Raw genomic sequence first — 144,179 nt, forward strand, 5'->3', positions numbered from 1 at the left:
CACACTGTCATATCTCAAAGGTTTATGATGTCTTCTTGCAGGCATGTGAGATTTATAACTTCAGAAAGAAACTCGAAGTCAACAGGAAGGTTCAAGTGTCCATTTAAGCAAAGCATGAATCATGGGTGATAGGGGAACCCAGTTCTCAAGGTAACTAAATGTAGGCTCTAAGACGTATGGAACCCTCACAGCATCTGGGTGTGTGTGTGTGTGTGTGCGCGTGTGCACACCTAAGTGGCACGGACTGCATCCCACCTTTGACACACTCATTTTCTGACCACTTGTGGGGCAGATGAATGGTTCTTTCAAGTCATACTTTATTTTACAAAGTTCTTCAAATACTATTTTTTTCCTTTTTCTCTTTCCAAGTAGGCATTTTTAAGAGATCACAGCATGATGAATATATTAATATAAAATAATATCTTAGTCTTGGCCAAAGTTTTCAACAGGAAATTCCCGTTGGTCCATGATCCTGAGATGCAACTCACTAGCCCCCCACCCCGGAGAAGCGCCCCCAGGGCTTCGTGTGCACAGTGATTCTTTAGAATACTTAGTGGAGCGGGAGTGAGGAATTTGCCGGAAATGTGCCTGGGAGGAAGAAGTGGTCTGTCGTGGAGTCTAAGCCTCCATTTTCATTTCTTATTTTCTAAATCTTGATCACCTCGCTGGTATTCTTTTATTGCAGCTCTATTACTCGATTATTAATAAAATCATCCAACCACACACATTCGGACAAAAATTTACCTTGTATGAATATCTCATGTGCAAGACTCACTAACTCTAACTCTAATTTTGACTGTTTAATGTAAACCTTTTAAGAAATCACCTAGTTTTCAACTTTCAGACTTGCCATCCTGTTTCTCTGCCTCCCACAGCATGAAACCCTCCTGATACTACTTATGAAATGTTACCTACAGCCTCAGCCTCAGCCTCTGCCCAAGGCTCCTTCCACCACCCTAGGTCAGTCCTCATGGCCCCCGTGTTAACAGCATTGCTACATTGATGTCAACTTTATTCCTGGGATGGTTGTGTATGCTGTTCAAGTAATTTTAGTTTTCTGCCTTCTAGAGACATGATAGGATTGCACTTCCTGGCCTCCTGGGGGTTATGTGGGACCATATGGCTGGTTTGGGCCAATGAGCTGTGAAAAGGGACATCTGCCACTTCTGGGCCAAAGCATTTAAGTGCCCTTTCCCTCTGCCACAGTAGCCAGTAACTTTTGTCATAGCAGAGTAAGGAGACAAGCAGATTCCAGTCAACCCACAATGGACATGGAACGTGAGCAAGAAGTAAGCCTTGTTGTAAGCCATTAACCCTAGCATAGCCTATCTACCCTGATACAGTCTCCCACCAACTCACCTAGTTATGTCACTCTCTTGTCCAAAGAACTCATCTCTGTTGGAGCCAAACTCCTTAGTCTGTCACTCAAGGCTCTTTGCAACTGGACTTGAGCCTACTGTCAGCCTCAGCAAGCAATTCCTCACTGAACACAGGACATGGGCTTCCTAAGAATGCATGCAGCAAACCTTAGTTTCTGCCTTAGTTCTGACACTATCGTTTCTCAAATGCCCACACCTACAGCCACAACCAGCATCTACAACTAGTAATGCACAGGTAGGACTCTTAAGTCCCAGTGGATTTTGCCGTGTCTACCACATTAACCCAAGAATTCATGTCTTTCAGTGGTGGCTAAGGATTTTCCACAATGGCCCTTCCCAATTCTGTCCCCTCTTTCTGGAACTCATATTAAACTTGTGAGAGCTTCTCATTTGGTTGATTGTGACTTCTGATCTCTTTCCTGTACTTCATATACTTATCTCTGTGCTGTAGTCTCAGTAATTTCTTCATGATCTACCTCCAGTTCCCCAGTTTCCTCTTCAGTCAGACACCAGCTTCCCTCCAGGATGACAGCATCCTGTGCTGTTTCTACTCTGGGTTTCACTCCATCTTCATTTTGGACATCTGGACATTTTTTAAAACCTTTTTTGAGGCCCAATGAGGCATTTAATAGTTGCTAATTTCATATTACCAAGCATTTGTGGGTATTTATGAAGAGACAGACTTCCATGTAATCTTAGAAAGCCATAGTGCCACAAATAAAAATTATAGTATCAGGTTTTGCACATATTTTTTATTTGCGGAATAAATGAATTATTTGCCAATATGTACATAAACACATAGAGCGAGCACTAGATTAAGAGCAAGAATATCCGGGTTCTAATACGCAAAGCCACTTACCAGCTATGATGGCTTAGGCAAGGAATTTAATCTGAGCTTAGCTTCCTCAACTGTGAAACGAGGCAAGCAGGACCTGTGCAGCCCACCACACAGATTTATTGCAAGGTTCCAATGCAAAGACACAGGAAAACGCTATGAATACACTTAGAGCAATACAAGTATAACAAGTAACAGCAGTTGAATTTCAAGTTGAGGAATACTTAATCATGCCCTCGGATTACACCGACGTCCTGGCAGAGTCAACAAGAAAGTGACGAAATAGCTGGTTGCTAATGAGACGGAACGCGCCATTCTTCCAAGTGGGAAGAATTCTGCCATATCCTGTAGCCTGTCCCTGAAATTAAATCACTTCCTTAACTTCGTGAAGCTGTCACAGTCCCACCATCAAGAACTCTCTCACAGAAGCACAAAGGCCAAATGTCCCGCGTTTATTTACAGGTGAAACGTATGTAATACAGTTGTGATGTATGTAGTGCATAACCCCCGACAGCAGCAAGACCTTTCTTTTTGAGGAACCGAACATTGACTACAGTATCTCATGCAAGGTATCTATATATACACAAAAGGATTTCTTTTCTTTAAAAAAAAATACAAAACATGTGTAGGGATAAATACAAGATATAAAATGCCAAAGAAAACACAAAGCAAAACCCCCCAAAAATATAACTCTCCCAGAGAACTGTTAACGGAGGGACAGAGCACCCCTGCGGAGCTGCCGTGAACCGGAACCCCGGCAGGAAGTGGACTTACTGAAATGACCGAAATGACCGAACCGAACCCGGTGGCTCAGTGCTGACCGAGCAGCCAGTGGCCGTGCGCAGGCGGCCGCACGGACCAAGGCTGGTGGCAGAGCTGTGCGTCCATCCCGACTCTCAGTGCCAGACGTTTGGCAGTAGCACCCAGAACAGAAACGTCAACTCTTCGGACAGCAAAGGGTTACGTCAACTAGGACTTTTGTCTTCCTGTCAAGAGCCAGGCGCAACTTGATATCTTTAAGTTGCGTCTTTACAGAAGAGTCAATAAATTACAGGACGGAAACTTGACTGTACAAATCTACTGGTCTAACTACACGTATTTGAAACTTTGACAGTAGTCCAGCCCTTTCGTGACTTTTTATCTCCTTGTGCTCTTGAAGTCAGCCTCGCGCATCTAACCAGAAAGCAGCCCGTTCTCCCCCTCCCCCCCACCCCCCACCCCTGTTTCTACCTTGAGGATAGAGGCCCTTCTTCCTCGTAAGATGGAATTAACGAGAGCCTCGTTAACTCCTGATTTCTGGCCTAAGTGTTTTAGTCGCCCGTTTGGCATGGCCTGGAAAAAGGATGCCACACGCCGCCAGAGTGCGGACTCAGAGCAGGCACGGTGAGGATAGTGCTAAGACACTTGAAGGTCCCTAGGTGTTTTGAGACCCACAATCACCTACAATTTCTGTAGTGAATTCTAAAAATTTAAAACACTAAAAAAGGCATTATTCTTAGCCTGTAAATTAGTGAACCCTTTTAAATCCATAACATACAAAATGGTGTACTTGAATTCAGGAACTGCCCCTGTTACTAAGAAGAACTCTGTTTTAAAGGAACAATTACAAAAAGAAAAATTTTAAACAACAACAATAACAAAAAAACCCCACCCAAACGCAAAATATTTTCTACTAAATACTGATACAAACATGTAACAAAGAGTATAAAAAGTTATTCATTTAAATACATACAAACTCTTCTCAACTCAAATACTGTTTTAATACTTTTGGAGGATACACACGACCAGATGGAGAAGGGACCTGAAAGAGAATATATTGCAACAGCCTAGACGGTACTGTTAACTCTATTATACTGCAAACTTTTTGTAACAAAACATGTCCTTTTTATTCCAATGTGGACAGGGATCTCCCTTCCAGAAGGTCTGTGGCTATTTCTCAGCTGAGCTCACTCTTTTGGATTTAATGAAGGCCATGCCGTGTGTCCGCATGTGAGCGTTTAAGGCAGCTTCCGTCTCAAAGGTTTTGGCGCACACCTTGCACTTCCTGTCGGCCGCAGCGCCATCGGCGGCCTCGTGCTCGGGGCTGGGCTTGTCCTGCTGGTTCTCCTCCCCTGCCCCGTTCTGCTGGGCCATGGGCGGGGGCTCCTTCAGCTTGTGCACGATGAACAGGTGGCGGGACAGGGAGACATGGGAGGTGTAGCAGAGGCCGCACTCGCGGCACTGGTAGGAGGAGCCGTCTGATCTGTGCTGCGGGATGTGTTCGTGGAACTGGAGCAGGTTTTCGGTGGTGAAGCCGCACACGGCACACTTGTGAACCTTGAAAACATTGATCTTTAGCTTTTTCAGGGGTTGAGTGATCGCTCCCCGGGGAGGTCTGAACTCTAAAACTGGTTCTTCCAACTTCCGCTTGGGACTGGGAACCTTTGAGGAAAAAACAGACACAACTGAAAGCCACTCTCTGCAGGTGGGTGACACATGAGCAGCTCCCTCAGCCTCTAGAGCTGCCAGGGACATGCATACCGCAAGCTTCAGGACCTGGCCTTTGTCACAGCTGCATGTCTGCCACCTCACCCGAGGCTTGGGCCTTTCATCCGCTCCACAAATCTGAGCCCCCGTGTCACCAGGCAGCGCTCCAACCCAGGGGCCCAGCAGGGGACAAGTAAGTCCTCGTCTTTCATGGAACTTAGGTTCCAATGGAGCGTGACAAGGAACAACCAAGGAGCCAATCTACCGTGTCACACACAGGCAAATAAGGCAGCATGGGAGAGGATGGGGGAGGTTTACACATGGCATGACAGTGATCTGTGACACATGGCATGACAGTGACATGTGAACAGAGGCCTGCTACAGGAGAACAGGGGCCACATGACCACATGGAGCAAAGGGTCCAGCCACAAGAGCTGTGCACGCAAAGGCCTAAGGGGGGCCCGTGCCTGGGGGGCAGCAGAGAGGCCCAAGGGGCTGGGGCAGGGCGCCCAGGTGCTGCAGAGCTGAGGCTGGGAGACGCAGGGGCTGGGTGGACTAACAATGCCGTGTGGGGAAGAAAAGGCCAGGAATCTTGCCTTTTCTGTAACCAAGGTGGAGTCACTAGAAGACACAGCTGGTCCAGTAACTGCCCTGCCCTGCCCACTCACCTTGGTCATGCCCCCGCCACGACAAGTCACGCCTTTCCCTACCTCTCCAGCTTTCCAGAGCAGACCCAGGTCAATCCCTTCACTTCCTGATCTCCAAAACTCCACGCCAAAGGGACAGACACCCCCTCCTCCCCACGCCACAGCCTAACTTCTCTGCCCAGTTCACAGGGTTCCTCTCACACACCTTGACCTGGAGGTATGACCTCACATACCTGGACCTGGAGGTATGACCTCACACACCTTGACCTGAAGCTATGACCTCACCCACCCTGACCTGGAGATATGACCTCACCCACCCTGACCTGGAGATATGACCTCACCCACCCTGACCTGGAAGTATGACCTCACCCACCCTGACCTGGAGATATGACCTCACCCACCTTGACCTGAAGCTGCTCCCACCTGCATTCTTTCATTCCCCCTCACACACCCCTCCAAATGTCACACGAGGAAGAGGATTACAATCTTACATGGCATTAGTCTGACTTGTATTCTGACACCTTGACTCAATGATTAACTCCTTGAAAATACATACAGGCTTTACCCAGGTCCACCCCCAGTGGGCATGGTGCCAAAGACAGCAGGGTCTCTTAAAGCAGTGGCCCCAACCCCCGGGCCGCTGACTGCTACTGGTCCAAGGGCCATTTGATACCGGTCCACAGACAAAGAATAAATAACTTACATTATTTCTGTTTTATTTATATTTAAGTCTGAATGATGTTTTATTTTTAAAAAATGACCAGATTCCCTCTGTTCCATCCGTCTAAGACTCACTCTTGACGCTTGTCTTGGTCACATGATACATTTATCTGTCCCACCCTAAAGGCCAGTCCGTGAAAATATTTTCTAACATTAAACCAGTCTGTGGCCCAAAAAAGGTTGGGGACCACTGTCTTAAAGGTCTCCACTGCTCGGTTCTAAGAGCACCTGGCACATACATGCCTTGTGCCCAGGTTCATACATGTTCTCTTGTCTGACCCAAGCTCACTAACCACTGATATAAGAATCAAGCACGAGTCTGTCCTTTTCTCTTCCATCATCGCAAAGAGAAGCTAAAATGAGCCACAACTTTCGTTAGGACTCTAGTCCACTTTTTCAAAGTGAAAAGGAAGGTAGCTTTTTATACATTCCTTCTGGCCAAGAGGCAGTTTCTGTGAGTCCACATCAAATTTTTTGATTTATTTATGCAAGTAGATCCCTAGAGCTATTTCTGGAAGGGCACAGAAGAAATGTGACAAAGGTTACCTTTTAAGGAGCAAGAGGAAAGGTCAGAATGGGTGTCGGGGGAGACTGCCTATTATTTTTATACCTTTATGCACAGTCTGAATGTTTTAAATGCTGTAGCGACAGAACATTTTAAATAAAAAGAAAACACACACAAAGCCAACCTGATTTCACCGTTACAGAGAACGTCTGCAGTGCCCACCTTGGTGTCCTCTTTCATCTCTGTGTCCTCCTCGTGGGCGGCTTCAGTCATTTCTTTCAGGTCAGGGTCCTTAATCCCATGCATGAGCTGGATGTGCTTCTCCAGCATCAGCCGCTTCGTGAAGGTCCGCCTGGAGTCCGGGCAGTGCCTGTGGGCAGAGGGCACGGGTGACCTGCCTGCCGAGCAGTGGCTTGCGGTGAAGTGGCTCGCGGTGAAGGTCACGGTCGTGGCCAGAAGACCTTCCCTGCCACAGAGGGGTCGAGATGACCCGTGTGAATACCAGTGGTCCAAAGTCAAAGAGCAGTTTTGCTATAAGTCAGAGTTTCCAGTTTGGGGGGGGGGGGGACCTAAAGCATGGTAAAAAATTTTCTGACCATGTTTGTGCCCTTATAGGACCGGCCTGATTTGATTCAGAGGGAATGTTTATTTTCTAGGTTTGGCTCAAGTACCACTTACACTCCTAATTCTAGATGGCTTTCATTTTAAAATGGAGAGTGTTCCATTTCAAAAGTTTCCTCTACCATGGCTCAGAGTGTTTCCCTCAGAATTCACATCATGGGAGACACTATAATAGGAAGAAAGCCCCTCCTGGACTCCTACATGCTGAGCTAGTTATTCTTGTGCCTCTGCCGGGACACAGAGAAGACAGGGTCTCGCCCGACCAAATTCCTCACCAACGTGCAAAAGCAACGTGCCTGGTGAGAGTCCCAGAGATTCAAATGTAGAAAGTGATGAAGGAGACACCCAAAACTCATCAATTATTTAAAAGTTTTCCTTTTATCTTATGCAAAAAAACCCCAACAAAAACATAAGATTACGAAAACAGTTTTTCTTCGGAAAATCTGAATTTACTGTTTTCCCAATGAAACAGGCCAAAAAATGTTAAAAAAACAAAAGCCACGTTAACAACCATGGTGATTATGGACACTATGCGGGAAGCCAGACGTCGGCACCACAGGAGCGCCGGGAATGGCGGCCCTCCTGGTCTCATGCAGAACCAAGTCTGCTGCCTCCAAACGCTCCTCCGGATTTTCTAACGGCTGCCCCCCTCCCTGCTGACTTCACGTAACCCTCTCCCGGGTGGCACTGGGCGCCGACAGCAACACCAAGGAACACAGCCAATTAGCCACAATCCTAGCATTTTGCTGCCTGACAGTGACTCCACAGGAAAATACACAGAGCACAACCCTGAAGGACTGTGCCATGCCGGACTTCCTTTCCGTCTCCTTTCCAGCTCTTCCCTCAATTCTGCTTCTTTCAATACCATCAGCACACAGACTCTGTTACAGAATGTGCTCATCTCTCCAAAATTCACTCCCAGTGTCAATGTCACTGAGGGAACATCTGCGTCCCTGTTGTCATAGTCAAGAAACATTCCCTAACCGAGCCACCGCAAAGCCCTGCAGACCTGACAGCCACCTTTGTGAGCCTCCGTGCTACAGCCTGGCTATGACGACCTCTGAGTCTTTTGGTTCTGTCTCTTCCATGGAAAGTGCCTGAAACTAAAGTAACCTTGGCCCTGGCAGGTTGGCTCAGTGGTAGAGCATCAGCCCAGCATGTGGAAATCCCAGGTTCAATTCCTGGTCAGGGCACACAGAAGAAGCAACCATCTGCTTCTCTCCACACCCCCTTCTCTCTTTCTCTTCCCCTCCCTCAGCCATTGCTCAATGGGTTTGAGCAAGTTGGCCCCAGGGGGTGGCTCCATGGCCTCACCTAAGGCCCTAAAATAGCTCTGTTTGAGCACGGCCCCAGATGGGCAGAACATCGGTCCCAGATAAGGCCTGCCAGGTGGATCCCAGTTGAAGTGCATGCGGGAGTCTGTCTATCCCCTCTCTTCTCACTTGGAAAAAAAAAAATTAAATAAAGTAACCTTGTTTAATAAACTCACTTTAGGCATGTTATTTTAGTGTACAACAAAGCTTTTTCACCAACAATAATGTAACCAGTTCTGACCGTCATATACTAAGTAGCTCATGACCATCTCGAGTGGTATGCTGTCCACTCGGTCCCACACCTTTGGTGCCTTAGCGAATAGCATGTATTGAGATAAGGCTGCCCTGCACTAGGTGGTGACCTACAGCCAAGGGGCAAACGGTCAGCCTAGGTCTGAGTCCATGGCCGGGCCCTGTCAGGGCCTCTCTGAACCACTGAGTCAACCAAGCACACAAGTCAACGTGCCCACGCGGGCAGCTCCCTCGACTGCACCTGCGACGTCTCCATCTCTTCTCCAAAACCCCCACTAACACGCACTCTGGGTAGTAGCCAGGACGCAGGAACCAACACAGAGTGTGCAAGAATGCCCTCCTGTCAAGTTCAACAGTTTTAAGTGTTACAGTCCAATCGTGAAACGGCATGTCAAAACAACAAAAGAGAATTGAGAAATGAAATCCAGAGACTATGGAACGGAGGGTGGGAATGGGAAACTAACGGTAAAGTAGAGAAAACCTTAAGGGAACCCCAGCTGAACCCTCTGGCTGAGCTTCTCGCAGGAGGAATGGTCACTTACGAGCAGGTGTAAACTTTCCGGATGCCCTTGTGTTTGATGCGGTTGTGCCGGCACAGGCTGTGTGACGAGCTGAAGGACTTCTCACACTGGCGGCAGGGGTGTTTCTTCATTTGCTTTAATAAGGGGGAGAGAGGGACAGTCACTTAGGAGAACAGAAACCACTTCAAAAATTAAGAACTCTTTCCTAAGAGTTTAAGCTAAATACTCATAACTGTTTAGCACTATGGGCTGGGGTAGCCATGCACGAACTGGTTTCTCCAGAATGAAACAAACTGTATCATAAAAGTAAAAACTACATTCCCCCCCCCCCCCCCCGTCAAAAACACTTACATTTTTCATTCCACACAAACACCCAGGTGTTTAAGAGACAACATTACATAAATTTTCTTTGCAAAAGAGATATTATTTTTAAAAGCAGATGATATATGAAAACGTAACTCTTCAGTAAATACCAAATTGATACATTATTTAATTTGTTATATCCAGAAAGAATAGTCACCTTATCAATGTGCTATTTTAAATTAAAGCTCTGGCTAATTTAAAACCTCTTAGCTTTCTCTCACTTGATGATTAAGTGATTATTCCTTAGAAGAAAAGAGTTTTCCAAAAGGCCTTTGAAAAAAAAATTACTGACTGATTTTAGAGAGAAAGTGACAGAAACATTGATCTGTTTCTGTATGTGCCCTGACTAGGAACTGAACCCGCAACTTTTGCTATGAGGATGACACTCCAACCAACCAAGCCATCCAGCCAGGGTGGAAGGCCTTTTGTTTTAAATAATACCATTTGGTTACTGAGAACATAAACATCTGAGGCCACTTTATGTAGACTGCCTGTTCATATGGGGTGTGTGTGTGTGGGGGGGGTGCACATGGCTGGAGAGAATGCAAAAGAAAGCTATAAAGAGTTATATAAAAATCAAAGTTAAAAGTTTCCCACATTGGCTAAGACACCATTATGTTACCTCAATGGATTCCCAGGCAAAACCTATGAAGTCAAATTAGAGACTTAACTGAAAAACAAATTCTTTGGGCCAGATAAGCACTGCTGGCTGCAATGAAACAATGTATCACAAGTCAATGAGATCAAGAAAGAGCGGACAGCCTCATGAACGGAACAACATCTGGCTCAGACCTTACCAGAAATAAGGCTGAAGAAGAAGTTCTCATGGAAATATGTTTTCTCGAAAAACATTACTATTGTTGGCAATAAAAAGAGATAAGAAGCAAGCAAGCAATCATGAGCTAAGTGATAAAGAAATGTTAAATATGTTTTTAAAATTACTTTTACATCATCTGACAAACATCCTAGTCAAACTGGTCAGCAAATCTAAGTGGCTGAGTTTTTAAATTTTATTTATTTATTTATTTTTTACAGAGACAGAGTGGGTCAGAGAGAGGGATAGACAGGGACAGACAGACAAGAATGGAGAGAGATGAGAAGCATCAATCATTAGTTTTTCATTGCGCGTTGCAACACCTTAGTTGTTCATTGATTGCTTTCTCATATGTGCCTTGACCGCGGGCCTTCAGCAGACCGAGTAACCCCTTGCTGGAGCCAGTGACCTTGGGTTCAAGCTTGTGGGCTTTTTTCCTCAAACCAGATGAGCCAACATTCAAGCTGGCGACCTCGGGGTCTCGAACCTGGGTCCTCTGCATCCCAGTCTGATGCTCTATCCACTGCGCCACCGCCTGGTCAGGCAGTGGCTGAGTTTTTAAACACCCACTCCCCAACTATAAGGTAGCGCTCACACCTGTGATCAAACCTCAGAGGGCACAGGGAAGGGCGGTGGAAGTAAAGGCTAACAGAGCTTGGGGACACAGAGAAATCCTCAATAAATGTTCTCTTATTAATTATCAATAACAGTAAATTACACATCCGAGTTTCATTTGAAAAGAGTGGGAAATATAGTCTTTTAAATAAAGCATGTCAGTCTGGCAGGTGTTTGTTCAAAAGGGTCCTGAACCCAGCTAAAGGCAAAGAAGAAAGTTTCTTTTCAGTTTTAGGGATGGAAGTCGTACCCTGCATTTACTGTTTTCCTCAGCATATAATCTCTGGGCGGAAAAAAGAGAGTGAGACTAAAAGAATAACCAGCCAGTGCCTCTGAGACATGCTGTCGCTTCTTCCAAAGGTATTCCTTCCTGTGTGTGATCGAAAAGCAGACAGACCATCAGCAAACCCGTCTCTTAGATGTACGTAGCCTGAGAAGGAACACGAGGTTACATTTGGAAGAAAGTTGTAACTGGAGAACAGTCAGTCCTGAACACTTTTATGTTTTGATAAAGTTACTTAAGTATCTACTAATATCTAATTCCCTTTGAACTTTGTACATGTAAGATAGACAATATCAAGATCGCCTGGAAGAATCAAAATACAAGACATGTTTCTAAAAGCAAAGTTGTAAAAGAACCTCAAAGGATGTAGAAAACGGAAATATATCTTTTTAACTATTCAAGGGGTCAGAGACCTCAGAGAAATGCAAATTGCATTTTCTTTTCAGGTGACAGACTTAATATTCCATTTTTTGTTATGATGTAGTTACATTAACAGCAAAACAAAATTTTCAGAGAAATTCCAATAAAGAAATCCTCAAGTAGAGAATAAATTAAATGGTGAGCAGCTTAGCTGAATAAGTAATTACTGTTTTCAAAAAGAGCTGACAATGGGTGAGATATTATTCTTTTTCAACATCTTTATTTTTAAAATGTAGAAATGAGCTGTGAGCACTCCAAAGCAATAAAGCAGGGTTTCAAAATCACTGGTGACAAGAAAATTACAGGTTTAAACACCAGTTTCCAGATCAAACCTGCTGTGTTCACAATGCCTCACAAAACAAATGACTTTCTTCCTCGCTAAATTTTAAAAACTACCTTATTTAAATGTTCTTCAATCTAATTTATTTTCAGAACTGTATCTTCAATAGTATAAGTTATATGCAGAAAGCAATTTTCATCAAACAAAAATGAAAAGAAAAAGTATTAAGAAAATGTAAAGTTCGTCATCGTTCTGTTTTCAAAACTTTGTGGAAGAAAAAGGGGCCACACACTGAACTAGACAAGTTCAGGGGGGGCCAGCATGGCGGCCTTAAACACGCAGAGACCTGAAGTAACCACACAGGATGGTCTGAGATTAGAATTCTCTAACTAAAATCCGTTCATGGTGCGCAGTCACGTCCTAGGGCGGTATTTTTCCCTAACAAAGGTCAGTCTTCACCTGAACTGAGCCTGTCTATGGTCTTTTTTTATATCTAAAGCAGGGGTCTCAAACTCACGGCCCTCCGAACAACTTTGTGCAGCCCGCAGACTAATCCACGAAGTTCAAAATATTTTGGATAAAATTAAGTATACCTAGGGGCATACTTGTATTTTTCATTTCTCTAGCATCCTAGCTAGATATTAGCTTAGTTAACAGCAGTTGTGATGCGAACTACAGTTTCTGGTCGTTTTGCGACACTGAGTAAACTGCATGTACGACTGTGCTTGTTGTACTGATTTTTTTTTGTTTTCAACTGCAGTGAGAAAAGTGTTGCGTAACAGTTGCCTTTTGTAGACCTAGTGCGGCCCGCCTAACGGCTGTGATCTTGCTCTGCGGCCCACATGCTGAGTTGAGTTTGAGACCCCTGATCTAAAGGATCATACCTAATTGCATATCTCTGGGATATCACAGCACAACTGGGGCACCAGAACAGAGACCTCACGTCCCCTCATTGTTATAGTTACCCCCTTCGCGGCTAACTTAACCACCCTATACCCTCATTGTGATAGTTACCCATTCGTGGCTAACTTAACCATCCTATATCGGGTCTGTAAAAGAAGTCTGTGTCTACTGGTTTCCTTCCAATCCCATCCCAGGGCTTTCCCGCTTGGTCTCCCATCTCCGACCAGGGGATTTCATGGTTTCCACTACCCCTTCGCCCTCCCCTCTGACTCCAATGTGTACAATCCCGGAGAAACTGCCACTGTCCAGAACATCTCCTCAATCCCTTGAGATTCTGCGTCCCGGCAATTGTCGTCCGTTTGGCTCAAATAAAACTCATAAAACATTTTTCAGGTTTGGACGCATCTTACGGTCACAACTTCTAAGGTCCTTTATTTACTTCCTTTGGGTCCCAATGTAGTGTGAGCTGATACTGAGGGAGCCACGGCTTTGAGTGGGTTTTTTATAAGCCTACTAAAATCAGAAAATAAACCTGGTTCTTAACCTAACTACTAGTTGTTTTGTTTTTAAATAGAAATCTTTGATAAAAAAATAAATTAATATAACAAGCTGGCAGGGTCTGAAAACTTCTGTAAAACCTTACAGCAGTGGTCCCCAACCTTTTTTGGGCCACGGACCGGTTTAATGTCAGAAAATATTTTCATGGATCAGCCTTTAGGGTGGGACGGATAAATGTATCACATGACCGAGACAAGCATCAAGAGTGAGTCAGATGGATGGAACAGAGAATCTGGTCATTTAAAAAAAATAAAACATCATTCAGGCTTAAATATAAATAAAACGGAAATAATGTAAGTTATTTATTCTTTCTCTGCGGACCGATACCAGTCCTCGGCCCAGGGGATGGGGACCACTGCCTTACAGTAATGTATCAAGTAAACACCTGGGTACACTTCCTAAACTTCCTCCCTAAACAACCAGGTGGAGCAATGAGTTGATGCTCCCCTACCCCTTCTCAAATAAATGGGAAAGAAAAATTCCTCCCTAATTTCCAATTTTTGTCTCTTCACATACTTTAGGAAAGAAAATGGTAGTTCCTCTTAGCAAATTCCTTGCTCGGAATGAGCTAGCCTTGGGCTCAAGGTCTAGCGCTGGGATTTCAAACGCCTCTGAATTCCACTGTGTTCAGATGGCAGTTGGTGACCAGCGTGTCTTGGACTGCCACCGGTTCTTCACAACCAGCCATTCCTGTGCTGATAACTAGTTCCTTCTCATCTCTAGGCTCGGAGGCCTCCTGTACAGAGTCAAAGAATTAGGGGGAGAAAAGTCCCCTCTTCACAACTCCAACTGGCCAGACATCCACTTCACCTTTGCCTGAGACTCCTGCCTCCCGGGGACCTCTGACTCACACCGACATGCAAGTAAGTGGCCTTCCCTATCGACCATCGAGCATCCAGAAATCACCGCATTTTAACATTACAGAGAACAGAATTATTCCCAAACCACACTGACACATGCACTCTTCAGCTCAATCCTTTTTTTCTTCTGAAAGAGAAAAAAACTCAACTGTATAATGTAAATCCCTCGGAGTTTAACTTCTAAACTCCAGATCCTTCCACTTGGAAATTTATTCTACAGACAGACCCACACACAGTACAATCAGTTCTGCTATCATAACACAAACACACATGTAACGTTATAAATCACCGCACCAGGCAAAGTCAGTAAATACAAGCTACAGGGCTTCCATGAAAAATTAAGCTATGGGCATAAGACTCAAGCTGTCAATGGTATACTGAATAAAACGGTACCATAGTTTTAATAACATGGCAAGTGGCTAAGAAACACATAGGTACTGCAAAATCAAAACGGCACTTACCCTTGGAAAGGACCTGCAGTGTATTTGTGGCCACTGAGTTTTGTGACGTGGTGGAAGAGGGGTTATCTGAAATTGGAGGGACGGAGGGCAGTTGTAACACCAGGTGGGACTCGACGCAGGGGAGCTGGGGTCGCAGGTGGAGTGAGAGGTGCGTGTGTTTTGTTTAGTCCTACGCGGCTCCAGTCCAGGGTTCCATGCTCACCTCGAGTTTCTCAGAGATGGAATCCCATAGGAGCAAATTCAGACTTCGGGTTCTGCTACCGGGGCTCCCTGATGTACCAACTGCACTAAAAAAGTGTGTGTTTCAGCCCTGGCCGGTTGGCTCAGCGGTAGAGCGTCGGCCTAGAGTGCGGAGGACCTGGGTTCGATTCCCGGCCAGGGCACACAGGAGAAGCGCCCATTTGCTTCTCCACCTCTCCGCCACGCTTTCCTCTCTGTCTCTCTCTTCCCCTCCCGCAGCCAAGGCTCCATTGGAGCAAACATGGCCCGTGCGCTGGGGATGGCTCCTTGGCCTCTGCCCCAGGCGCTAGAGTGGCTCTGGTCGCAACATGGCGACGCCCAGGATGGGCAGAGCATCGCCCCCTGGTGGGCAGAGCGTCGCCCCATGGTGGGTGTGCCGGGTGGATCCCGGTCGGGCGCATGCGGGAGTCTGTCTGACTGTCTCTCCGTTTCCAGCTTTGGAGAAAAAAAAAAAGTGTGTGTTTCCAAACCTAGAGTTATAGCAACACTGACTGTCTATAAAAGGTTATTATTCACTGCAGCACTGTGTATAATGGGGGGGCTGGGTCCATCAGATCCAAAACCTAGGAAAACTGGTCAAATACAGCATATGCCTTCATACAACAACAGCATTCTTGCCAAGTGGCTATAGAAAAGAATGAACGACTTCAATGCACTGGTATGAAAAGAACCCTGACATATACCAAATAGAGAAAGAACTGGAAATTTATGTTAGGATGTGTTCTGTGTGAGAAGTAGTAAAAAAATGAGAACATGTACATATAAGATGATACTTATACAGGAAACTTCAAAATGCACAAGAAACCTGGTGACTGTGAATAACAACAGCAGGAATGGGACTTCACTGTATTCCCTCATAGTGTTTGGATTAGTGAAACATGTGAATATAGCACATATCAAAAAAAAAACACCCCAAAATCTTGCTGCATCAAAAAAATTTCAAGTTAAGTTTACTCAAGTATAATTTACAAAATGTGAAATTCAGTCTTTCTAACGTGTAGTTCTACGAGTTTTGACAAACATATAGTTGAGTAACTGCCACTACAATCTAGAATAATTGTATCACCCCTCAAAATTCCCACGTGCCCCTTTGTAGTCAACCCCTCTTTCTACACCCAGCTCCTGGTGACCACTGACCTCTTTCTATCCTCCACGTTCACTTTTCCACTGAAGCAAACGGAACGAGGTACTACAGCAGGTAGGGTGAGTCAGCCTTCCTTCACTGGGCACACCACGATTCACCCACGCTGCTGAGCCCATGGGTTGCCGGTTTGTTTTCACAGTGGGGTAGCGGTCCTTTGCACGGATATATTGCAGTCTGTTTCTCCATTTACAAGGTGAAAGACATCTAGGTTGTTTCCATTTTGGGTAAATTACCAATTAAAACCACTATCAACATTCACGTGCAGGTTCTAGTGTGAACACATGATTTTATTTCTTTTAGGTAAATACCTAGGAATGGGATTACTGAGTCATATGGTAAAATAATTAAGAGGCTCTCACGCTGTTTCCCAGGTGGGCTGTGCTTTGCCGTCCCATCAGCAGTGGACCAGGACTCCGGCCGCTCTGCAACCTTCCCAACAGTTGGGGCTGCCATTTTCTAGTATTGCAGCCATTGCGGGGGGGGGGGGGGGGGATAGTGTTTCACTGTGGTTTTCATTTGTATCTCTCTAGTGACTAATAGTAACAAGGTAAAAAACATTTCCATTAACAGATGAAACACCTACTAGTATACCTCTTCCTCCAGAGGAAAAGCTCTGAACTCTACAAGTCTGGGTTTCTTTATCTTTTTATTTCAAGGTAAATGTCATCCCCCGTAGCCTCCTTGAAAACAGAAGCTATGAACCATCATCTCTGCATCCAAGACTTCCAGCACACAGAGAATGCCCTGTCACTGCTCATCGTGGGAATGCATGAATGAATACAGAAAATAACTGAATACGTCATTATCTACTGGAATAACATGAGCAGCTTCTACAGAGTAATCTGAGAGTAACAAATTTAGGATTGAGGGCTGGACAGAGTAAGCACTGGAAAGACCCTATAAAAACCACACCCACACACAAAGATATTGAGGACAAAGGCAAGAGAAGAGTCAATGAGCAGGGAGCGATCAGAGGAGGAGGCCCAGTCTTCCTGTGTGGCCGGAGGTACTACGCCATCCACAGACAGGTGCAGTGCTTGTTATGGTCACTGGTGGGCGGGTGAGGAAGGGACCTGGAAGTTGAGGGCATTCCTGCCTGGCAGCCTCCGCCTTCCAAGTGAAGGATATGTGGGAACCCAGACACTTCAGCCTTCATTGCCTCTCTTATTTTTTCCAGTTATAGAAACAACAAGTGCATATTGCAAAATAAGAGAATAAAGATTGCTTCTAATCTCACCAACTGAAGTCAGTTTTTAGCTATATATTATTGCCTTCTCACTTCTTTTTGAATACATGTTCATGTATTTACAGTGAGTCACGAATATACATTCATGTATTTACAATGACTTTAGATTATACATACTGATTCATATCCTGATTTTTTTCACTTGTAAAACATATGCAGCGACACGTGTTTTGATGTTTCTACTTTCTTCTCATTGCATTGATAGTATTCTATTGTACAAATGAACCATCATTTAAATATTTTCTATTACTGAGTCATGCTGTTTCAGCTTTTTAGTCATTACAGATAAAATTTTGGTAGTCAACCAATTGTTTCCTTTGCATAAATTTCTGAAAGCAGTCTTTCCGGTTTAGAATGTAAACTGTAAAAACGCCAAGGCTCTTCAAAACTTCTTACAAAACTGTCCCGAAAAAGGACACCACTAACGTAAGTCAGGGCTTATTCATCAAGTCTTCAGCACCAGATCACCATTCATCAACTTCAACAAAATGACAGGTGAAATATTATGATATTGTGCTTTGTTTTTCCTCAATGCCTAGTGGTACCAGACAGGCACACATCTGTGAGCCACTTGGACTTCCCTAGTGAAGTACCCAGAGCCCTCCTGCAGTTTTCTACGGAGTGGAGGCGGGAGCATGGCAGGTGAGATCAGAGAGCAAACTGTCGACGGACTTTTGCACCATGGCGAGGGCTTTGCATGATCCACGGGTGTGAAGGGAGGACACTAAAGGGTTTAAGCAGAGGAGCACTACAACCAACATATTTTCCATGGGTCAGTGGCTGCCAAGCGTGAAAGTAGGGAACCACGCAGGGGCTGTCTGCAGCAATCCGGGGCAGACACTGCGTGCCCTGGGCTTGGACAGTAAAGGTATCTCAGAATGTAGAGAGCTAGCAGCATTTGTGGATGGGCTGGACTGGGTGACAAAGGAGAAAAAGACAAGTATCACTCCAAACTCTCTGGTCTGGGCCCCTGGTGGAAGAGAGTCACTAGTTACTAACCAGCGAAGCAGGGGAGAGGCAGGTAGGTTTAAGGAAGGAGAGGAACCAAAGGTTAACTTTAAGAGACCCACTGGAGAGCTAAGGAGAGATGCTACCTAGGGGGTTAAAGTCTAGAATGGAACTTGGGAGCAATCCAGGCTAGAGATAGAAATCTACGAGTCATTAGGAGATAGACACATAGCTGACTTTAAAAACCATGGGTCCGGATGAGAACTTTCTGTGAGTAAATGGACACATCAACATTTCCAAGGCTAGAAAGAGGAGGACGACCAAGAAGTACTGTCAACGAGGTAGGGGAAGAACCAAGAGAAAACAGTGTCTGGGAAGCCCAGCAAAGAAAGCATCTCGAGGCAGAACCAGAAGACAGCTGCTTCAGACAGGTCAAATAAGATGGTGTGGATAAAGCCAAGACCCCTGGGCTGGGTGATACGGAAGTCAACGGGAAACTCAACAGAAGTGGTTAGGAAGGTTACCTGGTTTGGCTACAGTAAGAGGTAACATGGAACTCTTTATGATTTTGAGAATGTCTGGGAAAGCTGAAGATGCAGGAGAGAGAGGACAAGCGTGGCTGTGATCGCCTCAACTAGTCAGCAAGGGGGCTGAATGGAGCGCTCAGGTGAGGGGCTGTCCTTGTGAGGGACACCGAGTCCCCCTCTGTAGCAGGTGACGACAGCACACGTATGTTCAGCTGCAGATGGATTTTCATTGTGCCATGTCTCATGTAGGGCAGGATCGAACCTTCTAGACTTCCGCGGTTGTCCACCATTGAGTCCTCAGCCCATCATTTTGACTACAGCTCCTAGGACTTAAAACATGTTTCATTTAAAGCCCCCCCCCCCCATTCACATCTTCTCAAAACAAAGACACCTTCTTCTCCTGCCCTTCTGAGACAGCCTTCCCTCCCCTGGAGGTGTATTCTTGTTCAAACCCTTTCTACCTTCCGCCAGCTCAGCTCTCAGATCTTGGGTGGGCCTTCCCAACTTTCCAGCCACCATGCCCTCCTCCTCTCGGTCCGATCCCACACAACTGCCCCAGAAAACCACTGGAGATGCACAACACATGTCACTTCTCGGCCGTAGCTCAGCGAGTAAGGCCTTTGGACTTGCCCGCCTCACCCTTCTGAGCGCATCCCCCTCCAGAACTGCTTGCTGGCCGTCACGCAGCCTGTCGTGTGGGTCTGTACCACATCCACACTCTTCCTGCAGCTCTGCACCCCGAGCGAGTTCCCCTAGCGCATCCTCCGTATAGTGCCTCCTTGGGTGGCGTTTCTTCTGCGAGGCTTCCCTGCCATCTCCCATGCTAACAGCGATGTTCAAATCTCCGTTTCCTTGTCCTCAGATGTATGTCTAATTCTTCTCTCCCATGGATCACACACAATTTTGATTTTTAATTTTATTCTATCCTCCAACCTCTTTAAAGGCTGAGCCATCATTTATTGCTTACTCTGTTCACAGGGCCTCAACGGGACCCAAGTGGACATCTGAATGAAAAGCACCTTTCACATAATGTTGAATCCTACACCACCATGAGTCCTCTGCAACTCTGGCTCTAAATCCTACTCCTAGTAGTGTTAGCTTCTAAAATAGTCTTTTCTCCCTGCACATTTGTAAGAATGTGCAAGGCAAGAATTATAATTTATACTTTATCTGTCCTTCTCCACAGCAAATTGGTAAATGTTTACAGAATAAAAGAAAGGTACACCCAAAAGAACAAACATGGTTAAAGTTAAACATTCCCAAAGTATGAATGAATGGGCTGCTCTAGATAGTTTCACAACTGAATGTTATTCCTATAATATTCAAGTACCCAGACACATGAAAGTATAGACTGATAAGCATGAACACGTTAATTAAAAAAAAAATCTATAGTCTAAATATGTCTCCTAGCTTTTCTACAAGGATAAAAATGTGTTAAGATTACCTATAAATTATGACTCAACAAAGTTTTTAAAAAAGAAATTCACTGAAGAAACAGTACCATTAGCATAGCATAGTTATTCAATAGATACAACGTATAATTTTTCACTCTGAGAATTCTGGAAACTTTCACGGGAATAAATAATAAAATATAATAATATTTCACAGGTATTTCAGTTTCTTCATCTATTCAATATATTAGACCTGGATATAGTCAGTATGTGTCAAAACTGGAAAGTTTTCGCTCCCTTTATATAAATATGACCTATAGTTACAGATGGTAAATCTTAAGAAACAAAGCTGCTTACCGAAACCACCCATGCTCTCCTAGAAAGTGGTCTATCGGCAAGTAGCCTTCCCTGAAGTTTGGCATTCTGTGAGTCATAAATTCCTAAGTCCTTGCCGAGAAAATTCAATACCTAGGACGCTGGTGAGATTTTTCCAGGTCCTGTCTCACTGTGTCCAAGAATATATATAAATAAATAAATGGGTATTTAGATGGGCACAGAATAGGAAACTCAACTTAAATACATGTGAAAGCACCAAGAAAGATAATTTCTGAGTGCTAAATGATCCAAGTGTCTACAAATTGGAACTGAGTGTTTTGGGGAAATATTTAAACACAGAGAATAAATTCAGACCCAGGGTTGGCAGACTTCTTCTGTCAAGGGCCAGGGTGTAAATATTTTAGGCTTTGCAGACCATAAAGTCTCTGCTGCAATGACTCCAACTCCACCTTGTAGTTCAAAAGCAGCCACAACGATACACAAATTAATGGGCATGGCCATGTTTCAACCAATTATATATTTACAGAGAGAGGTGGCCAGGCTGCCAACCATTGTTTGCTAACCCTAATTTAGACCATTCTCTCACATTCTATAGGAAACAGAGCCAAGTCTCCACCCTTCAGAACCAAATCTGTTTAACAAAGTAGGTAATCAATGTAGGTAAAAACCAAGTCACAACTCTAAAGCAAGGAGATTGGTTTCTTCTTCATATGGCATGCTCCTGTGGCTGTACTGAGCTGTTCAGGTGACAGTGTGCATGGCGAGTATGTGCTTGCTGCCATGCTTGTTTTACCACAAACAAAGCCAGTCTCCTAATGCACAGGTTATAAGGCTGGTTTGCTGATGACACTGTACACCTGAAAAAGGACAGAGAACTATAATTGATGCACAGTAATGAAAGGCCGCAACCGGGGCAGACGGGACAGAAAGATGTCCCTCCACCGCTGCTGTGCTCAGAGCCCGCCTGGCACTCCAGCCAGGGGAGAAGGAAAAGTGCTGGAAGGAAGCCTCATTTCCCAGTGATGCTGCCAGAATTATGGCACTGACCCTCAGCAAGGCCTGCTAGGGTCCCGTGAGGTCACCACGGGCACGTGTCAGCCTGGGACCTCGGCCGCCACTGACCAGTGATGACATGCAGCAGAGATTTGGGGGTTCTGCTTACAGGCCCTAAGCAGACCACATGGCTCTTCCGTCCTGCTGTCCACTCCATTCCAGGCCCTCCCGCAGCAAACCCTGATGAATCCTTACGTTCTCTCCTTCACGTGCACAAGGGAGAAAACAGAACTGACAGGTCCTACGGAACGTGTGATGCCGTCTCCCCGCGACTCCAAGAACCCAGGAATCAAAAGATAACATGAGCATGAACGAAAATAAATCTCTGTTGTCCAGTTCTTCTAGGTCTGGTTCAGTTTCACTCCCCTTCTATTTGTAAGAGTTTGCCCGGTCTTCTGAGACCCCTTGGTTCCGAAAATGTGTGCCTACAGGTAGTGACACATTATTTCTCTATTATTTCTGTTCTCAGAGAATCCAGTCCTCAAAGAGGGACTGCAAGGAATATAGAGAATGCTTTTCTTCTAATGTGATTTTAAGTTAAATACAAATACAAAGTTTAGTTTTATTTAATTTTAAATTAAATACAATCCTTTTGCCCTTTTCAATTAAAAAGCAATCTAGAAGAAAAGAAGTGATTGGGAAGGACATTTTCTTACAATCACTGTTTTATAAAAGGACAGATATTGCTACAGAATAAAAAAATTAAAATAAAATATACTGTCTGAAGATCTATGTAGACTCTTTGCAGTGTTATTTTCACAAAGCAAGACAAAAAGAACTAATCGTTCTTAAAGGTAATCACAGTTCTTATCAGGTGACCTGTAAGAAATTTGTTAATAACCTGAAAAAGTAAGCAAGCACAAGTATAAAAAAAGCTAAGATTAAAACTGACCAATGATGGTATTTTCTCACTAGTCCGAGTCCTGTGTGATATGCTGATATCCAGCTGTCTAAATAAACCGTATTCATGAGGGACAGCTGGTGGGTATCATCAACCATCCATCTGAAGGTGTGAGGACACGTGATGCCGTGAGTTACCGGTGTGTGCCTGGTGTGAGAACCAACCGTCCAATGGCTGCTGGAAGGCTCTCCTGTTTCTCGTCTCGGCGTGGAATCCAGTTCTGCAATTACTTGGCTTCGAGTGGATGCGAAGAAAAGGTTGCCTCTCTCTTCCCTGACCACCTTCCGATGTTCTATGGGCAGCACCGGGTGCGGTACAGAGTGGGCATTTATGTGGACCTGCTGCTTTAAGGACAGACTCCATCTTCTGCCTTGCTCCACCCTTACTGCAAGCTTTGGCTCTGCTCCTGCCAAACGGGTTTGTGCCCACTCCTAACTTGGGGTGACTGCTGGAAAACCCACCCCTGGACCCTGAGGCGGAATGGAGGCCTCTGGGTTCATGAGCAACCTTTGGCACCTCGGGGTTCAATTGTGAAAAAGGCTGTCTTTCTGGGTCTGAGGTTTTCCCACCTACAAACTGAGTGAGAATTCATGACCTTTCTGTTACCTTCCAGTATTGTCGATGTAACAATTCCATATTAAGTCAACCGTGGCCAGAAAGGCCTTGTATTTCCTTTGATGTCCCCACTTGTGGCATGTAAAATTATTGTCTGGTTTCGGGGCTTTGAGGTAGTATCAACTTACAGGCACAATCACGTGCTAAATTCTTAGAGCCTAAAAGCCTGGTCTGCCAGTTGGATTTAGCAACATATTTTCCTAAAGAAATCACAAAATTAATGTTGCATGCTTGGGCAAGTACATAAAAGTGTCTGCCCACGTAATAAAAGAACCACAAAATTGGACCAACAGTCTAAGACATGATGAGATTTCAGCACCCATTCAACAAAGAAACCTAACCCCATAGCAAACTTGGGTTCTTCGAAGCTACTTTCCTCCATCCTTCCTCTGCGGGATCTACACTCTACCTGCCAGAGATGCCAGGGAGCCACGGCAAGGGGGGAGCCTGGCACACAGCAAGAGACTGGGCGTGGCAGGTAACAAGGGGAGGAGGGGCTTTGAGGGTATTGCTCTGGGTCCGGGGCAGGGAGCAGGGCGAGAGGTCAAGCCTTGGCCATAAGGAAAGCTTCTGGTTCTGAGCCACATAAAGAGACAGCAAAATCAAACCTCCAATGAGCTAGGAGGAGGAGCAAGAGGAGAAGGAGGAGGAGGAGGAGAACGAGGACCATGGAGGATGACCTGCACCCACAGCAGCCATGGGGCCGTGGAAGCAGAGAGAGGCAAAGCTGCCCGTCTGTGACAGTGAAGGAAGTCAGTCCCTGGCTGCCGGTGATATGTTTCAGAAGAATGTTCTTAAGCCAGCACATCCCGGCACATTCACTCAAAGCAGACAGAGACGGGGCCAAGTCTCCTATTTCTCCAGTCTGGTGACAGCACCAGCCCGACTTCAGGGGAGCCGCTACCTCCTGAGGCGGAGGTCCACAGCAGAGATAAACGGGAAGGGCCCAGGGAGGGTTTGTCGTCACTCTCCAAAATAACAGCTGCCGCGGAGGGCGACGGTCTGCCCGCACCAGCCTGTCCGTCTGTGGACATCTAGCCTGTTACTGCTTACTCACCTTGGAGAGGACTTGCTTGTGCCACAGGAGCTGTACTTCAAATACAAAGACCAACTGGGCATCTGCAGCTCCCGCACATTAAGTGCTTTTCTAATACCTGTTGAATGAATCTGTGCTGATCCAGTCCCTTAGGGCCGGTCCTTCTGGCCAAAGGCTCCCATCTGCCAGGCAGCAAAGTAAAAGTGAAGGTGCGATCTTTGGTTACAGTAAGCAGTGAGCGGAACTGGCCACACTGCATGTCCGAAAGAGTCCGAAAACACCTCGCTAAGCAGCACTTCGGCTAATTTACTCCGCAGTGTTGACCGAGAACCTCTGAGAACTCTTCAAGCGGGCAGGGGTGTCCTCGCGCGTTCCTCCAGATTTCTGAAACTCTCCCTGGAGGAAGAGCCTGTGTCCCCAGAAGCCCACTCTGATTGCAACCCAGCTGCCCCAAACACACCCCAGGCCATGGCTGAAGACGTATGAGCCACTCCAGAATGTCCGTGACGCCACAGGAAGATCTACACGATAAATGAATGACAGCAACTCACTCCAGTGAGGCCGTGGGTCCCAAGTGAAGAACACAAGACTGTTGTTTACACTCAACATTCTTCCAAAACAGCGAACACACATTCGTTCACTTAGTGACGACACGCACAGCTTTAACCAAGGCTGACCATAAACAGCCTTCATCAATTGAAGTGATGATGTACGGAACGTCAAGTGTTTGCTAACTGTTCCAAGTCCACGTGGAAAGGTTCAAGGAGGCCGAAATTAAGCAATTTCTGAAATATCAAGCTTTTCTGGTCTGCAAAGAGCAGACTGACTGTTCAGCACAGTGTCGGAGGGGTCTGGATTGGGTCCCACATCTGCCATGTGGGGTGTAGAGCCCGGGGTAATAAATTACTGAGCCTTTTCTAAGCTCCCTTTCCTTGCCTGTAAAATGGGATCAGTAACAGTGTTTCCCTCATGGGCCTGTTTTAAGGATAAATGAGATAACAGTGCACCCTGTTGTCATCGTCCTCATCATGGAAGGCTCTGCCTTCCCATTTAGCTCAAGTTACCCAAACCATCCATCAAGTGGACCTTTACAGGTCACTGGTTCAGAACATTCACGTGCTGTCATAACCCAGTGAAACTGGGTCTGTCTAGTAACTTCTAGCCTGGTGAAGTAACCAACTGTGTTGTCCTGAGACATTTAGCCAAATACACTTTTCAAATCCCTTACACATGTACATATTCCTATCTCGTCTTAAACCCAAAAGAACTGGAGGCTGCTTATCCCCTCCCATACCGTTCCCTAGATCTAGGTATCTACAACACAGGACACTAAGTAGTCACTAAACCATGTAGGACTTCTGTTTTAAAGAAGAGGGAGTTATGTCTAAGGGGGCTTGATGTCACCCATTCTTGATCCACTGAGTCAAGAAATATTTATTGGCTTACTATGAGCTAGGGAGAGAAGCTCCCAGAAACGTCATGGAACTGAATGGAGGAAGAGAGCCTAGGTGTCTAATAGGAGAGGCCCTTTCATATGGGAGTGGCAAGTACATACAGGGGAGTACAGGCTGCCATGGAAAAGGCAGGAAGAGATACTGACTCAGTCTGAGGGGACCAAGAAGACACTCTAGACGAGCGATGTCTAAGCTGAGACTGAAGAATAAGAGAAGTTAGCCATCTGAAAGGTATGGTCCTTCAATATAATGAAGATCACCAGAAATGCCCCAGCAGCAAATACGCAGTGTCTGAAGCACCTATGGCATTTGAGTTGATCTAGTGACACCATGAGATATGGCTAAAGAATGGGATAGATCAAAGGACACCCAAGCCACTGGATGATTCTGAGGGCAAGAGGGACATTACACTGCTCAATCAGAGCTACACTTTAAAAAACTCTTTCCGGATACAGTGAGAATAATAATCTGGGCAGAACAAAGATAAATGGGTGAACTAAAGGGTACTAAAAGGGTACTAAGTGAACAGATGGGGAGAGGGCTGGATAGAAGGAAGGAAACCCCAAGATAGATGGAGGAAGCTCGGGTGGGGAGGAGCTATCCAATAAGCCAAAACACTTGCTAAGTGGTTGGATTCCAGGAACTAGAACGCAGGTATGGAACCTTAGCTGGAGACAGAGATGTGGGAGTTACCTGCACATTTATATAAAACGTGAAGTTGTAAGAGTAATTGAAGTTCTCCAGAGAGAGACAGTTAAATGTTTCCAGGACGAAAACCGTGAGAAAACCCAAGAGAGTGCAGTATTCAACATTTCGGGTAGAAATGCTTTTAAGAAGAATTGCTAATAGTGTGAAATGCTGTAACAGAGCCAACTGAGGTCAAGTTGATAAAAATGTCCACCGGACTCAGCAATGAGGTCACAGATGAAGCTGGTTTGTTGAAAAAGGTGAAGCCGAAACCCAAAGGTGGTCAGTTGGGTCAGCGGGAGAAGCAAAGTGCATGCTTGGCTGTCTTGAAAGGAAGAGAAGGCCCTGGCCGGTTGGCTCAGTGGTAGAGCGTCGGCCTGGCGTGCGGGAGTCCCAGGTTCGATTTCCGGCCAGGGCACACAGGAGAAGCACCCATCTGCTTCTCCACCCCTCCCCCTCTCCTTCCTCTCTGTCTCTCTCTTCCCCTCCTGCAGCCAAGGCTCCATTGGAGCAAAGTTTGCCCGGGCACTGAGGATGGCTCTGTGGCCTCTGCTTCAGGTGCTAGAATGGCTCTGATTGTGGCAGAGCGACGCCCCAGATGGGCAGAGCATCGCCCCCTGGTGGGCATGCTGGGTGGATCCTGGTCAGGCGCATGCAGGAGTCTGTCTGACTGCCTCCCTGTTTCCAATTTAAGAAAAATACAAAAAAAAAAAAAAAAAGGAAGAGAAAAGGCAGTGTAGCAGATTTGAAGTCTGGCGTTTAAATGCAGAAGAGGCGACATAGTATACTGATGGGAGAGGAGACGAAAACAACGGGAAGAGATACGAGGATGTCTGCAGGCAGGATGTGTGCAAGTGGAGGGCTCCCACCTGGCCCAGCATGGTGGATTCTCATGTGTTGGTTTCTGACTCACGTGCAACCAACCTCCTTTCCTTTTCAGTTCATCGGCTTATGAAGACATTTCCTCACCTCCCCCACATCTCCCTTTAGTTCTTTCAGGAGGCTGCATGAACTGAATTGAAATTGTAATCTAATCTTATGTGTCTCATTCCAAAAGACAGAGTCCAACTTCTTCAAAGCTAATCCTAAAATCCTACTAAACCAAACATTCCCTCTGTGATGAATGGCTGCATCTAACATAAGTATACACACCGTGCACAGCAGGCTGGCACGTAGTCCGAATCAGGGCGGGCTCCACACTGCCGTCCAAAGCAAATAGTTTCAGCAAGTGTTAAATTTCATCTTATAGTCTAGATCCAATAATTGTCAGATGTGCAAGATAAAGACAGTTTAAGGGGGGGGAAAAGAAAGAAACAGAGAATCCCGAAATGTTCTAAGATGGTTACATTAAGTCTCAAATGTACCACAAACAAAAAGATTGGACTGCTTGAGAACTTAAGTCCGCTCTTGTTTTAACATTTGTGTGGCCCTGGCTGGTTGGCTCAGTGGTAGAGCGGCCTGGCGTGCAGGAGTCCTGGGTTCGATTCCCGGCCAGGGAACACAGGAGAAGAGCCCATCTGCTTCTCCACCCCTCCCCCTCTCCTTCCTCTCTGTCTCTCTCTTCCCCTCCCACAGCCAAGACTCTATTGGAGCAAAGATGGCCCGGGCGCTGAGGATGGCTCTGTGGCCTCCGTCTCAGGCGCTAGAGTGGCTCTGGTTGCAACAGAGCAACACCCCAGATGGGCAGAGCATCACCCCCTGGTGGGTGTGCCGGGTGGATCCCGGTCGGGCGCATGCGGGAGTCTGTCTGACTGCCTCCCCGTTTCCAACTTCAGGAAAATACCAAAAAAAAAAAAAAAAAAGAACATTTGTGAATTTGTGAAACCCGGTCTGGGTGCCAAGAAAAGATTTCTACAATCATTGACACATCAGGCTCTGAAAGAACAACTAGTATTTACACAGAAGGCTTATCAAGCATGAACATTCAAGAGCTTCCCAACACCTACAATGCATATTGTAAGACGCCATGACCAGTCAGGGAGCCCGACGCTGACATGATGATGTAAGCCAGGGGTCCCCAAACTTTTTATACAGGGGGCCAGTTCATTGTCCCTCAGACCATTGGAGGGCCAGACTATGAACAAATCCCTATGCACACTGCACATATCTTATTTTAAAGTAAAAAAACAAAATGGGAACAAATACAATATTTAAAATAAAGAACAAGTAAATTTAAATCAACAAACTGACCAGTATTTCAATGGGAACTATGGGCCTGCTTTTGGCTAATGAGATGTCAATGTCTGGTTCCATATTTGTCACTGCTAGCCGTAACAAGTGATATGAAACACTTCCAGAGCCGTGATGCATGCGTCCCGTGTCACTGGAAGTAGTACTGTACATGAGCAACGCCAGGCTTTGCGGTGCCGCCACATACAGTACTCCAGTACACATACAGCACAGGATGCATCCTGTGCTCCTCTCACTGACCACCAATGAAAGAGGTGCCCCTTCCGGAAGTGCGGCAGGTGCCGGAAAAATGGCCTCAGGGGGCCGCATGCGGCCTGCGGGCCGTAGTTTGGGGACCCCTGATGTAAGCAGTAGGCTACTACAGCCACTTATATTCCACAAGTAACTAATTTTTACATGAAAAGATACTGAATTAAGTACAGTTAGACCAAATATAATAAAAATATCAGCACTTTGTGATCACTGTAATTGATGTTCAAAGGCAAGTTTATAAGATTTGGACAGTGGTAGCAAGGTAAGACATGTAGCTTCATGAGTAGTTCAAATAAATGATTTCAACAAATTAGATTACAAAGCAACGCTGAAGGTACTTACTGTCACAAGGATCTAGTATAGACTAATTACAAACCGATTCCTGTGCGCTCCTTACACAGGTTCCCCAAGGGTCAACTCTTTGGTTTTATAAGCTTAATTTATAGCAATAAAATGGTTTCTTTACAGGGTGCTGTCTCTGAAGCCACTAATCAATGTTAGAATCACTACAAGTGGAACAAGCTGCTATTATAATTGTGCCTTGAGATGCAATACAGAAAGAATACAGTACCTATGACATATTCTTTTCTAAACAAACAAACAAAAAAACCACAACCTGAATTTCTAGACAGTATGGGATAAAGAGAAGTAAGTTAAACAATGTCAAGAGGAAGCGATTACCCAAATCCAGAAACTCAGGGGACATATACCAAATTTTTCCAACAACTCAATTTCACAGTAAAAGGCTATAGCCTAAAAGAGATTTAAGTTATACGACAACCAAGTGTAATGTAGGCTCTTTCTGGACCCTGGACAGAACAAGCCAACTTAGAGAAGATCACAGTAACATTAAAAAAAAAATCTTGCTAGTTTATTACATCTAATACTAAGTACTTAAAATTTTTTTCTTATTAATTGGTGATGTATACTTATTATTATTATTATTATTTTAGCAAAAGAGACAGAGACAGAGAGAGGGGCAGACAGGGACAGACAGACAGGAAGGGAGAGAGATGAGAAGCATCAATTCTTTGTTGCGGCACCTTAGTTGTCCATTGATTGCTTTCTCATATGTGCCTTGACTGGAGAGGCTACAGCAGAGCAAGTAACCTCTTGCTCAAGCCAGAGACCCTGGGCTTAAACCAGCAACCTTGGGCTCAAGCCAGTGGCCACGGGGTCATGTCTGTGAAGCCACACTCAAGCCAACGACCCCGCGCTCAAGCTGGCAACCTTGGGGTTTCGAACCTGGGTCCTCTGTGTCCCAGTCCAACGCTCTATCCACTGTGCCACCCCTGGTCAGGCTAAAAGGGGAAAAAATACACATATTGCAACTCAGATTATTCAGCAATTTTGAGTAATAGAGCTTCTCCTATATTCTTGAAGGGTAAGGTCCCTCTTCCTACTACCAAACTCAGGAAATAATCACATCAGTCATAAGATGCTACTAGTAGTTTTCAGAACATCCACGTTCTTTCTCTCCTGTTTTCCTCCTTATGTGTCAAAGGGCCAAGAGGTCAATTCAAACACCTTCCACTTTGGTTCACCTTGTTCTTGGCTTCCTCAGGAATGTGGCAATAACTCACTGACAGCCTCAGGGCACAGGTGAAGGCAATTACGAGCAAAATCCCAGAACAAGGTTGAAAGGACTCAGGGATGTCCATTTTATAAATAAAGAAACTGAGGCACTGAAGCCCAGAGACACTGAGGGATTTTTAAGGTCACCCTACTAACTATCGACAGAACAAAGCCAGGAAGCCCAGTCCCAGCGGCTGGTCAGTCTGGTGCACCTCCTTACGCCCAGGGGGCTGGGTCAAGGGTGGGACTCTCTCTCTTACCTTCCCGTGCTCCTTCCTCATGTGGGAAATGTAAACATCTCTCTGCGTAAACAGGCGGTCACACTCCCAGCACGTCCACCCAGGACTGGCCACTGTCTTGGGTTCCAGTGATTTCTTCACAGGAGATGGAGATTTCTTTTCCAATTTCTCTTTCCCATTCATGGATCTGGTATCCTCTTTGTTTTGATTTGCTGAATTTTGAGTTGCAGCCTTAATGCTCAAAGGCAAGTTTATACCCAAGTTGGGAGGCCCTTCAATACTTTTCAATGTTCCATGCATAGACTACGTCATAAAAAGAAAAGAAACATCTCTCACAAGTGACACCACTAAAAGAGAGCACATGTGGACTATCTTAATGCACAGGACATTAAACAAATGTGACTTTATATTTTCAGAATATTGTATCTATCAAGAGGAAAACCTAAACAAAATATATGCCTAAAAAAAAAAAAGATGACGTATTATTTGTACGTCAACTAGATATGCATTTCCAGTTATAATCCAGATCACTCCTGACACTCCAGTTCAGCACAGTCTTCCCAACGACAGACCGTTTCCGGGGAAGAACGTTTTTCTGTCACATGTTGGTAGGTGTTCAAGACCCTCAGCTACTCAACTTTAATAGCTACTGAAGACCAATAAGCTAACTAACAGCAAACCTTTCTCCCTACTTTCATATTCTTGGAACACTTATCACAGTTTGGGGTTTTGCTGGAGTTTGGGGGGTAACTTTAATCTTCCTACACCCTATCTGAATCCATCCCTTCTTATTGATAGCACCCAGACTCATGAATTATACACAGTAGATAACAAAAAGCCTTTTCAAACGGCTTAGCTGTTATTCTCATTAACCACAACAGCCACCTTCAACCTAAACTCTCAGGATTTCAAAATCTGCGGGGGCGAGGGGTAGAATGAGTGCATCTGATTGTAAAGATCAGCTCACTTTGGTCTTTGTTATGTGTTCTAAAAGCATGGATTTAAAAAAAAAAAAAAAGGAAGCCAATCCGTCTATGCCCTGTCTATCTCTGACTAGGGCCGTAGCCTTTCCTCAGTGCCCAGGCTGTGGCCAGTCCACAGAAAGACAATAAGCTAACAACAAACCTTTCTCCCTACTTTCATATTCTCGGAACACTTACCACAGCTTGGGGTTTTGCTGACGCATGCTTCCTAAGGCACATGCTTCCTAAGGCACATGCTTCCTAAGGCACATGCTTCCTAAGGCACCGTGAGCACAGGCAGGTCCAGGGGCCCAGCCTCGCGACATAAAGGTCCAGCCCCATCCCGGCCCCCGGGGTCTGAGTGGGAAGCACTCCCTCAGCGTGCTCTCTCGCACACGTGCTCCCTCGCACACTCCCGAGGCAGGGTCTCTTCCAGACAGTGCCAAGAGGCAACCAACCTTCCTCACCATGGTCTTATCCCAGAAGGGGCACGGGGTTCTCTACTCTCTTGTGAGCAGGGGCTGAGGTGCGCCCTGTACAACGGATTGAGCCGCACGCCCAGTATTCCTCTGCAGAGAGAAATCTGGGGGAGACGCCAGCCAAAAACTACGCTACAGCTTCCCACTCAGGGCAGTGGTTTCTGGCTTTTTTTTTTTTTTTACATTGTTAACCATTTCAACCTCCCAGAAAAACTTAAATCCAAAATCTTCTCAATAAGCATTCCACAAGTTTCTGAGCAAATGCATTCTTACCCGCTTAAAAGCTGGAAAGTAAAGTATTAAAGTATTCTTTTATAAAATACACATTGTGCTACAGAAATTACAGAAAAGCAGCAAAAAATTCTGCCGTAACGAAGAGAGCAATGGCCCGTGTGCTAGAGTGAGCATTTCTAACTCATACATTTTATTTTCACGTTGCAAGTAAAAATAAGATTTAAAACAAAATTTTAAGTAACAGAAACACAACTGAATTCTTTCAGAGTTGATTTCTCCTTAGCTCGGGGAGCAATACTTGGATGACTGTAACTTGCAAGTTTACTTTCAATGTCAATACCAGCATGGAAAACGGGGCTATAGCGAGTAAGCCTGTCTTTTGCTGGAGTTGAGAAATGACATGCGTTCGGTCAGAACGGGCAGACAGAGACCTGCCTTTGAGTGTATGTGTGGGGAAACACTGTCCCTGTGAGCTCAGTTCCTTCCTCACAACAAACAGAACAGCACAGGTATTAGGCAATGGAAACGGATCTACAAGAGCTGGGTACAGATCTTAAAAATGATAAAAACAGGGTGCCTCCAAAACCTAATCTTCAATCTTGCCCCCGCAAACACATAAAGGCAGTCTAGTATATATTTTAAATGCCCAGAACATATTTAAAATGAGAACTAAGTAGGTATTCATTCCCACTATATCTTGTATCATGTCCCACAAGAAGTTCCCATGAATAAGGACAATTCTTTCCTCTGGTGGCCACAAGATCTCATCACTCCTCTTCAGTCTTTGTTTCTTGGGTTCCTGTATTCCTCCAAATTCACAATTAACACAAGGAAGACAGACCCTAACCACAAAGTCGATGACCTGCTTCCAGATGGAAAGATGAGCTCCAGAAGCCCAATACCTTGAGAGCCTCTTCAGAAGCAACTTTTCTTTGTGCCCCCCCATGTTAAGTATATTAAAATATTTGGATCTAATTCCAATGTCCTTACAGTCTTTATTAGCAATTTTTAGTTTTTCCTGATCATTCATTAAATCGATATTTATTATCAAGATAGTTTTGTAATTTTAGCAAAAAACCCGTAAAAGAGGACAGCCTTGCACTTCAAGTGAGAAGGACAAAACAGACCGCCATGTCCTTTATTGGCCCCAAGAATGCCACACCACCACCTGGCCTCTAATGGGCAGACTCTGAGACAGAAAGTCCTTTGCAACAGGCGATTATGCCGTGTGAGCTCACATACACTCAGCACAGAAAATGCCAGGGATTAACAACAGTCCATTCATTTAACTAAGATGAGACTAGACTAATTCAGACTTGATTTGCTCTTTAACCTTTTTGTGCAATGTATTAAAAAAAAGAGAAAGAGATTGAATTCATGATAATATTGGACCTGTTGTTCCTCTTCTTAGACGTTAAATCACTTTAATCTCTGAGAGCTAATGGATATTCTCTCCTAATCACACAGGAAAAAAATTGCTTAGCCTGTCACAGTGGACAGTAAGAGGCTAGGACTAAGCTCAGTCCTTAGTGAGCTTAAAAGGCTGTAAAGAGATTTAAGTGTCTCCTTTGGGGGTTGGAGAGTTGGTTGTCCAACTTGGACATTTATTCATGTCATTAACTGAACAGCTACAAGGTGCCACACACTGTGCTGTGTCCGGGACATTTCATAGTCAATTTACATGCAATCTTGACAAAAGGAAGAAAAATAAAAAAGAGTAAAAGATCCAGGGGCATCAATTATAATGCAAACTTAAAACTGCTCATTTCTAGGGGAAAAACCTTCCTTTTTTCTAAATACACCAATGTGTATACAAATTTGACAATTTGTTGAGTCCCTGTCTATTTCTAAATAGGGTATAACACCAAGTTCCCAGAAAAGCACCCTTCATGGTCATTTTCCCCAGTAGAAAGAGAGAACCCTGATACCTTATTATGCTTTTGAAATCAGCGCATGGATTTGTTACTTTCACGGTATGCAGGTCAGGGCTCGGGAATAAAAAGCGTCCCTCGGTCAAGAAAACAGGAGAACAGCATGTCGTAAGCTGCTCATTACCAACGACTAGCATCCATCCCTTCCCCAGACAGCCCACATGCTCTACCATAATCTTCTGCTCAGCCTCCATTTCTGACCAATGAAGGGATCTGGGATTCACTTAAAAGACATGAGAGGCGCACACACCTTGATATGGTCCATCATGAGTTGCTTCTGTGCATATAAAAGAGAACAGTCTGGACACTTGAAAACAGACACCTTCTGGTTTTCAATGTGTTGGTCAAAGTGGCGATACAGCAGGGTCTGCAGGGTAAACACGGTGTCGCACATGGAACACTTATATATTATTCTAAAACAGAGAAGTGCATGGACACGTCAGTCAGCTCTCACTGCTCAAGCCAAAGGAACTTTTCATCTCACCTCGAGAGTTCAGGAGGCAGAAGCAGTGAGAACACATAAACACGGTAAGAAGAACAAAACAGTTTAGTTTTGAAACAAACTTTTGAACAACTGGCATCACTCGAGTGCAGATCGATCTTAACTTTGTGGGCAAAGATTTAAGGCACATTTGCTTAGACATCTAAGTTAAGGACCATATTACAACTTACAGATCGACAATTGACACGGTTTTATAAGGGCTGCACACTTGTTACTTTAACACAGAACACAAGCACCCTTGGTTGGGGGGGAGGTGTTTTTAGTTTAGTTTTTCTCAAGATCAGACAAGGAACATGGCTCTGTGGTGGTTCCCTAACCTGAAAGATTTTGATGAATGAACTAATTAAGTAGACTCACCCTAAGCCCGTTAACTACACAAGCTGTTACTTGTTGCAAGTTTTCCTTTAGACTTAGTAACAATTCTATACTTGAATGTCAACATTCTGTTAACACAAAAAGCCCCACAAGAAAAGAAAATCCATACTTCAACACCTGAATATCCACTGTGTTTTAACTGGCTTAACATACTACACTCACTGTCCACTACAAACCACTTCAGTATCTGATACGTTACTACCAAGTGGCCTCCTTAAAGTAATTCCTCAGGTTGAACCTTCAGAATATAATCCATTCAAACCCATCAACACTTTCCACTCACGCTCCTGCAGGAGTGACCTGGAGGAGGGCATGTTCCCAGCCACCTGGCCACCACCTCCGCTTCCAGTGACCTTAATGGGTCACTTGTGAACACATCTGCCCACAGCAGGTCACTCTTTCTTCAACTGTTCCAGGTTGTCCTGGTCCCTAGGAGAGGCCCTAGAAGACCTGTGTTCTCCTTAGAAAGGACTAGAAGAAGAGGCACAAAGAATCCTGGGAGGAGCTTAGGAAAATGGCGGAGAAACGAGGGCCAGAGATAAAGGTTGGAGACGAGAAAGGAATGCTAATGCTCCATGTGGGATCTCTGCAGCGGGGCTGATGAGAGGAACGCCTCTCGTGTCCACTCGCTGTGGCTCTCGGGGTCTTCTCAAGACAGCCCTTCTCATGCACCTTCAAACCTCACTTTGCATTTCTCTGTCCAAAAGTACGAGATCTAACTGTTTTCTTCTTTTGTCCCCCATAATATCTATGTTTAATTGTGGTTGAGTGACACACATCTTTACAAGGTCTTGACACAGGGGCATTTTTAAGATCAGACAGCTTCACCCAGACAGCTCGAGGTGGGACACTTCTGTGTCATCAGTTTTTTTTTTGTTTGTTTGTTTGTTTTTTTGCATTTTTCTGAAGCTGGAAACAGGGAGAGACAGTCAGACAGACTCCCGCATGCGCCCGACCGGGATCCACCCGGCACGCCCACCAGGGGGCGACGCTCTGCCCACCAGGGGGCGATGCTCTGCCCATCCTGGGTGTCGCCATGTTGTGACCAGAGCCACTCTAGCGCCTGGGGCAGAGGCCACAGAGCCATCCCCAGCACCCGGGCCATCTTTGCTCCAATGGAGCCTTGGCTGCGGGAGGGGAAGAGAGAGACAGAGAGGAAGGCGCGGCGGAGGGGTAGAGAAGCAAATGGGCGCTTCTCCTATGTGCCCTGGCCGGGAAACGAACCCGGGTCCTCCGCACGCTAGGCCAACGCTCTACCGCTGAGCCAACCGGCCAGGGCTGTGTCATCAGTTTTACCAGATGAGATGAAGGTGTCCATTTCCTTACTGTTAAAACAGCTGATTTTTAAACAGTCCAGCAACATAAGTAGTTAAATAAGAGCAACTGTATAAAAATATTTAAAAAGTTACAATGTCTTTCCAATGACATGGAAAGATTATCACAAAAATTTAAACAACAGGTAAAAAGACAGTATGGATGAAGTGATCACGTTTTTTTAAGGTCCGTAGGAAAGAAATAGAAGGCAGTTAACGTGACATCTCCGCTGGATGAGAACACACGTGTTCCTTTAATGGTGTTGCTTGTCTGTATTTCTGGAATTGTCTGTAATTAGCATACAGCAATAGGGGAGGGAGGAATGCCTGAAGAAAAGAAGTAAGATTTACTAGGTAGGCTAAGAATTTTCTCAGGATTTTATTCTTCCATTTTCAGAAGTAGGTCATGAAAAAAGGCATGGCTCATTTTACCCATGTTATTATATTCCTTTGGAGTAGGGGCTAGTTTGATTTGATTTGTTGCCTTCTACTTAACAGCAAAGGAAGTATAAAACAGCAGAGAATTGGCCCTGGCCAGTTGGCTCAGTGGTAGAACTACAGCCCAGTTTGTGGAAGTCTTGGGTTCGATTACCAGTCAGGGCAGACAAGAGAAGTGACCATCTGCCTCTCCCTCTCCCCATCTTCTCTCTCTCCTCCTCCTCTCACAGCCATGGCTCAAAAGATTTGAACAAGTTGGCCTGGGCAGTGAGGATGGCTCAGTGGCCTCACTTCAGGTGCTAAAATAGCTCGGTTGCTAAGCAATGGAGCAGTGGTCCAGAGGAGCAGAGCATCGCCTGATAGGGGACTTGCCAGGTAGATCCCGGTCAGGACACATGTGGTAGTCTATGTCTGCCTCCCTGCCTCTCAATTAAAAACAAAAACCAACGAAAATAAAACGCAGAGAATCTATTTATTCAGGCATTTTTCAAAGGAACACATTGTAGGTATAATATTCGAATTTTCCCCCACAAACAGCTCCAATTACAAAGGGGAAATGGTAACAGGGACTGCACTGGATGACGGGCGTTAGTGAAGGTTAAGGACATCAGCACGACAAGGACGGGGCACAAAGTGTCCCCCATGTGACGCAATGAGAAGATTCCAGCAAGAGTGCATGGCTCGAGTCCAGCTCCGAGGAGGCAGGGACAGACCTGGGGAGGGAGGGTCACCTCAGATGAGAGCTCTGTATCCCATTAGATGGCCAAAGACATGAGAAGAGGAGAAACCAAGTGACTATTCCAGATACAGCGACACTGACGAGACAGGACAACTAAATACAAAATGGGCTCCTGCAAAGAATTTGGACCAGAATTTTTTTTTTAATTTCCCATTGACTTGAGAGAGAGAGAGAGAGAGAGAGAGAGAGAGAGAGAAGAAAAGAGAAAGAAAGAAAAAGAGAGAAAGCAGCATCAACTCATTCCACTCACTTAGTTGTGCACCATTGGTTGCTTCTCATGTGCCTTGACCAGGGGTTGAACCTGCAACCTTGACACACCAGGATGAAGCTCTATCCACTGAGCAACCCAGCCAGGACCTAGACCAGAAATTTTTTAAAAGACATTGTCTCACCATTGGAGAAATTCTCATGCACTCATGAATTGGATGGAAAAGTAATCAATACTGACTCCTGGCTGGGAGGCAGAAAACACTCACCTATTTATGTCACGAGGCCCCACAATTCCTAAAGAGGAGAAAGACTGATACAGAGAGAGAACGAAAGGATGAGTGAAATGGAGATGTGGACAACTGGGGAATCTGGCTGAAGGGGATGTTTGAGTCCTCCACAGCATTTTCCAACTCTTCTGTAGAATAGAAACTATTAAAAAATAAGAAACTCATGCTAATGTTAAAACAAAGTCCAAACAAAGGTACCATGAACTTCAGACACAGGGACAGAATATGAAGATGGAGAAAACACAATGGAAAAACCACAGAAGCTTGCCCGGCAAAGGAGGGAAGGCAGTGAGCCCAGTGCACACGGAGAGCAGACGGGCGTGGCATGGCAGGGGACAGTGAGAAACTCGGTGTGCTGGTCCCCAGGGCTGTGGGAATGGAACCCCAGAAGTGTGACTTAGTCCTAGAGCAGCTGTTCTCAACCTGTGGGTCACGACCCCAGCGGGGGTCAAATAACCATAACAGGGGTCGCCTAAAGCCATCGGAAATAGGCGACCCCTGTGTTTTGGTTGTTTGACCCCCGCCAGGGTCGCGACCCACAGGTTGAGAACTGCTGACCTAGAGTAATGAGGTTCAATGAATGGCAGACTAACCAGACTAGAAACATGGGGGGACGGAGGGACTAGACGGAGCAGGGAGAGAGGAAGGAAATAAAAAAGAAATAGAAAGCTAAAACCAAATACCCACACTCAGGTCCAACTTGCAGCAACCGAAACTCTCAAAAAAAGAGTGCTCCACTTGAATGGATGCGAAAACAAATGAATAAAAGATCTTATACTCCGAAATCACTGCCACCGCCTCCTCCATCACAGATGGACCCCACGCCTCTGCTGGGGGAAGGCACATTGCCACCACTGCACAGAGGGCCACTAAGGCTCAGAGTGGAGAATCTGTCGATGCCATGTAACTCCCAAGGCCGCAGTTCAAATCCAGCTTCGCCCAACACCAAAGGCCTCTACTGTGCCACTGCTATATAATTCTGCATGTGTTTTATTTCTCAGGAACGTGTTCAAAGTTTCTCTATCTCTTATACAATTCTAAACCCTGGAGTTCTCACTGATCCACTCAGACAGTACATTGAGAGCTGCCAAATAAAAGGCAGGCCCAAAGCAGTGACAAAAACTGCTGTTCATCAGTTGTCAAGGGAAATGCAAACATAGACAGACAAAAATCTGGATCACCATCAAATCCAGTAATGGACACTGAAAATGATCTCAATTTATCCAGAAAAGACTAAACAAACAGTGTTCAAAATTTCCCTGTACACAGCAGGGAAGCATGCCTACCCCTTATACTGCAAAACAGGGAACAAAGACTAGAACCGTCCTTGCCACATAGTAACGCCACTGACATGTTTGTTAAAAATCTGCTGTCCCCGCCCTTCACAATGTAGGGAGGGGGCCCTGCAGGGCTCCATGGGAAGATTTTCAGACTTCCCTGTGCTCTCTAAAGAAAATGGGGGGGGGGGGCGCAGAGGATTTTTAAATTGATCTTTAAAAATTAATATAAATTATTTGCATAACGTTGATTCGTTTACATAAAACCACCTGTTAAACCAAATACTGCTAGGCTGTTTCAAAGCCTGCAGTTCCACTGGAGAGGGGTTCCTGAATTATTTGGGGCTCACATAAATGGAACAGAGATGGATTTAACGTCCAAAGGAAGCTTCTGGGTCACATGTAGGCCACAGGGCCACGGAAGAGTGAGCTCAGAGCACAGTGCAGTGCAGGCACGACAAACAGAGGCCGAGGGGCAGCTCGGCTCACCACCCTGACCCAACGTCAAATTCACTGGTTTGAGAGTTCCGTTGCATTTGCAAATTTGTTTTAGTTTTATAGTTTAAGACATAATAATCAATGCCCATTTTTAGGCTTGGAACTTATTAAAGAACCATGTAGAAAAAACTTTTAAGAAAGTACAGGAATGCCCTGACCAGTGGCTTAGTGGATAGAGCAGCACTGGCCCAGTATATGGACGTCCCAGGTTCAGTTCCCGGTCAGAGCACACTGGAGAAGTAACCATCTGCTTCTGCCCCTCCTCCTCCTTCTCTCCCTCTTTCCCTCCCACAGTGAGGGGCTCAACTGGTTCAAGTGGAGCCTCAGGTATTGGTATGGCTCCACTGGAGTGCTAAAAATAGCTCGGCACTTGAGCATCAGCTCCAGATGGGGTTGCCGGGTGGATCCCGGTCAGTGTGCATGCAGGACTCTGCCTCACTATCTCCCTTCCTCTCACCTAAAAAAGAGAAAAGAAAAGAAAGTACTGGAATATTTTTCTATACATTTACTCAACTTTGAGGACTATTGTTTTAGCTTATTTGAATCATTTGCTGCCCTATATTTCCAAGTAACAATTATAGTTTCAGGTTTCATACATTTCAGTGAATAATTTTTTTTTATTTGAATAAAGAACTAAATCCAAAACTTTATTCACTGAGGGGAAACGACTACATTAGTGTCCAGAAGTCTAAAAGCCATGAGCTCTGAAATTGAACAAAAGCCCGGTAGTGCTCGTCCAGTATCAACATGCCAAGTTGTACATGGATCCTAGAGCTGCCATTTGTCTCACTTGGAAGATCTACAAAGATCCGAGTGAATGTCCTTTTCGAATAAAATTCCACGTTATCATAGTTTTTAGTACACAGATTCACTTCTGTAGTGTTTAACAATAACATTTCCCTAAACCTAAAAGATACAATAAAAGCCAAATATATATTATATGGCATATCTGCAAATCTCCTTAAAACTTCCTTGATTATGGAGTTATGGGCAAAAACACAACAGACTGAGGCTGCCAATCTAACCTTACATAACCATCCAGTTCCACACTGCTGCCTGACCCGTGGTGGCGCAATGGAGAAGAGCTGACCTGGGATGCTGACGTCACCAGTTCAAACTCCTAGGCTGGCCTGGTCAAGGCACACATGAGAAGCAACTACTATGAGTTGATGCTTCCTGCTCCTCCTCCCCTCCTCTGTCTAAAATCAATAAATAACTTTAAAAAAATTTCCACAGTGCCATAAATAATACAAAAAAAATAAAAAGAATATAACCACGAGCATGTCATCCAGTGCCACATCCACATCCACAGGAGGGGGTAGGGAACTGTGGGAAAGAACTAACCCTACAGAGCCCCTCCATGTTCTAGACAGAGGGACCGTGTGCTAGGTAGACATTTTAAAGATGTCACCTCACTTTATCCTCACTCAAACCCTGAGACATATGTATCACCCTCACTTAACAGGAGAAAAAATGGTGGTTGAGACAGGGTGGACTATGGTCCCGGTCCACACCGCAGGTCAGGGGGCTGGGGGGTCTGGCTCCAGGGCCCACACTCCCTCCTCTTTGCTAAGCTGCTGCTGCTGCTGTGGGCGGGCAGCCACGTCAGTCTGCTGAAGCCCCACTCCACAATGGAAGACACAAAAAAGCAAAAACTGAAAATATTAAGAGCGAGATTAAGGCCAAAATGACATTTACTTTTACTAATCAAAGACATCATACTGGCAATGAAGTTAAATTCAGTAACCAGTGCATGAAGCTGACGTCATCTTTAAAATGTTACTAAGAAAAGCATATACTAAGAAAGAAACTATGAAAAAAAACTGAAGAGTAAGTTTTTAATAGTTTTCCTGAGACTTGTTAATAACTATCACCTGAAGAAAAAGAACAAAATTGATCAATATTCACTTGTTTACTAAAAACTGTTGACAAGGGCATAACTACAATAAGGGACATTCTTGAACAAAGAGGTCAGCGGAAAAGAACTGAAAGGTTTGGGGAGCAGGGAGCTGGGCTTCCTTGAGCCCCAGAATCTGCCTGGGAGCACGGTCTTTCCTCTCTTACTTCTAGTCCACGGAGCACCTGCCTCTTCTAAATCACTCATCAGTAGTGGAGTACAAGGTCAAAAGGCAGCAAGCATGACTTACTTTGCTTCTCCTATCTTGATGCCAGGATGTTGTGTGTAGGCATGGGAGTGTGTGCTGGGGGCAGACTTAAACGCCATTGGACAAATAGGACACTTGTAGAAGACTTCACAGTGAGAACCTTGAATGTGAGACTTCAGTGCGGCCACATCAGAGTACACAACATTGCAATGTACACATCTGTTAGAAAAATAAACACAGAGTCGTTAGCACGAGACCATTAAACAGGTGTAACTTAACTGGATAAAATGAACACGTTAATAGCCCCTTTAGGTTTCTAATAGCTTCCTGGAAGTAGGTATTGTATTTTTTTTCCTAATGACAGCAGATCAAATTATTTTTACCTACATAAGAAGAAAGATTGTGAAGAAGAAAAAGAAAACTCAAATGGTTTATTTTCTGAGCATCTTTATAGTTCCTAGAATTGGATGTTCAGACTCCAGACTATGGTGTGACCAATGGATCATGGGGGCCATTATCAAGGCCAGGGACACAGCAAGACTGTGTGACTCCTGCTTTGGAGAAGACTCCTACGTGCTGGATTCTGACACCAGGGCCCTGAGGTTCCTCCCCATCCCCTCTACCCAAATGGCATTTCCTATAGAAGAAATCTCTGCTATCTAATCCTATACATCATCAACAGAGAAACAAGTGAGCGCTGGCTCCAAAGCCAAGGTCACTGTCTCCTGGTACACACTGGTGTGGTTACATACCTGGAGGTTACAGGGGCCCATTAGGTAGAGAAGGTCAACCACCTAAATTGTTTGTCTGCTAAGAAAATTAATTTAAGTCCACCCTCATTAAAGTGGACTTCTTGTTTAAGAAATAGCATGAATGATAAACTTCAGAAAAATCAATGTCTCTAAATAAATCACCTCTTTAGCCTAACTGCTTTACTTCTTAAATTTCTAATAAATTTCGTTCCTCACTGAAATCTAGTCCGACAGAAACAAATTTTAAAATTTAGGTACACTTCTCCCCAACCACATCTTTAACTCTCAGGGGCTCGCAGTAATGCTTGAGTGTGTGTGACCCATTTGATGACCTTGTTTTCCTTCTCTGTTGGCACCTGACTATGTGAGTGGGAAAGTCGACTTGAGGAATGAAGACAGCAGACAGGGGCCTGTCTTCTAGGAAGCTGTGCTCAGGGACTTCTGTATTAATCTAAGGACCGTCTGTTCTTAGATCCCCCCCTTCTGAATTCATGGAGATACTCACAAAGTCTCAGAGCAATGGAATGCTCTGAGCGACATGTGCTCTACAAAGCGGGCCATGTTAAGCTTTGCGAGCTTTTTAAAAAAATCGTTATAAATGCGCTAGCAGTTTAAGTGCCTTAAAGCATAATGTTCAGCAGCCTATACACTGAGAACACTACACAACAACAGGAGAATAATTAAGCAAAGCCCTTCCATCCAATCTATACTTTTATTTTAGGCAGTAAAGCCACTCAAGCATGCTGAAATTATTTTGGGTTAAGCTGAACTTGTGTTCTCTTGAAGATTACTGATTCTCTCTGAGCCAGTTTCTCATTTGTAAAATGAAATCTTTTTTTTTTAATTCCTTCTCAACCCTAGCAGCCTGTGATGCCTATGAAAGGAAAAGCTAACATTAAAAAAAAAAAAAAAAGATAGGTTACTACAGAGGGATTCTATACCATGAATCATACACAGATTTTTCCCATCAAGGGCAGGACGGTGTTCAAAGGGCAAATGATCAAGGAAGGGCCGAAAGGAACCAAGAGCTCCTTCTCTGCAGCTGCCTAGAGGGCGGGGAAGAGTTCATCCTAAAGAAAGCACACAGGACACTAGGAAGTGATCGCTGATGAAGGAGGTGGCTAAGGCGTGGCCCAAAGAGCATCATGGAGGTCAAAGGAAAACCCTCTTTAATGTAAGGAAAGAGAGAACTGAAGAAGAACCAAGATAAAAGAAAGTTGTAAAATATCTGCCTCAAGTGGAAAAAAGGTTCAAGGGCAAAAAAGAGGCCCAAAGAGGATAGAAGAGACACAAACAGAAGTCAGAATGTGAAGGGGGTCACACGGTATCCTGATGTTACTACAAATCAGTCTGTTCATATTGAATACACCTGAAATCCTTTGTGTTTTAGGTATCAATCAAGTTTCTCTTTTATTTCTTAATGTAAGAAATGTTCGCAGTATAGAATCGTACAATTTCCCCTTTCTAGATTCAGACTCAATGGATTGAGAGGCAGAGAAATTCAGAGAAACGCTTGACTTTTACCAAGTTAGCCAGAAGCCAGAATGACTCCCCTCAATATATGGGAGATGCGAAATGATCCAGAAGAGAGAAAATGAGGCATACTCACTCAAAACGAGGCCAGTTAGACATGGAGGCCGCGGCAGACTCTGCCTTAGAACAACAAAAACCAAAAACCAGAACAGAACAAATCCCAGAGCCAAAAGGAAGGAGAAAGCAGACAAGGCCAAGGGGCTGCTAAACCCTCGTCAAGTGTTTGGACCATTATTTGAAACAGCAGGGGGAAAAAGAAAAGTAAGATAAAACGATTTTCTATTATCTAAAGAGGTAAACATGAACGAAACTTCAGAATATGCAAACACATAATATTTTTACAGCTATTATAAGTCTCATGATCCAGGAAAAAATATCTATACTAAACACAAAAATTTTAGGTATAATTCAAGGCCCCCAATTTAAGCAACTCTGTGAATGTGGCAAAAAAGGAAGGAAAAAAAAGCAAGGGACCCACAAGAGCCTCTTTTATTTAGGTACTACACCAGGAATAGCTCAAGTTTGGAAGTCCCACTTTCTTTATTTGTTCCAAACAAAGTTTGTTTTCATTATATTAAAAAAAATAAGCTAAGCATGTGAAGAAAGTGTTGCATCCATTAAAAGAGCAATCAGGAAATGCTGTGGGGGCCTGCCTTCCATCATTATTACACACAGAGTCCAGTAATGAGTTTGTAAACGTGGGGGAAGAAACAGTATCACATGTACAGAGTCTGTGGAAACAGGCACCCCGTCAATGTGCAACTTTCCTAGTGTGCATTTTGGTTTTACTAACACCCCAGTGGAAATAAAGGCAAGCACTGCACCAACTGTGCAGACAGGGGACCATGGCCCAGAGAGAACCCATGCAACCAGCAGCAGAACTGGTACCAAAAGCTTTGGTTTCTTAACTTCCAAAGCTAAGGTTTTCTACTAGGATAGATCCCAATTGTCAAACATTTGTGCCTCACAGCTCTAGAAGCAGGAGATTGAAATAGGAAGGAAGTCTCTTAAATGTCAGAAAACTGGACAGAGCCGCCTAGCAGTTGGTGATGCCATAACCTAAATTTAACTGAAACAGAACTGTCAAATCATACCAACTGGACTCCATTTTTATAAAACATTATAACTGTATTACAACTAAAAAAAAAAAGTGCTGTATAGTAACAGTCTAACATTAAAGATATCAGGCAACCAAATACTTAGGCTAAAGATAAACAGCACAATACAGTAATACCTCTATTAACAAAGACACTGCGTATCGATGACAGGTGTTCTTGGTGGGTCTTCATTGGGTCAAAATATAAAAGGCACAGATAGGAATGCATTTCAGGTCACAGAGTGGAGAATAAAGTTCAAGTACATCACCAACCCACATTAGCCAAACTAACATTAGATTTGTCAGAAGTTGTAAGAGACACATTTGAGCTTCTGAGGAGGCGGTGAAAGGAGTCATGGTCAAGATGTGCAGAGAGGGAGGGGCCTGGACAGAGGAAGTGGAGAAGAAGGAATCCAGGAAGGAAGGTTACCTGGGTGGCAGGCTCTTCCTCGAACAGCAATGTTAGCGAAGAACATACACCCATAATCCTTAACTGTGACAAAATAAAAGTGAGGAACCATCACACCCTTTCCGATTTAGAGAGGAAGGATGAAGAGGTACAGACATGCGTGGTATTCTTGTAGGCGTTAAAATGCAAAGGAAGATGACAAAAGTATGCTAAAAAGAGTACAGAAAGAAAAACAGTTGACCCAAGCCAAACCATGCCACATGCACACTTTTTGCCCAGACAGCAGGGCTCCGTTCACCCTCAGGTTTGTGTGGACCAGTGGGCCAGGACTATGTGAAGTGATTCAAACAGATCGACTCTACCACCACCGACCTTGGTTCCCAGAGGGTCTGTTAATCGAGGTATCACTGTATGACCCCAAACGCTGGATGCACAGACCACTCAGAAGGCCGTGTAGTTTACCAAGTGAACGAGCTTTACTTGCACGTTAAGTGAATGATTATACTGACCGAAAACCAACTCTCCGCGTGTAGTGCAGACAGTTCTTGGTGACGTGGGTCTGGAAGTGCACCGACCTGCAGATGGCCCCGCACTCGGGGCAGGTGTAGGGAGATTTGTGCTGATGGATTCTCTGGTGGGATGCATAGCTGCACTGGTTGGGAAGCAGCATCTGGCAGATAGTGCAAGTCTTCTAAATAAACCAAAGGGGGAGACAGGGTTGGTCCTACGAAGTACTTTCTAGCACGCAAAGAAGCTTGGTTAAACCTCAAAATCATTACACAGCGGTCAAGTCATTGCAAACACGATGATCACTGATTCTAAGCCCAAGGAGAAAGCAAAATGAGAAGTTATGTGTGCAGTGGGAAAACTCCTTACCCTGTAAAACAAAGATAATACGTACTAGCGTGGTCAGGCTCATCCCAATGTTGAAAGAGAATGTCAGCTTTAGGTAGAGTTCCAATTTTGTTATTTTTGCATTTTGTTAAGTGTTGAGAAGACGTACGAGAGAGGTATTCTTGCAAATTATGTAAGCAACTCAACAGGAATGTATAAATACAAGTTTATGGGCATCTATTTTGACAGTAGTCACAGGTCCCACAACTCAAAACACTTTCTTCAAAATAAGAAAAATTTATAGTATAATCCAGTTTCTACTTTTTTAAGTCACTTCAGTTGTTTGAAATCTAAAAGATGGGAACTTGAAAGAGTGGCCACAGCAATCAGTTGTCCTTGTTGGCACGTGAATTGATCGTTAAATAGATGAACTGGACATTACAGGATTTATAATTAAAACCAATGAAGTCAAGTTCAGATACATAAATTTAGATAGAGCTTAAAATCTAAACACATAGAAGATAAAATTAAGAATGAAATCCTTTTTGGAAAAGGATCTGTCATCCTTAACAAATAAACTGAAACACATTATTTTTTATCCCTTAAAGATGTAAGCACTAACAGGGCACATTTTTAAAACTTAAAGTAAATATAAACTAATGGCATACTACACTTTCATTCCTAAAATAAACCTAACGTAGCACGAGATAAAATGTGTTTGAATTCTATTTTGGGTAGTCATGCAACAAGTATCTACTATCTTCTAAAATTAACAACTTGCATTAAAGTCTGTTTTTTAAAAAGCCTCAAAATATAGATTTTAAAACACTCTTTTTATATTGACAACAGAATTATGACACTTTAAAGGAACTTTTTTTATTCTTTTAGCTTTTGAATAAAAAATTAAGGTTTAAACTGAGCGACTGAGACTAAAAAAAAAAAACTCACTTGAAAACTCTTTCTTGTTTTTCTCCTGAAAGAACTAAAATACAAATTTTATCCCACAAAATGTTTATTATAATCACAGAATAAGAACATTACAGGCAGCTTTGACGAGGTTAGCATCATTTAAAAAATAAGCATTCCTTTTCTAATAACAATATTCCAAAGGTTAAAACAAGCCACAATAAAGAAAACCAATCAACAGATTCATTAATTAATTATAAGGTTTTGCTGACATCTACCTTATCACAGGTAATCATTTGTTTCTTTGAACTAAAGTTTTCTACTTCCACCACAGTCATTAATCCCAGACAGTGAATTATAATGTCTGAATTTCCACAAACATCTTAGAATATCTTATACTTACTTAGTAATAAAATCAATATATTCTATACTAAAGTCAGAACATATTTTATTTAGATAAACACTGACCCCATTGTACCATAAGCCAATGATGAACTAAGCACTTTAAATAAATACATTTAAATACAACATCTCATTTAATTCTCATAATCTATGAAGTAGATAATATTGTGTTCATTTTACAGATGAGGAAATGAGGTTTGGAGAAGAAACTACCACAGCCCCACAGTTAGTAAGTGTAAGAAAGAACCAGGGTATAAAGTGGACTCTAACTACTTCCAAGGCCTGTGATGGAGAGCTCGTGAGGGGGGTTTGGGGGTTACAAGGAATGAACAAACAAAAATTCACAGGAGAAAAACTATTAGCAAATACAGCCGCATACCAACGATCATTATGTTAGCTTAGAGGTGATTCCCCCTCCCTCCACAGCCTCTCTTTTATCTGAAGCAATGTGGTGATACTATTTTCTTTGATACTATTTTTATAATAGGGAAAAACACAGCAACAAAAAGAAAATCTATAAAGGAAACAAAGTATGTGTCCTGTAAAAGCTGAAAAAAACTTTTCACATTATCTCTCATTAAGATATGTATATCCTTCACAACGCATATAAAATTCACAATGAATTGCTTAAATGCTCTTCCCTATTTGACATTTATATGTTTATAATACACGTATAACTATAAAAATGTGTTGGTGGGTGAAAAGGCTGTTTCTAACAGGTTAACAATAAAGTATCAAAATTATTCAGTTCAAAATACGAGTTATGAATTATTAAATGTTTTTTACGACAGAAATAGGTGACTGCAAACACTGAAAAATGTTTCAGAGCAACAGCGTCGCCTAAAAACCAACATCCTGATACCAAGAGCTCTCACACCGGATCTTGGAGAGGGAAGTGGTGGTCCCTTACATGATGGGCTGTGTGGCCACGTGGTCCCTGAGCCCCAATGAGGCTCTGTGAGGTGGTGGTAGCCAATCTGTCCAGCACCACCCCCGAGCCGCAGACTCGACAGGAATGCGCACTCTCCATGTCTGTGGGGATGTTCCCCACCCCCTCTAGATGCAGAAGTACCAGGAGAAAGCGGGAGCCAGGATGGACTGGAGCCCCAAACCCAAATGCTTTCACGTTTTCCCCTGACTGAAGTGGGAGAATTCAGTCGCTGGGGAATCAAGACTGCACGTTTGGTTTATGCACATTGTATACGTATCCATGCGCACACTGTATCAACTCCCACAGTTCTGTTTACCGGCTTCCACTCCTCGCCTCAACTCCGTTCTGAGAAAAGGCATGCTATCTGGGTCGCAGACGTTTCTCCTTGCTGCTTGGTGTGACATCAAGAGTTTAAAAAGCTCACATGAGTACAGTTTAATACCTAATTGTATGCCCCCAAGGTTTAGTCATTGTACCTGCTTTAGATAACATTGTTACCCTTGCTCCTGAGACAGTGGCAAGGGCGTGTATCCCCATCAGCTTCTCTGGGAAGCTTTGCGCGGGTGGCCGTGATTCACCTCTGGGTTTGGGGGACACATCTGAGCAGAAGAGCAGGCCAGGATTTCTGTAGTCTGAAAGGACCTGACTCTACTTCCTTTTTTTTTTTTTTTTTTTTTTTTCATCGAAGAGACTACAATGTATCTTAAAACTAACTATCTACAAGTTAAGGCTATTTACAAGAAGATACAGCAATCTAATGAGACAGTACCTGCCTTTTGAATAGAAAAAGTCAAAGTACTTGAAATGATTTCAAGTGTCTCCTGACATTATTTACATAACCTAAAAATGGATAAATGTCTTCAGTATGTAAGTAATGAACTGCTAACTTCTATGCTGGGACAGACTCCTTGCTCAGAGAACTGTTACTTTTTCAAGAAAGACAAGTACTTTTTCACAAGTCAGGAAACACGATAAAGCTATAGGAAAACAGTGAAAAGTCATCACGATCCACACTTGACAACAACTTGCGTTGCGCCTTCCCTGCCCAACCCTGGCACTGAAATCGGTGGCTGCCACTGCCACTGTCACGCCCCTAGAAAAGGTTCTGAGACATCTGAGTAATGAGGAAAACAATTCTATGTGTTGCAATTTGTATTTTAGGGAGAAAAACAGTGTGGGAAAGGTACAAAGGGAAAGGTGATAAAGGCTAGAAATAGGTGAGTCAACACAGCATCTATTTATGCTTAAATTTCAGAGACCAAAAGCCTGAGACAGCCTGAAACGTTGGATCAAAAGATCAAAACACTACTGGCTTCCCAGTCAGCCCAGTGGTAAATTGCTTCTGCCTCATTAACAGTAGTTTCGTAACCTTCTGTCTACAGTATAATTACCAATAATAAGAAGAATGATAATAAAGCATACCAGCTTGTTTTCTGGCTTTCACTTTCATGCAGTTTCACAATGAGAACACAGAAAAAGCATTTCATTTCAGATCTCACTTAAACGGAAATAAGCCAAAGCAAGAATGACAGCAGAAAGGATGCTCTATACCTTTGTGCCTAGAGCTACTTGGCTGTGCTGTATTACTCCCCTCAAATCATTCTGCTACAGTAAAAACCCCTAATGAGAGTTGACAGTTAAATGAGCAAACTTTTCGAAAACAGTGTGGTCAACACATATAACCCATTCAGATAATAATCAGTGGAGAACAGAGTTTAATTAAAGGTTGATAATGCTGAAATACAAACTGGGACAGTGCTCGTCTGACCAAAATTAGAATTAAGCATTTCAAAGAGCAGGACCAAAAACTAAAAGTCATGAGTCTGCAGCTAATAAAGATATTTCCGACGGGCAAGGAAACAGCGGGGCGGCTGCACGGTCATAGTATTGTATATTTCCAGAAGCTGCCTGAGCAGAGTATCTCTAGAAATGAGAGCTGATGGGCTGCTCTAGATAATTCAATGTACTTGGTATACTAGGTTCAGAAAGCTCCTGAAATGGAACTGAATCGGTGATCGCAAAAACAAGGACTGGTACAAGTAAGTCACCTTCAGCCGTGCTCTTGAGGCTGATCTGAAAGTACCAAGGGGCAATTCTCGCACAATCCCCGTGGTTCCACAACTGGAAAACACTGCGTGTCCACAGCGCGGGTTGTCAGCATGAACCAGAAGAAATAAAGAAGTCTTGCCTCGAGTCCCTACTGGGCCACTCATTGGGCATTTGTCGCTTCAACTGTAAAACGAAAGAGTTGACCAAAAGACCTGTGACATCTGGTTCTACAGCTGATGCAGATTCTAAAAGAAGAAAACTGATTTTGCCACATAGAGGTCACACTTCCAGTCTGCCCTTGGCTAAATTTAGTTACGGTTTTACAGAAAGGTGAGGCGATGACATTCCAGTACACTCAAATATCAATTATTAAAACCCAGGTTGTCAGCTCTTAAATGCTTCATGGAGAGGAAGAAAGAGTCTCTTGCCCCCCCCCCCCCCTTTCTCAATGTGTCCTAAAGCAGGGAGCTGGGGCGATCAATCAGAGAGGTCGCGGAACACAAACCCCCAGCCAGGGCAGTGCTACAGGGGTGAAAGGGACAGTGCCGCGTGCTCCATTTTTATCTCTCTGCTTGGTCTCATGATGCCAGGAAGAAAAGTGGCCGCCCCACAATGCCCTGCCTTCTGCCCTCTCCCTCGGCTGCCTGGGATACACAGACACAGGCAGGGCCATCTAACCCTGACCTGAGCATGCAGGGAGTCTTGTCCCACATCACACACCCGAGTGAGACAGAATTCCGCGACTTGGATTCGGGCTTCGGCTAATCCCTATATGCTGACCCAGCTCCTAGCAGAGACCTGCAGCCGAGGGCTCTCGCTGAGCACAGGCCCAAGTCATAATAACGTGGCGCTGCCTCTCTAAGGCAATCTTTACTGTAGCATAGACGGTCCATGGGACATCTGGAGGCGGAGCTGCTGGCATGACAGAATCCAGCAAATGCCCCAAAGCCTTACTTTATCCCATTACATACTGGCAAAGTCCCAGAAGGCTCACCATGCAGGCATGGCAGGTGTGGGAAATGGTGAAGATCAGGCACACCCAGCTCAGTTAGTGTCTCCAGAAGACAGCTGTGGCTGGGTTCAAACACGCACCCTTGGGAAACCCAGAAAAGGATCCAACCACACCACACACGGGAGTCAAAATTTAAGTAATATAAATGAGAAAATGGAAGATAAAAAGTGAAGGAAGATGGTGACCACACTAAACCAAGAAAATGCTTGTTCTCAAGAGGGAGGCTGAACTCTCCAGAAGTTGAACGCCAAAGATCTGCGCGGGGGAAGAAGCGCTTGACCTCAATGCATTTATAGACGGGCTAAGAAAAAGGCATCTGCACTGGACAGGAGAGACGTCTGAGACTCAGGGAAGAGAGACATCGGCAGTCGAGTGGAATGCAATCCTCCCGGGAAACCTCATTCCAAAAACAACTGGGCATCACAGGCTGAAGCTGGGGCAGAGCCCAACGATGTAATTACAGAATTTCTCCTTGAAAACAACAGCTACTTTCAGACATTTACACAACAGAGTGCAACTTTCACTTCCAGGAAAACGAACTAGGAGACCCTTTCCCTATTCCTTCCACAAAGCACAAGGGAAACTCCTGTGCATTATATGCAAAGCAAATCTAAAAAGCCTGACAGCCTGGGAGAAGAAGGCAGGCTGGCTAGACCCTCAGGACCCGGGGATGACACAGCGATGAGTTCTGTGGGTTCCTCATAAAGCCCAGACATGGCATTGAAAGAACTGACCACCCAGAAATGCCAGTGGGTAGAAAAAAAAATCTTCCAACAAAAGCCTGCGATCTCTAGCCAAAGGACCAGAGAAGGGGCAATCAGCAAAAGAGAAAACTTCTGGACAATGACTGATTTACTTTAAACACTACAGGAAACACTGTGGCCTCACACCCACCATGCCAGTCCAGGTAGAGTCCAGACCTCTGCCCCCTTGAGGCTATAATAAAGTGTCCCAGTACCCCTGCCCAGGTGGTGTCAGAGAAGGCCAGCAAGGGAGTAGGATTCTCATCCTTATCAAGTAATGAGTCCCTCTACCAGCCTAGTGGATGTTTTGGAAAATCCGCCCCCCCCCCCCTCCAATAACCTCCAGGACTAGGTGGTTTTACTGGAAAAGTCTACCAAATATTTAAAGTAAAACTAACCAAATTATACAGTCTCTTCCAAAAACAGATGAGAGAATACTTCAATGGATTACATAAAAGCCAATATATAAACCTATCCAAAATCAAACAAAAACAGTACAAAGAAATGAAACTATATGAATATAGGTATAAAACTAACAAAATACTAGCAAATATAATTCACAATATATAAAATGAATTATACAGCCTGACCAAGTGTGATTTGTTCTGGGAATGCAAGGCTGGCTCAATATCTGGAAGGAAGAAAAAAAAAGCGAATGTAACCTAACCCCCCCCCAAAAAATCCTAAATCCAATAACTGAATTCACAACTCATGTGGTACATAATAAATATACAAAAATTAATCATATTTCTACACATCAGCAATGAACATGTGAACAGCGAAAAATACAATATCATTTATAATTGCCAGGATGGAAGGGAGAACATATAGAGGACTTCTATAATGAAAACTACAAAATAATAAAAAGAAATCAAAGGAGAGCTAAGTAAGTGAAGAAACATTCTGTGTTCATAAACTGAACGGCTCAACATAAGTAAAGATATCACTCACTTCTCCCTCAACTGATACACAGGTTTAATTTAATTCCTATCAAAATCCTGACAAGATTTTTATTACTCATTAAAAAAACTATTCTAAAATTTATGTAGAAAGGCAAAAAAAAAAAAAAAACTAGAATAGTTTAAAAATTTGAGAAAAATGAATAAAGCCAGAGAAATCAGTCTACTGGGTTTCAAGACATTTGATAGTTCTAATAAAGGCTGATCCTGGTGAAGAGATGGGACACATGAACCAATGGTACAGAACAGAACTCAGAAACAGTCACACACAAATATGGCCAACTGGTATTTCACATAGGTGCAAAATCAATTCATTGGAGTACAGACAGCATTTTGAACAAATGGCATTGGAGGAAGAGAATATACACAGGCAAAAATAAATAAACCTCAGCCTGAGTTTCACACCGTATACAGACATTAATCCCAAATGGATCATGGACTTAAAAAAGTAAAACATAAACTACAAAACTTCTAGGGGGAAAGAAAAGAGAAAAATGTCAGGATCTTGAACAAAGAATTCTTAGATTTCAAGAAAAGCACAAGTTATAAAAGAAAAAAATTGATAAAAATTATCAAAAAAATTCATCAAAATTAAAACAACCTTGTATGCTGAGGTCGCTGGTCAAAACCCTGGGCTTGCCCCAAAAAGACACATACAACAAGCATTCACTGAACAACTAAAGTGAAGCAACTGTGACTTGATACTTACTGCTCCCTGTACCCTCCACTCCCTGTAAAATAAATAAATAAAATATTTGGGGAAAATAAAGAATTCTTAAAACTCAACAGTGGGGAAAATAATCTAATCAGAAAAGGGGAAAGGACATGAAGAGGTGTCACCAAAAGGAAACAGATGCCGAATAAGCCCAGAAAATGATGTTCAAGGTCGTTAGCTACTGGGGAATGGCAAACTAAAACCACAATGAGCTATTACCACACACCCATCGGAAAGGCAAAAATAACAAACCACCACCAAACACGGATGAAGATGCAGAAAAACCGGACCACTCCTACACTGGCTGTGGAATACAAAATGGTGCAGCCACTCTGGAAAAGAGATTTTTAAAAATACAAATGTGCAAATATCATACGACCCAGCCACTGCACACCTGGGCATCTATCCCAACAAAATGAAAACCTATGTTCACACCAAAGCTTGCACAGAAACGTTTATAATAGACCCAAACTGAAAATAATGTAGCCATCCATCCTTCAATGAAGGTTAAATGCCAGGCACTACAACCACACCACGGAACTCTACGCAGCAATAAAAAGAACAAGGCATTAATACACACAACACCTGTGATGAACCTCCAGAGAATGAGGCCGGGTGAGGAAATCCAATCCCAAAAGGTTACAAATGGTATGGCTCCATGTATACACCGTTCCTGAAGTGACAAAATTAGAAGTGGAGACTAGATTACTGGCTGCCAGGGCTTAAGATGGGGTGGGGTGACTCTAAAAAGAGAATCTGGCAGATCCTTGAAGATACGGAAATACTCTGCATAGTGACTGCATTGATGTTAACATCCTGGTTGTGGTATTACTGTTTTCTATATTTTGCAAGATGTTACTATTGGGGGAAAGTGGATAAAAGGTATACAGGACCTCTCTGTATTTTCTTACAGGAATCTAAAGTTGTCTCAAGCCCTGGCGGTTGATTAGAGCATCATTCTCCAACCGCCATGGTTGCGGTTCAATCCCTGATTGGAGCACATGCAAGAATCAACCAACGAATGAATAAATAAATGGAACAACAGGTTGATGTTTGTTTTTCTTTCTCTCTCTCTCTCACCTTCCTCTGTCTCAAATCAATAATTTTTTTTAAAAATCAGTTTTCAAATATTTACCATTTAAAAAATTATCTCAAAATAAAAAGTTTAATTTTAAACATTAAATGATTTGAGAAGGAAGATCCAGAACATCAGCACCAGGATACATCAGCATTATCAGGTAAGACTATAAATCATCAAGGTAATTCTAAGTAGACGCTGGACAGGAGGGAGGGAGAGGAATATCCCTGCCGCCAGCCACGTGGTCCACCTTGCTCTGGGACAGTCAGATCAAAGCTGAAAGGTGATGAGAGAGGGTGGTGTACCTGTTGGTCTCGCTAGGGCCCTGCGCCCACACACGTTAACCTTCGGAATCAGCAGAGGCAGCAGGGCCAGGTCAGGAATCCGTGGGGATGGTTCTCAAACTAAGACTGCTACAGACCTAGGGACCCTGCGATGCAGAACCTCAGGAAAGCCCGAGGGAAGGCGGGCAGCTGCAGCCTCGGTGCTTCCACTGCCCCAGTCCCATTCTAGAGAGGACGGCCAGGTGTTGCCATGGAGGGTTGTTACGAATGTGAGGTGTCTGACTCTCTCAGTTCACCAGTGAGCTACCAAGCAGGTGAAGGTCAAAGGAGAAACAGACGTAAGTTGTAAACACAAGCGTGTCGTGGGCAACAGAAAGGCGCTCAGGAAAGATTGGTACTTGAGGTGCCATTAGCTCAACCTCCAAATTTTGTAAGAAGTCTCAGAGAAGGAACAGTTTATATAGGTCGCTTTTTTTCCCCAACTGAATTTAAGTGCACAGATTGTGAACTGACCCACGGTCATGAGAACAGCAAACTGGAGCTGATGAGACAGAGAATTTTCTCCTTTCTGCTGTTCTTCCTGTCTTTAGCCCCACCTACAACTGTCACGGATACCGGTGCCACACCTAGGGGACAGTGATGGGCGAGCACCACCCTAGCTCTCGCTCCCTTTGAGGCTAGTCCAACAGTAGCCATTAGGATCCACTGAACCTCCCGAACTGTGGAAGAGACTCGAGGTGGGGTTCGTGTAACTCGGCCTGCTGGAGAAGGGACAGTCACCCTCCGACAGCCAGTGCAGGAGAGCACACTGCTGCCTGGAGTTGGACAAGAAGCCGATGGCCGAGTCTGAGAAGAATGGGAAATTGTGGAGGGTGTGTCCTGGGCTAGATTCCAATAGAGGAACAGGAAGAGTGTATCTACATGTGGCCCGTTTATCTTGTCAGCCCAGGGGCTGGCTGGACAGACACTCTTCTCTGGTGAGCTGAGTGGACGCTTGGCTAAGATGCGGGTGTTCAGCTAAGAAACAGGATAGGGGACAAACGTTTGCCTTCGTGTGTATTTGGCCCTAGAGTTCCCTTATATTCGGCTGTGACTTACTCCTTTAGCATTCCAGGAGAGACAGGTGAGCTGCGCTATGTACCTGTCTCAGTGAAATACAAAAGTCAAGGTGAAGCCACCACACGCACAGGAAGAGAGCTCATCTCCTTCCCTGATGAAAACGGATTCACCCCTGTCTGGCCCTAGTTGGTCTATTGAGCCTAACCAGTTAACAGAGACCAAAAACTAGGGGAATACAGGGAAGAAGGGACCCCAAAGAGAGCAGACATATCTGAGGGCAGCTCAACAGGCCAGACACTGACCAGCAGACACATGAACGAGGGGGGCCTGGGAGAACCCCCCGAAGCAGCCAGGACACGCCAAAGACCAGCAGACACAAAACGAGGCAACAGAACTCAAGTCACAGGTCTGTCTGTCTGTTTTTCCTGCTTCAAGATGGAAAGCAGTATTACCCTTTTGATGCAATGGGGACAAGATAAGAGGGTGCCCAGAGAGAGCTCAAGCACTGTCACTAGGACATGCTAGAAAAACAGCATCAATCACCGCCTTCTTAAACCTGTTGGCCACCTGACTCTCTATGAGTGTTTTACTCTCAAAGCCAATTTAACGTTTAACACCCAATGCTGGAGGAATGTCCTCAAAACTTTATCGCTCCCATTTCTACTAAACTGAAAACCCAAGAGGGAAAAAAAATCATGGGGGTGTGCTTGCTCTTCTTCCCAGATCCAAAAGCCTATGAAGAATCCAACTTAGTCATTGCCCTTGGGGATCTATCCTGGGGATATTGGAGGCAAAAAAATCAGTTTACTGTCGAATTCTCATAGAAGTTTGAGTCAGAGCAGAATTAGCCCAAACTAGAGCTCCCTTCCAGTTTCCTAAGTTTTTCTGGTTTGAATGATCAATCATACTGTCTCTCTAAGCTCGACTGTGTCTCATTCAACACGTCCAGCTACCTCCAAATGATAGGTATCACGTATTTGTAAAACACACTTATCTGTCAGCCAAATAGTGGCCTTGTGGAGAGAAGCAACGATGGAGAGTAAAAGCTGACTAGTACCCACCGTGAAAGGTCATCATCAACATTGACCCACACTTCACCACAACAGCAACAGCAAAAAGCTGCCAAGGCAAAGGTACCCTATTGAATAAAGGTGGGTTTTCCATTTGTGGCTTAAATTCACTGCAGTAAAGACTATAACTGAAGATACTTCAGGACTAAGCAGGCAAGCCATAAAATAGGTGCCAATTAGGCATGTTTAACCATAAAAAACAGTCATTGTAAGTAACAATAGGAATTTTTTAAATACCAAAACTCTCAGTAATGATTAAGGAACGCTGGTGACATAGCCTAACTTGAACCCTTACTTCAATGGGATGATACTGTAATTAGCTAGATCTCAAGACTCCCTATATATACTCCAATGATCCAAGAATTAAGAACTCCCTACTTACCCTAAATCTAAGGTGCCATAACTTAACTAGCATACAGAGTTTCTATCTGTCTGGAAAAATCAGCCTCCCCAAATTTTTTTTAAAATAAGAGTCCTGTTTCAACACGGTTCTATTCTACAAAAGCAGCCCTTCCTCTCTCGTGAACGTGCACACACATGCACTCCACACACACCTTCCGTTTAACTGAGCTCCCACCCCTAAAATCAAGGGCATCGACTGCATAGAGCACTCTGACTACAGATTCATCACCGAAACACCAAAATGTAAATGATACTCTACTTGTCCACTCGTATCTGCAGCCTGCTGGAAATGCGTAGCCAGCGACGTCTCGTCCTGGAAAACTTCATTGCACTCCAAACATTTCAGACTATGCCTGCAGAGCTTGGATGGGTCTTCGTCTAGAGGCATAGCTGGAATGATGGGTGTGCTGGTAGGAGCCGTTATGACAGTCCCGGTTATCCCAGACTGAATTTTGGTCACAGTGTGTGTGCCAGCCCCCACCAAGCTCGGCAGAGCGGAAGATGAAGCAGAAGTATTGCTTGTCGGAGATACAATCATCTGATCTGCCGGGACGGGCTTCAAGATCAAGTGGGAACACTGCATGACCACCCCCTTCTCCTTGTGCCCACGGGCATGGGAGAGGAGGCTGCACTTGTTGTAGAAAACGAGATTCTTGGTACAGTGGTTACAAGTGACTTCTATGCGCACGCTGCGCCGGTCGTAGTGCTGAGTCAGACTCTTTTCAAGAGCGAAGGAGTCGCCACACTCCAAGCACTTGTACCCGCGGGTCGGCAGCGTGATGCCTGCATTCACAGGGGGGCTGAGGTTGGGGATGTAAACTGGAACGGGGTTGACACTGCTCAGCACCTTGTTGAAAGCTTCCACCACAGAGCTCTGCAGGGAGGACACCACCTGGACACGGGACACCTTTTTGGGCGGCTGCGAGGCTGCTGCATTGATTATTGCCTGCTTGATTTGCTGCTGAGGTTTGGTTAGCACTTGGCGGAGCTCAGAGGTGGCCTGGGTGCCCTGAGGCAGAAGGTTAAGGTTGGCGAGGTGCACAGTCTTTGGCACGAGTTTGGCATTGGCCAGGCTGGATGCCGGCACCACGACAGTTTGCTGCTGGATGGCGTTGGCGGCTTTGATGATGGCGCTGCTGGCGCTCTGAACGGAGGCGGCAGATATGACCGTGGCTTTGACCGTCGTATTGTTAGCAAGCTTCAAATTAATGACTTGAGATCCTGCCGTCTTCACAGCGGACACCGGGAGGAAGGCCGTCGCCACAGGCTTGATAGTGACCTGTTTGGGGGTCAGCTCTGCGGGGGCAATGGCGTTGGTGACAACAGCTGACTGCAGAGGTGCTCTGGGGGGAGAGGCGAGGACAGCGGCTGACGTGGGAGATGCCAGGAGTGACGTCACAGTCGCCATCACGGGCCCCGTCTGCTCAGGAGGCTTCTTTCCAGAGTCAGGATCGACCTCTGGCAATACCCTTGTCACTGTTCTCTTGATTTCCCCAGACGACGTCTTAATGGTTTTGATGCGGACTTTGGGAATTGCTGGTGTCGACCCTGCAGGGGACGATGGCGATCCCTTGCTACTGTTTTCACTTGAAATGCTCCTGGGGCTATCTGGCTGCTTCTGGGACACCTTTTTCGTCCCATCGATGAGACTCTGGGATTCAGGCGACTTTTCAATGGCTCTGGGACTCTCATTTACTTCTTTGGGTAACGGAGAAGGTTCCCGTGATTTGGTCACCGGCTCTTTGCAGGAGTCTGAAGCAGCCTTTTTAGCACTAAGAGCTGCGATGGCAGCTATACAGGAAGAAAGCTTGGAGGATGGCTTTGACCTTGACGGTGCCACCGCGCCAAGGGTGATGTCATTCTTCTCGGAGCTCAGTTTCCCGTCAGGGACTCTATTTTCAAGCACCTTTTCAGAGTTTTCCTTCACTTTCTCCTCCACTTTCCTGACTTTAAAAGGTTCATAAATGCTCAGGTTTATAGAACTTGTTTCTGTCTCTCTCTTGACAACTTTGTTTTTATCTGCACTGCCTGAAGTCGAGATTCCAGTTTTGCTTAAGTTTTCCCCTCCAAGCGGCTTCATTTTATCGTAGTCCTGCTGGGGAACTGACCCCGTCAACACATTTGACCTAAAACCCGCACGCACGTCCTCTTTGTCGGGGGGATCGTCCACCTCTATCTTCTCGTCATCGTCGAACTCCTCAGCACTGGAGATGGGGCTGAACTGGCTGAACGCAGAGTCTTTTAGAGTCACCTCTGAGGTAGGCACGTCGCCTTTCAAGGACTTGGCTCCATCTTTCCCGTAACTGTCGAGAGAGGACGCGGAGAGAAAGCCGTTGTGCAAGCCGTTGCCTGTAGGGTTGTGGCCCTCCTTCTCCGCCCCCTCGGAGGAATCGATGTTCCGAACGTTCTTCACGATGACACTGACGCCACCGTCGGAAGAGGACGGCGTGTGCGAGTCGTCGTCGCCGTGAGCGTTCTGCTTGATGTGGCCTTCCTGGTCATCATGTCCAGACTCTATAGCTGCTTTGGGATCGACCATATCTGGGATGTCAAATGCTGCCAGGAGGTCATCAAAGTCTGGGGTCTTCATGTCCCCCATGGTCACGAATTTGATCAGGTGTTCTGTTAAACAAACAGGAAACAATCCCATCAGCAATCGGCATTTTGTAATGAGGACATAAATACCCCTCTAGGATTTACACGAACACAGTGGTGATTACCAAGAAGAGCAAATCGATAGCTGCATAATTATTATAACTAAGGAATTATGTGTCAAAAGTGAACAAACAAGCCAGAAAATATATAAAAAGCCTTGAAAATTAACAACTTCCAAGTAATCCATCTAAAACTGCAGATACAGCATAATCAGCATGACATCTCTCTAACAGAAATAAAATTGATTGATCAAAGCTGGTTTTTTGGGGAGTTTGTGTGTGTGTGTGTGTGTGTGTGTGTGTGTGTGTGTGTGTGTTTTTAAGGATTTGGGCCTGACTAGGCAGTGGCACAATGAACAGAGCATTGGACTGGGATGCGGAAGACCCAGGTTCGAGACCCCGAGGTTGCCAGCTTGAACGCGGGCTCATCTGTTTGAGCAAGGCTCAGCAGCTTGAGCCCAAGGTTGCTGGCTCGAGCAAGGGTTCACTCAGTCTGTTATAGCCCCCTGGTCAAGGCACATATGAGAAATCAATCAATAAAAAACTAAGGAACCGCAACGAAGAATTGATGTTTCTCATCTCTCTCCCTTCCTGTCTGTCTGTCCCTATCTGTCCCTCTCTCTGTCTCTGCTACCAAAAAAGAAAAAAAAGGCAGGTTTTGGGATAACAATTAGAAAATTTGTCCATTTATCACTGGATTCATCACATTGTTTTCACAAAAAGCTACTTCTAAACACATTTGACCTTGACAGCATTTACTTCCACAGGCAAAAATATCTCTCTTACAGTCACCATCAGATTCACAATATTGAATTTAAAAATATATTACAACAAAAAAAAGTTACAGAGAACCATTTAAGCAGAGAAGAAAATAGGCATCCCATCCCACCACAGCATAGTTACTGCTAATCAGTTCCACCTGGGATTTAAAAAATAACACTCTAAGGAACTGATTCCATCAGTTTTTACTTAATCCTAACTTTCCCTATAGGGAAAAAACACCACCCTGGCAGAAGTCTAGCATCCTTCCCTGTTCCCTCCTTAGTTTGGTGGTTTTCGTAGTGGAGGTGACACATAGCTGTTCCCTCATTACCGCTCCCCCACACAGTGGTACGAGTGGCTATGGTAACCGAGAAGGACCCCGCCATGAAGTTGCTCTCAGCACGTAGCAACACAGACCCAGGACCGCAGAGCCTGGGAGAGGGGTGGCCCTCTCTCTCACCTCTCAGCTAGGTCTGGGTGGGTAACATTCTATGGAGAAGTGTTCCCATTTGGGGCCACAAAGCCTTGGGTGGTAGGACAATTTTAGAAAAATGGTCACAGCCATTAAAAAAATGAAGGATATGTAACTACATGAAATGCTGGAGGGTTTTTAAGAGAACCATCCATCCTAACTGCAGAGAACAAGTAGATTGGGGCTCAGCTCAAACTCCCCCTGTGAGACCTCTGTCCTCCCTGGGGCCCCAGAGCACTCCATCTCACACTATTCCTTTCTGGTGTGTACATGATTCGTGTGCACTTGTCTCCTCTGACCTACTAGCCCACCTTTACACCCTACATTTCAGATTATTAACACGCCACAAATCAGGGGCCAGAACACTGGATTTTATAACAGAAGAGCAGGCCTGGCGGCAGCTGTAAAACCCTAAAAAGTAAGGGAAGCTATCTGAGCAGGTTCCTTCCACTTCAGTGGAGGGAGGAGGCAGGCAGCCAGGAAGAGAAGGAAAGAAATGAAGGGAAGAGGAATGATGAAAAATATAAAAGGGAAGAACAGGAGGCAAGAATCAATGTCACAAGGGAAGAGGGTGACAGCTGACTTCTGGCAACTTTCCACAGAAAAATAAGCCTGTCGATATGTATTCCTAGACTCTTTCTTCTTCGATTTATCTGTTATTCCTCCTTTAAATCACTAAGAAGTGGCCTTCTAAATTTTACTGAAATACTTCATTTTCTTGTGAAATCTGTAAAAGATCACATAGATCACATTCCTATGGCAAGTAACAATACCGAGGTCAACGCTGATCTTTCACTCGAGGAACAACATATAGTACATATTCACAAAAACTCACACCACAAATCCATCATCAGCTGCTGAGACACCCTCAGCAGTCCCTCACTCTGGGACACATCCAAGCACTTCTAAGAATTTGGCTGGGAAAACGACTGAAGATGAAACAACACTTATGGTTCAATAGGTGCTGGAGAAAAAAATATCACCTTCAATTCACATATGTCTCAGTTAATACACATCTGAAGAAGCCACAAGATGGCTTGCTTTGCTTAGGGAAAACACGCATGGCTTCCACTCTTGTCTCACCAAGACAAGAGGTGCAGAGGAAACAAGACAACACCTCTAAGTTCATATTGATGCGAAAATGCCTGTAAGAAATCATACGCCCTGCAAAAGTTGGTGATAATTTTCTTTTAAAAATGACGTCGAGCCCTAGCCGGTTGGCTCAGTGGTAGAGCGTTGGCCTGGCGTACGGAGGTCCCGGGTTCAATTCCCGGCCAGGGCACACAGGAGAGGCGCCCATCTGCTTCTCCACCCCTCCCCCTCTCCTTCCTCTCTGTCTCTCTCTTCCCCTCCTGCAGCCAAGGCTCCATTGGAGCAAAGATGGCCCAGGCGCTGGGGATGGCTCCTTGGCCTCTGCCTCAGGCGCTAGAGTGGCTCTGGTCGCGACAGAGTGATGCCCCGGATGGGCAGAGCGTCGCCCCCCTGGTGGGTGTGCCGGGTGGATCCCGGTCGGGCGCATGCGGGAGTCTGTCTGACTGCCTCCCCATTTCCAGCTTCAGAAAAATAAAAAAATACCCCCCCCAAAAAATGAAGTCGAACGTTTAAGCTGCAAGAGATGGAGAATAAAAACTCCATCTGTCAGATAATATGTCTACTGAAGAGTCTACCCAGTTAAGAAATGATTCCTAAATATCACCTATGTAAGCATCATAGTGCAGTTCTGAGTTAAATACTCACGATAAAACCACCATTAGCAAAGCATCCCTCTGCTGTCTTGACCAATCATGGTGGTCCAAGTTGGTCGATCACTATTCTCAGAGAACTCAGAACACAGGATCGAGAACCACCCCTCAACCCCCACCACCTGAGTGGAAGGTGGGTTTTTAATGCCACCACTTATCCACAGCTTGGACGCAGGCTCTGGAAGTCACAGTGGGAGCTGGGCTCCTCCTACATGCCTCCATCCCTTCTTTACAGCTACACAAAATGCATGTCATTTGCCCTCTTTTTACGCAAAATAAATCCTTTGGTTTCATATCCTAAAAGGCCATCAATTCAGGAGCAAAGAGAACATATGAGACAGTTCAGATACTCATGGATGGCAGGCCCAGGACGCCAACCACAAGAAATGATAAAAGGTCGCCACACAAACTGCAATGACTGGCATTTCAGATCAGCAGTGCGAGTGGCTGGTCTTCGTATGAATACTCGGAAGATGAATGAATGATTCCTATTATCTCCTCCTCCTGTTGACACTGTGGGGACCTGCCTGATCTGTCCAGGCTCGGGTGGCCCAGAGCAGCTAGGAACTCCTTTAGTCAGTGGTAAGATGCTGCCCACCATACTGCCTGGTATGTTTCCCTCTCTGCCCATGCAAAGCAGAGTTAAGGGTTGGGAAATTCCAATCTGCAGACCTCCCAAGGAGTTCGGAAGACATTCCCAAGTCCGGAGCAACTGTTTCTCTATAGTGATCCAGCCCTACACCCTGCTGTCTCATTGCTCAGTTTCACCTCACACTTTCTCTGGAGGGAGAAGGGGGAGCCCAGGGTGAACCAGTGAGACATCCTCAGAGGTAAGAGGGCATTAGCTGTGGTTTTAAAAAAGCTATGAGTCGGAGGACGATCTCTCTTTGGGTGATGGGTATGCAACAGAACTAAATGACAAGATAACCTGGAAATGTTTTCTTTGAATATATGTAACCTGATTTATTGATGTCACCCCATTAAAATAAAAATTTATAAAAAAAAAAAAGCTATGAGTCAACCCTCCTAGCTCACCTGACGGAATCCCGCCCACAAGCGGAGAGTGCACAACGGGCATAAACCCCTGAGCACAGGGGCCCATCGACAGCCCGCCACACTGTCTGAAACCCGAGATCGCACTGTGCGGGTGGATCTGCCTCTCAGGCTTGTATAATCAGTGTAATAAACACCGCTCTCTGTAACTTCACACTTACTTTTTGGTTTATAGAAATGTTTTTCATGCCCACAATCACATCGTCCTATTACCCAGTACCTTCCCACATTCTGGAAGGTGAGAGCAAATTTTCCACTCAGGAAAAAAAAGAAAAGTTTAACTCCCACTTCATATCTCTGATATATGAAGTACAAAGAGGAATGTTTATGTTTACAAGTTTTCTTCATCCTCCCCCCCAATTCCTAATTATTACACTTTTAAAAATAGATTCTTTTGGTCCTTGCCAGTTAGCTCAGTTGGTTAGAGCACCATCCTAAAACACCAAGGTTGTGGGTTCCATCCCCAGTCAGGGCACGCACAGGAAGCGACCAGTGAATGCACGACTGAGTGAAACAACTAATGAATGCTTCGCTCTCACTCTCTCCTTCTCCCTCCCTTCCCTCACTGGTCTCTCTAAAATTAATCTATTTTTTTAAAAATCCTTTTACTTCAAAATACTACAGAAATAAATCTGTCTTCTCTCTTAAAAGGTAACATCGAAAGATCTCAAAATCTGAGCTTCTCTTGGCCTCAACAACTTGATTTTCAAACAGCATCAGCTTTAGTAACTGTAACAATGTCTCATTTCATTTATATGCTGCAAAATACACCTCCCTTCAAAGGTACTGACAGTCTTCCAAAGCAAAACTAAACCGTAATTCAATAACCTATAATTCACTCATAGCATTTGGGCTTAATGCGGAATGTCCTTTTACCCAAAGACAATGAAAATATCTGGGGGAAAAGGCTAAGTCTGTTTACAGAAAAGGAAATTGAAAGAACTCAAGTGTGTCACATGATCATTTCATTCCCTCCTATGACACAGACAAAACATTTCCTCTCCTCCCAAAGCCTCTTAAAAATTACAAAAAATTATTTCATCTTTGTTGGCAAAAGTCAAAAGTTGTCAAGTCAAAAGAAAACCTTAAGAAAACCTATTCACCCCTTAGTCATACTTATGCTTTGTAATTTAAAAAACCAAAAACACTTCACGGAGACGTTTCCCAATTTTCAGCTAGGTGAGGACAGCATGCAGACTCAGGCATTACATACTTAACCACGGACGCTAACTTAACCCCAGAGAGACATGCCTAAACCCAGCCAAGGCCCTGCCTCCAAAATGAATATGCAAGGTCAGTCGGAGTGGTGAAAGCCCATCAGCTTCCCCACGTTAACGGAGAAACTAACACTTTCTTTAATGAAAATCAATAATCTTGTCTACGGCCATCCCACCTGGAATGTGCCTGATCTCGTCCGATCTCTGAAGATCAATAATCTCTAAATCATAATAATCCTAAAGAAAAAAAAAAAATCAAAGCCTATTGACCACCCTGATAGTATTACACACACTTTGCACAAAATAACAAAGTAACAATACAAGGTCTGCTGCTCTCTTTTGGGACTATATTTATCACTACTTTCTAGCACTATCTGGCCACTGAAAAAATAATTCAAGAAATTAATAGATCTAATTTGTGTTTCTACCCTTATCATCTTTCTTTCAAACAGAAAAATGCTCTTATCTCATTTCTTAATGTTATGCAATGTTTCACTTTTCATTTTGTTCCTTATACATAGAACACGATCCCAGCAGCCCCCATTTTTAAACGAGGTTGGCCTTCCACGTGCAAGTTCTTGTTCGTCCCGTCACACTCGTGTGCAGGCTTCGGAGCCTCCGCCCTCACCAATCTTTTCCATCTTCTGCATCGTCAGAGCTCCCTATCGCCCCATCTCTGCACGCAGAAAGAGGACAGAGAGGAGGGCAGGGGAGGGAGGAACCACCGCGCCTTCCCCTGCAGGCCCTCTGCTCTACCCCACTCGCACCTGAGCTTCATAGAAGGGGAACACACTTTGGCATTGTGGCTGCGTTCCCAGTGCCGCACAGGCTCAATGACGCAGGTCCGCCTCGTGCTTCTTCGCTTTTCCTACACCAGCTGGGAACATAAGTCAGTTCTGAGACATTAAAAAAAAAATCGAACCGGCTCCTGGAGAAGAAGGTGTTTAAGAACCTCAGCCCCAGCGCTTCGCTCTAGGAATGGGGGTGAAGGGATGGGGGCACTGGGCCCCAGAATGCACAAGTGCTTAGGTATCAAAGTAATAGCTGATAATCATGCAAACATACATACACGAATGCCTAAGTGCATACAGCTTTGAGGACAAATAAAGCATAATCAATGGGACAACAGAAGGAATCTAAGAATTATGTGTCACTTGAAGGCCTCAAGCCAAGTGACAAATGCCATTTCTGTCCTGCACACTAAGTGCCCTCCACACTAATCAGACCTTGAGGGAACCTTGACAACAAGCGAGCACCTTGTGGGTCTCACCCTTCCCTCCCAGCACAAGGGAGAACTGGGACACCCACACCACCTTCTAGCACTGGTGGTGAGGACCCCTGCTTACTCTGCCCCGAGGGCAGAAAGACATTTTCTAAACAGCTAGCATACACCAGGTACCACCACTGTGTGTGAAGGCAGTTCATGCATAGGTGAAATGAACAGAAGATACATTTGTTAATTTCATATGCCTTAACGAGAAATTACTAAATACAATCGCTGGGATCCAGAATGGCTAGTTACTTGTTTCACTAAACTCGAATGGTATCATCTATCGATACACTTCAGCCAAGGTCGTGGTGTTTTCTTCTTTAGTCAATACCTAATATAACTGATGTGAAAGTTCAAGCTGCTTCTGGAAATAGAAACTCCGAGTCACTTCATCAGGGCACACACAGCCTTGGGAAATCTAAGAATAAAACTGGCCCCAACTCTTCCCAGCCCTTTCCTGTGGTTCCTCTTCCACCAGGCCCTCCCCTGCCCTCCTCCATCCACCATTCTCCCTAAGGGAATAAGGGGCAACAAGGGAACAAGGGGAATGTGCCACCACATAAGCAAATGGTCCCTACACAACTCAACCTGCAATTCCTGGCTCACTTCTCACCCTAGCTCCAGGCTCTAAGTCCTCATGGGTGAGAACAAAAGCCCAGCCATACATAAAGAGGGCTCAGCAGTTGCCAGGAAAACCCCCAGAGAAGGCTGTGCAAATCCCTGCTGTGTCCCCTGGGGAGTCCCCAGTGTCACTTAAGCTCTGCAATCCTCTTTTCCTCATTATTAACCCCCACCGTGCCAGGAGATGGAGACTGCTTCTTATCTTTTTCTCTTACCTACCCCAAGCCTTCACCTTTTTCTTCCTGCAGGCGACCTCTAGGAGAGCAGGTGTCTCCCACACCCTTCCTTCCCACAGATCTGCTGGTCCTGCAGTCGGCCAAAGCTGATCCTCCTCCGTGAGCAGATGCCCTTCTCCTGTGCTTTCGGTCACTCCTGTGACCTCTACCTACTGGCTGAAAGAGACCTCTCCTAACCTTCACTGAAGGACTCGACCTTGGTGCTGTCTCATCAACACGCTGCCCTCACAAATCCTCCCTCCTGGCCCCCTTGCAGTCCGTTCTCTCGTTCCGGCAGTGAGAAGGAATCTGGGGAAGTGATGGAACTGTCTGTATCACAGTCGTGGAGGGTGGATACACCCTTCGGTGCATCTGTCAAAACCCAGAGGACTCTGCTGCATGTAAATGGGGGAGGGGGACAACCGGAAATGAGGGGAGGTCCGAAAGGAAAGACCAACTGTAACAAAGAGCCTAACTATCTCACAAGTGAATAACCAGCAGCCTGAAGACAGGTGGGGAGAAAAAGAACCAACCACAGCAACTTTGGAAACCAAAATTCTGACCGTGCACACTGTAAAGCCACAGGGAACAAATGTAGCCTGTAATCTAGTTTGCCGTGTTATAGCAATGACTGCTTTTCAATTTTGGGAAGTGTGTTATGTTGATGTCAGGTAGTTAGGGAAAACCAGGTGAAGGACACATGGAAACTCTTTGTTTTTCCAACTTTTCTATGAGTTAAAAATATTTAAAAATAAAAAGTTAAAGCTACTTGTCTGACCAGGCGGTGGCACAGTGGATAGAGCGTCGGACACACAGAGGAACCAGGTTCAAAACCCTGAGGTCGCCAGCTTGAGCACAGGATCACTGGCTTGAGCGTGAGATCATAGACATGACTCCATGATCCCTGGCTTGAACCCAAAGGTCGCTGGCTTGAAGCCCAAGGTTACTGGCTTGAGCAAGCGGTCACTCGCTCTGCTGAAGCCCCCTGGTCAAGGCACATATGAGAAAGCAATCACTGAACAACTAAGGAGCTGCAACGAAGAATTGATGCTTCTCATCTCTCTACTGTCCTGTCTGTCCCTATCTGTCCCTCTCTCTGACTCTGTCAAAAAAAATAAAATAAAGAATTAAAAAAAAGTTAAAACTACTCAATGAAATACAGCGAGTGCCTCAGGACATTCCCAACCTGTGTTCCCCTGTGCTGTTACCTGTGACCTCCTCTCTGCCTGGGGACATCAGCCAGCTTTCCTTTTCCAGCCACCCCTCCTCTCTTGGACTCACTGGCTCACCCCCACTCCCCTTGTGGGCCCCTACAGACTCTCACCTACCTTTGTTCCAAGGCAACCTCAGTAACCCCTACGGTTGCAAGAATGAAGTATATTCAAGGAATTCACATATTTCTACGTTCAGCCTGAATTCTACCTTAAGAGTCACCTTGCCAACTGCTGGCTGGACATTCCCCTTGGCTCTCCCAACCGTCTATCAGACTTCCACTAAAGCCTTGATGCTCCCTCCCAACCTGTTCCCCTCTATGTCCTAGCTGTGTGACATCAGGGACACTCAACCTTTGCTTAAAAAATATTAAAAATCCTGAGATAGCACTTCCCACGCGGGGAGACAGAGACACTAGCTCTGTAGGACTTACTAGGCTTTCCCCAAACATAAGAAGAAAATACAGTCATAAGTGCTGGATTTTTCTACACTGAGCAGACTGCTTCCAGGAAGGACAGCTCTATTATGCAAATAACTATTATCAATCTCTGAAAAGGGGGAAGCAATAGTTCCCAAATTCTGACCCAACCACAGGTCATTATTTTCTGACCCATGACTACAAAAGCCAAAATGATTCCCTCAAAGGCTGAACTATTTCTTTGTTGCCGCCATAATACTTGAAGTACATCATATTCCCCGCCCTTTATAACATTTATTAGCTAACAGCTAAGTCAGAATAAGTTATTACAGTATATACAAATTCCTGCGCTATTACTACAAAGTTTAAAATCACTTCCCATGTGGCTTGCTTACTAGTTGTAAAAGAAGTATCTGTCCAGTGAATGATGAATGAATGCATGGAGGTAGACGATAAATTTCTTATTTACTTCTTCCTGCAGCTCTGTGGGTAACTTACCGACCTACCTCCCTGTCATTTAACTAATAAGCAAGAGACTTGCCAATTGTCCATACAGTTTCTGCAAATGAATGAGGCTCTATGGACAAACGCTGATGAAGAGAATGATCTTGGAATGTCCCAACTATACAATCACTGACAACAGGTGGGAGGGCACCACAGTCCCTGTTACCCTTCTGGTCACAGAGTACCTGGGTTTGAGCAGGAGAAGTAAAGAAGCTGAGTGGACAGCACTCTCAGGTAAGGAGACTGGTACTAAGGGGCCAGGGACGGGGTTCAGGGGCTCGCCGTGTCCATCATACAACCCGTGGGCTGAGGTGTGACCCCAATAGCGATGTCTGCACCTGTCCCACCTGACCTCTGCCACCCCACATGACACGAAATTAAAAATGTACACAGACACAGCATTACAGAGGGCACACCACTTCAGTTGGGGGTCACATCTGAAAGGGCTCCAGGGGCCCTGTACCCTGCAAAAGGCGGGGCTCTCTCTCTGTCCTGGAGGAGCGGGAGTCAGGGACGGTGAGAACCGAAGGTAGTGCCTCCTCTATTACCCTCAGAACCCTTGCAAGTAAGCTGTCCCCCAAGGGAGCCCTAAGAACTAAATCAAACTCTAAAGTCTTGAGTCTGAGAGTTGGCCCTCCCTCCAAAAAAAATCAATCAATAATTAACATGATGTAAGAAACAACAACAAAAAAAATGTGTTTTGAGGCACAAAGTACAGAGGAGTATATTCATGTCAACTTACAGTTTGCTCACACTTAACAGCAAGAAAATGGTTCTCAAATAGTTTCCCATAAAAGACAAAGAAGGGGAGGAGGAGTCCAGGGTAAAGGGGGTCGTACGAGTGACGGAAGGAAGATCTGACTCTGGGTGGTAACACAGTGCAATGTACAGATGATACAGCACAGAACTGGAACACTGGAAACCTATATAACTTTATTAAACAGTGTCACCCCAATAAATGTACATTTTAAAAAGACAAATACAGGGAGGACATTACATCTTGAAATGTGAACTGTCCGTTGTCCCAGCTGCCCACAACTGAACAAGTCTCCGTCAGGTGACGGCCTCCCGCCCGTGGCACCCCTCGGTCACGGCCGCGCCTTAACCTGGAAAGACGGGCTGATCTGCAGTCCGTGTTCGTTCGTCGCTTATTTTGCCCTGATAAAACCAAAGGTTTAAATTTTAATTTTACTAAGTTTTTAACTATCTCCCTATGGTTCATAAATTGGTAAAATTCTTGGGAACTGCAATAAAAGATGCAAATCACAGACCACGATTATCATTGTACCAGATTCAACCTAACTTTACACCCAGATTCCTGTAGTGTCAATACTGAAACTCCAAAGCACATATAACAAAACAAACAAAAAATCAACTTCATTCCGCAGCCAAGACACAATAATTTTGTATTGATCTAGTCTTCTAAAAATCTGACCGCTCTGAACACCAGATCTGAGCCATCCCACCTGTGGGAAGAACGGAGAGGAAGAAGAGCGAGTCACGTAAGAAGGTGAACACGGCACCCATGCTGTGACCATTTGAAAATGGCAGAGACCAAAAAACAGTGAGGAGGCTCCCCAGCCCCCGGCTCTTTGTTTCTAGCACTACCCTCTACCAGCAGGAGCCAGGGCTCCTAGAAACAGGGCTGAAGTGGGGATTGGGCAGAAAATGCACCCAATGGGCCAGGAGCCAGAGGGTGAGAAAGGCTCCAAAACCAACACACAATACAAACACCACCACCAGGGGCAGGTCAAAGGGACATGGAGGTCATCTGAAAGAGCTCTCCATGGCTAACATTGGCATAATTGAGCAACAAATAAAGCAGTATTGGATTATCATCCCAAGCATAAAATAAATATCCAGGAGTTAACACTGATTGAAATGACTGAAATGGTTGAGTAAAGAGGGAAAAGCTGACCAGTCTGTGCAGCAGAAATCCAAATAGCTTAGGAAGGTGCCCCGCCCCCCCAGGTGAAAAGTAACACCCACTCCTAGGGACTCTCTTCCAAACAGGACAACCAAGAAAGGGGAGAGATAAGAAAGAGTAACTTTGCAGGTGAGGCACCTGGCACACACTACCTCAACCAGGTGACTAAGGACAGCATCAAAAGTGGTAAGTCCTTTGGATGGTAGGTTCCCACTCCATGAAACACCTAGCCAGTTGCCCTCAAAACTGACAAGGTCATGAAAAACAAAAAAAGGAAAGCCTGAGAAAAAGTCACAGCCAAGAGAAGCCCCAGGAGACGGGGGACTCAATGCAATGTGAGATCCTGGACGAGACTCTGGGACAGAAAAAGGACATTACTTGAAAACAGGAAATCTTTAAAAAAAAAAAAAAAGCATGGACTTTAGCCTGTATAAAAAGTGATTAGGACAGAGGTGATGGACAGCTAAGAGGGTGGGAGAATTAAAATGCAAACACAAGAACTGACAGGAGCAGAAGATGGAACTGCAACCCTTCTGCTTCCAAAGAATGTCGGCAAGTGGCACTACGAACAGGAAATAATCCCTAAAATGTTTAAACACAGCTCTGTATATGTGGAGATTAATTTTCCATTTTATCCTCTTACCAATAAGCTGCTGCTTCAAGGTCAGCCACAGGCTAATGCAAATGTCTTAGCAACTTTTAAAGCAAAGTTTATTACAAACAGAATTACCAAAAGTTTGCGTTCTCCATGCTTTCTGGACACAAAATGACTCAGAGGATCTTCGGCAATGACAGCCAGCCCCCCATCTGTGGCCTGAGATGATAATTGATTATTTGCTTTCCCTTTTGCACAATGGTGACAACTGGATCACTGACAGTTTAATTTATAAAGCAGCAGCCTGTAAAAAATAGGTCCTTCCTAAAGGTTCGGTTATGTGGGTCGCGAGGAAGGAAAAGAATTGTTTACCCTTCTTTCCTTCTGTAATAGTGCTGTAACTGGAGTTTTCATTCAAAAATGAGCAGTCATAACTGGTACTACTGTTTTCCTACATAATTTCCCAATCCTACATACTAAAAACCACGTATGTCGCAAAACAAATGTACTTAATGGCCCCCATGCAGGAAAAGAGAACTTCGTATATGTACCTTTAATCTTTTTTTTTTTTAAGGTTTTACTCCTGCCCTGGCCAGATAGCCCGGTTGGTCCAGAGTCCTCTTGAAGCACAGCGGTTGCCGGTCTGATCCCAGGTCAGGGCAATACAGGAACAGATCAATGCTCCTGTCTCTGTCTGTCTGTCTCTCTCAGATCAACAAATAAAAAAATTAAAAAGACATAATTTATTGACTTTTTTTAGAGAGAGGACAGAGACAAAGAAAGGCAGGGGGAAAGAGCAGGAAGCATCAACTCATAGTAGTTGCTTCTCATATGTGCCTTGACAGGGCAAGCCCAGGGTTTTGAACTGGCGACCTCGGCCTTCCAAGGTCAACACTTTATCCACCACTCCACCACAGGTCAGGCACATTTAATCTTTTAAAATTGTAATAAAATACATGTACCATAAAATTTACCATCTTAACTATGTATACTTTATTTTTATATGATTATACAAAATAATAAAAGCAAAAATGCTTTTATTTGAGCTATCCCCAAATGTAGGCTGAAAATTTCTTTAAAATCTCTAAAGGACCATTTCTAAATATACATATTATGCAATAATAAGACTTCAGACTTCTAATTTTTTTGGTATATATATTCACTGAACATCCACAAATCACACAATAGTAATAATGGTCACTTGCTTCAGAGAAGTTCAAATCAAAATTTGTTTTTTCCTGACAAATCTCGGTCAAGTGTCTGATGGATATTTACAGCCAAATAGCCTACCATCGTTTCAAACATTGTCAACTGAAGTCGAGTCTTTAGAGTCAGACTTCCTTCCTTTTATGCTATTATTTTTAGCCACTTAAAACTAAAAATTTCCAACTCTCCCCTTTCAGCGAGTCCTGCTCATTTTCCCTGGCAATGTAGTTGGAATCTGTCCTCTTAATTCCTGTCCCTCCTGTAGTTTTGGACCAACTCATCTCATATCTAGACAAAGATGACACCCCATTCTCCCTTTCTCCACCCTCCTATCTGGAATTGCCAGATTGGTCTTTCTAAAGCTCCATTTAATCACATCTATCACTCCCTCTATTAAAAATCTTCAAATCATCTTTCAACTTAAGTCCAAACTTCTCGACCTAACACCAAGGACCCTGTCCAGTCGCAGCCCAGCCAGCCACTGTTTTGTTAGAGTCCTATAAGTATTTGCTGAGGACGCCCTTTCCTTCTGGGGCCATACCATCTATTTCTTAACCCAGAACCTCAATATCTCTCTCCTTCTCCCTCCCTCTCCCTCCCCCCCCCCCCACACCATACATCCACATTAGCAAAGTATGAAGAACCCATTTCTCAGGTTTTTCTGAAGAAAGAGCCTCAATTTCCTCATCTTTAAAATAGGAACTAGTCTGACCAGGCAGTGACACAGTGGATAGAGCGTCGGACTGGGATACAGAGGATCCAGGTTTGAAACTCCAAGGTCACCAGCTTGACGCGGGCTCACCAAGGTCATTGGCTCAAGCAAGGAGTCACTCAAACTGCTGTAGCCCCCTCCCCCCTTCGCCGCCCTGTCAAGGCACATGTGAGAAAGCAATCAATGAACAACTAAGGTGCCGCAGCAAAGAACTGATGCTTCTCATCTCTCCCCCTTCCTGTCTGTCTGTCCCTATCTGTTCCTCTCTCTGTCTCTGTCACACACCAAAAAGGGGAGGACTTGCCTGACCAGGCGGTGGCACAGTGGATAGAGCATTGGACTGGATGCTGAGGACTCAAGTTCAAGACCCCGAGGTCACCAGCTTGAGCACAGGCTCATCGGGTTTGAGCAAGGCTCACCAGCTTGAGCCCAAAGTCGCTGGCTCGAGCAAGGAGTCTGCTGTAGCTCCCCCCCCCCAATCAAGGCACATATGAGAAATCAATGAACAACTAAGAAACTGCAACAAAGAATTGATGTTTCTCATCTCTCTCCCTTCCTCTCCCTCTCTCTCTGACTCTCTTTGTCTCTGCCACAAAAAAAGGGGGGGGGGACTAAAAAATAAATCAAATATAATGGGAACTAAAACTAATGGCCAGATGATAATGTTGTTGTATAAATAAAAATAAAGAATATATAAGGTAAGCATCAAACACATAGGCATTAAAATGCTATTTTCTTCCTCTGTTTGTCAAAATAAAATAGAAAAAAGGAAAATGGAATAATTATTTCTGAAACAAGATAGGTAAAAAAGGTGAAGGGATTAAGACATGTACATTGCCAGTTATAAAAACTCACCAGGATATAAAGTACAGCCTAGGGAATATAGTCAATAGTATTGTAGTAACTGTGTATGGTGCCAGGTGGGCATTGGGCTTACCAGGATGATCACTTTGGAAGGTATATAAATACTTAATCAGCATGTTGTATTCCTGACACTAATATTGTATGTCAACTGTACCTAAAAAAAATTTTTTTAAATAAAGTGAATTAACAACAATAAAAAAGTGAAATGCTTCGAGGTGATGAGGGTTTGACTGGAGGAGGAGGAGGAGGCACATTCTTGGGTCCCTTCCAGAGTGATGGCACCGCTTCCTTATCACAGTCATTTCACTTCAAACTCTATGGCCTCTGTCCCAGTGTGCTGTGCCTCCAGGACTGTTCTAAGGATCGGCCCCTGGGAGGGTCACCTGGACTTCATACGTGGAATGGAATGCAGTTTCTTCTTAAATGGCGGTAAAATTTCAACTTACAAAGCAAAATACTTTACATCTCTCTAACTGTCCCATGACCCGACCCTTTTTCTTAATTTTGAAACCCTGTCTTCCCAGCCAAGCATAACCAAGGCCTGGCTGAGGGCCCCCGCCGTGGCCGGCCCACACCGTAGCACCCCGCCTTACAGCCCGTTCCCCAGCCGACTGGCAGCAGGCACACCAGGCCCCAGAGAGCTGGCTGCCAGCAGGAGCCTCCTAAACCACCGCTCAAAGAGAAGCGACAGAAATACAGGCATGGATGGACTGGGCCTGGAGAACAGTTAAAGCACAAGGGGCTGTGGAGTCCCTGTCACACTGGAGAGCTATCTGCCCACCACCATCGAGCTCTCTGGAAAGCCGAATGGCAGCCTTTTCCGCAGGGAAAAATGGAGGGAGGACACCCTGGAGGGGGAGAAGACCCCAGCCTGGCAGTCTGGGGAAGTAGGGGGTGAGGTGCAGAGCCCACTCAAGGCCCCTGGAGGTGCAGGCGACAGGGAGACAGGACTCCCAGCAACAGCCGCAGGGGTGGTTAATATCCATTCAGGACTGCCAGAGCCACACTCGGGCCTTGCTCCGGTGGGTTTCCCCCCTCCCCCTCCCACAGCTCTACCCACCACCACTTACAACAGGTGCTGCTGTTTGTCTTCTCTCCTTAACCGGTTTAGTCAGAGCCCCAAAATCCATTTTCCAACATTGCCCACAGCAATGCTCTCCCAAGAGCAGGTGTTGGCGCAATGTACATGCGTGAGTTAGAGCTAGACAGTGACAGAAAGTGACAGCTCAGTTCCCACCACATAGCCTCCACCTCCTCAGGCCCCAAGACACCTGGGGGCCTGGACTCGAAGGCAGGCCTTCCAGTTCCCACGTCAACAAAACCGCTCTTCAGAACCCTGGAAATCACCAGAAGCCAAGAGGATATGATGGCCCCTGATCTGGGCTTAGTGGCACAGTGGATAGAGCATTGGACTGGGACGCTGAGGACTCAAGTTCAAGACCCCGAGGTCACCAGCTTGAGCACAGGCTCATCGGGTTTGAGCAAGGCTCACCAGCTCCAAAAGATCAGAAGTTCAAGTCATGCAGAGATATTAAACAAGGGAGAGGGAGAAAGAGAGGGAGAGGGAGAGGGAGAGGGAGAGGGAAAGGGAAAGGGAAAGGGAAAGGGAAAGGGAAAGGGAAAGGGAAAGGGAAAGGGAGAGGGAAAGGGAAAGGGAAAGAGAGGGGGGAACAGAGGAAGATTCCCATGTCTGTCAACAAGTCCTTCAGTCAATCCTCAGAATGCATTGGGAGAGAACAGACACGGTGTTTTTGCTATTTTACTCTTTTATACATGGCAAAAATACCTCATGAAAGAATGTTGACTGAGTTCATGAGCTTCTTTCCTTTCTCTCCTGAAATTCTATAAAGATGGCATTAAAATCATTAAAAGATAAAAATAGGCAAGTACGTAAGGCAGATTCGTGATTGCTCAAGGCTAGGGGCACGGGACGTTGGGAGAACTGGGAGTAGCAGCTAAAATGTATGAAAAGGTCCTAAAATTGACTGAAGACATGTAGTTACACAACTCTGTAAAAAGATCAAAACCCCCAGAACTGCATGTTCTAAAGAGGTGAAATAGAGTATGTGACTTGTACCCCAATAAAGCTGCTGCCAAAAAAGTATTATATTCCCAAAGGACAGGGCAGTGAGAAAAGAGTTAAAGCCGACATAAGCTGCCAATCGAGTTTTGAGAACAGGAAGAGGACAGTGGAGGGGCAGCTGGCTCAGCAGAGCTGAGAAGGTAGTTACGTGCCAAGGACTTGCAGGAGGTGGCCAGAGATGCAGGATGATTAGTCTGGCCTGGGAGGAGGCACTGAGGTGGGGCCGAAAACGAGGATGGACGGAAGTCGGCACACAGAGCCCATGTGATCCCCTGACCCTCCCCAACCTGGGGTAGCTAGGGGTGAGCAGGAGGAAAATTGTCCGGGTTAGCTGAGCCCTGGAGGACTGGGGTTGGGAGCCCCCGCACGAGGAACGAGACAGAAAGCCTGGCCTTCGGTTTCCTCTACCCCGAAGGCCACTAGCCAAGTTTCTTCCCCAGAGAGGAAATGGGATGAGTCTCCCAAGAAACAAAAGCTCCAGTGAGAAGATTCTAAATTCTGACTTGTAGGGTCCTTCTACAAAGTGTCCAGCTCCACAAATAATCACCGAGAAGTCCCCCAAAGGTCAGGTCTCACCTGTGTGGGCAGAGCTTCCAATCAGCTTTTCACAGCCTCACCCTTCAACAAGACCGCCAGACCTGTGGGAAAGCCTCCAGCATGAGCAAGACCAAAATAAACCAAGGGAGAAAAAACAAAAAGGACAGAGCGGCCACAGAGCAGGGGAATACAGAGTAGGGGAATATATATAAAATTAGTATTCTCAGAGAGGAAAGAACAGGAAGTTATGAAGCAGCAGCCAGAGAACAAGAAGGAACTTCCAAAAATTATATTAAAAACTGAAATAAAAGATAAAACAGGTAAGAAGAAAAATAAAGTCAAGGAAATCACCCAGAAGATAGAACAGAAAAGAGATCCAGACAACAGGAGAGAAAAGGCATAAAAATTAACAGTTCACAATCCAGTCGGTCCAACCTCTGACTAAGAAGTTTTTAGAAAGGAAAAATGCAGAGAGGACATTATCAAAGAAAAAATACAGGACTATCTCCCAAGACCAGTCAAGGAGCCAAGTCTCATATTGAAAGGGCCCTTACAGGGTTGCCAGTTCAAACACAGGACGCCCAGTTGAATTTGAATTTCAGATAAACAACAATTAATCTTTTAGTGTAAGTAGGTTCCATTGTTTACTTTTTGTTTGCTAAATCCGGCAACCCTCTCCCCTCTGACAGCCCAGCACAGCAAAAGAGAAGGTCCACACACACTACAGTGAAATTAAAGAACACCAAAATACTAAGCAGCACACAGAAGGCAGAGGGGTCGCCGTGCCCAGGCCCTGTTCTCAGAGCTGTTTGTGCCTGTCTTTAACTCGGGGACCCTCCCAACAGCCAAGGGGCCGCTGAGTCCCACTGCCTTCAGACAGGGACCCTCTGCCCTGGGCCTGGGCTTTAGTTGACCCATTTATCTAATAGACTAAAACACAGAGACCTTCTTTATTTTCTTTCCAGTCCACTGAAAAGTTCTGTTGGTTTAATTTTAGAAAATGGCTGCATGAGTGGGAATTACAGGAAAGAGATGGGAAAAGGGCGATGGGCTGTGTGTACAGAGCACAGGTGCTGCTGCCCTGGGGTGCCAGCGCTCTCTGCCTGCCCCTGCACAGGTGGCAGGGGTTTAGGGAGGTGCTTACTGCAGCCTGGAAATCCTCAGTCAGACACGTGACGTGGAGGAGGGGAGTTCAGAAGACTTTCCTGCACGGAGAACCACCCAGTCCAGACTCCCTGGGGACCCTGAGCCGCTCAGTCTGGGTCCAGGCCCAGCTCCCACCTGGGTCGATTCCTGCTGTCACTCAGTGCACAGGGTTGGTCAAGGACAAGGGTGTCTTTAGATTTAGGGTCTTGAGAAAGCCACCTGAGGAGCAGGCTTCTGGGCCCTGAGTGGGAACAGCGGCCAGGCCAGAGATACAGCTTGATTTAAGCCTTTTAAATATTTAGGCACATGGTATATACCATTTAAATATTTAAATGTATCTTTTAAATACTTCATTATGCCTTTTAAATATTTAGCCATCCAGTCTTCCTTTGTACTCTTGCCCCTGAAACACTAAGGACAGGCCTGGGGCCATTACTGTTATTATTATTATTATTCTTGTTTTATATGTTAGGTAGAGAACTGTTAAGCATCTTGCTCAAGGACATATGGCCAGTAAATGGTAGACGAGGGAACAGAACTCAGACCTGCCTGCCTCCATAGCCCAGGCTCATACCTCTACCAGAACAGATAGTGGGGAAGTAATTGCTCAAATAAAGAAGTCCCAATTTAGCAGAGTAAGTATATTATTTAGAAAATCAGAAAGTCAGTTAACAGAAGAACAGATCAAAGAGTTGAAATTAATGGCCTACAGTGAAGGAAGACTGGAAAATACTTGATTTTTTTAAATCTATGTGCATGTATTACTTTGACAAAAAAATAAAATTCTTAAAAATAGGTTAAATACAATCTTAACTACCTATCTCCTCAATGTAAACAACTTAAAAATCACTCTGTTTATCAAGTCTCATTTTTCCAAAAACTGCATAAAACATACTCATGGATTTCCCTAAGGTAAATGTAAATCTGTCACAATAAGAAAATAGTTCACGCCTGACCAGTGGTAGAAGAGTGGATAGGGTGCTGGGGTCACTGGTTTGAGGACCCGGACTTGCTGGTCAAGGCATACATGAGAAGCAACTACTACAAGTTGATGCTTCCCATTCTCCCCTTCTTTCTCTAAAAATCAATCAATAAAATCTTTAAAAAAATAATAATAAAGAAAGTAGTTCACTAATTGTAAGCCTTAGAGTGTTCTTGCATTTAGTGTGGTCCAAAATTGTTTACAGTGAAATACAGAATATTCCTGTCTGTCAGAAATTGTTATATAACTGAAAACCCAGGAAGAGTCATCTTTGATTATAAAATTAGGATTCATGAATATTCAGGAAGAACTTTTAAATGTATTTTTTTAGGTCTCTTTTACCCAACCTCCCTGTATTCAGAAGACCCTTATTCAGTGAGTGTTAAAAATAAAAGGAAACAAATAGAGGAGCGGAGAAGAAACACTTACAACACTCTACTACTTTTACACTATTACTCTATATTAAGTACACAGCTTATAAAATTATTTAATTCAGAAACAGCCAAACCGTTTCTCCAAACATACTGAACCTAAGAACACACATAATGAAATGTTAATAACAAGGCCCCTTAGACCAGGACCAGTATCAAAGAGAAATTCCAAACCAAAGAATTTTTTGTCTGTTCAAATCCTGGGTGGGCGTGGGGGGGATCAGAAAGAAAAAAGAAAACCGCTTACAGCCTAAGACTTGACCCCAGAACAAAGTCATGGCCTTTGGAGAATTGTAGTCTGTGCAGCCTTTTATGTCTCTAACTGACCAAGCTGCCCATTTTAAATGTAAGGTCATGCGGGGCTGGGGCCTTGTCTCCCAACAGGTTCTCTTGCTGGTTCATGTTCATACACTCTACTCGGCAGCCCAGTCCATCCTCTTCCCATTCAAAGCTTCCCAAAGTCACCCCTCTAACTGATTAATCCCAACCGCCTTCACTCCATCCGCTTTATCAGTCTTTCCAACACTTCTGTACATCGTGTGTTGTTTTATTTATATAACGCCCCTAAAGGACTTGAGGTGGTTCATAGTACAAGAGCTACATTCATAAAGGACCAAAATGTGTGCAGAAGGAAAGGAACGAAAGGTATCCACACACAGCTATGCTCATGGCTGAAGATGTTCTAGGCACGTGCTCACCCCGCTTCCCTACCTTCCCATCCCAGACGCACCAGATAAAAACTGCTGCACTTTCCGCTTATTTTATAATGTGGATGTCAGAAATGGATTCTAGTGTCTGGTACCCTTTTCTGACATTTGTATGGAACTGGGCTGATAAATACCAGCAGAGTGTTAGCAACCTTTAAGAACCGGTAGTCTAAGGGGTGGGCAGCCAGATTTTCAGCACTTACTCATCTGTGATTTAAATACTCCCACCTGTGATACATTTCAAGCTACTAAAATAACGTCACTGTGGGGTGACAACCAGACATGCAATGAGCTGGTGAGCCAATGTGAGGCAGCTCCAACACTGGATGACTCATCTAAATTATCTCTACATCAGTGCACCCCAAAATATGTCCACATTTACAGAGGTTAGGTGGGAAGACTCTAGGGCCGTGTTGACGAACCTTTTAATAAAAACCGCCTACTTTTGCAATGCTGGTCAACCTAGTACCTCCCGCCCACTAGTGGGCGGTAGCAGACCAACCAAATGGCACTGCGATTGGCCCACCATGAAAGCTGGACCGCCCACTAGTGAGCAGGTGGAACCAGGTTGACCAGCACTGCAAAAGTGGGCGGGGTTTTTTTCTTTTTTTATTTATTCATTTTTTTAGAGAGGAGAGGGAGAGACAGAGAGAGAGAGAGAGAGAGGAGAGACAGAGAGAGAGAAGGGGGGGAGGAGCTGGAAGCATCAACTCCCATATGTGCCTTGACCAGGCAAGCCCAGGGTTTTGAACTGGCAACCTCAGCATTTCCAGGTCGACGCTTTATCCCACTGCGCCACCACAGGTCAGGCCAAAAGTGGGCGGTTTTTATAAAAAGGTTTGCCATCACGCTCTAGGAACAAAGGGTTCAAGGGTTTTTTGGGGGTTTTTTATAAATAAATTTTTATTAATTTTAATGGGGTGACATCAATAAATCAGGGTACATATGTTTAAAGAAAACATGTCCAGGTTATCTTGTCATTCAATTATGTTGCATACCCATCACCCAAAGTCAGATTGTCCCTCCATCATCTTCTATCTAGTTTTCATTGTGCCCCTCCCCCTCCCCCCTCCCTCCCTCCTTGGGGTTCAAGTTTTAACTGGTTTTCTTACCATAAGACTTTCTTAAATCTTTAGTCGCTGTCCCTTTTGAGAGCTTTAATATAATAATGTTCACTTTGAATCACAAAGGGTTGGAGTATCTAATGTTTACCTAATCTATTTAACCTCCAGACCCTTTTCCTCTTCTAGAAGTACCTCAGAGGTACTATGTGCCTTTTGGGAATCACCACCCTCAAGAAACGAGTCTTGCCTGACCTGTGGTGGCACAGGGGATCAAGTATCAACCTGGAATGCTAAAATCACCGGTTCAAAACCCTGGGCTTGCCTAGTCAAGGCACATCATATGCCCCTTAGACCAGGACCAGTATCAAAGAGAAATTCCAAACCAAAGAATATTTTATGTCTGTTCAAATCCTGGGTGGGGGTGGGGGGATCAGAAAGAAAAAAGAAAACGGCTTACAGCCTAAGACTTGACCCCAGAACAAAGTCATGGCTTTTGGAGAATGTAGTCCGTGCAGCCTTTTATGTCTCCTGCTCCTCTCCCCTTCTCTTTCTCTAAATATTAATAAATAAAATTAAAAAAAAAAAAAAAAAAAAAGAAATGAGTCAATTTGTTTGCAGCCGATAAGGAGACACTACTGAACAAGCAGAGAGGGGAGGCATTCAGAAGATGCCCACTCCTCTACAGAGGGCCACCAATACCTGCTGGGGTGCTGTCAGACCATCCAACAGGGCCATCCAATTGGGATCAAACTTTAGTGACAATAAACACAGAAGCCCAATTAGAGCTCCTGTTCACTGGCGCCTTGCCACAGGGATGTGGGAGAAGGGGAAAGTTCAGACACAATTTCTTTTGGCCTTCCCTGTGGGATGTGAACTTTTCTCCAAGTCCCAAAATGCACCTCTTCTAATTCCAATAGCCCCCCCCAAACCTTAATGTACATTAATTTCTAAAATATGCCAGGTAGGGCTTAATACTAACCCAGGTAAAACTGCCAAAATATCTGGAAAAAAATTAATGGGTTACTTCTGTTCATAAAACACCAAGGAGCGGCTGACAATTCAGAAAGACTTCAAGTCCAATAGAAATAAAGTGGGTAATCGGCGGATCAAAATTGTAGAAAAGGCAAATGATTAATTCATTCCTTAGGGAAGAGTAAGGAGGTCAATAATCTTAACACCTTGCAAATTAATACTCTGGATCAGCATGATTTATTATATAGAATTGACAGTAAGAACACTGTTTCCACTTAATCTTAATATTTAAACCCTTCCAAAACAAAGGAAAGGCTTGCATGATGAAAATCACATATCTATACTTCTTTGCAAAAGTGCGGAGAAGGACCAGACGGAGATGATGGACAGTAAGAACAAGCAGACAACAGCAATCTACAAAGACAATGGTGAGACATGGATTGGCTATGGAACATCTCTTCCTTCTCTAAGTGGTTAGAATCAGAACCAGAGGAAATGGTTCTTCTATCTCACTGCCATGGACCATAACAGGCCAAGGAAAAAGCCACAATGAACCCAGTGAACATTCTGGGGGCTTTCCAGAAGACCAGAATATTCTGCAACCACCCTGCTGACCCACAGCTAAGTAAAGACGCACCACCATTCTACGCCATGCAATCACTGCTTACACTCGTGAGAAGCAGGAAGCCAACCCCTTTAAAGAAACCAGATAGTGAAGCCAACCGTTACAGGGGGAACTAGACTGCCAAGCTGTTCTGATGTATTAAGTAACAAGCACGTAGAGCCAAAAATGTACACAGCTTCCCAATTTTCTCATTTCTGAAAGCTAACCATTAACTTATTCCATTATAGCAAAAGATTGAGCAACTCACAGCAACTTTTAGTTACTTTTTTCTTCAAAGTACAAATCAGAAATTGGTGATCTGATAACCAATTTTGATTGACAAGCGTTTCTTAAGACTTTCTGAGTACTGAAACCTGCAGAAATGGTACACAAACCCCATCATCTCATCCGTCAGTAGCAGAACCTTGAGTGTTTTCTTTGTGACTTCTGCTGTAGAAGTAGCATCCCACCTCTTCTACTTTATGCCCCCATTCAAGGACCCTCTAGCCCACATAACCAACATCTCTATGTGAATGTTGCTACTCCACTACAAACACTCTGAACTTGAATGCCAAGGTAGCATCCTTGAAAAGGGCTTTATTTAGCCAACTATTCATGGCTGCCATGTATTCAAAATACTTTTCATTCATGGATTTTAAAAACGTTTTTATTATAAGAGTAGCATATACTTTTTGCTAATACTCGGAACCCCAGAAGTGTAAGCAAGAGAAAATAAGTCTCCAGAAGGCTGATTCATCAGAGATAAGCACTGATAGCATTTGGGACATAGGCTAAATGCATACATAAACATTAATGCACATATAATTTTAACACACTAGACTTTGTGTGTGTGTGTGACAGAGACAAAGAGAAGGACAGACAGGGAGAAAGATGAGAAGCATCAATTCCTTGTTGTGGCACCTTAGTTGTGCACTGACTGCTTTCTCATATGTGCCTTGACTGGGGGCTCCAGCTGAGCCAGTGACCCCTTGCTCAAGCCAGCAACCTTGGGGTCAGGCTGGTGAGCCTTGCTTAAACCAGATGAGCCCGCATTCAAGCTGGCAACCTCGGGGTTTCAAACCTGGGTCCTCTGCATCCCAGTCCGACGCTCTATCCACTGCGCCACCTCCTGGTCAGGCCATACTAGACTTTTATACATTCAGGGACGTATCGCAGACATCTATGTTTATGCATGTTTCCATCATGTCACATATATCCATGTTCATTCAATACATACATTTGTTCAAGAGCACCCTTTTAAATTTAGAATTTGATATTTTCCACAGATATTTTGCCAAAGCAAGAAACCAGAGACCTTCCTTCAAGAATTATTGCAAAATTAGAACACTTCGAAAAAAATACCTTTAAGGCACACAGTGTTGAGTTTCACCCATTTGCTTTAAAATTCTGAAGATATATTTTTAACTCATGATAAAATGAAAGACGAAGAAAACGGGGACGTTAAAATCACTTCCTTGTGTTCTCAAATCATAACCCAAATGTCTCACATGTCTTCAAGAATAACTTTGGTCATTGTACCCTCCAAGAGACTACCCTTGATTTCACCCTAAACTAGGCTTCCCTATGGATAATTTTTTTTTCCCCCTATGGATAATTTTTATCTGTATTTATCCATATGCCTGATATTTCAGTATTTTCACTTTCATTTTCCTCAAGAAGTTTAGCCTGAAGGAAATCTCATCTAAACAATAAATTACTTCCCCCAACTCAAAGCAAGTCTAAACCCAAAAGTTCCTCAAAAAGGCAAAGTGGTTTAGGCCGGCACTTACTATCATATCGTGCTAGGATGGAAAAAAAATCATATGGTCAACAAGGAAAAAAGGATTGGTCAGGAAGACAGACTAAGGAGGCCAGGCAACTTTGTCATGGCCTTTAGTCAAACTTGTACTAAACACATTCTCATTTTAAGTAAAAAGTCTTAAAACATTCAAAAATCACAGACCAAAACCATGTACAAGAAAACTTTTTAACTTCATTTACAAAGGGTAATCTGTTGTATCTGATGATTTTCAAGGACAACGGTACCTGGTCCATCTACAAAGGACGGAAGGGGCCATTTACCTACTAGAAGAGGAGGAGGAGGGTGGGAGGAGGAAGCAGAGGAGCAAACAGAACAGGCAGAGACATGCCATTGAAAACAGTGGTTGGTGAGAATGCAGGTAACAGTTGACATCTCATTCATATCATACTTATTACATTTTATATTTTTCACACAAAAAAAGAGGGAGATAGACAAGATTTCCCTGGAGATTTTAGCAAGCAGGTACTAGGTGCAGCGAAAGGTCAAAAAACAACTTGGAGTCCTCAGGGAAGTAATAACCACCCTTTCCAGCAAAACCCAGCAGGGATGAAACTGGAGCCCAAGGCACAGAAACTGCCTCTGGGAAGAGGAGAGCCAATGTTTAGATAAGCCTAGTACATAATAAGTAGGTACTGAACACTTCATTCTCCTTAGGATTCCTTAAGCATCTGCTCACCTTCTGAAAAAGAAAAAAAATTGTCTCTTTAAGCCAAATGTACAAGTTAATCTGAGTGCTCTTTTCTTAATAACTGAACTTTATTAAATAATTAAAAGATAGTTCAGTACCAGATTTCTGCAAAAGAAAGAAAAGAAAGAGAAGGGAAGATAGAAAAGAAAAAAGAGAAAGTTAGATATAGAAGAAGAGGCAAGTAAAAGTAAGAGCTCTAAACATGGCATGTGTTATACGGCTAAAGAGAGGCTACCTGGTCAATTTAAGGTGACCCTGGGAAAGCTCCTCCCTTCGGTGGGAGTGCCCGGGAAACCGGGAGCCCAGAGTTCAGCCCCTCCCAAGCCGAGTTCTGAGCCTGTTCGGTCAACAGTGCTGAAGGAAATAAAGGAAAATTGAGAAAAGAGAAAATATGGTCCACACTGTGCTGAAGACGGGGAAAGAGAAGGAAAAGTGTGAATCGTACACATTTTCATTTTTTAAAAAGAAAACTCAAAATGAAAATGTTTGCTGAGAAAATACGTGACGTTGAGCCTTGACAGGGTCCATTTGAAGGTGGTTCGTTTCGTTCACATGGAGTCAACGGACTTAGTATTTTGATTTTCATTTGTAGTTTGCTAAAACAGGCAAGTTTCAAAATACCCAAATTTCTACATTTTCATCTATTAATTTCTATTAATAAATGAACTACCCAGGAGTTTTATCCTGAGTCTGCTTGTACAAAATTAAATGTCCCCTAAAGACTGTGTTTTATCATTCATGGGACTAAATTTCCTTAAAATATACTGGGTTTTCCTAAACTTAGATCAGAGCAGAATTCCAGAAAGTTCTTTATGGAAGACCCAAAGTTTTCTGTTGTGGTTCCGATTTCCAGGGGTGTAGGACACCCACAAAAGGCAGCAAGAACAGAGAACAGCAGAGCAGTAAGAAACCATTTTTGAAAGCAAAGCACTAACCGAACAACAAGCTCATTTGTGGAGGGCTCCTTCACTTCCAAAGCCCCTGCTCAAAGGAAAATCAATTTGCATGCAATTCCTCCTGCTCTGCCCTGTGGGACTCCCGGGCAGGCAGCTCTCACCAAAGCAGGCCTCCCTGTCACTTCCTCAGGAAGTGGGACTGACCACAGCTCTCCCCAGCTCAGCATGTCCCCAGCATGCAGAGAGGGACTTGGATTTGGATGAGGGCACCTTGGCCACAATCTGTATGACAGGTTAGTCCCACAGGACACAAGCCACTGTGCGTGCTCAAGCTCACGGGTTCTGCTCTGCTCTTAGGGTTTTCCGGTGTGGCCCGGGTGGAAGGCGACTGGCCAGTGTTGCTGCAGCCAACCCATTTCTTCATCTTCCTCCCACCCCACCCAGGACACACATGCACCCAGGCAGGGCCCCTGCTGGAGTGCCCTGTGGCTAAACCTGCATCTAACACACCCAAATTAAGCAGCTCCCATCATTCCATGTGACCACTGTTTTCTTTTTCTTGCTCGAGAGTCAAAAATAGAACTGAGCTGACTAACCCTGAGCGCTAAGGATCTTGGACAGTGGGGTATCTTTCTTTCTGAGTATACAAAACTTCCCAAAATACACGCCCCGTTGTTTTTCTTTAGAAAGTAGAATGTAAGTTTGAAGGGCAGGACTGCCCTCAGGTTAGCATGTCAAAAGATGATTTTGCTAGAAAAAAATTAATTAAACACAGACGTTAAAGCTAACTAACTAAATGCCAAACTAGTGCTCTCAGGCCTGAACAGCTGGCCGGGTTCTTCCCGCCCTGGGGCCTCTGCAAGCCCGCAAGCCCGCACCACAGTGCTTCGGTAAGCCGCCTAACCCAGTTATCTGGCTGTGTTCTCCCCGGGGCTGTCCTTCATTTGACCTCCGGGAATGCCTCAGGGAGCCAGGTAATCTGCCTGGGCTGACCATCTCTGCAGATATCTGGTTTGTGATCATAAAAATGTGCTCAGGGCAGGGCTTGTCCAGGCCCCCACTGAGTTTATGAGCTACCAAAAAGAAAGCCTTCAGCTAAACAAGCAGATTACGGCAGGGTTCTCATCCTGCAACAGCAACCCCCAAAACCAATACCTTCTTAAAGTCCAGAAAGGAAAAAACAAAAAACTGTTCTTTTCCTTACTGATGCCAAAGAAAAAAAAAGCACTAGGGTCCTAATTGCTGTATCTGGACATGGCGCTGCTCTCAGGACACAGGGTAATAGTTTCAACTAAAAGAGAAAACAAAATCTTCCAGTGTGAGGGGGATAGGCATAAAATGTGTGGGGCAGTTATTAGCCAGCAAAACACTGGGAAACATGCGAATGTCCACCAACAGGGAGATGAATAAATCAATGATTTCTTTTTTTTTTAATTGTAATAAAATACATGTAATAGAAAGTTGATCATCTTAACCACTGAGTCCACTATGTTAAGTACATTTACATCATTTATGGCAGTGGTCTCCAATCTTTTGGGCCACGGACCGGTTTAATGTCAGAAAATATTTTCACAGACCGGCCTTTAGGGTGGGATGGATAAATGTATCAAGTGACCAAGACAAGCGTCAAGAGTGAGTCTTAGATGTAACAGAGGGAATCTGGTCATTTTTTAAAAATAAAACATTGTTCAGACTTAAATATAAATAAAACAGAAATAATGTTAAGTTATTTATTCTTTCTCTGCCGACCGGTACCAAATGGCCCACGGACCGCTACCGGCCCATGGCCAAGGGTTGGGGACCACTGGTTTATGGCACGTCTTTTCTTGGTGGAGTATTAGACAGTCGTTAAAAGGTAGAGCTATCATAGCTACCAATGTGGAACAATCAAGATTCACCACTTAGTAAATAGAAATCAGGTCATAAAATTATATGCGTATAAAGTTATAACATATATAACTTTATAAACATATAAAGTTAACATATATAAACATATAAAGGTTTCACAGAAAGGCTTAGGATGCACCTCATTTTGGCAAGGGGAAAATGTTTTTCAAAGTTCGTGCACCTCAGTGTAGGTGCACATTTTCAAAATCTGCTATCTCCAGGGAAATAGATGGAAGTTTCAACTTCCTATGAACTTAGGAATAGTCAAAACCATCAACCCTAGCCATTCCGTCAAAGGTCCTTTTGTGTGAGCTCTATCTCCCACTGGACAGACATTCTTTCAACTAAAAGACCCTTGTGCTGGCGATTTACTAATTCGTCAATGAGAAAAATACTAAAAGGGGCTGAGCTCAACCTATCACCATTAATAAACTTCACGAACAGTCATTACAGCCTCCGCTTGAACTGGGTTATTCAAATAGTTTCGCAATGAGAAAGCAAGAAAAAAATAATCTAAATTCCTTCACTGTTGGATATAAACTCCCCCCCCCCCTTTTCTTTTTTTAAATGAAGCATGTTTGGTGAATTCTGGTATTTCAAAACTAAGAAATCACTTATCCATTTAAGCAGAGAATTCCCGGTTTAGGAGAGAAACTCATCAAAGGTTTAGAAGTACTCCTTTGGAATCCTGTAAGTAACACACTTTTTTGGTAGCATCTCTACAAATCTAGCTTAAGGCAAAGTGTAGCTTTTCTAAATTAGAAGTGATATTTTTGAGTATAAAAGGGACAACTTCAAAGTAATTTTCCTTCTCCACTTAATAAGCCCTCTAAATTTTTGCACATAAATCCTAAATCCTGCACAGAAGTTTCTGTCCCCAAAATGCTCCAATCAAACCAGCAGCTCTAGTTTTTTTCTGTTTTCTTTCTCATTTTACCAGTAATTTCTTTCTTTTCAATACTACAGTATTTAAATTTTAGTGCAAACATTTTTGAGCCTTTCGGCATTAGAAAACATGGAAGAGAACATCTGAAGGTACTTCTGCACTTCTCCGGGGAGTCTCCAGTTCAAAGATGCTTGCTTGCTTCCCCGGGAGATTTTTCTTTTAACTCCACTGCCTGAAGTTTGGAAGTACTGTTCTTACTCCAAGACTTCGAAACAGCCTGACCAGGCAGTGGCCCAGCGGACAGAGTATTGGACTGGGATGCAGAGGACCCAGGTTCGAGACCCCAAGGTCGCCAGCTTGAGCGTGGGCTCATCTCCTTTGAGCAAAGCTCACCAGCTTGGACCCAAGGTCACTGGCTCGAGCAAGGGGTTACTTGGTCTGCTGTAACCCCATGATCAAGGCACATATGCGAAAGCAGTCAATGAACAGCTAAGGTGTCGCAACGAAAAACTGATGATTGACGCTTCTCATCTTTCTCTGTTCCTGTCTGTCTGTCCCTATCTCTCCCTCTCTCTCTGACTCTCTCTCTGTCCCTGTCCCTATAAAAAATAAACATCCTACAATGCACAGGACAACACCACAACAAAGACTAACACGCCCCACTGTCGGTGGTGCTAAGGCGGAGACCAGCTCCCAGGCAAAGGACTTCCCCCTCAGCACCCTGTCTTCCTCCCAAGACCAAATCCTCCTGAAGTTACCACAAACCCGCTCCCCTCCGTCCTCCACACCAGGGCCCTGTAGCATGGAGACAACACACATCATGGCTCCCGCTCACCACCCCTGCCTTTCCTCTCTCCCACTAAGGCCGGGCCTGGACAAAGGGGCTTTCTGCATCCTTACTACAACTCCTCTTATATTCCAAAATGAAACCATTGCCTCATCACCAAACAATTCTTTCCAGATCCCAACTTCACTTACAACCTGTTTGCAATTATGAGTAGTCCTTTCATCTATGTACTATGACTAAGAACACCCCCGCCCCAAGTTGTCATTCACAGGATGCCTCTACTACCCACTGACTTAAAAATAAACTCCTTTAGCCCTGGCTGGATAGCACAGTTGGTTACAGTGTCATCCCCATGGCGCAGAGGTTACCAGTTCGATCCTTGATGAGGAACAGACAGAAACAGATAGATATTTCTCTTCTCCCCCCATTTCTCTCACTCTAAAATCAGTTAATAAAAAACAGTACTGTCTTTAAAATATAAATAAACTCATTTAAAAGTTCTCTTCCTGGAAGTCATAGGAAACAAAAACACAGAGAAAGAGGACTAATGATGTCATTTCTTGTCGCGCTATGTTCTATTCAAAGGAAGACAACTGAGGCAACCCTCTTGTGTTCCTCACAGAGCCCTCTCCCATGTTCCTTCCTCTCATCCGAGACTACAGCTCAGAGCAATGTTCACCCAGGAGTGTTCCTCCTGTTATTAAACTTCCCACCATCATAAAGAGGGAAGAGGGATTCTCCAGTCTAGGGACTTGGGAAATGCTAGGTTAAATGCATACATGCAAACACATGCACAGCCTTCTTTTCCCAAGACCTCTCTGAATTTCCAAGGCGAATCTTTGTTCCGGGGACCCAAGCTGAGAGCACTACCCACGCTTATACAAGGCTGTGAGCTTTCAGGGTGAGACATCTTTCGGGGACACTTGAAACAAGATTTCAGAAAGTCTTCTCCTGAGCAACGGTAGTAGGAAACAGGAGCGAGCACCTTCTGGAGCAGAGTGGAAGGGAGATGCTTCCTGTCTTTCTTTCTGAACAACTCGAACTCCATGTTTCTTCTGGTAGTTCCTCCCCAGGGCACCTGTGCATCAGTCCAAGGAAGTAAAAATGGAGGAAGAGCAAATACACTGGTATCTCTCTCTAAAGGCGCTTTGCCATCACAGTAATGCCATCAAAATGACTACAAAAACTTTGTCTGGTTCAGTGAGTACTATCAAAAAGACGCTGTGTGTGTTGTAAAATGCACACGCACCCAAGTAGGCACACATACATATGGTAAAGGAAGAGAAATCAGGGAAGGGAGCAAGGTATCTCTTAACGTTTACCTATTTTTAGCAGCCATAGCCACCTCAGTGTATGGAACAAGCAAGAAATACCTCCCGCATCATGACAACAGGGGGAATATTAGTTGACCCAGAGGCAGTGGCTTTGAACCTCAGAGACATTTGAGCCTGCTGCTGATTAGCTGTGGACATGATACCTGTAAACCACAGAACACGGCAGTGGTTAACAGCCGGGCTTTGGAGCGAGACAAACAGGACCGAGTCCTGGCTCTTCCCTTTAAAAGTTACAACGTTCTAGGCAAGTTACTTAACTTCTTTTAAGCTAGTTTTCTCCAGTATGAGATGGAAATCTGATCGACTTCATGGAGTTACTGTGAGGATTAAATAAAACCATCCAGGTATACGCTTACCACAGTACCTGGAATGCAGCGAGTACTTATTAACTGAGTTACTGTAACATCAAAACAAGGTCAGCAATAGGGTTCTAATAGCACACAGAGAGCCCACCCACATCAAGCCACAACTCTGATGCTCCCAAATTGGTGATGACAAGGGAGATGCCATCAGAGTCCCCAACAACCACCCAGGGTATAATAACAAGCATCCTTAACTGAAGTGCCTCTTGTAGAAAGGCAGGCAAGCAAGGTCTTCTAAGATGCAGAACAAATTTGTCCTATCCTCAGCGACCTGAAATTAGAGCACCGTGTAACCGAAGAACTTACAGCTAAATGTGAAACTTCAACAGAGGTTAACAATATCCTAATGCTCAAGATTAGAGGAACAGAAATTTTTTAAAATTCTGTGAGTCATCTACATCAAAACCACTGAAGCATAATTATTATTACTCAGCTGCTGAACTATGTGTTTAATCTCTCCTAAAATTAACACTGGCCAGAGAAACCAGATTTGCATTTTTGCCAGAAGGACACATACCTAAGAGAGGCCTCAAATACACATCTATGTATCCATGGGACCCTGAACATTACGTATGAACTATTCCTCTGGCCGTCTGGCCAAATTTCCTACCTCTGGTGTCTCAGTCCAATGCATTACTCCCAACAATCAGCATTTGCTATGCATTCATAGAACCAATACTGAAAGCTAAGTCTTGTTTTTGTGATTTTGAGTAAACAGAAAAAAAAGAAGAGATTCCACTTCTACACTCAAAACAGCTCCCATACTTTGGCTACTATAAAAGAGCCAAGAGAAAGTAATAAGAGGTCCAGACTTCGGGTCAAGGAGCTACAGGTATGAATGCCACCTCCCACACCGACTGGCAACTTAGCCCTGGCCTATCTGTTCACCTCTCGGAGCCTCAAACCCCTCAGGCATAAAATGGGCTAGACCACGCACTTGTCAGGGTTGCTGTGAGACCTAGCTACTCAGAAATCACCAGTGCCTTGGAATACACTGTTTCTTGGACGCAATCTCCTAGGGTGACCAAGTCACCCTTAGGCTAACCTTCCTTGGGACTCCTTGTTTCACCATTTCCAGGCTCCAAACCTCTGTCCTAGCCAGAAAGCAGTGCTCAGCGTCCTCTGCTCCTTGTCTTCTTGTGTCAAGTGCTAAACTTCTCCATCATCTCCATCCTTGGATCATATCTCTCTTTTAGCCAAGCTCCGTCCCTCTATTTTTTTTACTATTCTACTCAAAATTTACCATTTTTATTAATTTAAAAAAATAATAAAGAATAAATAATATTTTTAAATTATCTTTTTTTTTGTCCTGGCCAGATAGTTCAGTTGGTTAGAGCATCACCCCGATACGCCAGGGTTGTGGGTTCGATCCCTGCTCAGGTCACATAGCAGAGTCAAACAACGGCCTGACCTGTGGCGGTGCAATGGATGGAGCGCTGACCTGGAATGCTGAGGTCGCCAGTTCGAGGCTTTGGGCTTGCCCGGTCAAGATACATGCAGGAGGCAACTATGAAGATGTTTCCTGCTCCTCCCCCTGCCTTTCTCTCTCTCTCCTCTCTAAAACCAATAAAGTTTTAAAAAGAAAATCAAACAATGAATGCATGAATGGGTAGCAATGTTTCTCTCTCTCTCAAACTCAATCAATACATTTTTTGAAATTTTGTAATTATCTTTTTTTTTCTATTTATTGAATTAACTGGGGATGACAATGGTTAACAAAATTATACAGGTTTCAGGCACACAATTCTACAACACATCATCTATAAACTATTCACCACCTCAATTTATCCTTATCTAAACCTCTATTTAGATTCAATCTTTTCTTTTTTGTTTTCTTCCCACCCAGATCTACCCTTAGAATCCAAGTAAGCACATTATAAAAAAGTATAAAAATTAAGGACATAAATTCAGTTCACTTATGGACAAGTTACTTTCTGACAATAATGAACAAAGGCAAAGCTACAGACTGCATTCCCAAAACAGTGTAGTCGTGTAGAAATTCTGAGCTATTAAGAACAGATGAAAGACAGGACAAATCAAAGCAAATCCATCCTCACCACTGAAAAAACCAAGTTAGTCAACAAGTCATTTTCATATATGAACAAGAGAGTGCTCTATAAAAAGGCAGCCCCCTCTTCCATTGCCCCAGCTTGTTAAACTTAGCTAATAAACATATATATCATTTCTCACTGCCTTTGCTCAGTCAGTGGCTTTGAGGACGTCTGAACAAAGGCAGCTAGCACATTTTGCTCTTACAATGACATTTTCTAAAAGGCATTCCCACTATAAAATGAGGAATGCCCTGACACTAGAGATGGCTAACTGCTTTTGCCTGTATGATTCCTACTGTACTGACCCCTCAGGGGGTGTCTCTCAAGCCCACTGAAACTGTCACCCACTTAGGGTTAGTAGTAACCCTGCCCTCTAAGCCACAGCTCATTAAACTGCGACCAATGAGATGTTTGGTCCTGAGAACCAGAAGTGAGACTGAGGAATAGAGGTATGACTCCCAGTGGTTTAGATGAGGACACAGACACAGTCAATAATATTCCAGTAACTCTGTATGGTGCCAGAGGGGTGCTGGAATACCGAGGGGCACCATATGACTGTCTTACCACTTCGTTGTACACCTGAAACCAATACAAGATTATAATGAATGTCAACTGTAATTTTAAAAACATTTAAAAATAAAAAATAAATTTTAGCATGTACAAGGGGAAAATAATTAATGAAGACACTGGACTACAAAGGCTGTGGGACAGCCCTATGCACAGGAGAGGGAACACAGTTCTATCAAGGGACAGGCACAGCAACAGCCTAGGACGCGTGGCCCTGTAAGGAACACGTAGCCCTGTAAGGAACACATAGCCCTGTAAGGAACACATGCAAGATGTCTGGAGTTCCCAGTTCCCATCCTCATGGCATTCCAACATGTCATCAATATAACAATCTATTCATGAGACATTTTACAGCCTGTTTTTTTGTATAGGCTTCAAAACCTGGCATGTGTTTTATGCTTACACCTCATCTTGGTTAGGACTAGGCACACTCCAAGTGCTCAACAGCCCTGCTGCTTACCATGCTAGGCAGAGCAATTCTAGACACAAAGTAATTCTTCCTAGATCCCTTGGGTCCCTTCTCCAGTGGCTCTTCCATCACCACCAAATCCCAGCATGCAAGATCTGAACATCTGGTCGCTATCAAACAAACGTGGGGAGCCACGTGCCAGGGGGAAGGGACAGACCCAAGGCTTCGCCCAACTGGCCACTTTCACAATCGAGTTGTTTGTTTTTAAAAACCCCAATCAACATAAATTACAATGATAGACAGACAGTGTAGACTCGGACCACTCACTGATTGGGCTGAATTTTCCAAGCAGCAAAGACCTCTGAAGTAAAAGATTATAACCGCAAAATTCATGCAAGATTTTTGCCCTACAAATGAAAGTACAGCCAAGTAGGAACAGGTATGCTACCCTCCTGTCCACATTTCACCAACTTTTAAACACAGGGCCACTGTGAGTGAAGAACTGCAGACAAGATGGAGACACTCATTGTACGTGTTTTTATGACCAAAAAAAAATCCACTTAGAAATGAGATCAAAGGAAAGGCAAGGAGAAACACACTCCTAGACAGAAAAAAAGAAGTTGGACAAAAAAGCCCTTTCCCAAAAAACTGAGAGCTGCAAAAGACAAAAGAGCTAAGATTTTACAAAGAGCTGACCATTTAACAGGTACTCTGCTAAGTACTTTTAGATGCATTTAATCTTAATAAATGCCCTCAAGAAAAAAACAGCATAGAATTTAAGTTACTAGCTCAAGGTCCCATAGCTGGTCAGTGGCAGAATACAGGTTTTGTATCACTGAGGGGTAAGGCAAAGGCAACTGAAAATCTCCACGGCCTTACCCCCCAGATTTACCTACAACACCAGGCATAATCAGTTCTCAGGCTACAAACCTCAAATTACCTCTCCCACTCTGGCTACATTAAATCAGCAAAAGTGTTAAGGACCTGCATGAGGCTTCATTGGAATAACTCAGTATTTCAGGTTCACACGATATAATATGGATTATAAACATGAGCTGATTTATGTACCATAAAATTTTGGAAGGCAGAGTGAAAGTAACAATGCAACAGTCTTAGACCAGGAGCCCAGAGTGCCAGGTTCTAGTTCCAAGCCTTAGACCAGGAGCCCAGAGTGCCAGGTTCTAGTTCCAAGCCTTTGACCAGGAGCCCAGAGTGCCAGGTTCTAGTTCCAAGCCTTAGACCAGGAGCCCAGAGTGCCAGGTTCTAGTTCCAAGCCTTAGACCAGGAGCCCAGAGTGCCAGGTTCTAGTTCCAAGCCTTAGACCAGGAGCCCAGAGTGCCAGGTTCTAGTTCCAAGCCTGCTCCTAACTAACTGCTGGATGACCCCTTCCGCTCCACACCATTACGGGCTCACTGTGGAAAATGAGGCAATCCCTGTAAATATTGGAATTTTCTAACCTAGTTAAGTTTTTCAGCCATCTAATTCTTGCTATTCAGATCCCTAAAAACTATCAAAATCAATACCCACTACTAGACACTGAGTCAGCCTTTGAAAAAAGCAAGAGTTTATGTTACAAATGGAAAAGGCTGAGCTGAGAAAACAGTCGAGAACTACACCACCTTGACTTTATGTTCAGGTTTCTATGAATCCTTCAAGAGGCCTGGGATCTCTAATTATGCAAAGTTATAACAATATTTGACTGAAGACAAAACCACCCCAAGCCTGCATTTTCTGGCCCTAAGGACCACCAACTAGAGGCTACTTAGGAGGGAACACTTGGGGACAGCTAACAAGGCCACCGAGTTTGCGGGAAAATTCCTTATTTCAGTCTCCAGGGTTAGATTAAGCAGAATGTGCTCACATGCCTCATTCTCAAACAGAATTTAGAACTTCCCGTCTGTAGAGGATGATTCCCGGAATTCTTTAAACTGTGTTTGTTTATTGTTGGAACAAAAGATTTTTCTCAACACCACTTTCAATTTACTTCAATTTTCTTGTCCCTTTCAAAGAATAATTTTTTAAAAATCTCTTTGTTCCTTCTTCCTTCTAGTTTGTATCCTCATCCTAGTCCCAATAAAAATGTCAGTCTTTTCAACACACTATTTCTAGCGTGTCTTGGGTGTAGATTCAGGTTATCTCTCCAGATGACTCAAGTCAGGAGATCTGGCTAAGTACCAGGTCCCTTACGGGTGGACTCAAATGTCTCCATTACATTGTTTCGCCTCGACCATCTGCCACTTGCAAGCTGACCTTCATCAGTGCTGCCTAGCTCTCACCTGTGCCCTCCTCTACTCCTCCCTCTTGCCTCCACACCCCGAAACACCTTCCACGTTCCCCCACGTCCACCAATGTGCTCGCTTGAGGCAGGATAGCATGGTGGTGAGGAATAGGTGTCAAAGTCTACCTCTACTCCCATTTAGGAGCTGGCAGACCCTGGCTAGGATCTTCGCTTCAGTTTCCTCACTAGCAGATACCACGGGGATAAGAGTACACAGTTCATCCCACAGTTTCCATATAAATGATATAACCTACAGAAAGGCCCACCATCATGGTCTGCTGTGCCCGCAGGTCTTAGCTACTAATATTTGCTGCCTTTCTGGGAATGTTTGGCCTTCCAGCTTCCTGAAGCATGCATCTGAAGTTCTTCAGCCACTCCCATACTTCATTTATGGTTTTTACTATAAACCATTATCATATGGAACCCCAAACTCAACCCTTTCCCACCTTTTTGCTATCATCTGGTCTATGCTAATTCCTCCCAATCTAAATCTCTAGCCCAAACAAACAAGGAGACAAAGGCCACCCCCCAGGTAACTCAACCCAAACTTGAACTCAGTGTTATCAACCAAGCTCTCCACCCCTCCATCCTCCAAATCTACTCTGCCTTCTAAATTCAGGATCTCAAAAGACCAGAAACAATCAGCATCAAGAAACCTCCCAGAGCCTCTATCCAGGCTCTTCCATCACAGCCAACATCTCATCAGATACCAGCACACACACAGCAGCCCCTGAAGCAGTCACCACCTACCACTCCATCCCCACAGCCACGCCCTGGGTCAGGCCCTGGGCTTCCCTCCCGGATTCTGCATTGTTCTCATCATTTGACCTCCCTGCCTCCAGTCTGAACAGCCTCCATTGCAGCCTCCCGGGGATTACTGCTGGACCTTTGTCATTAGAGAGTAAGTCTTCCTGCCTATACTGCCTACACAAGGAAGTCCAGACTCAAATGGACGATACAGAATGACCTTCAGAGAAGTCTAGCCCTTGACTGCCTCCTCAGCTGCTTCTGCTCTCTCACACCCCACCCTCCCAAACCCCTGGCCATGCCACACCCCCTCAGTGCCCTTCCACACGCTGGTCCGCCAGACTCGCCTCCTTCCCCCAGCCAAGTCTTTACCTACCTGGCATATTCTTTGTTTTTTCTAATTGGACTTATTGGGGTGACATTGGTTAATAAATTGTAGAGGTTTTCAGGTGTACGATTCTATAATACATCATCTGTTATGTTGCACTGTATGTCCACCACTCCAGGTCCAATCTTCCATCTTATTGGATTTTCACGGTGCAGCTCAGAAGCCACCTCTTCCAGGGCTCCTCTCTGGACACATGGCACTGGGAGGCCCATTCACATTCCTGTCATAGCATCTACAGGCTACATCTACATCCCCCTCATTTTTCCCTGAACCCCTTCCCTCCGGTCCTCCCAGGGCCTAGCACAACATGCGCCACCTAGTCAACACTCAGTAAATACCAGTTAAACAGATGAAAAAGAACCCCCAACTTAACATCAGCCCCCATTCCCCTGGGCCCTCTCCCTCTACAGCATCACCTTATCTATTTGTTCTTCCCAATCCTGAACACTATTTTACCCTCAAAAAAAAAATCTGCCTCTAAAATTCTACCTACTTCTTTGCTTTGATATTGCTTAAATATTTTCACATCCTTAAAAGGCATAAAAACTGAATAACTTCAAATATTAAAACACCAATTATTTGGGCAGTCAATAAATCAGACAAATTATAATTGCTTGCACGACTAAGATTTCAAGAAATATCTTTGGTACCCCTTTCCAAAATTCTAATTCTATTCTTGTTTGGCATTTTACTGAACCTGAAGACAAATGTATATATTAAATTACCAAATGTTTCTGAAGAGATTAAAAATAACTGCTGTACGAAATAAAGGAGATTTTTACCACTTGCAGTTTTTTGTTTCCACTTTTGCCTAATTCCGATTAGTTCTGGGTTATAAAGCATGTCATCCCCATTAGTGGGTGGCCTGTTATCAGGGTCCTCTCGCTGTGTCTTCAGATAATGTCTGCTACAATCTCCTACTTGAGAAGTCTTAACTGCAGCTGACAAGACTAGATCTTTTTTGTGTGTGTGAACCATGATGAGCTGTATTTATTTTCATTCAAAATTCTAATTCTTATGTACTTACCACAGGACCCCACCATCCCACTCTGAAGTATTTACCAAAGAGATATAACAACTTATGTTGAAACAAAAACCTGTATGCAAATGTTTACTGCAATTTATTCACAATCGTCCAGAACTGGAAACAACCCTAATAACGTCCTTCAACCAGTGAATGGATAAAAAATAGCTACATCCAGCCTGACCTGTGGAGGTGCGGTGGATAAAGCATCAACCTAGAATGCTGAGGTTGCTGGTTTGAAATCCCAGGCTTGCCTGGTCAAGGCACATATGAGAAGCAACTACTATGACTTGATGCTTCTTGTTCCTCCCACCCCCTCTATTTCTCTCTCCTCTCTCTAAAACCAATAAATAAAATCTTTAAAGAAAAAAAAAACTGAGGTACATCCATATGGTGGTCTACAACTTGGCAATAAAGAAGAACCAAGTATGGATATACACAGTAATACGGATGAATCTTAAATGTACTTTGCTAAGTGAAAGCAGCAATTTGTACATTTTAGAAAAAAACACAAGATACAGGAACAGAACAAATCAGTAGGCTGCCCGGGGTTGGGGTCAGAAGTCTGACTGCAAGGGGCCAGCCAGAGGACAGTCTTGGGGGGGGGGGGGGGGGTGGATACCCAGTACTATACAACTGTCAAACCTAGAGAGTTGTACACCACCAAGTAAATTTTACAGTACGTAAATTTAAAAATTAAAAAAAGAAATGCCTGACCGGTGGTCGTGCAGCAGGTAGAGCACTGACCTGGAATGCTGAAGTCCCATGTTGGAAACCCCAAGGTCACTGGCTTGAGTGCGGCCTCAGCAGCCCAAGTGTGGTATCATCAGTATGATCCCGAGGTCTCTGGCTGGAGCCCAGAGTTGGCTGTTTTGAAGCCCAAGGTCACTGGCTTGAGCAAGGGGTAACTGGCTGGGCTTAAGACACCACCCCCTGCCCTCAAGACACACCTACCGATAAGCAATCAATGAACAAAACAAGGGAAGCAACGATGAGCTGATGCTTCTCACTCTCCTTCCCTCTCCCCCGCCCCCCTCTCTCAAAATGTATAAAAAATAAGTTTAAAATATTTTTTAATTATTTAATCATGACTTGGTTAAAGATCATCCCCTAAATACAATTTCACAAAAGTATAGATTTCCTTAACATGTATCGTGGCTGCTGTTTTGATGTTATTGAATTGTGTTGGTTAGGAAGAGAGATTGGCAGAAGAAGAAGCCCCAGATCTTTTCAAGATACTTTGTTTCCGTTTTACTGGCAACTCCTGCTCCAACTGCACACAGTCAAGTGGGGTTCCACCAAGGATACAGGCAAGGTTACTCCAAATCAACAGAATTTGCGGGGGGGGGGGGGGGGGGGGGGGGTCTGTAGCCCACAGCAATACTCCCTAACAATGCCCAGGAAAGTATTTCAAAGGAGGAAATAAAGGGAGTTGAGACTAAAAACAGGAAAATTCTAACCCATCCTGGTTAAAGGTATAAGCAGAAAATTCCATTGTTGGCCGCCTCCTTCCTGGACCCTTCTCTAAAAAGGAGTCAAGGTGAGTGGGGGCAGGGAATCTCTTTGTGACAAAAGAAGAGAAAAAATATAGCAGAGTCCTTCTGAATCATGAGTCTGAAGTCTGAAAGCCCTGGACCCAGTGTTATTTAGCATGGAAAAAAGATTATTCTAAGTGGGCAAATGACAAAAACACGCAAAGGTTCAACACCCAGTGACACTATCTTTCGAGGGTATCCTCTTCAGCCAAAACCACACATTCCTCCTCTAGAGGGGACGGCGGCCTCGTGGACGGCTGCAGGCAATCCCGACCAGCGCTGGGCTCCTGATGTCGGGCTCTGGGCTCCAAATGTGGTTGCCACAGGCCCAGGCCCCAAATGTGGGCGCCAGCCTGCTCCCTCCTGGCTCTTCCAGGAAAGAGAATGCTAATGCAGTTGCTATTCTCCATCCTCACATTCCCTTGCCCAGAAAACTCAGATCCTCTCCCCGGGGGACCTGGGCTGCCACATTGTTACAGCTCAGCATGAGCTCGCCACCTGAAGCAGACCTCGAGCCAAGATGAGCTCCCAGCCGGCAGCCTTGGAGAACCAGCTCTCCAACCCTCACGCTGCATCTGCCGCTGGAAAGACCAGCCTAAATGCAAAGCAAATGCTGTTTTCCAGGAGCCTTCTGGGGGAGGGGAGGAATAAAGCTAAAAACCACAGAGAAAGAGTAAACCAGAACATTCTGTGACAGGCTGTGCTTTACAAAAAGGGCTTTTTAAACATATTATCAAGGAAGAGTCCCTGCTAGGGGTGAGCTGTCAAAGTTAAGTAAAAAAATCACTGGTTTTCCAAAGACAGGAGTGCAGGACTAAATTATAAAACAGCTTATTGTATCAAGCTAATTAAGGTTTATCATATTAGCCATCTGAGTTTTAGTTGGCACCAAAAAAAGCAGGAGCAGCATACCATGCAACATGGACCGGGATCTGCTTTGCAAGCAATTTCTGCCCACACTCAGACACACCACCTCTGGCAGTCCACAACGCTGTAGAACTGAAAACCAATTTCAGCAAGCGCTTTGTCAAGAATCTTGTTCCATCACGTAAGCTATTTACTGGTATTGCAGTCCGAGATTACATTTATCTCTATTAAATACTGCACAAAGTATCCTGAGCTAACCATGCACTCCTGTTTCCCTTTGCCAGTTTTCTCAGACTCTGGATGCTCTGCAATTGTAGGAAAATTTTCTGAACAAAAACCCTCGCATACTTGACACCCTCCAGGGCAGAGCCTCTGCCCACCCACTGCCAGCAGCACAACCAATTCTAAGATCCTCGGCATTTCTGAAAAGACTCTGTTCTGCTGACGGAGAAGAGGAACAAAATACCCTCTTCAAAGTAGGGTAGAAATTTATTTTCAATCATGCCTTGTATGGGGCTCCTCTGGACTGTACTTCTACCACACCAGACGACAGCACCAATTCTATCTGTTGGTGACATCATATTGGATGGGATTCTGGAGCTGCTGCTGGTTTCCTGTTTGGGGAAGTGGAAGTTCTTTTCACAAGGAACCTCAAGGCAAAATATTTAGTCCCACCCCCACCCCCCACCCCCCCCCCACCCACCCCCCACCCCCGTAAGCCTTCACTGCCTTTGTTCTTCACTTGGCTATCCTCACTACTGCTTTCTTCTCTGCTCCAAAACCTCTGTTTCTGGGGTATGCACAAAAATGCCAGCTCAAATCTAACAGCAACCTCTGAAGGCAGGAGACATTTTCTGCCATCCACTGCTCGAAAGCTTTGAGCTAACAGGCATCTTTGCACAGACGAAGCCAGATGACCCACCTTCCTCCTGGTACTGCATTAGGAATCCACATTAAAATGTATGCCACAAGTAATCCAATGGCAAACTCACCGTCAACAGCCCCCAAAATCAATAAAAGCCATTCCACCACTTGACTCGGAGTGAAAAACCTTTCGGGTTAACACAGACAGCAAGGCAAAAGAAAGGTGATGAATGAACAAAAGGCAGGTCTACCTTCTGACTTCTCAGATCCCAGCAAGGTGGTGAGGCTGCCTCTATCTGGCAAGTCCTTCAGTCTTTCCTTTCTATTTTTGTGATCATCAGGGAAATGCTACATGGGTCTTATGCAAAACAGTGCATTCTCCACAAGGCCCTGCCTCCTACTATCCTCTAAACCTGCTTCTTTCCAGGCCTGATCTTCTAAATGCCTAGACACATGCGATTTAATGAAGTCATTCTGATTTTTGCCTGGATAGAAATACCATCATAAAGTCACTCTAATCCCATTAAACATGAATAAAGTTAAGAGTATTTCTTCTCCCCTACAAACTCGATATTAGCTCCGGGGTACCAATCCACTGAGCAGGCTGTGTCTGAATGGATCTTCAAAATAAATACTTAAATTCATGCTCAAAATATCATTTCTCACCTTGTGAACCTTGACCTTTGGGAAAGACTTTGAATCAGGGTTCAGTTATTGTCACACAGTTGCATTCTCTGCACACATGAAAGGGTTAAAAGCAGCCCCAGTCAACAGGCCTACAAGGGAAAAAAAAGACAGTATGTATGCCTTACAGCATCACTGGAAAGCATTTATGCTCATTTCCTAGAACAATACTGTTACCTTTTGGCCTTCATAATAGAAGTATCCCCAACACCCTTTAGTAGCTTCTAAAAGGAAAAGCACAAAACAGAACATACCCTGCAAGAGAAAAAAAAAAAAGCATGCAAAGTAGCAATCTCCAGCAACAAACTACCATTACAAACCCATCAGTTCATTTTGGTTTGGTTTGTTAAAAACAGAGAAAGAGAAGGAGAGAGAGAGAGAGAGAGAGAGAGAGACTGCATAAACCAAGTGTCCCACCCTAGCAAGTCACATTTCTTTTTCTTTAATAAGGGTCATAAATCTCAGCTCCTTGTCCATCCCTTAAGCAAAAGAAAAAGGCAGGAAAAGCCCAAGTAATCTCAGACCTTGCAAACCTGCACATTTTTCCCCATCTTCTCTACACAGAATCTTTCAGGACTCCATTAGTCACATACCAGTGCTGTGTGGTGTCTAAGTGTGCATTCACATACTGTGTTGGGATGGTACCTTCCTGCAAGCTCCTCTGCTTTTGGCTGCCATGAAGGGAGGAAGCTGCTATCCCACTGTAGTAGCTCAGTGACTGCATTGTGTTCAGGAGCTGATCTGCCTCAAACCAGTTTCAGCCGGTTCTGGTCACCCTACATAAAAAAGCTATGGCAACCCTCGCTGAGTTGCCAACAAGTCCCTGAAAATCATCAGCACAGGGGGATCTCGCTGGGGGTTGCTTTTACCTTTTAGGTCTTCCTGAGGAAGGGAAGGTCATCGTGTGTCCCCCCACCACCACACAAGCACACAGTCTTGGAAATGCCCACGTCACAAGCACCCTAATGCCCCTCAGGGCCCATCCCCCCGCGCCTCCACCCTAAAGCCCACCACAGACACTATTGCCCCCTCCTTCTCCTTTCCCCACTTACCTCCCACAACCTGGCTCAGATCTTTGTGTACGTGTGTGTCAGTGTGTGTTCTCTGTGTTGGTGGCTGACAAAGAGCCCCCAAGAAAGCAATCTATGTGTCTGCTCACACTGGATGCGTCGGCTGCGGGAGCCGGCCTCGGCCTCCAGGCTGAGTGCTGCTGGCTTGTTGACCAGGCTCCTCTCTGCCTGTCACCCCCACCCCACCCAGCCCCCTCCTCCCGTCCCTCTCTCTCTCTCTCTCTCTCTCTCCCAGCCCTGTCACCACCACCAGCAACCCCCCCCCCCCCCAGTCTCCTCCTCCTCCAACCTTCTCTTCTTTCAAGTACCTGGGGGGAGAAGTCCAAATCCCTTCACCTCGGGGCAGAAAACTAGAGATGCCTGGGGTGGGGGTGGGGGTGGGGGGCTAAGGAAAGTCCAGTGAGGAAGGGGCACAGAGGCCTTTCAGACCCCTCTCCCTCGGCCAGCGCTGGAGGGGGAGGAGGGGTCCCGCACTCACGTGGCCCCCCTCTCTAAACCTGCGGGGCCTAGCGACACCGGCTGCTCCTCGGCCCCCCCAAGGAAGCTGGACGGGCGCGAAGGCCAGCTGTCCCCATGGCCGGGTTGGGACAGGCCACTGCAGTCCAGCAACAGTGCCTGAGTCTCACGCGCTCACCCCAAGCGCAGGGTGGCACGAGGGGCCGCGCCCGCAGCCCGGCCCAGAGCCCACCCGCGCCCCGTGCGCCCCGGCCCAGAGCCCCTCGCCGCCCGCCCCCCGGCCCCCGCCCCCAGGCGCACACCCACCCCCTTCCCGGGTTGGCCTTTGCAGCGGTCAAGCCCGGGCGTCTGGGCCGCGGCTCGGATGACCTTTGTTCAGCACGGCGCCGCTGGCTGCGGCTGCGGTAGCGGCTGCTGCTGTCGTCGTCGCGGCGGTGGCGGCGGCGGCGGCGGCTTCCATGTTACGGGCGTGTCATCTGCATTCCCGCTGCCAGGGTCTGTGTGTGCGTGTGCGGTGGAGCGGCCTCGCCGCGCCGCTGCCGCCGCCGCCGCCGCCTCCCGGGCTCCCGAGCTCCTGGGCCGCCCCGCCACTGCCGCCGCGGCCTCGCCGTGCGCCCGGCCCGGGCCCCGCGCCTCCCGGGCCCCGCGCTCTAGGCCGCGCCGCGGCGGCAGTGGTGGCAGGGGCGGCCCGCCACGCCGGGGCCTACGCTGGGGGTGCGGGTGCGGGCCCGGCGGTGGCTGCTCGGCCGGCGGGAGCAGCGAGCAAACAAAAGGGAGCGCGGGAGAGGGGGAGGGGGCGGCCAGTGGGGGAAGGGAGGTTCGGGAGCGCAGAGCCCCGCGGCCAGTCCGCCGGCCGGGCCGGGGCCGGTGCCCGTGCCCGTGCCGGCGCGGCGGGTGCGAGAGGAGCCCCGCAGACCTGCCAAAGTCTCGCCCATCTGGGGTTGCTGGATTGCAACTTCGCCCTGGAGAGCGGGGTGGTGGTGGTGGTGAGGGGATGGAGGGAGGGCTGCTGTTTTTTCAAACGACATTTCAGACTCTCACCCAGTCCTTTCCATGGCCCCAAGCCGCAACTTACTCGAGTGGAAGGAAGCAAGGCCTCGCCAAAGATGGTTGAGAAAGACCGTGAGCCTCCAACCAGGATCTTGAAGTCAAGGTGGTGTTTGTTGTCCTCGTAATGGTGGCAAATAAGTAAGAAGAGAGCACGCTATCTTCAGATAAATTCAATCTGAACTTCTCCCTGGAGGTGGAAGAAGGGGCTCTCTGCAGTTTAGTTGGTGGTTTGGAGCCCTTTTAGCCTTAAACTGAGCCACAAAAGAATGGAAGACACCCCCTGGGGTGGGGAGAAAGCCCTGGTGTAAAAGACACTCGTTTGGCTTTCAGAGAAAAAGCCACTGGGGCCAAATTGAAACATGGCATGTTCGGTTCATGTCGTGTTGTTTTTTTTTTAATGGGGAATGATATTGAGTAAACAAGATATAATGGCTAGGTCTTTAAATTCAAGAAGGGTTACAAAGGTAACAAACAAGTAGTGTGCATACAGCAGGTGGTCATAGGAACACAAAAGGATACATATGTATATGTAAAGCCCACAAAAGTGTAATAAGCATCAACACATCGGACAGAGACAATATATTACCACCACATCCCTACTCTATTTATCCAGCCCTGTGTCCTGGTTCCTACATGGTTCACAGAACTACTCAACGGGGTGGTCTTTTAAAAGAAGAGAGAAACGCCTTGTCAAGCTAATTGTGTGTACCTTAGAAATAGCACAAAATAGAAAGATCTGAAAAAAATGTCACCATTACCTCTTCAGAAGGCTCACTCATGTTGCAGTAAAAACTACCAGTCTAGAAAGCGGTTTTTTTGTGTGTTTTATTTTCAATTAGATTAAGTGGTTCATATTTGCAAAGTGCTGGGAAGTTGTTTTTTTTTTAAATCTCAGCATGCCTCTCCTTTGCATTAACTTCCATTGAGGAAGCCATTGTTCTTCATTATGGGGACACGGTATGATGTAAATTGAAGTAGCATTTTTGCTATTTAAGGCTTTTCATGTAAATGAACCAAATGATTATCTCACGGAAGAGTTGTTGGTCTTTCATTTCAAACAGCAAATTGTTTGGGGTTGCACATAAATTGGGATGCGTATTTTCCTGTGTTTAGAAAGACCTATGTAATCTGCAAATTTTGCCAGCTACGGCCTCACATTTATCGATGTTATAAGATGATGAAATTGAAACTCATCTTCTTTGAGCCTGAAAACGATGCCAGTACTCTGTGGGGTTGAGTTTCAACTTTACCTGGGCTTGATTTCATTTGAAAGGAGGCCTTTTTTCTTCTCCCAAAAGTGGGCCCTTATTAATATGCATGTGAAAACATTACATGTATTGAAAAGTATCCAAAGACCTGCTTATCAGAAATCTTGATAACACTACACATAGTACAATACGTGGAATTTCATAATATGCCTACCAGAGTAAATCCTCATTTTCCTAGATTTGAAATCTTTGTTTACTTCAAATGCTCGCTTGCCCCTCCCCCAACCCCTTCCCTTAAGAGTTGAAAGCACAGCACAGCAGTGCTTGAATGGTTAGGATTGCACTAAAGTCTGGATTGCTTATCATAAAGTGTCTTGGGTGTACAACTGCCTCGTGGCTTCATAATGCCAAATAACTTCTTGACCAGAGCTTTTATACAAAGCCCAGTGTTTTGGTCAAGCCTCGGCTGGAGGAAATTTGTTCGAAAGCACAATTCATCATTTGTACTGCAACAGATAACATTGCATGTGCTTTTAAAAACTATAAACAACGCAAAGTGAAAGATAATTTCTTGCAAATTATCATAGTTCTGTTTTTACAAAGACGATTTCAAAGAAACTCCTCTGCCAGGTAGACCAATAGTTAAAAGCAAAGCACCCATCTTAGTCCTTTTGATGAAATCACTCAATTTCACACCAAAAAAACACAAATTTTAGTGGAAGATTTTTTTTCTTTTTTTAATGACACGACTCCCCCAAAAATCAGTACAAAGGTTCTTTCTATTATTCTACATATGTAAGGCTATCTTGGGCACCATTCTGCTCTGGGCAACAATAGAAGTAACTCTCCCGCAAGAATGAAATAAGCTATTATTTGACTGCTGAAGATAAGAAAGGACAGAACAAAGAAATCATATTACTGTTACACCCAGTAGAAACTCAAGGAATTCCAAACCCTTTCGGATTTGGTTGTTGCTGTTTTCATTGCTAACTCTCCATGTCTGAGTTTGTCCTCCAATCGGTATATTACAAAATCCCAGCTTTTTTTTTTTAATCCTTTTGTGGTTTGAAGCCAGCTTTGCAGGCGCATATAGATATCAGCCTACACATTATACCCCCCCCCCCCCAATTCCACTATGAAATTGGGAGATTCCTTTGTTAAGCAGAGCACACACAAAGGTGCGTTCCTTGAGGGAAAGGAGTGGAAAAACAAAAAGCAAAGCATTTATCTCACCATCGAGGTCCTTGCAAAGCACTACTCAGCGGCCAGCCCTGTGACTTGAGCTACATATTTTTAGCTCAAAACTAAGCTAGGCCTAGACATTTATACAGAGTTTAATATTAATTTGTTGATATGTTTTTATAGGAGTTATTACACTGTTCAACACTAGAATTATAAAGATCTTTAGCTGAGTTGGCCAGCAAATAGAAGGGGGGGACGACAATCTTTTATGTTTAACATCAAAATAGCAGTAGAATCAGGATTTTTTTTTTGTATTTTCAAAAATCATACTCTTGAAAGAAAGAACCATTTTAAAATTATTATTCGCCTAACAGAAATAAACCAAGGGGAGGATTTCCCTTATTCTTGTTAGCTGACATCAGAAATAGATTTTTCTATGGCCAAGACTCCTCCCTGTTCCTGAATCTTAGCTTGAAATGCCTGCAAAGGCCTTTTCCTCAGACATCTGAAGGGATGGGGGTTGCGCTCTGTTAAAAAGATAAACTGAGCATATTAAAAATGTTACCAGTTTATTTGAGCAAAAATCTCTGCTGATCCAGCATTGCCAAATCGGAAGTGGTTAGGAGCACTCCACCTACAGAAGTCCAGGAATGAATGACGCAGAGAAGGCTCAGAAACAAAGAAAGGAAATTATTTTATTTGCTGTAGCTTAAAGCCTAGCTGGCTATTGGTGATTGGTTGTCCTTAGCATTTTGACTTTGTAATCTTGAGGTATTTACAGGCTTAGATTTCAGTTTGCTTATTAGGGAGGTCACCACAGCATCAGAGCCACCTCAGTCTATGGCCTCCTCGTTTAATTAGTTTAGCTGCTCAATGTTGGGCATATCTTGATGACATTCTACATCCTGGCTACTGGATGGATCCACAATTCTTCGTCTCCTACTGTCTCTTCAAGCCTAAATGCTTGAAAGGCAGTCTTGTGCAATGAACAAGACAGGCAGGAACCAAGGAAAGAGTTGTTTTATGGACGTTAAAGAATCACAGAAGAGACTGACCAGTGATAGTGCAGTGGATAGGGTATTGGCCTGGAAAGCTGAGGACCCAGGTTCCAAACCCCAAGGTCACCAGCCTGAGCGTGGGCTCATCCAACTTGAGCAAGGGCTCACCAGCTTGAGCATGGATATCACAGACATGACCCCATGGTTGCTGGCTTGAGCCCAAAGGTTGCTGGCTCGAAGCCCAAGGTCACTAGCTTGAGGCCAAAAGTCACTGGCTTGAGCAAGGGGTCACTGGCTCAGCCTAAGGTCCCCAGTCAAGGCACATAGGAGAAGCAATCAATGAACAACTAAAGGGACACAACTAGAAGTTGATATTTCTCATCTTTCTCCCTTCCTGCCTCACCACTGCCCCCACCTCACAAAAAAAAAAAAAAAAATCACAAAACAACCAGAAAATATGGTGTTTGGGAGACCAGCAAAGGATTCTTTGGAAACTGTGGACCAAAGGACAAAGCCTATTGAGAATTTTGTAAGATTCCTTAATCCTCTGTAATTTTTAGATTGTGCCTGGTCTTCTTTGAAAAGAACTGGTGTTTGGGCTTATTTCTTACTCATTCAAGTCCAAGAGGAGGGGAAGAGAGAGTTAGAAAGGTATCAGAGGAAAGCAAAGATATTCAGGCTTATCCTTCAAGGAGGAAAAAAGAACACGTAGGAAATGGGGACTCAGCTCCACCTGCAAACGAATCTCATTGGCCCCCTGCAATACAGAGGTTACCTGGGCACTATGCTTCAGCTTTGCATCTGCCCCCAACACCCCTACCATCTCCACCAGTTAGCACAATGCCTTGCACAGCCCATAGTTGAAATTAATTTCTGGACTAAGCAATGGATAATAATCCAACAGGACCCTAAAAGTAAGCCTGTTCTAAAGTAAACATAAGAAGGCCCAGGGTGCTCACTCGGTTGGTTGGAATGTTCAATCCCTGGTCAGGGCACATACAGGAACAGATTGATGTTTCTCTCTCTCTCTCTCTCTCTCTCTCTCTCTTTCTCTCTCTCTCCTTTCCTCTCTCTCTCAAATCAATAAATAAATTCATAATAAATACTCATAAAATCTTTTGCCACCGTAGTGGATACTACAGTGCTTTGTCTAAGACCTCTGTTCAGGGTGTACACCTCTAAGCCCTAGTTGCTGAGACTATTAGCCTCTGACTACTCACAGCTGAGCCCCACCCTGCAAATTGCCTTGGCTGCTGTCTTTTGTCAGTTGTTGGGAATTGCCTTGCTGAAGTTTACATTCTTTCCCAGGGAGCAGGCAATATCTGGCTGATGTAGAGATATTTATTATTATTCATTTTTGAGCGGAGAAAGAGAGAGAAGGGAGGAGGAGCAGGAAGCATTAACTCCCATATGTACCTTGACCAGGCAAGCCCAAGGTTTCGAACCAGCAACCTCAGCGTTCCAAGTCGACACTGTATCCACTGTGAATTTGGACCGTTTCTGAATGGCCACCCAAGCTCCAGAGTTCTTGTAAACTGGCTAAGGTCTAGGTCTCCATATCAATGGGGGTCAATTTTTCCTTCTGCCTAATTCTGCCTCTTTCACAGGTGGAATTTTAGAGCCTATTTCCAGGAAACACAACCCTAATCACTCACCAAGCCAGATCCATCTCCCCATTGACACCACTCTCGAACAGCATTTACTCCTTCCAATATACTCCATCATCATGTCTGTACACTCCACCTCACATGTACCTGGTGACTCTAATCCATTCTCTCCATGTCCATCACCTTGACTCAACTTCTGACCTATCACCTCTGTTTAAGACTGGTCACTAACTGATCACCGCCTCCAACCTGGTCAACTTCTAATACATCCACCACACTGAAAATTCTAAGAATCTTTGTAAAGATATCTTGTCAGCCTGGCCTGTGATGGCACAGTGGATAGAGCATACACTTAGAATGCCGAGGCCACCAGTTTGAAACTTTGGGCTTCCCTAGTCAAGGCAAGTACAAGCAATCAATGAACAGCTGAAGTGAAGTAGTTATAAGTTGATACTTCTCACTCCCACCCCCCTCTCTCTGTAAAATCAATAAATAAAATCTTTAAAAAAGAAAAAAAAAGATACCCTCTCAGCCTTCTGCTCAACCTTCTCATATCTCCTTATTGTTCTTAGAAAAGGTCCAGACTCAATAAAAGTGACTTAGAAGGCTCTCCATGATTCAACCCATTTGCCTGTCCACATCGCTTTCTTCTCCCTCCTCACATTCCAAGATCCAGGCTTCCTGGACAAAATTTTGTTCTTTAAGTGTGACCAGGTGGTGGCACAGTGGATAGAGCATCAGACTGGGACATGGAGGACCCAGCTACGAAACCCTGAGGTCACTGGCTTGAGTGAGGGCTCACAAGCTTGAGCGCAGGGTCACTGGCTTAAGCGTGGGATCAAAGACATGACACTTTGGTCGCTGGCTTGAGCCCAAAGGTCACTGGCCTGAAGCCCAGGATCACTGGCTTAGAGCCCAAGGTCACTGGCTTGAGCAAGGGGTCACTTGCTCTGCTATAGCCCCCCAGTCAAGGCACATATGAGAAAAAAAATTGTTCTGTGAATGAGAGCAGATTGCTCTCACTTTCAGGCCTTCACACTGCTGTCCCTCTTTCTAGAAGACTCTTCCCACCCTTTCCCAACCCCCTTCATCTAACTCCCATTTATCTCTAGGTCTAAATTTATGTCACCTACTGGAGAAGCCTTCCCATACCTCATAATAAGCTGTTTATGGGTACCCCTAACATATGTCCCTAAGTTGTTCTTGCTTTTATTTTTTATTTATTTTTGACAGAGACAGAGAGAAGGAACAGATAGAGACAACAAACAGGAAGGGAGAGAGATGAGAAGCATCAATTCTTCGTTGTGGTTACTTAGTTGTTCATTGACTGCTTTCTCATATGTGCCTTTGGGGTGGGGGTGAGGGGCTACAGCAGAGCAAGTGACCCCTTGCTCAAGCCAGTGACCTTGGGCTCAAGCCAGTGACCATGGGGTCATGTCTATGACCTCATACTCAAGCCAGCAACCTCAGGGTTTCGAACCTAGGTTCTCTGTGTCCCAGCCCAACAATCTATCCACTGTTCCACCGCCTTGTCAGGCACTAAGTTGTTCTTTTCACATGATATTTAAGGCTTATTTGGCTGTCTCCCCATGAGACAAGAAACCTGTGAGGTCAAGCACAATGAAAGACTTTGGCTCACTCAAGTCTCCCCAGTGCCATCACACACAGGAGACATTTTAAAATTAGGTGTTCAGAACATCTAGATTTATTAAACACCTATAGGATTTTTTTAATGATGTTTAGAAATAAGAGATTATCAAATACTTTGTTACTAAACTTAATGATAAATTTAATGCCAGAAGACCAAAATCCACATAGCACTGAGAAAACATTGGTTATTTCTGGGAAGGTGAAAACACAAATATAAACAAACAAATGTTAAAAAATGAAAATATGACTGCAAAATAAAATACATTCATTTGTTAGCAAACAGTTGGAAGAGGCTTAGAAAATATTGCTGTAGATTTGAAGAAACATGTATGAGAATAAATTACAGTGTGGGAGGATTGCTCTACTGTTGAAAGAAAAGTACAGCTATTCCTAACATGCCATTGTTCAGGGTATATGCTTGATACTGTTCCAATGATGACATCTCTGAAAACACTTATTTGTTATGAACCCCTAAATAAAAAGTTTAGCAGAGAAGGTATATATTCTCAACAGTAAATGGTTTCTTTAATCAAAACAATATATATATATTTTTTCCTGACCAGGCAGTGGAGCAGTGGATACAGTGTTGGACTGGGATGCAGCAGACCCAGGTTCAAAACCTCGAGGTCACCAGCTTGAGTGTGGACTCATCTGGCGTGAGCACAGGCTCACCAGCTTGAGCGTGGGATCATAGACATGACACCATGGTCGCTGGCTTGAAGCCCAAGGTCGTTGGCTTGAGCCCAAGGTAGCTGGCTTAAGCAAGGAGTCACTTGCTCTGCTGAAACTCCTCCCATCAAGTCACATGTGAGAAAGCAATCAATGAACAACTAAGGAGCCAAAACAAAGAATTGATGCTTCTCATCTCTCTCCCTTTCTGTTTGTCCCTATCTGTTTCTCTCTCTGTCTCTCTCTCTCTCTCTCTCTGTCACACACACAAAAAAAACCCAGGTAACAATAACAACTAAAGAAGCAGCATCTATATAGGAAGTTAAAATTCTGCCATTGAATTATAAGAATTCCAACAATAACAATCAACAACTGAAGAAGCAGTTTCTCTACAGGAAGTTAAAATTCTGGGATTAAATTAGAAATGTTCCAGCCCTGGCTAGTCACTCAGTAGATTAGGGCTTCATCCCAAAACACCAAGGTTGCACATTTGATCCCCAGTCTGGGCAGGTATGGGAAGTGACCAATAAATGCATAACTAAGAGGAACAACAAAAATCAATCTCTCCCTCCCTCCTTCCCTCTCTCTGTCTCTAAAATCAATCAAAAAATAAATAAATTACAAAATTCTAACACACACAAATCTCATAAAATCATTCACAAATAAGCTACTACAGTCAAGAAACTGAAGCCAGAAGTTTACAGGTTGCTACAGGATATCATCAGTGAGATTAATCTCATTTTTAGAGGGAGGGGGTTTAAGAAGGACTTTAACAACAGCCTCTTTAAGAGAACTCTTTATAGCATCTTGAAAGATAAGGCATGACTAGTAAAATCTTTGTATCACACAGTGGTTTGCTGGCTGTGTTATGGCAAAGAACTTAATGTTATTCATTGTCCTTCAAAAAAAGTATTTCAAAGTCGCTGACTTTTTCTTTTGGTAAAATGCTGTCTATAATATGCTATTTATAAGATATTTTGTTAGAACAAAAAATGTTTAGTGTGTCTTTTTGAGGTAAGGATAATATTTAAGCATGAAAAGAATTGCTTTTAGAAAGTCAGTCTATGAAGAGAGCATTTTAGAAACAGATGTTGGGAAATCCCTCATGATTTGGTGTTAAAAACTATGAATATCACCTTTGATAACTATCAGATATGCATGCTTAAAATAGCATAAACTGTTAAAAAGAAAAAATAAACTTCCCAGATGAAAAGTTTTAGTGTATTTGAACCCATTTGTTTAAAATATATAAATCCATGGGCCCTGGCCAGTTGGCTCAGTGGTAGAGCGTCGGCCCAGCATGTGGAAGTCCCATGTTTGATTCTCGGCCAGCACACACAGAAGAAGTGCCCATCTGCTTCTCCACCCTTCCCCCTCTCCTTTCTCTCTGTCTCTTTCTTTGCCTCCCATAGCCAAGGCTCCATTCAAGCAAAGTTGGCCCAGGCACTGAGGATGGCTCCATGGCCTCTGCCTCAGGAGCTAGAATGGCTCCGGTTGCAGTGGAGCAACAGCTCAGATGGGCAGAGCATTGCCCCCTGGTGGGCCTGCCAAGGTGGATCCCAGTCGGGCACATGTGGGAGTCTGTCCGTCTACCACCCCCCCCCCAAGCCCCCACTACTTCTCACTTCGGAAAAATACAAAAAGAAAAAAGAAAGAAAAGAAAGAAAAAAAAAGCCTGACCTGTGGTGGCGCAGTGGATAAAGCGTCGACCTGGAAATGCTGAGGTCGCCGGTTCGAAACCCTGGGCTTGCCTGGTCAAGGCACATATGGGAGTTGATGCTTCTAGCCCCTCCCTCTGTCTCTCTCTCCTCTCTGTCTCTCTCTCTCTCTCTCTCTCTCGCCCTCTCTCTCCTCCTCTCTAAAAATGAATAAATAAATAAAAATAATAATAATAAAAAAAAAAGAAAGAAAAAAAAGCTGGTACGAAAAAATAAATATAAAATATATAAATGCAATGCAAGATCTTCTAATTTACACTGCAGGAACAAGTGACTGACATGGGGACACTGAGATTATTTACCCCAACTCCAACTAAACCTTTTGCATAGTCGATAGGTAGGACTGAAAAATGAGCATCATTAAGTAACTAGTGAAAATAGCCCACCTCTTCCAATGCTACATATCTTTGGGAAGCATCTTCCCCCACTATGATAACATTTAAAACAACCAAGGTTATTCTTGACCAGGCGGTGGTGCGATGGATAGAGTGTCAGAGTGGGATACAGAGGACTAGGTTCGAAATCCCGAGGTTGATGGCTTGAGCCCAAAGGTGCTGGCTTGAGCCCAAGGTCACTGGCTTGAGCAAGAGGTCACTCGCCCTGCTGTAGCCCCCTAATCAAGGCACATGTGAGAAAGCAATCAAACAACTAAGGAGTTGCAATGAGGAATTGATGCTTCTCATCTCTCTCCCTTCCTATCTGTCTGTCCCTATCTGTCCCTTTGTTCTCTCTCACAAAAAATAAATAAATAAAATAAAACAACCAAGATTGAAAAAAACTCAATTCAGAACCAGATCTTCAAATTGCTTCATCACAATGTTATAGCAAGAACCCCCCAAAAAAACACACATGTTGAATATTAAGAATTTAAGAGCATCATTTTTATACTGCTAATAAAGAAAATTAAATTTTAATGACATTTTTTAGACCATAATAATTTCACCATCTTTGACACCTATTCTTTGTGTATAATTTATACCATAAAGAGACTAGTCCTCTCTTATCTTTAACTTACAAGTGAATAAATAGATATGAATGATCAAGAATTTAAAAGCCACTGGGTTTGAAAATTTCCTTGAGTGGACAAGTTCAATTTTGGCTGGACACAGTGTGAAAACCTGTATTCCTTTGTTTCACTGCACAGAAAGTCTAGATTAAATGCATATGGTGTTGAATAAACCCATTTCAGGAATCATCATCACACCCTTTCCGAGATTTTGCCTCAATTTCTCACTAAACGTAATGCCGTCGAGACAGCATCTCTTATAGCGAGCTGGAGCTCCTGGACCTTCCAGCCCCGGCAGTGGCAGTGCCTGCTTTGGGACTGTGGTCCATCCTATTCATCCCAGTGCATCCCATGCAGGCCTAAGTCCACTCCACTGGAGCACGTGGAGAATTCAGAACATAAACCATGACCAGCTCAGCTACCTTGGCACTAGGCTCTCTGCTCAGCAGCTATGCAAAGAGGGCATTAAATCAGCCCTGATAGGTGCAGCCCACCTGTCTAGGTTCTTTGACCTAGTCCATCCTACTCTTACTCTCTAAACACAAATTAAGTCAAGGGGAATCAAGATTCTTTTTCTTGGGGCATAAAATTTTTCTTGGCCCTTTTTTGGCTGCCTCCCTTGAATGAGGGGCCTTAAGTATCTCTTCTTCTTCTTCTTTTAATGTTTATTTTATTAATTTCAGAGAGAAAGGAAAGATGAGAGAGAGAGAGCAACATCAATTCGATCCTGCATGTGCCCTGACCAGGGATCGGGCCAGGAATCTCTACATTTTAGGACGATGCTCTAACCAACTGAGCTACCCAGCTAGGGCAGGGCATCAAGATCTCTTTTTTCTAGATTCCCAAATCTGTGTTTCTGGCCCTGATGTGTCCCTAATTCCAGATCCCAACGAATGGCCAAATGACTGACAGCTGCATCCCACTCAGGAGATCCAAGAAGAGACCCCACCTGCCCCCCCCACCATGGGCATGTCCCCCCACCCACCGTGGGCATGTCCCCCCACCCCACCGTGGGCATGTCCCCCCACCCACCGTGGGCATGTCCCCCCCCACCGTGGGCATGTCCCCCCACCCACCGTGGGCATGTCCCCCCACCCACCGTGGGCATGTCTCTCCAGGGCACCACGGGCCTTTCTCCGTCCCTCTCACATACTCCTCCTTCCACAGGCAACAGACAGCTACTAGTTCCTGCTACAGCCTGCGCAGCAAGCTTGCCTCTGTTCCTGTCCGCACTTATGTCTTCATTTAATCAGTCAACTCCCACCTGACCCCTTACAGCAGAGGTCCCCAAACTTTTTACACAGGGGGCCAGTTCACTGTCCCTCAGACCATTGGAGGGCCGGACTATAAAAAAACTATGAACAAATCCCTATGCACACTGCACATATCTTATTTTAAAGTAAAAAAACAAAACGGGAACAAATATAACACTTAAAGAACAAGTAAATTTAAATCAACAAAATGACCAGTATTTCAATGGGAACTATGCTCCTCTCACTGACCACCAATGAAAGAGGTGCCCCTTCCGGAAGTGCGGTGGGGGCCAGATAAATGGCCTCAGGGGGCCACATGTGGCCCGCGGGCCGTAGTTTGGGGACCCCTGCCTTACAGACTTCTTCACTAATCACTAACCGCCTCTCAACCAATTTCTTCTCACCAAACAGCCCTTGAGCAACAGCCATACTATTTCTTTCTTTAAAAGAAAAAGGTCAGTCCTGGCCAGTTGGCTCAGTGGTAGAGTGTCAGCCTGGCGTGCAAGAGTCCCAGGTATAATTCCCGGCCAGGGCACACAGGAGAAACGCCCATCTGCTTCTCCACCCCTCCCCCTCTCCTTCCTCTCTGTCTCTCTCTTCCCCTCCCACAGCCAAGGCTCCATTGGAGCAAAGTTGGCCCGGACGCTGAGGATGGCTCTATGGCCTCTGCCTCAGGCGCTAGAATGGCTCTGGTTGCAACAGAGCAACACCCCAGATGGGCAGAGCATCGCTCCCTGGTGGGCATGCCAGGTGGATCCCAGTCAGGCGCATGCGGGAGTCTGTCTGACTGCCTCCCCGTTTCCAACTTCAGAAAAATTCAAAAAAAAAAAAAAGGAAAAGGCCCTGGCCGGTTGGCTCAGCAGTAGAGCGTCGGCCTAGCGTGTGGAGGACCCAGGTTCGATTCCCAGCCAGGGCACACAGGAGAAGCGCCCATTTGCTTCTCCACCCCTCCGCTGCGCCTTCCTCTCTGTCTCTCTCTTCCCCTCCCGCAGCCAAGGCTCCATTGGAGCAAAGATGGCCCGGGCGCTGGGGATGGCTCTGTGGCCTCTGCCTCAGGTGCTAGAGTGGCTCTGGTCGCAACATGGCGACGCCCAGGATGGGCAGAGCATCGCCCCCTGGTGAGCAGAGTGTCGCCCCTGGTGGGTGTGCCGGGTGTATCCCGGTCGGGCGCATGAGGGAGTCTGTCTGACTGTCTCTCCCTGTTTCCAGCTTCAGAAAAATTAAAAAAAAAAAAAAGTAAAAAAGAAAAAGGTCAACTTTTCAAAAGCTGGCTCCCACCCATGACCATCATGACTTGTTGATAAGGCAGAGTTGAGTGTAAGGCTTATCATGGTTGGTGAAAAAGAACACCACCTCAAAATTGGGCAGTGTAGTGTCTTTGAGGGAGGCTGGTAAGGTCAGACTGTATTGAGAATTAGAGGCTTGGTTTCCCATGAAATTGGCTAGGAAATACAGGAGCCCAGGATTGGTGAAACAGCCAGGCGAGGACTTTTTTTTTTTTTTTTTTTTGTATTTTTCTGAAGCTGGAAAAGGGAGAGACAGTCAGACAGACTCCCACATGTGCCCAACCGGGATCCACCAGGCACACCCACCAGGGGGCGATGCTCTGCCCACCAGGGAGCGATGCTCTGCCCCTCTGGGGCGTCCTCTGTTGCGACCAGAGCCACTCTAGTGCCTGGGGCAGAGGCCAAGGAGCCATCCCTAGCGCCCGGGCCATCCTTGCTCCAATGGAGCCTCGGCTGAGGGAGGGGAAGAGAGAGACAGAGAGGAAGGAGGGGGGGAGGGGGGGAGAAGCAGATGGGTGCTTCTCCTGTGTGCCCTGGCTGGGAATCGAACCCGGGACCTCTGCATGCCAGGCCGACGCTCTACCACTGAGCCCACCGGCCAGGGCCCAGGCGAGGACTTTTGAGGTGAGGGACTTAAAGTATCCTAGACCAGTGGTCCCCAACCCCCTTTTTTTTTTTTTGTATTTTTCTGAAGCTAGAAATAGGGAGGCAGTCAGACAGACTCCCGCATGCGCCCGACCAGGATCCACCTGGCACGCCCACCAGGGGGCGATGCTCTGCCCATCCTGGGCGTCGCCCTGTCGCGATCAGAGCCACTCTAGTGCCTGGGGCAGAGGCCATGTAGCCATCCCCAGCGCCCGGGCCATCTTTTGCTCCAATGGAGCCTTGGCTGCGGGAGGGTAAGAGAGAGACAGAGAGGAAGGAGAGGGGGAAGGATGGAGAAGCAGATGGGTGCTTCTCCTGTGTGCCCTGGCCGGGAATCGAACCCGAGACTTCCGCATGCCAGGCCGACGCTCTACCACTGAGCCAGCCAGCCAGGGCCGTCCCCAACCTTTTTTGGGCCACGGACGGGTTTAATGTCAGAAAATATTTTGACGGACCAGCCTTTAGGGTGGGATGGATAAATGTATCACGTGACTGAGACAAGCATCAAGAGTGAGTCTTAGACGAATGTAACAGAGGGAATCTGGTCATTTTTTAAAGATAAAACATCGTTCAGACTTAAATATAAATAAAATGGAAATAATGTAAGTTATTTATTCTTTCGGTCCGCAGCCTGGGAGTTGAGGACCACTGTCCTAGACCACCTAATTACATCTAGTGTTTGTTCACTGAAGAGTCTTTGGAGAAGTTCTTCTAACCACAAACCATTTCTTGGGCAGGTGAGTTCTGGATGCATTTTAAAAATGCTAATTCAAGCCTGACCTGTGGTGGTGCAGTGGATAAAGCGTCGACCTGGAAATGCTGAGGTCACCGGTTCGAAACACTGGGCTTGCCTGGTCAAGGCACCTATGGGAGTTGATGCTTCCTGCTCCTCCCCCCTTCTCTCTCTCTTCTCTCTCCCTCTCTCTCTCCTTTCTAAAATGAATAAATAAAATAAAAAAATGCTAATTCAGATAACAGACTAGTAAAGTCATATTAATGTAGACTTGAAAGTGTCGTTTAGGCTTTCCTGTCCAGGCTGGAGAGGGGGGAGGGGAAACAGCGTAAGCTCTAAACTTGACTCCTGCCACATCTTCCATCTTATCCATCCTGTCTGAGGTCATGGTGCCAGGTGACTGGAAAGAGAAGACAGACACAGAAGTATCTAAAGCCGGCCCTGGCCGGTTGGCTCAGCGGTAGAGTGTCGGCCTGGCGTGCGGGGGATCCGGGTTCGATTCCCGGCCAGGGCACATAGGAGAAGCGCCCATTTGCTTCTCCACCCCCCCCTCCTTCCTCTCTGTCTCTCTCTTCCCCTCCCACAGCCAAGGCTCCATTGGAGCAAAGATGGCCCAGGCGCTGGGGATGGCTCCTTGGCCTCTGCCCCAGGCGCTAGAGTGGCTCTGGTCGTGGCAGAGAGACACCCCGGAGGGGCAGAGCATCGCCCCTGGTGGGCAGAGCGTCGCCCCCTGGTGGGCGTGCCAGGTAGATCCTGGTCGGGCACATGCGGGAGTCTGTCTGACTGTCTCTCCCCGTTTCCAGCTTCAGAAAAATACAAAAAAAAAAAAAAAAGAAAAGAAAAATGTCAGAGAAGAGGTCTGATCCCTTTATACTTAGCAAATCCAGAAAATCTTGCCAAAAAAGAAAGGAAATTCTTGCCATCTGTAAAACAGAGACCACTGCATGACGCCAGCATGATCCCATGGGTGGGACCAAAGGGACACACAGGGCAGGTCTGGAGAGAACTGTTTCAATGTTTATAACTTTACTTGTTTATTTTGTATTAAAATATTTCTATTGTTTCTGCTAGGAAACTTGTCACAGAAGAAAAAATTTCCTTTTTTATTACTGTGAATATGTAAGCACTTAGAATTAAGTAGCAAAAGTCCATGAACAAATACAAAGCCACAAAAGGTCTCCCTTTGTCTTAGAGCTGTGAGTCTCTAGGTTGGCATTTGGAAAACCATTCTTTGTCGGTATCCAGGGCATTTTTTGACAATGGATGCAATGGCCATGAAGTGCACATGCACGTGCAGAAACAATAGGGACACTCACACTCACATCAAACTGTTATGCCTGTAGTATGGGGTTTACAGAAGGCCTTCCATCCAACACACTTGCCTGTTATTGGAGACTCTAGCAATACTATCTAGCACGGAGCAGTGTACTAGCATAGGGTTCTAAGGGAGCCCTAGCAGCCCCTGGTATAGGGCTGTGAGGCTGAATTCCATGTTCATGGTGTGCTCAACAATTCCCCATACCACTCTGCTTCCTTCCCTTCTCTTTGTCCTGTCCACCCCGCACCACCACCACTTAGACTTTTATATGCGTATTGTAGAATTAGCATTTAACATGAGTGGCTATTAGAAATGTGGACTGACTAGAGTTACACCAGCCCATTTCAGTGTTAAAGAATAAAAGAGAGATGACAGGCCAAACATGGAGTCACTTATGCTAAGCTCTACATCACCAAACCAAGACTTAAAATTTAACCTAACTGTAGTTTCAGCCTCTCCCAGGAATGTGATCTCTAACCAGTCAATCTGGAATTACTTGATCAGCACTAGTGAGGTAATCTGCATGATAGACACTCCCCTCCCCAAAAGAAAGGTGAAACAATTTATTCTTTGTTGGAAACTTCTTTTTTCCACCCCCTTTGCCTGTAAGAAGCTTTCCATTTTGTACAGCTCCTTGGTGCTTCTTTCTGTTTGCAGGATGGGCTGCTGCCCGATTCATGAACCATTGAATAAAGCCAGTTTGATCTTTTAAATTTACTCAGTTGAGTTTTATTTTCTAATATCAGTTATTAAAAGCTTGCTGGCCCTGGCTGGTTGACTCAGCAGTAGAGCATCGGCCCAGCATGAGAAAGTCCCAGGTTCGATTCCCAGTCAAGGCACACAGAAGAAGCACCCATCTGTTTTTCCCCCCTCCCCCCCTTTTCATTCTCTCTGTCTCTCTCTTCCCCTCCTGCAGCCAAGGCTCCATTAGAGCAAAGTTGGCCCGGGCGCTGAGGATGGCTCCATGGCCTCCACCTCAGGCACTAGAATGGCTCAGGCCATGTGGGTTAAATAAGTTTGCAAATATGATGTATATGTTTGCTCTCTTATAGTTTGCATTGGGTGTGGGGGACAGGCTGTAAGCAGGGAGGGTCCTTATAGCCTAAGGTTTAGTTTTAAGACTAAGCCTTTCCCACCCTTTTCTTTTAAAAATTCATTTTTAGAGAGGAGAGAGAGAGAGGGAGAGAGAGAGATAGAGAGGGAGAGAGATGAGAGAGAGACAAAGAGAGAGAAGGGGGGAGGAGCTGGAAGCATCAACTCCCATATGTGCCTTGACCAGGCAAGCCCAGGGTTCTGAACCGGCGACCTCAGCATTTCCAGGTCGACGCTTTATCCACTGCGCAACCACAGGTCAGACCCCACCCTTTTAATACTAAGATCTTTTCAACACTAAGCTTTTCCTAACACCTTTGACTGTTGCATGATGTGGGGTGGTGCACTCTTATGAGGAATCCCATTTATGCCTCAGATAAGTGACTTTGTATCACAGACTTATTTGTATACTGGCTTAAAGGCTTTAATTTCTACACTATAAAATAAGGGAGACCAGGGGCTCGCTTGCTTGCTTCCTGAAATTAGCATTGCAGAGGAGTGGCAGCCAAGATGGCGGAGTGCTGAAGGAGAAGCCAGTTTGTGCAGAGTTTATGCAGAGAGAAGGAGATGGGGAACAGAGGGGAATAAGAGGAATAAAGCTGGTGAGGTAGAAACCTTTGATTCTAGCAATACTCAGATGAGTCAGTGGCTTTGGGAGCCCTGAATGGAAAGGGAAGTGTTTTCTCATTGTGGGTAACGAGAAAACACCCTGCCAGGTGCAAGCTAGGATTAAAGGTAATGACCCACCAGTTCTTGGCTCCTTTGTTTCATTATCGTCTGTCTGAATCAAATGCGAACTTGCATGGGCCAGGAGGCTGTGATGGTGGCCTTATAGGCCGCAATGGAGCAACACCCCAGATGGGTTGAGCATCACCCCCTGTGGGCATGTCAGTTGGATCCCGGTCCAGCACATGCGGGAGTCTGTCTGTCTGCCTCCCTGCTTCTCTCTTCAGAAATTAAAAAAAAAAAAAAAAAAAAAAAAAAAGCTTGCTGGTGCACAGCCCAAGTCTTGACACTGGAATTGGAACTCAGGGCCTCTGCAGTGCTGTTCCTGCTCTCTTAGATATTCTTTCCTTAGATATCTACCTGCCTGGTTCCCTCCCTCTCTTCATTCGTGTCTCTGCTCAGTTGTCACCTGTCATGGGGAGCTTTCCTGACCAGCTTAACTAAACTTGCACTCCTGGCTAGCCCTTTACTCTGTTTTATTTGTCCCAAAGCATTTTCTACCACCCAACATTACAGTTAAGATCGCCAAATAAATGAATGCATGCCATCTTCAGAACCTGCTTATACTAAAAGATTATTCATTGTTCATCTGAAATTCAAATTTAACTGTGCGTCTTGTATTTTTTATTTGCTAAATCTGGCAACTATGACTATATTGCATCTTTAATTCCTCCTCCGCCCCCCTTTGGGAAACAAACTCCATGAGGCAAAGGTGTGGTCTGTTGAATTCTCAGCTCTAAGTTCCCAGCGTGGCATGGCACGTGCATTCTGCAGCCTTGTCAGGCTCGGCACACAGCAGGCACTCATAGTGCTCAGAGTGATGGGAGAGAGCCCAAGCGGCCTGCGCGGACTGCGGGCTCAGTGCTAACAGGGCAGTGCACACCACATTCCATCTGGCCTCTGCTCGCTCCTTGGACATTTTTCAATTGAAACGGGGATTGTAGCGATGAAAATGTTTGCTTTCTGGTCCAGATACTGGATTAAGACCACCAGTACATACCAAACTGGCAGACCCCGGGCAAAGGACAGCTTATAAATCTTTCTGATACAAATCAGAATTGAGCCATAAATTTGTCAGTAAAAGCAGAATCCTTTTTTTTTTTTTTTAAATATACCCATCTGTTCCATCCCTTGCCCGGTGTCCCCCATCCACAATCACCAGATTTCCTTCCCCAACTGCATTCACTCTGGTATCCCTTTACCAAGCTCTCATTCCCATAAGCTAGAAAACAAAACTATATCCATCAAATACTGTCCTCAACAGCTGGTCTTTAAAATACTTGGATGACGTGCCGAGGGTGGTAGTTTGGGCAGCTTCATTTGATGCTCTTGACAACTGAGTAGTGTTAGTTTTGACTCGGTTACTTAGAGAAGACTTTATAATTCTCCCCAGATCACTCATGTGTATTTACTCAGCTAAGCAACTCTTGTGACCCGTGGCATTCCTCTCCTGGGTCCTTTTCAGAGGCCGAGAGCCTGCACAGTGGCTGGGAGCGTGGGAAGCACAACTTTTCTCCCAGCAGCACAAAACAAGTGCTTCCCGCCACAGTTTGAACTTGGTTTTCACCAAGAAGGAAGTCAACTTTTCATTTTATTCTGCCTGTCCCACATCCCACCTGGCCACCTGGCTGGAAAAACAAACAAACCAAAACTAGAAAACAACCACCTTTCTGCATAGAAATTGCCATATATGATTTTGTTTGTTTGTTTGTTTGTTTTCTTGCTGATCCCTTTTTAAATTAAATGTATTGGGGTGACACTGGTGTTGGTCAAATAAGTTTGTAAATATGATATATATGTTTGCTGACTTATAGTTTGCACTGGGTGAGGGGACAGGCTGTAAGCAGGCAGGATTGTTATACCCTAAGGCTTAGTTTTAAGAGTAAGCTTTTCCCCACACCCTTGACTGTTGCATGATGTGGGGTGGTGCACTCTCATGAGGAATCCCATTATGCCTCAGATAAGTGACTTTGTATCAGAGACTTCCTTGTTTGTATATTGGATTAAAGGTTTTGATTTCTACACTATAAAGTGGGGCAGAGGAGCCCATGTGGAAGGAGAGCAGAGAAAGGCCACGTGGAGGAGAGGAGAAGCAGCCAAGATGGCAGTGCTGAAGGAGAAGCCAGTTTGTGCAGAGTTTGTGCAGAGAGAAGGAGATGGGGAACAGAGTTGAATAAGGTTGGTGAGGTAGAAACTTTTGATTCTAGGAAACTCAGATAAGTCAGTGGCTTTGGGAGCCCTGAATGGAAAGGGAAGTGTTTTCCCACTGTGTGTATTTCTTGCCTTCCGGGTGCAAGCTAGGATTAAAGCTAAAGGCCCACCAGTTTCATTACCGTCTGTCTGAATCAAATGTGAACCTGCATGGGCCAGACGGCTGTGATGGTGGCCGGGGCTATTGGCCATAGAACTGGATAATAAAATGATACAGGTATCAGGTATACCATTCTATAATACACCATTCTACAATACACCATCCATATGGTGTATTGTGCGGTCACCATCCCAAGTCAAGTCTCCTTCCATCACCATTTTGCTAATTTCTTAAGCTTGGCTGTGCTTTAACCCTACCTAATAATTATAAGCAATGTATATCTCACTACGTCTTCCAGTAAACGACCAGATACCAATACAGGGGTGGGATGCAGGAAGAAAGTGAGGTTGGTTAATGAGGACAGATTGCTATTGGAAACCTGCAAATAAAATGTTAAAGATCCCAAAAACAACCCCTAAAAGTAAAACATCAAAACAGGTAAAAGACCTAGAAAATCATGCCGGTTGGAGCTGAGGTTTAGAAATGAGATGCCAAAACCAGGTGTATGGCCAGCCGTCGTGGCTATGCACATGCAGGTTCCCATTAGATTCGGGCGGGCAGTAAAGAAACAGTGGAGCCAAAGAATGGTGGGCCATTCTTTTATTCAAGTCTCATACAGGCCAAGGAGCAAACACACAGGGAAAACACTTCCCTTTCACTCAGGGCTCCCAAAGCCCTGAAGCATTCTCCAGTTCCACAAGCAGGAGAATCTTCTCTGGTTTCTCCCAGAATCAAAGGCCCCACCAGTCTCAGCGGAGCTAGCAAAAGCCCCTCAGCTCTGGTTCCCTATCTGCACACCTACTCTCTCTCGGCCAAACATGGTTTCTCCTTCAGCACTCTGCATTCTCTCTGCTCTCTCACTCTGCAAACATGGCTTCTTTCCCTCTCTCACTCTGCCAACATGGCTTTTTTTCTCCTCCTTCTCTTCAAAACTTTCTGGCACAGAAACCTCTCCTCCAACAAACATTAGCAAAACAATGGCCCTTTCCAAGCAGGAAGGTAATTTGCAATTTCACAGATCACATATACCCGGCACTGCCCAGCCCCCAATGCAAATAAGTGAGCAAATATAAAAATCACATTTTACAAATTTATTTGACCAACATCAGGCTGTTGTGCATCTGAACTCTGGTGAGTCTACTATGTTCTCTGTCCAACATAATGTTATTTCTTTTTTTTTTTTAACAGAGACAGAAAGAGAGTCAGAGAGAGGGATAGACAGGGACAGACAGACAGGAATGGAGAGATGAGAAGCATCAATCATTAGTTTTTCATTGCGTGTTGCAACACCTCAGTTGTTCATTGATTGCTTTCTCATATGTGCCTTGACCACGGGCCTTCAGTAGATCGAGTAAGCCCTTGCTCGAGCCAGCGACCTTGGGCTCAAGCTGGTGAGCTTTTTGCTCAAACCAGATGAGCCCATGCTCAAGCTGGCAACTTTGAGGTCTCGAACCTGGGTCTTCCATATTCCAGTCCAATGCTCTATCCACTGCGCCACTGCCTGGTCAGGCAACATAATGTTATTTCTGAAGTTCATAAAACGTTTTTCTGCCTTCATGGCTGAGTCATATTCTGAATGGAGCCTTCATGCTCTCAATAGTTGCCCTAGAACATGCTGAAGACTTTAGCGTGCTTTGGGTGCACAGGAATCTTACCCTGTGCCCTAAAGGACCACGATTTGCTATACTTCTCCACTTCTCGCATCTGTTTCTCCTAAAACTTCAATTTTCCTAGAGCTGCCAAGAGTTACGTCTGCTTTTCCTAGGAGACCTGCTATTGACAGCTCTGCCTTTTCTAATCAGCTATTGAAACCAAGTAACCACGTGTGTAAGAACCATGACTCAACTAAGAAGAGAAGCTCCAAGTCCCTGGTGTTTCCATCCTCTGGCAGTTGGTAAGCTTCCCTCTTGCCCTGTATTTCCCAGATGCATTTTGGATAGTTGGCTTCAGGATCCGGGACTCTTGGTGTGTGAGTTTTAGTGGCAAGGATGATGCCCAATACATAGGGAGCACATACTCTATGCCAGGTAACGTTCTGAGTATTTTGCTCCATACATATTATCTCATTTGACCCACACTCTCACACAAACCCAAGAGTTGAGTCCTGTGATGATCTCAGTCTACAGATGAGATCAGGTAACTTTCTCAAGCATGCAGCCTGCATGACGGAGGGAGCGTTCAATCCCGGGTGGTCTGACTCCATGTCTGTGGGCCACTACTCCACATGAAGTCTGAGCTTGAAAGCCCTGGTCACCACCGTCCTCCTTCGGTTTTTCCTCCAGGCTTTAATTTTTATCGAGCCTGTGGACCCATTTCTTACATGCCAAGTCTCTTAGGGTACAATCCAACTCCTTCCTGTGGTTTAATCAGCCCTCCAAAATCCAAACCTGGCTTACCTGCCCAGCCTCTTCTCAGGCCCAAATCCCCGGGCAAGGTATGCTCCCACAGTTCTTCAGGGTCTCACGGTTGGCAGGAAGTCTTCCTTGCCTTGAGGCTTTGCACTAGGATGCTCTGGTTCTCGGCCTCTACCTGGTTAACTCTTACTGTCACTCATGTCAGAGCTTGGAGCCCACTTCCTCTGGAAAGCCCAGAGACCTTGTCATTGACTGGTCCTCCAGCTAGGAGCTCCAATGAACACTGGATATCCCCGACCCTTGCATTTACTCCACAGTCTGGGGTGTTACTTGTTTTTCTCTATTCCTTATGGACTGTAGGCACAGTCCATAAAGGCAGGATCCCATATGTGGGTCACCATTATATCTCCAAATAGTAGCAAAAAGCCTGGCACATGGCATGAGTGACAATAATCATGGGTACTGTTTATTCGTTCACTCATTCAACAAGTGTATTTGGTCCATACCATATTCCAGACACTATGATACCCAAGATTTTTTCATTTAATCCTTCTTCGAGGCTGACTTTACTTAATCTTCGTAACAACTCACTGAACAACCCAGTCTATAGATTAGGAAAGGAAAATCTATTTCCTTCTGTTTTTTTTAAAAAATTATCCAGGGTCCCAGTAGCCGCTCAAATATACTTTTTTTGTCGAAGGAAACATGGATGGATAAATGAATAGGCCCTGGTCTGGATTGGGGGTATCCAGACTGGGACACCCCTGAAGGAACTCAGGAAGGAGGGTAAAAGTTTACCTCCTTGAGGTGAATTATTTAAAAGTCTAAAATAAAAGACCTGAAGTAAGCCAAGTTCCCTTAAGAGACAAAGCCTGCTAGGGCAAGACTAGACTGTAATCGAATGGAAGGTATTAGCATACCTAAAGAAAGGCTGTGTCAATCAGGAGTTGGGGTGGGGGGTGGTTAGTTTAGAACCTAAGGAAAATAAACTCCTGTGGGAATCCTGCTTTGCTGGGGCCTGACCCAGAACCTTCCCGGCAGGAGGTGCCAGATCCTATGGAGGGTGCAGCCCTGCGGGAGAGGTTGCTCAGCTAAATCACCGCTCACCTGCCCCGCTGTGGTCCCCACCGAGCCAGCAACTCGAATGTGATTGGGCTCCAGCCTGCCAGGGGAGTCTAATAATAGCTCCCATGGGTTGCTAGCATCCTGAGCCAGGCACCTAGGGTACACCCCTCATCGTATTTCTGCCTCCCAGCCCAGCCTCCAGCTGAGCATCCCAGGTCTGGGAGAGGGAGGAGACTAGCCAAAGGTCAAACTGCAGATTGGGGCGGGGGGCGGGGGAGTGAGGGGGAAGAAAGCAGGTTCTCACCCAGGCTCGCCTGGCTCTGGGGCGCAAGATTACCTGCTCTTGTAGGCTTGTGCCGCCTACAAGAGCAAGTCTGGACCAGGTAGAGCTCTGTTTCTCTCTGCAGAAAACTAACTGAGCTGGCATTCTGGTGTATGCCCTACTTGTATGGGGCCGGTTTCACGGCTGGCGCCCCTGAGAAGTGAGCTCGTCTCCGTTTCTTGAGGTTGAACCTCCCACTCTTTCCGCAACCCTCCTCCTAAACCCATTCAACAATTCACAAGAACATAGAAATGCTCCCACCCCTCCGTGCCTTCCTGCCTCCCATCTGCCCTCCTGTGAGCTCTCTCCCTTCAAAACCACCATTTAGGGGCACCTGGCATCCTACTAGGGATGAAGCTAAAAGAAATAAAGGGGTGCCTGACCTGTGGTGGCGCAGTGGATAAAGCGTCAACCTGGAAATGCTGAGGTCGCCGGTTCGAAACCCTGGGCTTGCCTGGTCAAGGCACATATGGGAGTTGATGCTTCCAGCTCCTCCCCCCGTTTCTCTCTCTCCTCTCTAAAAATGAATAAAGAAAAAAAAAAAAAAGAAATAAAGGGGTGCCTGACCAGGCGGTAGCACAGTGGATAGAGGTCGTACTGGGACGCGGAGGACCCCGGTTTGAAACCCCAGGGTCACCAGCTTGAGCGCGGCCTCATCTGATTTGAGCAAAACTCACCAGCTTGGACCCAAGGTCGCTGGCTCAAGCAAGGGGTCACTCGGTCTGCTGTAACCCCTCTTCCCCTGGTCAAGGTACAATGAGAAAGCAATCAATGAACAACTAAGGTGCCGCAACGAAGAATTGATGCTTCTCATCTCTCTCCCTTCCTGTCTGTCTGTCCCTATCTGTCCCTCTCTCTGTCTCTGTCCTAACTGTTACACTTTTCAAATGAAAGGGACAATCCATTAGTAATTATGGCAAAGCAGTAGGCATAACCCAGAACTGACTGTGCAAAGAGGACACATGTTCACCCTATGTGCTTCCCTGTGCACTTGGGACTGACCTTGGAGCCTTGGTTCAGCCATTATATAGCTGTGTGACCTTAGAAAACTTCAGAAATTCAGTTTCATTATCTGCTAAGAACCACGTGTCAAGTTTCCCCCCTCCTGAAGTGCAGAGTAGGTTTAGAAGAAACAGCAAACTGTTTTAGCTCATGCATGGACAGGCACCCAGTGCACAACCAGACATTTCCCCGCAGATCTATGATAGACAGACTGGCCTCCAGTGAGGAGAGAGGGTACAGTGAGAAAGATATGTGCAGAAACCTCGTGACCCGCACTGTTCATTCCCTTTTCTACCCTCCCGCTCTGCTCTCCCTGGCTCTTCAAACACACACCCATGCCTCATTAAAGACAGAAAACCGTCCCATTAGGTCCAAATGCATGGAAACATATTCATGATTATTCAAATGATCCCCTGTAATATAATCAGCGCCACCCTCATAAATATTCATTTTCACTGTGCTAATCACTGTGTAATCTCACAAGAGGGTGTGCCTCTGTAATCCTCTTCCCTTTTGCCCTCTCCACTCTCCTCCCTTTGTCTGATACTCCCTTCTCCTCTCCTAAGCCTTCTGAGGTCTTCCTAGGTCTTCACGATCTCATTCAGGGTAAAGATATTGCTGGTTCTGATCTAAGGCATTATTCATTTATCTCTGTCTGAAGACGCTTCTACCAGAAGGTTTTCCTTTTTCTGTAAAACATGTCTTATGAAAGCCATCAGTGCTTCCCGATACTCCCTGTAGTGGATAAGAGGGCTTCTAGTAACATTTACAAATGGCCATCCTGGGTGCAGCAGGGTGCTGGCATTGGCAGACCCCCAGAACAATAATACCTTGCAGTCTGGTGCAAGAGAATGACAAAGGAAACAACGCTTTGTAATAACACACGGAATGAAACAGGCACAATAGCCCACAAGGCAAAAGCTGGCTTTGGGAGCTCCTGGGTTGTGGGGTAGAGGAAGGTCCCCAGGGGAAGCCAGGGGCGACTTGAGACTGAGTGGCATTCAGTCTCTATTCCAGCGCGGAAACTGGACAGTTACAGGCATGATCTCTCATCCTCATGTCGGTTGTCTGCTACTTTCCTAACTTGACCTGTCATTGATTGCAGCAACCAGGAGCAAAGTTAGGAAATAAGCATGAATTCCAGTAAGGCGGGACAGGAGGCAGATCCCTTTAAGATCTACGACTCCAGTGGAAATCAATCCTCTAAATGATGCTGCCAAGGATCATGTTTTCAGTCACTAAGACTTGGCACAGTGGCAAGGAAGAGCCCTAAATCCCACAAAGAAAGGCATATGCATACATAAACCCACAGAGAGCAGAACACAGGGTCAGTTGTATCAATGTCCTTTTCCGGTTGTGTCCAATATAGTCTATTTTGTGCATTGGATGGTAAGAAAGTGTCTAAGCCATTGATATTTTTGATAGAAAAGATACAAGGGAAGAGAAATGTTTCTACAGTTAAGGGCTTTGGAAATTCTAAAACGGAAATAGAAATAATAAAATTAAAGAGAGAAAAATAAAAATAAGAGAATAGCAGCAAATACCACCTCTAGACCTGGATAAAAAATGTAAGTATTCTATATTGTATGCTCATCTGTAAGACACAGAGAAATCTCACTGTTGTCTTTCATTTTATAGGAGAACCATTTTACTTGTCAAGCTTTTTAGGGAATAAGGAAAACTCACTGTTGCTTACAGTTTGAAGAAGAATCACATTTCTCGTCAAATAAGAAGCAATTTGCTCCTAAGTATAAAAAATGTATAGAAGGAAAATAAATTGTAAATAGTTTCTAAAGCAAGACTTTAGAGTAATTTCATGTGTCTTCTCAAAGGCGTGAAAATAAGACTGCTCATCAAAGAAACCCTTCTCATTCCCTTTGGAAGGAGAAATATAGATCTATAATAAAATACTACCACAGGAGAAAAAAAGGATGCTGGTGGCAAAAAACCGTTATCAATTTGTCATGGGTGATTTGTTAGCGGTTTCAGAGAGATAAATAATATTATTTTCTAATCCAAAGGCATCTCATACCTGAGATTGCAACATTATTTCTAAAATCAACATAGCTTTTTCTTCCTAGAAATGGTCACAATACCCGGAGTCCCTGGTTTGATTTAATGAGATTTGCACAAAGGGAGCCGTCAGTAACCACAGAAACAGGGCAGCGTTTTCATAATGATTGTGCTTGAATGGTATTCTAGGCTGAAAAGAGCCTTTTTAATTATAGGGTTTGGGGGCTAGGGAAACAGGGTGTATGAGAGTGGAAGGGGTGGTGGGGCGTGGATATAGTTTTTTATGGCAAGAGACTGAAAACACTTTTATCTATTTGAAAAGATAGCAGGTGGGCTCCACTAACAAGTCTTAACCCCAGGACTGGGCTTAACCCTGGAGAAAATGTTTTTCGTTTTCAATCCTACATATTTTCCCGCTTCTTCACTTCTTTAAATTGCAAGCTCTTAAAATAGAGCTTAGCAGGCCTGGGGGAGTGCAGGAAGGTTCAGGCAAGGACAATTCAGAGGGTTTGAAATACCTCTGCCTAAGGGAGGTCCTGGAGGTCTCAAACTTGGTTCAGCAGCTCCCAGGCAATGTGACCTGAGCGGCTTTGAAGACGATGTTGAAGCCTTCCATCCAGCCTCCCGATTTAATAGCACAAGAGCTGGAATTGTTGTAACAGTGTTAAGTAATTTCAGCCCATCTGCTTTTCTCTAGTTTAATATCTCAGCTCCAGCCAGAGATCAGCAATGGAACTCACCCTATAGCAAGAAGCACAGTTTAGATAATATCACTGTCAAAATTTAGCCAGGGACCTTGACCTAGATGAGAATCAGGAGGGCCTGTGGGAGGCGCTCTGTCACACCCTGTGTTGTCCTGAGAGCCCTGCAGAAAGAACTCTATGTTTACAACACAGCTCTATGGTTGTAACAGCCCCTCCCCTAACTTCCTCTCCTCCTCTGTATCTTCCTGCCTCTATCTTTGTCTGGGTAGAACCTCATGTGGCTGACCATGGCTGAATGTACAGGACTGCGATCCTTTCTTTGTCCCCAGTAAACCCTTTTTGGTGACTATCTAATTGACTTTTGTTTTATGGTTGCTGTTATGAATGTGCAGTATAGGACTTAATTTCAACACAAAAGGCCAGGGCCCAGACGCGTTCTCCGTGTGTGAGTGGTGCTTGGAGATCCAGAGTCAGCTCTGCATTCCTTTGGCTTCCTGTCTTCTCAGGCTCCACCCCTCCCCAACCATTATTTTTTCTTGGGCATCCTACTGTCATCATGAGTCATAGAGGTGAAAATAGAATTTAACCTGGCAGGAATTCAGTAATATCCCAGAAATGAGATGCCTTAGATTTCTTCTATTTTGAGATGACATTTATACAGCACATTAAAAAGCAATAATCTAAATTTGCATTTTTTGTGTATGCAAATAATCAACCTGAAAAATCCAAAGATACTATTCAGGATCTTCAACACATCTGTGCGTACTCCCTGGTACAAACAGATAGGTATGGCCTTGGGCCTGAGCTACAACGGCCACTTACAGGTCTGTTAGGTCAGTATTCACAGGCATTTTATTAACTTGGAGTAATGCCTACATTGAGGCTTCATACTCTTCCCCCTCCATCATAACCAATCTGTGATTTGACAAAGCCCTTATATTTTTAAATCCAAAGTAAAACATATACCTTATAACAAAACAAAATCTTATTCAGCTTTTAACCATTACCAATGGGCATTAACAAAAATTTTTCTTAATGTCCTAAGAAAAGAAAATTACTATCTGGCCATCCCATTTGGACCTTCTCTCTGCTTGGCCTCTATTATATAACTGAGTCCTAATCTTCTCTGTTTTAGGAGTTTCTGTATCTCCTTCTCCCCTAATCCTGCATTCTCCAAATTTAAAACTCAAATTCAGTTTCCATCTAAGCCACTTACTTGGCGACCCAGGGCAAGTAATTCTCTGGGCTTCAGATTCCTTATCTATAGGAAAGAAACTAATGGCCCACTGCAATACAATACAAGATTGATGGGAGAAGACAGTGGAATGAAGTATTGAACAGCAGCGTGGTACTGGCCTGTTAATAGACATTAGCCTCTTTCCTCTATTACAACAGACATCACTGTTCTTGCCATTAAAAAAAATTAGTGGCACCCATTGTTTGAAGATATGAGGTATTAATAGAAAATTGGAAGTGTAGTAAAACCAACAGATCAGGAAACAGCTGCTATTGAAAATATATTTTATGCCTGACCTGGCAGTGGCACAGTAGATGAGTGTCGGACTGGGATGCAAAGGACCTGGGTTCAAAACCCTGAGGTTGCCGGCTTGAGTGCGGGATCATAGACATGACCCTATGGTTGCTGGCTTGAGCCCAAAGGTCACTGGCTTGAAGCCCAAGGTTGCTAGCTTGAGCCCAAAGGTTGCTGGCTTGAGCAAGGGGTCACTCGCTCTACTGTATCCCCCTCACCCCCCATCAAGGCACATATGAGAAAGCAATCAAGGAACAACTAAGGAACTGCAACGAAGAATTGATGTTTCTCATCTCTCTTCGTTCTTGTCTGTCTGTCCCTCTCTCTGACTCTCTGTCTCTGTCAAAAAAAGAAAGAAAGAAGGAAATGTGTCTTATGACATTTTATGACAGTTCCCAGTTCCCAAGCAGAGGGGGGATACCATGTCATAGTGGGGGAAGAGCATGCAGAAGCCCTGGGGTCAATCAAGGGTGGGGGTGGGGTGTGACTCTGGGCAAGAGCCCTGATGTGGTTTCTGCAGGGAGGAGCAGGCAAGGCAGGGTTAGCAGGCTTAGGATTGGCTGACTTGAATAATGTCAGCAGGTTCCCAGGGCGCAAGGGGCATCCTTGGTTGTCTGGTACCTGTCCCAGAGTGATCAGGGCAGGTGAGTAGTGACACAGGGTAGGAGAGCTTGGTGAAGGAATTGGGTGGGCAGTGGGCTCTGGATTGGTTGGTTTGGATTTGAAGTGTGCTCATGGCGAAGTCGTTTATTCCTTCTAGGAACTGGCTAACTCCAGGAGGATAGCCCCTCCAGGGTCAGCAAGGCCCTAGATGTCAAAGCATCAGAAATACAGAAAATAAAACACATGGTTGATACATCAATGTTTAACATCAAGACATTTCACATAAGAACCTGGACTTGAAGCCTACATCAGGGTGTGGCCGCAGCGGGTGAGAGCCAAGCTGCTGTCTCACATGGGGCCGAGAGCTCTCAGTTGCTGCAATCCTCACCATTCCCTACTGCCTCAACCTGCTTTTCTCCTTTCCATGTCTGGCTCCTGTAAGCCTTTGAGTCTGATGTCCCTCCCTCCAGAATGTGGGTTTAAAAAGACGCTGTAAAACGAGAGTCGCTGGAGGAGGTGAGACAGTACTGAAGGCTCTTGCCCTCGCTGAGTTATGTAAAAGTTTTGCCTACGAAGGCCCAGGTGACTGTGACTCTCCTCAGGCCCAGAGTGTCCTCATGGGACAGCATGCAGTATAGACACCTGCATTGGGATCTATCTCAAAAAAGAATTGTTTGTAGGAAAAGGGGGATCCCTGTGGATTCTCTGAAGGGAGTGGTAAGGGACAAGAACACATCCATGTGTCTACTATTTTAACAGATTGGTGACTTGGCCAGCAGCCCATGGATGGCAGCCTGTTTCACCACATAAGCTATTACTGGACTCAATGAATAATTTGGCATTCTAGTTTATGAATTGATCTTCTGAAACTTGGCAAGGGTAAATCTGGCCACCTTTGGTAACTGAATCAAATTCCTCCACCTGCAAAGTCAAAGCTCAAAACTAGCCTTCCCTTTCTTTGTCCTATACTGAATTTTTGGAGCTGCTAATGTTAGGATATGGTGACGTCATATATGGTAGGGGGATGGGAGGTTGAGGGAGAGGGAGGAGGCAAAGATTATACCTGGGTTTTAGACTTGCAAGCTGGCAGGCTAGTGTCACCATGCCCTGAGCTAGGGAATGCCGAAGGAGTCAGGTTAGGGCAGAGATCGCGAGTGAGCCATGTTCCCTGCGGAGCCGGCGCTGTGCCTCTCTTTCATCATCGAATGTTTATTGCCTGCTTAAGCCATGGAGGACTGGTTACATAATCCGTGGGTCCCAGGGCAAAATGAAAACGCAGGAGCCCTGCTCAAAAATGGTTAAGAATTTAAAGATGGCAACTACAGAGCAATAAACCAGGCACGGGAACCTTCTGGGTCCCAGGACCCTGTGAAACTGCACAGTTCACACCGTGAAGCCAGCTCTGGCTCTGGCTCTGGGAAGACAAGGGAGGGGCTCAGGTCTGGCTCTCACAGAGCTCATAAACTGTGGGTCAGAGAGATGTCAAGGAATAGTTATAAGAATTATCCGTATCTTTAAGAGATATGTGCTAAAATATTTGCAGATGATATGCTATCTGAGCTTTGCTTGAAAATAATCCTGGGGGCAGGGGGACGGGAGAAGTGGGTGGAGGGTATATTTAAAACATCATTGCCAAGATCAAGTGTAATAAACACCAAAAGAGAAAACACAGTTGAAAATGCTTTGAAATTATAAAGCACTATGAAAAACAAGCCATTATTATTACCCCCCTTCTTGTCCATAGGATGCAATCTCAGCTAAAGCTATGTAGCTACCAATTTTACCACTAAATGCTGCCTCCTCAAGGACTTTGCTTATACCATTTGCCACTGAATTAGTAATGATTCAGCTTGGCTGTGAGTGACAGACAACCCCCAATAACAAGACAGACACATTGAAGAAGTAAGCAATCTGCTTTAAGAAGTCTTCAGGGAGCAATTCGTACGGTACAACATGGTGGTGTCAATATTCCAAATGTCAGAATGCAAGAAGGGATGGGGAGGAAGAGAGGAGAGAAGGGTGGTGAGCCACACCACCTTACTCATCTATCCTACTGGCCAGAACTTAGACATATGTCCACACCTGGCTGCAAGGGAGGTCAGCAAAAATCATCTTTATGCTGGGTGGCCATGTCCTCTGATATCATTTGTATTGCTAGGCAAGATGAGAAAAACAGATATTGCAGAAAACTAGAAGTCTCTACCTTACAGAGTGTTCATTCAATTCTTTGGACTTCAGCAGTTACATGAATCAACAGGATCCTCTTGAATAATCCAAGAAATGTACTAGTAAATACTTGGATGGGTGCCATTTTCTATTAAGAAACTGATTTTAATACCTTGCTTCAGAGTCATAGGGTTCAAGGTGAGCTGAAACACTTGTGCATATAACTACGTAAATAGTACCATGACCTTTAAAAAGGAGTTTTGGGCCCTGGCCGATTGGCTCAGTGGTAGAGCGTCGGCCTGGCGTGCAGGAGTCCTGGGTTTAATTCCTGGCCAGGGCACACAGGAGAAGTGCCCATCTACTTCTCCAACCCTCCCCTTCTCCTTCATCTCTGTCTCTCTCTTCCCCTCCCGAAGCCAAGGCTCCATTGGAGCAAAGTTGGTCTGGGTGCTGAGGATGGCTCTATGGCCTCTGCTTCAGGTGCTAGAATGGCTCTGGTTGCAACACAACATCACCCCCTGGTGGGCATGCTGGGTGGATCCTGGTCGGGCGCATGCGGGAGTCTGTCTGACTGCCTCCCCGTTTCCAACTTCAGAAAAATACAAAAAAAACAAAACAACAACAACAAAAAAAAGGAGTTTTGGAAGGCATTGATTCAGCTCTATAAGAAGCCTCCTAAATCAGTTCCTCCCTGAATCAAGTTAGGATACCAGGGTTTTAAAATGTGTACCTACAGAATTTCAATTTATAGAGGTGACTGAGTGACCAGAGGCCAGTGTCACTGAAATATTTTTATGATTTATATTTCCTATGAGAAGAGGGCACAACGTGCCATGCAGGGCCATAGGGGAAGGAGCACCAGGTTTTGGTTAGATGGAAGAAGGGGAAAGGTGAGGCCAGTGCTATTCTGCTTCTGCAAAAAAGCTGAGGTGAGCCAGGGTCAACTGTTTAGATCTGGCTAATTTGAGTAACTCCAGCATGCTCTGGGCTCCAGGGCTGGTCTTTAGGTGCCTGGTAGCTGGCCTTGGGATGATTTAGGGCAGGGAAAACACTGACTTTGGTAAGGACATCGCCGGGGCTGTGGGCTTGAGCTTGGTCGGTTTGCAGATGAACAGTGCACTTTTACACAAGTTATTATCTAAGTGACCAAACAAACAGGTCCCTGCCGGCCTAGAGATCACATTCTAGCGGAGAAGCAGATGAGGATCTCGGGGGTGAGTCAAGTGCACGTAGGATGCAGGGGAATGGCTGTGGAACAGCTCTTCTTTTCTCGCTGGGTGACCGGCATCTGTGAAGGGCTTTCCCATCTAATCCTTGGAACAACCCTGTGAGGCAGGTTACCATCATCGCCATTCCACAGGTGAGAAAACTGAGGCTCGGCGACATTCTGGTGCTGGTAATGGCAGAAACAAGACTCTCAGTTCCCAGTGGCTGTGCTCTGCTGCCTTTTGTTTATTTTTTCTTGTTTGTTTTTCTGTCATTTTATTTCAATACAGCCTCCAGGTAATGGGAGTAAAACTGTATTAGTCAAGGAATCTCTAAAATGCAGCTCTTTGTAGTAATTTAAGGTGTGCATGCTCTTAAAGCACTATTCCTGAAAGTGCGCTTTATCTAAATTAGGCCTCTTCCTGGGAAAGCTACTTCACCAGCTTGTGTGTCCCCGAAGCCAGGAACTCTGAGCCAGCCTGCACTAATGAGTGGCTTAACCCGAGGTCTATTTAGTTTCTCTTTCTCCTGAACTGAGATTTTTGGCAGAGGACTCAGGACATCGCATACCGCACATGTCGGGAACTTCTAAGCTTGGAGTTGGAGAGTATAAGGAAGCTCAACTGACCACTGAGGGTTTAGGGCAGGGGTCGGGAACCTATGGCTCGTGAGCCAGATGTGGCTCTTTTGATGGCTGCATCTGGCTCTCAGACAAATCTTTATTTATTTATTTTTACAGAGGCAGAGATAGACAGGGACAGACAGACAGGAACGGAGAGAGATGAGAAGCATCAATCATCAGTTTCTCATTGCGCGTTGCGACTTCTTAGTTGTTCATTGATTGCTTTCTCACATGTGCCTTGACCGCGGGCCTTCAGCAGACCGAGTAACCCCCTGCTGGAGCCAGCGACCTTGGGTCCAAGCTGGTGAGCTCTTTGCTCAAGCCATATGAGCCCGCGCTCAAGCTGGCCACCTCGGGGTCTCGAACCTGGGTCCTTCCGCATCCCAGTCCGACGCTCTATCCACTGCGCCACCACCTGGTCAGGCTCAGACAAATCTTTAATAAAAAAAATAGTAACGTTAAAAATATAAAACATTCTCATGTGTTACAATCCATTCATTATCTACCGCTCATGTTCATGGTTGCAGGTGGCTGGAGCCAATCACAGCTGTCCTCCGGTACAACACCAAATTTTTATTGGATAATGCATAACATACACAGGTCATTGTATGGCTCTCACGGAATTACATTTTAAAATATGTGGCGTTCATGGCTCTCTCAGCCAAAAAGGTTCCTGACCCCTGGTTTAGGGCGATACTGGCAGAGGCCTTCATAATGCTACAAAGGTACACACCTCCACGCCAGCAAAGCATGTCCCCATAAAATGGAATCATGCATTGGATGGAGCACTTGCTGGAGCATTGTCCTCTAGACAACATGGTGGAATAGGCCATGTGACATCTGACCTGCTCACCCACTGAGTTTTACCCCATAGCTTAGCCCCGTTTTTCTGTTTCCCTCCACTGAGAATCATTACTTTCTTAATTTAAACATCCCCAATTTCTAGTCACTTCCAGAACAGCACTTGGCCTTTTTTCAGGCCCTTTTTAAAAATTCCTTTACGTACACTACGGCACGCCCAGGGACAAGTAGGAACCACAACAATGGAGACGTGAGCGCGGGGACGTCCCTTCGCCAGCCAGGGAAGGCAGCACATCGCCTTCAGTGAGCACGGCTGACAGTCACGGCTCCGTGCAGTCAGGAAGAACTCTACCTCGTCTACATTTGGGTCACTGAGGAAAAACTTGAGACTGTTAATGCCCGGTGCCAGGAACATAGCATATTAATTATCTGACGCTGTGTAAGAAGTTACTCCAAAACTCAGCAGCTTGAAACAAAACAGAACGAAAAATTCTTGGTTTCTGTGGGTTGGGAATTCAGACAGGACACAGCAGGGGTAATTGATCTGTGCTCCATGATGTCTGGGCCTCAGATGGAAGACTAGAAGAGCTGTGGGCTGAACCTGTCCGCTGGCCCACTGGCTCCCAGGGTGCGGGCTGTTGGCTGGGGACTGAGGGGTATTGGTCAGAATATTCACACATGGTCTCTCCGTGGAGCTTGGTTTCCTCACAAAGTGGTGGTTGGGTTCTAAGGGCAAGGGGAGACCACAGAGGCCGAAAGAGAAAGGGGGGCACAAGGTGGGTGCTGTGACTTCTACTGCCTCTCCTTAGAGGTCCGGAGGCATCACTGATGCTCTCTCTGCTCCTTGAGTCAGAGTGGCTGCGGGTGGGGGAACCTTTGCTTCTTCTCAGCGGAAGAAGCCTCAGTCCCCTTGTGGGAAAGAGCATATTGACATGCGCTAACTATGTAGGTGTGGCCATCTTTGGAAAATATAATCTGCGCCGCCATAGGTCAGGCTGCACAGCCTTTCAACATCATACGGGAGCATTGTTTAGTCGAAGGCCCCTGCAAAGTTGATTTAATTCTCTGGAAGACATACTTCTGTTTTTCTTTCTAGTTACTAATGACTAAGGTCCAGATTCTCTGAGTTTACAGGTTAACCTGTAGATTTCCAGAGCTAGTGAAGATCACTCCTGAGGACCAACTTTTATTGCCCCCCAGGGCATGAAGCAGCTTGGTCTGTGACTCAGAGAACTTATTTAGGATGCTCTTCCTGATGACTGCACAGACCTCTGTCCGTGGACTTCTTTGAATCAGCCTCGCTGCCATCCTGGCGCCTTCGAGAATGAGTTACGTACCTAACTGACACGTGACCATTCTATATTTGTCAGGAACAAAACTTTGGGAGTTGAGTCGGGTTTTCAACTTCTTTAAAAAAAAGTTTGTTTTATTGATTTTAGAGAGAGAGAGAGAGAAAGGAAGGGAGAGAGAGAGAGACAAACATTAATCTATTCCTGTATATGCCCTGACTGGGGATCCAATCAGCAATATCTGTGCTTCTGGACGATGCCAACTGAGCTATCTTGCCAGGGTTAGCTTCTTGACGTTTATACTTTGATAACCCAAAGTCCTGCACACCATGAACACAGAAAGGCAAGTAGTCTGATGACAGTTCACTGGAGGAAGAGAGCCAAAGTGGCCCAGGAAGACTTTATAGAAAAGAACCTTTCATAGAGAGACCTTCAAGAAGTGAACTTGACTGATGTGGATGATTACAGAAAGGTGAAGGGTCAGGGGTTGGGAGGAATCAGGGACTCCATGCAGGAGAGGGGCCAAATAAGTGGGAAGTCGACGGACCCAACCGGAAAACCATGGTCTAGGGAGGGTAATAAATAACATTTCGAAGCTAAGCCCATGAAAGACGACCGATAACCTCGCCAGGTGACCAGCTATAAATTATCCGGATGAAAACCAGTGGGGGTTAGGTATCTAAAGTGTACGCATTTTCGTTTCACGCTTTTGTTGTTTTGCCTTTAACACCGAGGAAGCAGAAATCTGGTTGCTTCGTGTCCATTGCATCCCTGCTGGGTCCGGTCTGCACCAGCCTTCCTGGGTGGCCTCTGAGGGTCAGTTTGGACAGGAAATGAAATAGTGCTCTCGGTCACCACATTTTCACGTTTCCCTGGACTCTGCGCGCAGTCCTGGGAGGAACGCCCAGGTGAATGCAGGGGGTTTGGATTACCAGCTAGACTTGTGACATTTATAAAAAGAAGTCATTTTCTGCCTTTGAAATCTTTCTTTAGAACTCATGCATTTTTTATTCTGCAGTTTAAAGAAGGATCAAGTAGAACACTTGGAACCAGCCTCATCGGCCCCGGGCAGAGAGCCACGAGGAAGGAACCCTATGTGGAAATAAAGCCTTTCCTTTCATTTCCCCTCTCCTTTTTTTTTTTTTTGTATTCTCTTCATTCCTACTGCTGGCATCTCTGTTCGGCCCGCACTTTTTTCCTTTCTTTACATGGTAGTTAACTTTACCTAACATCAAGTGCACTATTTTAACCACTATTAAGTGTACACTTCCGTGGCACTAAGTACATTCACATTGTGATGCGACCATCATGTCTGTCCATACCCAGAATGCTTTTTACCTTGCAGAACTGAAACTATGTACCTGTGACACAACAACTCCCTATCAACCCCTTCTCCCGACCCCTGGCAACCACCATCCTGCTTTCTGTCTCTGTGAATTTGCCCACTTTAGGTACTCTATGTAAGAAGTATACAATATGTGTCTTTTGTGTCTGGCTTATTTCACATGGTGGAATATCCTCAAGTTTCATCCATGCGATAGCATGCATTAGAATTTCTCTCTTTTGAAGGCTGAATAGTATTCCATTGCATGTGGACACCACATTTTGTTAGCTGTTCATCCGTTGGTGGACACCGGAGCTGCTTTTACCTTTTGGCTATTGGGAATAACGCTGCTATATCTATGGACATTGGTGCACAGGTATTGGCGCACTTTTGAAAAAGATCACTTAAAAAAACAAAAAAAACAACGGCCTGAAAAAAAAACAACACAAAACCAACGGCCTGACCTGCAATGGCGCAGTAAATAAAGTGTCGACCTGGAACACTGAGGTCGCCGGTTCGAAACCCTGGGCTTGTCTGGTCAAGGCACATATGGGAGTTGATGCTTCCTGCTCCTCCCCCTTCTCTCTGAAAAAAAAATTGAATAAATAAAAGTCTTAAAAAAACAAACAAACAAAAAACAATGACAGGCATTGTCCAGGAAACTGAAACATGTTCGGCAGCCCTCAGTCTGACAGGGACTTTTGGAAACTTTTTGTCCAGTCCTAATCCTAATCAGACTTCTATGCATTTTCACAAAGAATGAAGTCATAAACTGTGATCAGTGATCAGCGTAGCATTCCTGTTTTCCACAGATCAAATATTCCTGGTTATCAATGACTGGGTGTTCTGGGAGTAGCCGTTATGGCACTCCTGGCCTAGTGCTCAGTTTCCCACACCCCTTTCTGGTATCAGACCAAGC

The 144,179-nt window shown here is 45.0% G+C and overlaps 1 protein-coding gene and 1 non-coding gene across 11 annotated transcripts; one reads left to right on the forward strand and one right to left on the reverse strand.

The window, feature by feature from the left end:
• Positions 1-2,111: 2,111 nt before the first annotated feature.
• ZNF532 (zinc finger protein 532) lies at positions 2,112-107,017 on the reverse strand. Of its 10 annotated transcripts, none has more exons than XM_066247197.1 (11): positions 106,882-107,017; positions 104,458-104,535; positions 104,263-104,372; positions 58,494-60,856; positions 46,300-46,481; positions 42,043-42,219; positions 34,507-34,669; positions 30,672-30,953; positions 9,281-9,393; positions 6,775-6,922; positions 2,112-4,635 (listed from the first exon to the last, which is right to left on the reverse strand). In XM_066247197.1, exons 4-11 carry the CDS (start codon positions 60,831-60,833, stop codon positions 4,144-4,146), a joined length of 3,897 nt encoding a protein of 1,298 aa, XP_066103294.1. In that variant the 5' UTR covers positions 60,834-60,856; positions 104,263-104,372; positions 104,458-104,535; positions 106,882-107,017; the 3' UTR covers positions 2,112-4,143. The 10 variants fall into 10 exon arrangements, with proteins under 10 accessions (XP_066103294.1, XP_066103289.1, XP_066103288.1 ...); XM_066247192.1 differs by lacking the exon at positions 106,882-107,017 and adding an exon at positions 106,176-106,647; XM_066247191.1 differs by lacking the exon at positions 106,882-107,017 and adding an exon at positions 106,113-106,647.
• On the forward strand, positions 15,124-15,199 carry TRNAS-AGA (transfer RNA serine (anticodon AGA)). Its single transcript has one exon. It is a non-coding gene; the product is annotated as a tRNA-Ser (tRNA).
• Positions 107,018-144,179: the final 37,162 nt, after the last annotated feature.

Source organism: Saccopteryx bilineata, chromosome 11 (assembly GCF_036850765.1).
Source record: "Saccopteryx bilineata isolate mSacBil1 chromosome 11, mSacBil1_pri_phased_curated, whole genome shotgun sequence".
NCBI classification, from domain to species: Eukaryota; Metazoa; Chordata; class Mammalia; order Chiroptera; family Emballonuridae; genus Saccopteryx; species Saccopteryx bilineata.

Coding starts and splice junctions, on each gene's coding strand:
- ZNF532 (XM_066247197.1), bottom strand. CDS start 60,833: ATGGGGGACATGAAGACCCCAGACTTTGATGACCTCCTGGCAGCATTT. Junction 46,482..58,493: donor CTGCAGATACGAGTGGACAA/GTAGAGTATCAT, acceptor TGGTTTATTTAG/AAGACTTGCACTATCTGCCA. Junction 4,636..6,774: donor AGATGAAAGAGGACACCAAG/GTGGGCACTGCA, acceptor TTTTCCTCAAAG/GTTCCCAGTCCCAAGCGGAA.